Source organism: Sinohyriopsis cumingii, unplaced genomic scaffold, assembly GCF_028554795.1.
Source record: "Sinohyriopsis cumingii isolate HCF-2022 unplaced genomic scaffold, ASM2855479v2 utg002588l, whole genome shotgun sequence".
NCBI lineage: Eukaryota > Metazoa > Mollusca > Bivalvia > Unionida > Unionidae > Sinohyriopsis > Sinohyriopsis cumingii.
Window position 1 is genome coordinate 63,834 of NW_028316249.1, and position 115,321 is coordinate 179,154.

The 115,321-nt window shown below is 38.2% G+C and overlaps 1 protein-coding gene across 4 annotated transcripts; it reads right to left on the bottom strand.

The window, feature by feature from the left end:
- Positions 1-9,719: 9,719 nt before the first annotated feature.
- Positions 9,720-91,186, bottom strand: LOC149770160 (uncharacterized). 4 transcript variants are annotated; one of them, XM_089949301.1, is made up of 12 exons: positions 90,185-91,186; positions 30,234-30,311; positions 23,565-23,888; positions 22,155-22,285; positions 21,443-21,620; positions 19,885-20,013; positions 18,577-18,639; positions 17,146-17,280; positions 14,906-15,028; positions 13,091-13,141; positions 11,647-11,747; positions 9,720-10,528 (listed from the first exon to the last, which is right to left on the bottom strand). In XM_089949301.1, exons 2-11 carry the CDS (start codon positions 30,292-30,294, stop codon positions 11,704-11,706), a joined length of 1,239 nt encoding a protein of 412 aa, XP_089805427.1. In that variant the 5' UTR covers positions 30,295-30,311; positions 90,185-91,186; the 3' UTR covers positions 9,720-10,528; positions 11,647-11,703. The 4 variants fall into 4 exon arrangements, with proteins under 4 accessions (XP_089805427.1, XP_089805429.1, XP_089805425.1 ...); XM_089949303.1 differs by lacking the exon at positions 90,185-91,186 and adding an exon at positions 89,707-89,952 and having other exon boundaries at positions 22,155-22,219; XM_089949299.1 differs by lacking the exon at positions 90,185-91,186 and adding an exon at positions 89,707-89,952.
- Positions 91,187-115,321: the final 24,135 nt, after the last annotated feature.

Here is a 115,321-nt window from a genome sequence, read left to right on the forward strand (position 1 = left end):
CCGCTATCTTTTCAAGCGCACCAAGAACGGGTACAGTTACCGCCGTAACATCCTTAGTCGCTTTAGTTACCGGGGCAAATAACTGTTCACTTCCAACAGCAAAATCAGTTTGCATTTGTTGTCGCGTTTGAAGTTTCTCTCTCACTCTGTCTCGTAACGGTATAAACTTTATAAGCGCTGCTAGCCGCTCTCTGGCTAGCCGAGTAGTAAGTGATTCACCTACCATTATTGTAAATTGATCTGCAATTTCAAATAAAATTTTCCGCCGGGTCTTTCCATGGTGGCAGAAATATATCGTGTCATTGTGTACATCACATATATATAATGTTACATTTGTATGCCGACTTCGTCACGCGACGTGGGCACAGGTAACTTCAAGCTGAGGCTCCCCACAGGGGTTTCGTCTATGATCCTCCTAATGTTTTTAATCTTACTAGAGATCTCGCGGCGTTTTTCATAAAGCTGCCCGAGTTTTTTTCGTATTGTTTCAACGGCAGTGAATAACCCAATGAATACGCTTACGTCATTGCCATACAGGTTCTCATTAATTGTATGTTGTAATCGTTTTATAAAAGAATACTCGCGGGCTAGCGTAAAACGCCCTCGCTTCGATTGTTCGTTTATAGCCTCATAATCGGATAATATTTCCTCGCTGTTGAGCCTATCAGATAATACAATTCCTTGATTTTTTAATTTTGAAATCTCAGTTAATATATTATTGATGTCTTGGAAATCCATATTCTTATAAACATCTTATTTCTAATATCAAAAATTTTATTAAAATCTAGGTTTAAAGTTTAATAAAATTATTGGGGGTCATTTTTGACCCCGTTTTTTGTATGGACAGTACAATGCCGTAAATCTCCACTCGAGTGTTGTGGCAGATTGCAGGCATACATGGACAGTACAATGCCGTAAATCTCCACTCGAGTGTTGTGGCAGATTGCAGGCATATACATATACTTAATTATGGACAGTACAATGCCGTAAATCTCCACTCGAGTGTTGTGGCAGATTGCAGGCATATACATATACTTAATTATGGACAGTACAAACAATGACGGGGGCGTGGTTTGCACTCAACCGAACCAAAACGCAACCCATGAAAATCAATCATGGTTGCGTAGTTGGAAAAAACCAACCGCGCACACTATGAATGATAGTGTGGGCTGCGTTTTGGTTCGTTTTGAACTTCAACGAAGGGGGTTTTATCCCCTCCCCCCCCAATTATATAGAAAAAAAAAACATCTGACCGTTTCCCGCCAGGCAATTGCCCGCTGCGAGGCGCGAACCCGTAAATTGTTGACTCGAGTTTCATAGTCAAACATGTTTGCATTGGACTACGGACCGCACCTAACAAATAACGAGTTTTTAAAAAATATAAGCACGTAATGCGTTCCAGGTGAACGCGCATAGGTAACTTATTTACATTGAAACAGACGACTATTTGCAAATCACGTGACAGCATAACTCTATCATGGTGACTTCGTCATACCCTCACGAGTTATCCCCCTTCAAATATGAAAATTGAATTCTATGTCCGTTTTTACTTGAGAAAGCTGTTTGATATACTCGTTCTGCAACAAATCGTACTGAGGCGCTACAAATGTCAAAATATTTTCCTGCCTCATTCATTGACTGAAATATTTTTTCCTCGTGCGTTGACGTATCAAATGATTTGACGCCCCTTGCTGCTTTTGAGTACTTACCAGTCTGGCCTTTTTTAATATTTTCACTCTGAGAGATAGCTTGCAGATTACACAGTCTGTTATTTTGATAATTAGAATCAATGTGATCAATAACGAGACTATCTTTGATCAATCCGTGGAAACATTCATAGATGATTCTGTGACAGAGATATTTTTTCCCTCCAGCAGTAAACATTAAATACCCGTGATTGTTTTTCCATCCAACCGGCTTCTTCAGTCTGCGGTTTCTAACAATACCGTCGCGAGATGCCTCGTAATTGACGAGCAGGGGATGCGGCTGAAATTCTTGGTCCATTTATATAATAATACTACTTGTCTAATTTATTATTTGGTTTAATTATAAACCTTTCAATGTAGTCTTGGGGGGTTTTGATGACGAAGTCGGCGGTGGGGTCAATGACGGCGTTTTTTATTCGTTTATCGTAATAGCGTTTTAGTTCCCTGTATCGCTTTCCGCCACAATTAATACACAACTGCGATTTTCCTCTTACACCAACGTGACAAACCAAGCACGGGAGGGGGCCAAGAGAACCATTACGAACGCTTTGTAAATGATACCCGCAGAATTCACCTCTACATGATTTATTGCACGGGGTTATCGACCCAATCATCAACCATTTGCATTTATTCATTATACTATATTCTTTTATTTAAATACTTGTTTTAATTATATGGATGAGTTTGAGAGATTAGCAGTAATTAAGCCCTGGAAAAATATTAGGTTTAATCTCGATAGAGTCCTCAAGGACACACCAAAAGCGTTAATAAACGATAAAACCCTGTTGAGTAAAATACGCGATTGTATCGGTGAATTCAAGCGTGATGGTGCATCTCATAGTTGGTCAACATTTCGAATTGATGGCGTTGTTGATGCTACCATGAACGACAACCGCGCAGCAATGATAATATCACAACTTGACGGTAAAAAGTATTTCTTCAGAGTAAAATTCATTGTCCGGGTGGAATCAGGTGATTGGATCATACGTGATAAATTTGAACCAGTTCTCAGCGACAAGAAAACAGTCACTGTTAGCCGCGACTCCAAGCCGGGGTTGTTAACCGGAATTGACAAACCATACTATGAACGAGCGTATCCTGAAACAGCAGTTGTTTATGGAATATACCCGTTAAATAAGAAACCTGATATCGGAAAACTGAAACCAATGAAACAGTCAACTGGGATAAATTGTGTAGCAGAACGAATAATAGAGCATTTTACAAATGCATGTCGAGGAAACAAATTGACTGATTTACGACGTAGCAAAATCAACCAGTGGGAACTAACCGTAAAAGAGCGTGGAGCAACCATCAGCGACATAGCGAGATTAGAAACGTCGTTGAGATTTCCAATAACCGTTACAACGATAACCGGTGAAGTATTATACGAATCGAAGTATAAATCGAAGGGAGCCCCAATCAAAATTATTGATCATAACGAACACGCATGGACGCCCGCGATCACAATATTTCCACGGGATAGAACAGTAAAGTATATACCCGAAGAATTCCTGGGAGAACAATTCTCCAGGGATGGTTTTCTCGCGGAGAGGAAACTATTTGATGCTATTGCCTACTTGTGTAAAAACGACCCTGTATCAGTGTGGTTACTTCGCAGCGCTGAAAACGATGCGGATACCTTTGATCAGTTTGTAAGACCAAACGGCGAATTATATCGCACTGAAGCATTTCACAACAGGATGAAAAAAACCGCCATAGAATTTGAGGAGCATGATGAACAACTGCTAACAAATTGTTTTACGATTCCATCGGTTGTAGCTCATGTTGCAGCAAGGAAAAATGCGTGGAGACCAACGCGCAAGGAATTTCTGCCGGATGTACAATCCAGTTGTTTGGAGTATTATCACGGTGGATTATGGAACACTGAATACAACCGCGACGCTATGATCTCGGTTGATATGGTTGCCTGTTATCCAGCGAGTTTTCTCGGGTATGGATCCGCCGCTGAGTATTTCAAACGATTTGGACACCCCAGACATGAAATGACTCGTGTTGCTATTAATGGACCACTGCCTGATTTTGATTTAACCGGATTCGCTCGCATAGTATCATTTGAATTCGCGGCAGGACTCCATCGCTGTTGCTATATTTGGATCGGTAGACACATGGCTGAAAAGAAGTGGCTGCCAATAGCGCTGCTACGGTATATGATTGATTGTAGCATGCTAGTTTCGTTGATTGTCAGTGACGCGATTATATCATACCGGGCACAGACTGAAGTCTGGTTACCAGAACCGGAGCGTCTAGATAGCATAATTGACGAGTCCAGAAAAAACATTGATGCCGACGAGGAATATATCATCGAATGGTCCAGGAGGATATTTAACCAACGAAACCGCGAGGCAAAAGATCTCGGTAGAAGAATAATCGGTAAGTTCACACAAGGTGGAAAAAACCACGACTACAAACGATATTGCTCACGGCTGATTATAGATGACGCAGAATATGATTTCGTAATCAAGGACGCAGTGGCAAAAAATAGATACGTGAACTGCAAAACAGCTTTCTTGTCCAATGGAACGAGGTTGGGTACAGTTGTTACCTACAGCGATGGAGACAGCCCGGCGTATCCACATTTGAGGGCGTCTATGCTGGGTTATGCCGCTATCAATTTATTCTCGATGATAAATAGATTCCCCGATACCGCGGTTAGAGTAGCCGTTGATTCGTTTTATGTTGACGTAGCGTATAAGGGAAACGTAGCCGAGTTTACTAGTCCGGACGAGAGTTGGGGTACATGGAGAATTAAAAATGAAATACGACGCGATTATTCCCCGTCAGCAGATGTCACCGTTGAAAACAACTACTTACGCGGTGATAAATTGTCAGAATGGTCTAATGCACCATCGTGTTCTGATCCAATTTGTAGACACAAGACGGTTTATTTAAGCGGCTGTGGCGGGTCAGGAAAGACGACTCGGGCAATTGAATTATTTCGAACGCGGGCAAGTATAATCGTGCTTACACCGACCCATAGACTAGCGCGAGAGATAAAACAACGAAATGTTGACGCCGTTACTTATCACAGCTTTTTTCGATACAGCGGCGGTGAGTGGACTCCTGATCGAATGGGTGAAAAATTTATTCCCGACATTATCATCTGGGATGAGATATGTACTGTTTCGTTAGATACTTTACAAATGTTTCTTGAGTGGTTGTTGCGCGCGAATACAGCGGTAATCATGTGTGGGGACCAAGGCCAACCACCACCATTTGTCGGCGAGGGTCCACATGATTGGTTGAGCGGGTTCGTGGACTATTATGAAGAAACCGATACTGATTACCGAGCACTTGATGAACAACTGCGCGAGGTTAAAAAATTAATCAGATTACAGCCGGATAGAATTCAATGTGAAATAATCCGCGAGGTGATTCCGGAAACGCCGTTAAATGAATTCTGGGAAACATGGAGACCAAACGATTTGATTGTAGCGAGTAGAAAGATAGTCAGAGACACACTTCAGCGGAAGTTGTTTACGTTGCATAAGGAAAAGTTTCCAACGCGTCCAGTGCCGTTATGTTATAGACCCGCGGACACACGGCGGCAGAACATTGAAGTTGAAATTCCAGGCCGGACAGAAAAACAAATTCTCGTGCTGAATGATATCGTGCTCGTTGATATCGGTGTCGTCGAGGACGCGCTACGTGCTGATAAATCCCCGTGGACGCTAGGATACGCAACAACAATACATTCCTCGCAGGGACTAACCATCACGGACACAATTGTTTGGATAGTTGATAATCGCATCGAATGGTCGAATCTAGTCTATCTTGCAGTGTCCAGAGTACGAAGGATAAATCAGCTTCGAAGAATTGTTATTGACGGAGCCACCGACGAAGCCGGCGACAAAGTCACCATCGATGCAAGCGTCATTGATAGAAAACTCTCGGGTTACCGCCAACAGGATAAAAAAAAACAGCGGCGTTTTGATATTGATGCCGAATTAATAATCTCGCTACGACAACAACAGAATAATCACTGCGCGAGTTGCAATTGTATAATGAGTTGGCGTTATTCGGATAAAGACACTCGCCAATTTACCGTGGATAGGATCGATAACAGTCTCGGTCATGTCAAAAACAATGTGAGGTTGACCTGTCTTGAGTGCAATAGACGCAACGGCGCTAGTTAAGACCACGTGGGGGCAATTGAGTATCGTTAGGTATCACTTGTAGTTGCTCGCGTGTAAATCCGCGCTGAGGAGCAGTTGAATCCAGTCTATAGATCGGTAGTCTACCAGCTGATCGTGTTATCGTTGATATGTTATGTGTGGTAACACTCCAAATAGGATCAGTAGCTCTTTTTTTACCGCCTTCAAGCTCTCCTGGTTCATACAGATATCTGACAGTGACATCGCCGAGAATCGGCTTGGAAACGCTATTTATTTTTGATCTTCCGGGTATATACTCGTATTTAATCGCGTCGCTGGGCTTCATGTTGATTGCTCGGGTAATCTCGTTATTTAACGCTGCAATTACGCCTGGCAACCTTTTAACCCATTCACGAGATCGTTTTTCTTGGATGAATTCCTTCGCGTATTGATATCCAAATAACCGTTCAGCGAGAGTCCGATTGAATCGTTCAACAATTGCCTGATCACGATGTAGCGCAGTATGACCTCGTCGTATCGCGACGCTATGATGTTTCAGCGTTGATAAAACAGCGCCGCGAAATTCACTACCGGGATCAACTTGTAATAGATTTGGCCAGCGCAGAGGGCCTCTTCGATAAATTCTTTCAAACGCAGCGGCTACTTCAGTTGCCGACTTTGTTTTTAACGGCTCCGCTTGTTTGTATCGACTCGCAACATCAACTACGGTTAGCGCGTATTTGTAACCGTTGTCATGCGGCAAAAATAGTATATCAGCCTGATGAACTTCATTAGGTACGCTGACATCAAAGCGCGAGAAGTTGATTTGTTTAGGCGGTGGTAGATAGATTTGCCATATAGCCTGTTTGGATAACCAATTAGCCGCAGTGGTCTTTGTTACCTTTGCAGCGCTTGCAAGCTTACCAATTGCGGCCTTCCCCTTCCAGTATCCTCTCGGAGAATAATAGATGGATTCCATGTTGTTATTATAAACGCTATCGTTTTCAATTACCAGCGCCAGAAGCTCCGCTTCCAATCATTAATTTACCTTTCATAGCCGATTTTACCAACCATGAGGCCAATTTTTCTTTGACGGATTTATCAGGAATAGCATTTAATGCGTGAATTAATTTTACATCCGCGATATGACGCTGTTGCAGATCGCTACTTTTGTAAGCAACATCATGAGCATGACACGCCTTATCGATAGCGTTTATTGGATACTCACCGGGTTTGGGCTGATTTTGATCATCGAGTCTAATATCTAATCGTGTTCCGGGGCCACAGTAGTTATATCCTGGGAGGTGTTTTTCTCCTGGATACTTTGCCCACGGTGTTCCGGGGAGTTTTGCCAATTTGGCTGCGATGTCACCTCCTCGCTTTTTTTTAAAACATCTCCGGGTCTAATAGAAATAAATCTAAATTTCTTTGTACCGCATTGTACACACTTGCCAGTAAGGGCCGATCTGTTATTTCTTGTTGTAGCGGTTGTCATATCATTTGTGCCAGTACGTACTCTACACTTCACACAATATAGATCCATAATTTATGTATAGAGATATGAATATAATTGATTTTTCGGCGACTAAAACAAGAGAACCAGTTAAGCATGTTGCAGCGTTACCAAACTCGATCCGGATGATTATCATCGGACCATCTGGATCCGGCAAGACGCAATTGTTACTCAATTTAATAATGAGATGGATGAAGTGGGATAAGTTGTATTTGGTTGCTCCTAGCGTAGATGATCAACGATGCTACGAGGTGTTGAAAGATTTCAACGAGAATGCATCAGCGATCGCTAAAAAAAATGTTATTGAGTTTATTACGGATATCAATGATGCACCGGGTATTGATGATATTGATGGCGACGTTAACAATCTAGTCGTGTACGATGATGTTATGTTAGACAATCAAAAAAACCCAGCTAGGATATTTTCCAGAGGCAGGCATAAAAACACTGACGTGATATATGTCACTCAACGATACACTCAGATTCCAAAAGTAATTAGAGACAACTGTAATATTCTTGCTGTGTTCAACGGTGTTGATACACACACGCTACGAAATATTTGGCAGACATGGTGCGGCGGTGACATGGACTTTAATGTTTTTCGAAACTTTTTTAGTCATGCTCAGTCGACCCCACATGGATTTGTAACGATAAATTTACATGATCCTCGGACACGATATCGTATCGGACTTGACCAAATATTCGGTTAGTTGTAAATAATTTTCATTGTAAATAACCACTTAGCAGCAGAGGGGGCAATGACATCGACGCGGTCGTCGACGTGCTTACCGGACGCTGACGACGCTGGGGATCGACGCGCAGAAGGTGTTAATTAAACCAAATGACGTTTGGACGATCCCCCAACGACGTCGTCGTTTTTTTTTTACCAGGCGCTGACGACACTAGATCGTTGAGTGCAGAAAGTAATAATTAAGCAAAATAACGATTGGACAAAATGTCCGATTCGCCCCCTCTGCTGCTCAATGGGATATTGGTAAAAGAGCCTCTAAAAGTTTGCAAACATTGGTGTCATGCTATGAGAGATCTGTAATCAATCACGTTTCTTCGTTGTGCAGGAGTTACAAAACAAATTATTACAGACTTCACAATCACGGTTTGAAGTCGGACATATATCAGAATGATACTATTTAAATATTGAGATATGTTCTGAATAATCGTACAAATATGATGAATTGAACTTGTTATTAGAAGATAATATTTCATCTTAGTGCTTCTGAATTTTCACAGGAATCTAAGATACATTATCAGAAGAGAATGTTGGAAATTAATACAATGTCAGTCTAGATGGATTACAATTAGCAGGTCAGTCATTTGCCCATGAATTATTTATTTTGATATCATTGTTTATAAAACGTTGTACTTGGAAAGGATCGGGCAAGAGTTTGTACAGGAAGTGTCATCAGCAATAACATTGCAGGCACGTTTAAAGTCAAGTTTATAGTTGATATAACAAAGACATAGTTAAAGCTCTAACACAGACACCTGGATAACCCTAGCAGTTAGATGACATTGCGTTCGTAATCATTTTCTATAGAATATATTCCTAACGATCTTCTGCGTAACATTCGATCACAGATAGAAGTTAACCAGTAATATAAATTTATAAGCTAACTTCTTTACCCGTCCTGTCTAACTCTTTACTGGCATCAAAGAAAGTTAACTGAATCATTCAAATCTACATATTAGTAATTTGTGTGTAAAACATATATAGATATATACTTAAATATGATTCTTTTAAAGACCTTAAACACAATTCAATCAAGATCGTTTGCTCTATACTTAAATTGTATTGCATTTTCAACTTCCCTTTCATTGCTTAAGCCAAGAATAGGTATTCCATCATCAGTTCCATGTTTATGTTTACTGATAGATGGAGTATCCATTGCATTTATAATATCCAAATGCAATAAATATTCATCTAAATGTATAACAAAGCATAATTAGGAGTTCGGTAGCTCATACCTGTGTGGATTACTCGTTGTAAAGTTACAGAATGGTCCGTAAGTCTAACCAGGTCCTTGAATTATGTTTTAACATTACTTAAGTTTTAGATGTTATTCTATGGTTCTTATCATGCCAAACGAGATTTGCAACTAACCCTAGTTAAAATCATAGCAATATGGATTCCCGTGTTAAACATAGCAACAGTAACAATATAGGGTAATCTAAATGGGTGTCAAATTAGATAGAAATATATGTAAAAAGTGTAAGCATTGCAAAATATTACTTAATGCTGATTGTGCATTATCAACGAGTTATGATGACATAATAATAATAATAATAACAATAATAATAATAATAATAATAATAACCATCATAGCTATGCCATGATAAATTTGCAATAAATAAAAAATTCCACAATGTATATATCGATACTTCAATTATGTACATAAAAGATTCAGAACTTTTTATTCATTCAAATAAAATTCAGTGGTTAAGATCAAAAAGACAAAATGAAGAACAGGATAAATAATTACAAACAATAAACACGGGTTCGTTACAGACATCGACAAAACAAAGAGTTCATAAGGTCTTAAGCAGGCCATTATTGAACAAAGTTCAACGGTCAGTGCACATTACAATTGAATTTGCTGAACCAATAGGTACAAGAATCGTAGTTGGAATGCTGAATTCCTTACCAGTTTTTGATGTCTAGTTCGTATTGATTTCACTTTGTGTCCCAGTATCATCGTCACATTCCGTGTAATAGATTTTGCTATATGTTGCGACGGCACAGATGTTGCAGTCTTATTTAACTATGTGCGTTTCCTTTGTGAAATATGTTCAGAATTATCAACCTCAGATTACAAATTGTATTCTTTACCTCTGATACTCTAATTAGTACCACATGTTTCTACTTTAACGGTTGCAGCAACTTTCAGAAGAGGTTCCCCGTGATTCCTGGATATGCGGGTTATTATATTGCAACGAAAATCGTGTCAAGGTAGACTTCTATGAAGTCTAAATTCATTTCGCAAAATCAAAACTGTCAAACATAATACATTATATCTGACCAGCGGATAAAAATAATCCCTAAATTGTTATATTCCTCTCCACTCCAAATGTACTTTGCCTGTTTTCTACAGAACATTCGGAATGTAGTGATGTGGCTCATTGTTGGACAGTGTTAATCACGCTGGCACGGAAATAATTGGAGATATCCAACCAGATCGATTCTGTAAACATTTAAAGAAACAATTAAAATAAAAAGTGCATGATACCAGAGTGAATTGCAAATATTTCGCAATGTTAATCTCTCTGACATTATTCTCTCTCTCTCTCTCTCTCTCTCTCTCTCTCTATCTCTCGATTGATCGATCGATTGATCGATTGATCGAGCGCCCCGGTCGCCAAGTGACTAGAGCGTCCGCCTCGATTGTGGGAGGTCGCTTTTTGAATCCAACCCGAGTAATACCAAAGACTTATACAAAAGTGGTACTAGCAGCTGCATCTCTAGGCGCTCAGGATGAAGAGGTCAGTGCTAGGACTGGTCGGCCTGATGTCAGGATAGTGTGACTGAGTGAGACACCACACTTAATCTCTGCGGAATGATGCCACAATGCTAGACACCAATATAAACTGGCACATGCAGACATAGTAGCGATATGATTGATAAATTGTTAAACCTACGTTAAAAATCCAAATTACACACACACACAATCACACACTCTCACTAACTCACTATATCGCTCTCTCACGCACACACTCATACAGACATGCAGATAGATAGATAGATAGATCGATAGATAGATACATAGATAGATACTAATCTCTGAATAACATACCCATGGTTTACTGTGGAAATTACTGATGTTGATGAAGTTTGAACTTCTTTTTTATTGTATCAAGGCACAAGCCGTTTATCCCTCTTTCTCTCGCAATACGTCGAATATATGAATCAAATGTAATTATGATAACATTAATTTTGTACAATTTTGACTGCTATACTGATTTCTTCAGATATTTATATTACATTTTAAATCAGTAACTATATGACCAAGGATCATAATTCCCACCCTCGGCCCCATAATGAGTCTTGGGAAAATATTATGCTAAATAAAGCTCTTTTTGAAGACCCCCCCCACCACCAAATGAATTTGATTAGTTATGATATTTTACATTGATATTTTGCACATTTTTGAAGCACTACTGCCAATATCATCTATAAAAGTTATCGACTTTACACATTTTCAAGTCAGCTAAACCCATATATATCGGCATACAGACATAATATAAGGCATGCCAACTAAATTCAAAAGTAAGCTGATATTTATCATGTTGTCATATCACTTACCTTCATTGGTTTCAATCTTTAAACACAGCTTCAGTCCACAAAAGGTGAAGGTTTTCTTCATGTTACAAAACCCATACCGTTATACGTGTATGTCTCGGCATCTACAGGCAGAATAATTTTACAAACAGAATAATGAATAAATAATACCGAATTTGTTATCAATACAAAAGGTCCTGTCGGATGACATTGTTTCTTAAAAAGCCAGCCCAATTCGATTTGAAGGATTATTTTGGAACACAATAACTCTGTTCTGACATAAATTAAAATCCTCAGTAAATGCTCTGTTCGAGATTAAAAACACAACTCGAATAATTTCATATCAATACCTTTGTAACAAGCAAAACTGTATACATCACATGAAATATTCTGATTTTATTTTATTTAAGCTGCGATTTGTACTGCCACACCTCAAAGATGCCTTCGTCCTCACTTGTTCGTATTTTATTATTTTACGGCGTCATTAGTCATGTAATTATTTAAATATTACAAAATAGCAAATTATGATATGGGTATTTGACATACAATAACACAATATGCATGTAAAATATATGTTATAAATAGGACCATCCGTAGTGTATACGTGCAATATTTAGCATGATGCATAGTTTTTTATTTCTTATTTCGCATGAACGTCAAATAATATGTCAAATACTTATTTTGTGCTCTGTTCGCTAGAAAGTGTTTGATTTATATCTTAGTTTTGTCGTCTCTGACTGAGACACATTCTAAATGATCTTTCCACATGAGATGGTAGTGCAATAACGGTATAATGCACTATTGCGTTTGCAATATTTATTAAATTATATTTTATTTTTGTGTTGTATACTTCACATTAATGCCCTAAAATAATACGCAAAGTGCTTCATGTATATATCACAATAAATGTATGTCCATGAAGATAATTTAAATTCGATGTTTGAGTTTGGTATAGGACACTCACTTACATTAATACGAATAAAAAATTATAAAGCCATTATAGAATGAGGTCATGCTAAGAAGTCAAATGCAGGAGATATATCTGCTAATTTTAAACTAATTGCTATTCCTCTGTTTGGAATGATTTCATATAATTAAATGAATATCAAATTTGTATGGTAAGTACTAACTTTCTATGTTGTATGTTATCTTATTTCATTTGTTCCCTTGGCTAGACACAAATACACATACTTTTAATTGGTGATCGTCCAAGACTGATATCAAGTTGTTTAACAAATGCACACAATACTGTTAAGAACTAGGTCGGATAATTTTTAATTCGTTAGACTTTGGAAAGTAACTTGTTTTCAGTTTAATTTTTAACCGAAAACCTTTTTGACCTCTTAAGGTTAATCGTATAATATGCATAATTCACTATTCCAAATTTAAAAGAAATAAACAGTGATAAATACCAATACTAGAGGTAGACACCAAAACCAATAAGCAAAACAAGATTATAAATGCAAACCTGAAATAGCGTCTTCATTATCAGTCATCCCAGCTGACGTGTCTGTATCATCTGTACGATATCAATATACACTAACTATAAAATTGGTTTGGTGTTTATCTTTTTCAAACAAATGAATTACTAAATCATAAAAAGGCAAAATGATGAAATAGGTTGTACTTCACAACAGTAAGCAAATTTGGAAAATAAATTAGTGATCATTTTTTGCACGGTTCTTATATAAATATGTGATGTGATTTTTATTTTTAACGTAGCTTTAACAATTTTTCAGTCATATCGCTATGATGTCCGCAATGTGGCAGTTTATAGTGATGTCTAGCACTGGGGCATCAGGCCGCAGACATGTAGCATGATGTCCCACCCAGTCACATTATCCTGACACCATGCCGACCAGTCCTAACCCTAACCTCTTAATGCTGAACGCCAAGCGAGGCAGCTGTTAGTACCATTTTTTAAGTCTCTTGTATGACTCGGCCGGGGATCGAACCCACGACCTCCCGCATCCGAGGCGGACGCTCTAACCACTAGGCCACCGGAGCGGTTTCTTATATAAATATAAGTATCATCTAAGTATCGTCTTCTTTAGCCGACCAGAAACTTTTACTTCAAATCTCATCTATCAGAATAGTCCAAAATACCAATTATAAATATGTTGGAACAATATTAGTCTGCTGAACCATCTTTGCTGTGACAAAATCAACACCTGCTATGCACTATTCGATTAATTAGATTTGAACGTATATGTACCAGACTAAATTCAATATCTTTCAAATCGAACATGGACAGTATTGTTGTACATTATCAGTCTCATTTATACTCATTTATATATATATATATATATATATATATATATATATATATATATATATATATATATATATATATATATATATATATATATATATATATATATATATATATGAATAAATCTATGTGCCTGATGTTACATGGAAAAATTAATTAATGTAACAGAAGATCATAAAAATATCCATGCCTAATTACGTCAAGTGCTTTCTCAGCATCTTTATGGATTCTCTTCAAGTGCATACATCATTCGAGAAATTAAAGGAATGACGTTATTACCTGAAGAGCATCCATGCATCCATAAAGATGATGCGAAAGCGATTGAAGGAAGAAAGCATGGATATTTGTTATTTTGTTTTATTAAGTAATATATATATATATATATATATATATATATATATATATATATATATATATATATATATATATATATATATATATAGATAGATAGATAGATAGATAGATAGATAGATAGATAATTTCACCTCTAACATGATTTTAAAAAATATATCTGTCCCTGTAATGTAAGAATTAAGTTGTATCGAAATAATGTTATTTTGCCGTTATTTATTATTGGTGACGATGTGCACTTTGTTCTCTCGGCATCAAATTTAGCAGAGAATCATACATCTTTACTACGTTTCCAACGGTGTTAATGACGTTCTAGAAACAGTAATATTACGTACAAATTAATTGAGATATTCATTGAATACCGATGAAACACATGAATACAAATAAGCCTGAATTGAAACTTTGATTCAAATACAAGAGCAAATGTATGTAATAGATAAGTAAATAAAAATATATTCAATCTGTGTAGTATATGTAGAACATGAGAAATATTTTGAATATCAAATCGCATTCAGAGCCTGGCATTTATCTGTATACAAACATAAGTACATATTCTGTCAAATTCTAAGTTTGATAGGAGTGTTTCTGAATAAAGTTAGTAATCCACACGTGTATACACGTGTATTGATGTGAGCGTGACTAGACAGATTTTTTACTTACCATCATTGTTATCTCTGTGTACCATAACTGTCATCTCCTTCCATGCATCATTGACAATCTGTCTGTCTCGAAACTGCAATGAGTGCTCTAGACGGTACAACTGGCTTTGGAGTTTTGTATTTTCTATATGAATGAATCAAAGTACTGTATCATGACAAAGGAGAATATAAATTTTTCATTAAATGAATGTTTAAAAATAAATAAGGTAACGTGGATATGGTTTTGATAATCTTCTGAACTATTCATATCCTTCTTAATATTTGTGTAACCTCACAAATATATTGCTATTTAATTTATAATTAGCGACGTTTCTACTAGCCTAAAGTAAAAACTAGAGATCCATGATAGATCGATTTTGTTGCATTCGTTATAAAATACAATATATACAGTTGTACTGTTATACCACTTAAAGATGAACATTTCATTCCTCTATAAATAGCTAAAGAGACAGACATACCGTTAGAGAGAGGAAATATACTTGGTTTTAAGAGAGATCTATCCTTCAATCTGTAGAGCGATAGGCAGATGTAGGAAAATCCAATTAAATTGTATTGTCTGCTTTAATGATAAGTGCTATCGATCTTTTTATATATTATTTATAGATAAATCGAGAGAGACAGACAGACAGTAAGACAGAAAGTGACAGAGACCTTCTCTATCGACTGACGAAAACCATTTAATTTTCTCTAGTAATGGTTGGTAGAAGGCTGTGAGGGTTTTTGATAACAAGATTGACAATACAACTGTCATGGGGATCATATTGGTCATTAGATGACTTACATGTGCATTGAATAGACACCGCTAGGAGACTTTTTGAGACAACTCCTGTTAACAGTACCTTGTGTTCTTTAGGAGATTTAGAAAATGATTGCCATGGTGGACATATTGTTTTTCAAAGCAGCAATTATTTTCCTTGTTACTTGTTTATATTAGGACCAACTAGACACAATAAAAGTTCTATTAGTGAAACAAGATGGCAACTGTGGCGGCGGTCTTAGCTATCTGAGAGGCACAACGTTCATTTACAAAAACTAAACATAATTAGATGCCTTGCAGTGAAAATCTCTTGTCAATGTCTTTCCATTCAGCATGACTAGCGATAACAAACTTACTTTGATGAATGGTGTGGTAGTTACACTCATTGTCTGAGCTGCACCATTTTCATTTAGAACCAGGTAGGCCATGCTATGTAAAGTTTCACCGCAGTCCCCGAATTAATTTTACGAAGAGTATTATCAACAAACATGTGCTAACGGATGGACGAACGGACCAGAGTCAATATGCCACGCCATGTTCTCTGTTTGTCTATTAACATCAGAGCTAAATATCGATGAATTAATGAATTAGGAATCAAAATAATAAACTACTGCCGTGTTTTAAGGCATAAAAGGTAATCACACATAGATCATCTATTTAATAACTATAGCTTGAGCTATCAGGATGAAATTCATGGGAACTATGACTCTGAAACGGCAGCGGCACTTGCGCATTTGTGGAAAGATACTTAGTATTTACATCCTGACTATTAAAACATTCATTCAATGATAATGTAGATGTATGCACACTTCATTACATAACTTGTTTGTATCGTACCAAAATAAACAAGTTGTTATAGATTTTAAATTTTCGAGCACATAATCTAATTAACATATGATGTTCAACAACGTAACCCTTGATATATCGTGTTTGTAATCATAATTTTAGCTGATCTGTAAGATACATGTTTGAGATTTAAATCTCAAAGACAGAAATTTAGTTGTTTTAGTATGTTCACTGCGATTCAAACAGGCTATACGCAACAAACATTAGAAATACCTGAGGCATGTTTTTTCTAACGTTGTAATAAACAACATGCATCACCGGTAACTTATGTTACTATTCATTACTTTTCTTGATCAAAGAAATGGCACTCTTTTGCCCACCAAATCATTTAGGTGATGCAGTCATACTAGCCTTTCAGTTTCCTAATGTATTTCTTTACTTCGTTTCTTGAGTATCACGCGCATATATATATATATATATATATATATATATATATATATATATATATATATATATATATATATACATATAATAGTTGTTTGAAAGTGGTATTTGTAAATATTAAAATGTTTTATCTGATAGGTTTCCCATTACATTACAAACACGTTCAAGAAATTGAATGATTCCTCCAAAGCATTTTCAGTAATCAGAATTACAGATTTAGAACTTTCACAACAACGTAACAACAAAGTAAATACCTTTTCTTAAAGCGTGTAAGTCTGTTGATAACCGGTTATGAGAATCGAACATGCTCTTGAAAAAATCTGAATCCAAATTGATGTTGTTCACTATTTGAAGCTTCTGGTTCAGATTTCTCTCACGCAATTCACGATCTGAAAGTAAACACTGCTTGATACAAACTAACCATACATCAATGCAAAGTGTGGCTGTTCGGGAAAACTAAAACTGCCTTATCACAACCATAACTAAACCACAAACTGTAGTTCTGGAAAAAGTCACTTGCGTGTGAATTATGCTTTTATATGTCTAACTGTAGTATATTTCCTTGTTGAGACAAGTTAACCCTTTAGCACTAAATTTTCTTCTGGATGAAAGACATATCGAGAAGACTAGCGATTGTCAGTGATATTAAAACTTGTCGAGAAAATAAACTTTATTAGAAATTGTATAATTTTCTTCTAAATTGCATCACTTACAAATAAAGAGTTTGGAACATATTGTCTAGTGATTGATTATTTCCTTCATACACCAAACTCATTCAAGGCCTTGAAATGAGCATGATATACTCAAAGTAGTCATAGCCTCATTTAAACTGACACAGGCAACAATAAAACAAAGTATAATACAAAATGCATGAGAGTAAATTACAAACATTTTGAAACCATTTTAATAATCACTGTTTTGCAAAAAAAATATGTTTAAAACTATAGATTTTATTTAGGGGTATTGCAGATAGTCATAAATAATCTGATCGCGATGTAAAATTGCCCAGCTTTTTATGCTTCAATATGAGCATTTCTAATGTGACGACATATTTTTTCTATCGACAATAATTTCAAATCTAAACCTAATAATATAGTAATGTGTTTTATATGTATGACTGCATACAACTCTTTGAAGAGAAGGTACGTTAACAAATGTTTACATCGTCATCAAAGATGCATGATTTCCGTATAAAACTGGACCATATAAATAAGTTCTGTTTAAAAAGAAACTTTGTCATTGTAAAAGAACGAGATTACAATTTATCACCTTCAATGAAAATTATATTTAGTTGATGTTTATAACTTTATTTCTCACTTCAGCTATTGTATATATAAACCAAACGTGTCTGTGTGCCTGTATGTGTACATAACAAAGCCAGAAGACACTTTTACCATTTCAAACAGTTACTTCCCAGTTTGTAAGTACTTATGAAAAGACAGGAGTATCAGTTAGAGGCACAGTAAAGGACAAGGCTCATACCACATTTAATATGCCTACTATATTTTATGAAAGCTCACTGCTGTCTTTTGGAGGTACAACAGTGTTAATCAGAATTTAGAATATTTCTTTATACACTACGAATATTTTAAAAATTCATATCTACTTTCTCCAGAGTTATTAGGTTAAAAATATGGTTTTCTAGTCAGAATAGTTATATGAAAGAGTTCAGTTTAGAAGCAAACCTGTTGACTCAGTTACACTTTGAAGAGTCTGCATTTCCATGGGGTGTTCCACCACTTTTGCAACTATGGAAAAAATGTTTACTACAATTAGAATGACCTATGATAATTATATTTCAGCATAATTATACTTGATTCAGTCAGGAATAATTTAGGACCTGTTTGAGTTTACATTAATAAAAATATATGTTTTTATATAATTTAAGTAACATATTTATCTGATATGTATTTTAAGAACTGTTTAAATAAAAAAATATTAGCATATTAATATCGTTCTATTTCTAGATTTCTTTCAGCAAATATCTTGTCATGTGATGCGATATCTGCCTTGCAAGGCGCGTTCAAGTAAAATAATATGAAGTAATGTACTTGATGTTTAATTAAAGTGTACAATTGTATTGTAAACACGTGTTGAAATTTTGAATATTATTACCTGCCAATTTCTAAAATATTTATTATACTTAATACATGTGTATTTATGACATGGTATTTGCTACTAATTCGGTACTACATTTCTCAGATAGGCACGAGATGTTCTTACCTACCTCATAAGTGCAATCTTGTCAAATCATAATAAGGTAATGACTTTCAGTATTAAATTTTTGTAATTAAACTATAATAAGTGAATACAAAACTTAATTTCTGTGAATCCGATAGATTCAATTCAATATAAGGAAAACACACACACACACACACACACACACACACACACACACATATATATTAGTTGCTTCCCCTGAATCTATGAACGTGGACTCAGGAAATGTTTGAAGATATACTGACAATTTAATAAGAGTGTGTGTGATTTGGATTTGAAACGTACTTTTATAAATTTTTAGTCGTTTCCCAGTGATGTATGTGTGGCAATTTATAGTGATGTTTAACACTGGGGCATCATGCCACAAACATGTAGCATGTTATCCCACCCAGTCACATTATCCTTTCACCAGACCGACTAGTTATAATACTAACCTCTTAATTATGGACGCCTAGCGATGAAACTGCGTCCTCCATCATCATAGGGTGACGCTCAAGCTATTCGGAGCGGTCCATTTTAATAAGAATGAGTGATACTATATAAAGCATTGTGTTTTGTGCAGCGTGACTTTGCTTCAATAATAAAATGCATTTATCAGACTCTACCATTACCTATGTTACACCAATGTGCGTTCTTCATCAAAATACTTGAAAAGCAACCGAAATCAGTAAAATGATTGAAATCCTAAAATGCACGCTAGAGTTTTGTGAACATTTAAAATAAAGCACGAATTAACCAATAAGTTTAAAAACCAATCATAATAAAGAAATTACCTAACTTTTTTTTTCTCCGCATGTACCATATAAAGGCGATGACAAGAACAATACTCAGCACAAACAAAACTGAAATGATCGCTACAAACATCGCATGGTCCTTGTTTTCTGTATCCGACTGTGGTGGAGCTAAATAAACAAAATATTTCTCATAAATTACAAGAACTAAAATATAACTTGGAAATAAAAAGGGAATTTGCTTATATTTTGATCTTTTAAATTATTAACTTGGCATATATACGAAAAACGTAATAATGTGAGCATCATTATTTAAACTGAAATGTAGTGAGAAACCATATTTAAATATTATGTAAGATAGGTTTTCCTACGGATTTACTGCTTTCCGTCAGCATTTTCCTAAGGCTGTTGCTTCGGCATCTATACAGATATACAGTTTGCTTCTTAACAAAAGCTACTGTTGCAGTAATAACTGGTGATCTTACATTTCGTATTAAAGAACCGTGAGATCGAACAGATCGTGGAATATGGTTTCTTAGACTGTGTGGTGATCTAATATCATAGGTCAATATGATGTGTACTTTTCATACCTGTCGAAGTAGACAAGCCCAGCCCTCAAATGAATTTTACTCTAGCAATTGAAAGGTCTACATTAATGTTTGAAATGATAATAAAACGATTTCTAACTCAATTCTGACATCGTTCCCTTTTGAGATCTTGCTTGTTGCTTGTTTTCTCGATCATCAGGTTCGTTACGTTTTGGTCTTTTTTCCATGACCGAATAAACTTTGTCAAAATTATATTTTGTGTCAGGTTTTTTTCGGCGATAATGGTTGATGAGCAATGGGACATTAACACATGTTAATGCCAACATTTATTTACATCCAAAGTCGAAACATCTAGCCATAAAGCAGAATAGAAAATTCATAAACGACGCTCGATATTTATGGAGTGTAGTTTCAAATAAAGTAACGCAAAGTTCCCATGCCGTACCCTTAAGCATCTTTGCTTGTCTAAATTATGGAGAAAAAATTAATTTGTTTGGGCTATCGTGAGATATCATTTATAGTGACCTGCTGTTTTCAGCACAATACTTAGTTATTATTTTTGACATAGCACAGTATTTTGTTTCGTTTCAGTTTGGGATTTTAAGAAAGTGCCTGTGCCTCATTTTATTTATTTAATAAATGTGTATTCGAACGAAATTTACCACTTTAGCATTCATAATTAAGTACAGAAAATATGTGATGTTATTACCATACAAGCAGTTGAAACTGCCACTATCAGTTCCTTTATTAATATAATGTTTCCAAGTTCAATCGAATCACAAGTTTCATAAGTGAATGTAAACTTATACCGTATAATTACTAATTACATTAGGTACGGAAGTTTGGCAAGGTATGCAGACATTGTTTCATAATTGTCAAATTGTGTGAATCTGGCATTTGAAGGGCAATATTTTGCTATAGTCGTTTAACATGAGATCGGTCTGAGAAGATGATGGTGATCGTCCTCGTCACACTGTATCACCTACACACTTCCGTTTGGTTGTAAATAAATATGCAAAACCGGTTAAAATAAATACGTCAATTCAAAAAACCCTTTAAGTCAGGAAGATCTTCATTCAACAACATGTTTCTGTCTGAGGAGAAAATGGAAACTGCTGTGCAAAGGTCAGTCTGATTCCCAATATGACAGTGCGTAATTGGTCCTTGTGGGCAGCAGAACACGTGTTCAGCATTCCATGAAGAATTGACTTTCAAGTAACTTTCATTGCTCTGCAAAGACATATAAACATTGACACACAAAAGCTGTATAGCTATAACGACTATAGAATTATGGTACCAAGAAAGACGCTATATAGATAGAATAGCGCTTAGGAAATAACATTGCAAGTGTTTGCTTCAATAATACAATGTAAACAAATTATCATCAGTGATGGAGTTATATACACTGGAATTCGTAATTCACGCATCATTAGTTTCATTCTTGAAAGTTGAAAGGAAAAGCGTGGGTAAAATCGTGAAAGATCTAATTACTATAGTACAGCCGATTCAAGCAAGATAAATGTGTAATACCTCTTTTATTTACGAAGACTTCTAAGATAAAAATATATGCGTAATGTAAATGTTGAAACTGCATAAAGTCATGATATCTCACAGATTAGAGCTAGGCGTCTTTATTGCTTATCGATTCTTATTTTCTCAAAATGTTTCCTTTTTATTATTTAAAACCGCAATGTTTTCGAATGGTTTACTTATTACATATGATATTATTGGTGGTATTCTGGTACAAAATTTTGAAAGCTATACCACAGGTTCTCGTATTCCTAAAATTCTCCATTCTGTCAAAAACGGTGGTCTTCCACAAGGATTTGCTGAACAAGACAAGATACTTCTAGAATGATTTTTAATAGCTGGTTTACATTCGCGTTTTGGTGTGTCTGTGAAAAAAAGACAAAGCGTAGTTAAACTATTTAAATTGAAAAAGAACTTAAAAATAGAAAGTCAGTTGAAGTATTCTAAGAAAATTAACAGCAATCGTCCACTGCTAAAGTGCTTTAAATACATATTTAGTTCAATATTTATCTTACAAATACAACTCTAATAATTGCTGACATATACAGAGTGATGTTACTACTGCTTTTATACTAGTTAGGCTTTTATTATCATACATTCTGTTACATCTTTTACACTAAATAAATTCATACAAATGAGAATACAAATTCATTTGAGCAAAATGGGGATTTTGGCCCAAGTAAGTAAGTTTGACACGAAGATTAATGCTTCAGATTTATACCCTTTTACAGAGAAAAGTTTTGAATTTTTATTAATATATTATTTTTAACTCACTAAGATATATTAGGAATTATGTAATATACTGAAAACAATCCATACCAAATCATACCATAGCTGGCTTTATACGGGAACTTTAACAGCTCCATCTACTTCCTTTGAATGAAACAAATTCCTTTCCCCACCAGCAAAAATTTGACCAATTTGTTCATTTTCTTAATACTATCGTGTGAACACATTATACCCCTAATATAATTTAATATTTAAGTTGAATAATGACTTTACCCCCTTCCAAAATACTACAATCACAACACTACCCTCTCACCTTTCACTAACTGGTAGGTATTACAAAACTTCAAAAGTTTTAAGTGGTCAGTGATACACAATCATATAGGTAATTGATAAAAACACATAAACATTTAAGCTCAAATACGATCTAAAACAGATTACGTATTATAGTGTAATTAAAAATATGAAAAGCAGTTGACACATTTTTATGTTTCAACCCACTTGCATCATGCCCCTTCTTTCATTACCACTTGATGCCAGAAGTTAAGAAATGTAATGTAATGCAATTATGCAAAAAAGACCGAATATAATAATACATTTATAGAAAGAAGGGTTTCCTTTCAAATTCCCATTTTCAGTCTTTATAAAACTATTACAAAGCAAAAGTCTCTTCAATTAAAACAATTTTATAAGATGTATGGTCTCATTTCAGATACATGTGCAAATAATACCGATACTGAAACGAATTCATGATTTTGTCAGAATAGATTTTCTGCAAGAAGATGAGCTTGGGACATATTGAGGTGTGTATTTTTATAAGCACCTATGTCTTCGTTTCAATATAAGTGAATGAAGGGATTCGTATCTGTTTTTGGAAATTATATTATGACAAATTTAAAGTATTACAATAATACACACCATAAACAGTTACAAAAATTGTCTGCACATTTTCCGTTTCTTCTTCGGCTAATTTTGGGTATAAAGTATAATCCCCTGTATCGAGGGAGGACAAGTTTTTCAAAAGGATATTCGTTATTCCTTTCCGCTCAACTCTTCCCTCGTACAAATGTGCTACGTGAAATCCCGTGGACTCTGAATGATAACAAATCAGTGTTGTTTTATTGTAGTACCAATGGAGTTGCCTTATTATTTCGTTTTCTCCTTTGGAAAAACTCCATATCAGAAGTTTGTCTTGACCTTCACAGCACGAAATGGACAATGATTCTGTAGTCCACATGAGGCCTAAATTGGACAAAGAGAATACGTATGTGAAAATATTAAATGTTCCATAATGAGATTATATTCTAATGTAGTCTGATGTAGATATAGATTTCCTATACAATTAAAAAAAATTGTCTATAAGCTCCAAGTATAATTAATACATGCGGCGAAATCATTCTAATGTATAAAGGGCAATTCATTTCGTACATAAAGGACATGCTGGTTCTCTTATGTTTCTGGTGCAAAGTAGATAATAACACTAATAAACATCAATCACAACTCGGTCACTTTATTCGAAAGGACATTCACTCTTTTATCTTCGTAAATTATACTTAACTATGGGATACAAAAATGTATTATGCAATGCAAATTATCAAATGAGTGCGTAAATGGAATTCACTTTTCAAGTCTACATTGATTCCAGTGAAAATATGTACTTTTTCCATGGAGTGATACAGGTACATAAGTATTCTGTGATCTACACTACACGTCTGCATCTGACACTACTGGGGTTCCATCAGTAACTTAACAGTATCAGCGAAGTCGCAAAAATTTCCAACACGGTAAGCTCACCTTTATAAATTAATAACGGTACTTAACAGCATGAAATCTGTTCCTTGAGTTCATTACGGGAAAAAAAGATTTCTCCGAGAACGATATTATACCAAATTTGTTTATACTTTTGATGTCACTGAGTTATATTTGCGTATTATTAAGAGGAAAAATAATATGTATAATATAGATATTGCGCGCTTTAAAACGAGACATTGCAATGGTAAGTGTGCGCTATACATGCACTATAGGTGATTCATAACAGCGCGCCCTCTACTTGAATAAAGTTTTGAAAGAGGTTACTTCCTCAATACTATATTGTATACAGGAATAACGCAATTATTAAATACTTAAACACAGATATGGAACTTTGTGTAATTGCACATTATTGCATGATTGAAAGCAGGAATGGTGCATAATGCGGTTAAAACTAACATGGCATTTAAAGTGTTGGCATAAATATATAGCAAATTGATATATCAATAATATTGGTTGATCAAATTGTGATCCGCCCGTGGCGCAGTAATACGAATATATAAACATTCTTTCAACTGCAGGCCTATAGATCAATGATGGATTTCTACACATTTGTTAATCAAAAATGACATATGAAAATAACGATAAAAAGGATTAATAGTCCCTGTTTTCTAAATGAAATAAAAATGGTACACAATTTCATTGGAATCCTTTCATGTTTCGATTTCCCTCTCCCCTCTCGTGCGTAAGGGATAAAATAAGCAAAAAATCTGGAGCGAGAGGGAAAAACATATTGTGCTGGACGAAAACATTAAAACTGAAGTTGTACCAAGTAATCTACTGTAATCTGGTTCGTCATAACGGAACGCTTACGCTTTCCTTGGGATCTATCTACAGTGTTCATAATATCAATGATACATAGCTGCAATAGCCAGTCGATGCTAGGCCTATATGTTAAATTTGTCGGTTACGAGGAACATATACTGTGGCGTATTGAATGCTTTGTTGTTGTTCCTTAAACCTATTAGAATGTTCTAAAAATCGATTATTAATTATTAAATATAAAAATGTCAAAATGGTCGCCACGCCCCGCCCATTCAACACCGTCTGTTTGTCTCTCTCTCTCTCTCTCTCTGTTAATTATAGCAGCCAGATACGTGCGAAAATCCATGAAAATACAAAGGATAGGGATTTTCGCTTGTGTCATACGATTATGCTTTTGGACCTATGAATGATGGCAAAGTTTAGTCAAACCGTAAAAAGTGGAGAGAGAGAGAGAATGTTATTGTCTTTGAAAAGGTTAATTAAAGAGAAATAATGACTTAGATGAAAAGTCAATATATTAAAATAGTTTAATTACCTGTCGTTGACTTGTTGATTTGTCATTTCGCTTAGTTTCTATTCCATGCTAATTTCCATACGCAAATAGGTGAATTCCTGAGAGATGTTCAGTGTACAAGAAGCTAACCTTATGTTTAGTGCACTACTTTCTTCATAAAAATCATATTTCATGTTTAAATCATGAGTGTGTCTTATATTGATTTAATAAATGTGAATAAAAAAGAAAATCCAAACGAAAACAATGAATTTGCATAATTATGTGATTGTGAATACCAAGAAAAATCGTAGAATTACAGTTTGTAGCGGACACACTCGCAGGGACGTGAGGAGTTCATTCACTCGGTCAACTCACAGTTGTCCGGAGCATATCTCCTTTAAAAGTGCAAATATGTGTATTTGTATGTGATATAAATAAACAATATATATATAGTATGTACGCTGCATTAATCTTATACCACTCGTTGTATCAATTTTTCATTGAAAGGAAACTCGGCAAGCCTCGTTTTCTTTTAATGAACGATTTATACATCCTGTGGTGTATCATTGATAGACCTTACATAATACACATATTATATATGTATATTTCAAGAGAAGATATGTTAACAAAATACACCAGTACAAACAATATTCTTTCATTTCAATTGTTTTAGATTCAAACTTTTTATATAAAAGAATAAAAGTAAGGAAGACAATGAGAGTTAACATATCTTGCATTTCGCTGGAGAAAAATAACGTATGGTCAACTAAAGATTATTGATGCAAAAGATAGACATTCAAAAGTGAAAACAATCACAAAGAAATTAATTAAAGAAGGACATACTGTTATTATATATGGTAAAGTTTTGTATAAATTGAAAACTGCTACGCAAAGACAATAATAATCTGTTGATATAGTGCATATTAATACCTATCAATCAAGAAACATTCTTGGATTTCATTGAGGTGAATCTTAAGAAAGCAGTGTAGTTTTTCTGTTCATCAGTGCCAGCAAACGACATTGGATTAAAACCAAGTTGATCCAGTTATGCTATTCCATTTAACTCTTTTAATACCAAAGGCTTAATTTCATAAAAACCAACTAACAGCTATTCGTCTCTTTGGAGAACATACACGTGAGAGCCTAGAAAAGCTAAATCTGGAGATTTGTAGTATGTCGAAATGACACAAAGAGCAATAATGAAATGAATTTCGTTACATGTATATTTAAATATGAGAAGGTGGCATGTAAACAACCGAGTATATCATACCAAAGCATAATTAAATCGACACAATAGTTTTGCACAGAAAATAATGTAATGTTATTTCTTTCAATATTGATTATGAAAATGAAGTGTTTTTTTTTCCTTACTCCCGATAATATACAGGCTTCGAACGGAATATTTGTAATAAAACAAAATGTGATTTAGTATTTTACAATAAGCACCTACGTCTATTTAAATAACATTGACATTTCTGAGAAAATGGTGATCTATTTTTATCCTGCGTTGCCAGGTAATGGAATAACTTAAAGGTATAACCCGATTGAAAGAAGAATATTCACAGTTGCATCCAACAAAAGAGTCTGATAAAAACAATTAAAATTACCATTTCGTGTTCAAATGAACAAAATCCGCAATATGTTGCAAATATTCCAACAAACGTCACAGTCTCGATACATATATTTCGGAAACCACTGAAATACCTGCATCTTAATGTATATGCAGTTTCTCGCCGCTCAAGGTATAATGCATCTGTCTATTAAGTTTTATAAGTTTAGAAGTATTCCGTGAAAAATCTTATCGACCAAATGTCGCGTGGTCCCCATTTTCCGGGAATGGCAGATTAGAAAAGCGCTTTGAAAGTATTTATTCCATACATAATATAGGTAAAACAGCACCATGTGTGTTTCAATAGAACTCAATGCAAATGTTTTATGATTATTTCAAAAGTATATTGATTATATACTTTCTATCAGCATGCGAGTCACACTCTGATTGAGAACCATGTTAGGTCGTTAATTTTGATATGGACATAACCAGGTACTCAATTGCATTTAAGAGAGATAACTCTGCTGGAACTATACATGGGTAAGGGTTATCTAGTCACAACATTCATGTTTTCAGTCATGTGTACCACATTTTAAAAGAATCATAAAAGTACAAAATGTGATCTAGATATGAATTAACGTAATCTCACATGTTGCCAAGAGGCTCAACATTTGTATGTCTGACAGAAAGTAGATAATCACAGCTAGTTTTTGTTTATTTCTGAATACAGTGTTTCCTACACCGTAAGCTGTCGCCACCTGGGATTGTGCACCTGGTATATATATATATATATATATATATATATATATATATATATATATATATGCAAAATGCAAGCAGGCTAATGAGGCTGTACTAATGACAAAACATGACTACCGCTGCCGATATGGTGAACGTTTCGGATACATCCAATAAACGGCGTATCGTAATTGTATTGTTCGTAAATGTTATACTAGAGATTTCAAACTTAAAGGGAAATGAAGTATTGTTGATTCAGGTAGAATAGGTGTCCTACTCTGGAGGTTCACATGTGTGAAAGCAGAGGTAGGCAAAATGGGGTCCATGGAATGTCAACAAAGCACTCTCTAATTATGGATAATTACTACTCACCATGATCAATAAACAAACAAACGCGTGTTCTTGTTCTAGTCCATACTGGATACTAATCTCAAATAAACAACATTGAGCTATGTTACTGCTTGCGATAGTGTCACAGTTACCAAGTTGTGGACTGATGGTGTCATAATACTGATAATTAACCACAAAACGATATGTGGGCTTACCATTAAATGGCTTTAAAAACTAACCTAAAACCAGCTCGAAATCGTGGCCTTCTTTTAACTGATGAACCAATACTCAGTATAATGAAACTAAAAGCAAAGTCACATGAATATGCACAAAAGGTGATAGGAACGATGACAGCATGCACAAAATTAAAGTCGTTGAAGTGATAATTGTAGATCATGATGCCCTACTTTTAGAATGATAGTTTAGTACTCTCCAGTTGGAACCATAAAACACAAGACACTAAAAGTCTGGGTACCTGAATATTCACTTAAAGCAACGCATAACCTAATAAATATATGATAGAGAAATAGACATATATATGAATAGAGAGATGAGTAAGCTAATGAAGTTAATACTAAGTGCACGCTCGCATCTGGTGTGGATCGTAAAAAATGGCTTGTATCCACTGAATAAATCACAAAGTTGGCTAACAAGAAAGACGAGTTTCAATCTTTGACATGATAACTAATTTAAAACAGAAACTTATTCTTACGCTTTTCACTATAAATTGTAATAAAGGTAAGTACAATAATTGTGTTCGAAGATATCAGGAAAAGATAGGAAAATGTTCATAACGAAATACGTGCGAAACTGAAATGCTCAGTTCCTGCACTGGTATATAACCAAAACTGAAACATTACGTTTTAATCTACCGTTTACGTGTAACCAGCCTGATACGCATTCCTAACCAATAAAGGTCTTCCTATAAGTGTTCGTACAAACAAACCGGATCAACTGCCTAATAAGGTATTGAATAAAGTCAATCACATGTCATTTAACAGGCAGAATTGAAACTGAAATGAATAGTTCCTTCCTGAAAGCAATAAACAAAAACGTCAAAAACAAACTTTGACTTAAATTATTTCCGTGTAAATTGCAAAACTAAATCCATACTATAAAAAGTGGAATACGGTCGAGCAAATAACATTTAGGATGCGGAAGAGAAATCAATTCCACATCTTTTATCTAAACCATACGCATACCTTACTCTTAAACGTTAGGTTGCTGTCTACATAGAACAAACCTTATATTCAGTCTCAAGCTTCATAAATTTCCCTATAAATTTGCAATAATAAATACAAATTATGTCATGAGTTATACATTTGGTCAGACATGTGCTGCTAAACACATATTTGTAAAGTTTAACAGCATAGTTCATTCGTAAAAGCCATGATCCATCCATTAAGCACAAATTTAAACCTGATATATGCACCCGCTTAAACCGATGACACCGATGTCATAGTACACTCTGTCCGGATCTCTCACTGGTAAGATAACAATGCATTGACTAGTCTGTCAGGTTACTGCAATGCAACTTGTAATTAAACCACTAATTGCACAGGCATATGTTCATAGGCATGTAATTTACTTACTTGCTATTGAGTTGAAATTGATCTACATGATGTTCTGCAGATCAACATTGGTGCCTCAGAGACAAATCAATACAATACAAAATAAAATATATACCATGAACATTTGCATATATATTTAATTGATTTACACGTGTATAACAAGGTAGAAATAATTACCTTCACGAATGTCCTATATACAGTCAACAATTAGATAAGCGGCTATTATACGCTTTATCTTAAATCTTAAGCGCATCCTAAATAATAATTATTTAATATATTAATATCATCAAATAAACATGATTTATAAGCACACAGCGATATTTTCTGCTTACCGGCTGCTGATCTCGCCATGACGCAGAGGGTAATCGCTGCAAACATTGCTTGTGCGTCCATTCATTTGCATAAATATTCTGGAATTGCAAAAGTTAATATGATTAAACTGGTATGTTATACTAGTAAATGTATAAATTTATTATGTTATACTAGTAAGCATCTTCGCGCTAGCCAAGATTCCGAAAACCCTGTCTACACCTTGGCGAATCGAACAGCTATATCAATGCTTTCCCTAGCAACATCTATTGGACTTCATGTGTTGCTTCCCTTAGTATGTCATATTGTATGTCCAAGCGGAATCATTTTTATTTCGGACCAACTAGACATAATGTGGAGTCTTCTAGTGAAATCTCATGATTTTTTTTTCAGGTTCACAATTTAGAACATTTTCAAGATGGCTCCTTTGGGTGCCATGTTGGAATCAGAGGAGCCCTCTTTGCATTTCTGACCAACTAGATCTTTCGATGAATGTGTTTGCAAAGTTTCATGCGAATTCTACAAGTATCTTAGGAGTAATAGTTATAATAAACATATGCTAATAAACAGATGAAAAGAAAACACACCATCCCCTAATTTCCATCGATCTATGACCAGTAATGCTAAATTGCATGTATTAACCGATGATGACGATAGGGTTTGAGCAACTGCTGCCTGCACCACCCCTCACCCCAAAATATACTTTGTTTGCCCTAAGTGAAATGTGCCCAAAATGAGTCCAGTTCAACCCATCAGCAAAGTAGAAGATACGATAGCCGTTTTATTAGAGTTTAGCTATTGTTTACGAAAACATGACGAACGCAGGACCGTACCATCAATTTATATTGCGAACTTACAGAACATATTAAAACGTCTGTTTGCATAGAAACCTTGCAAGAACTATTAAAAATACAAACAAAACGATAGGTTCATCAGCCAAATATGCTCGATAAAACGACTTGATAACAAGAATTGTTTTCGTAATTCACAAGTACTTTTATACTAAACCCGAAAGCACAGACACAGCTAAATTGATCAAGCTTAGATGTTTATATATAATAGATAAATTATCCTATGATGGCAGACTGAAAGATGAGTTTTCTTTCTTATACTTTAACGAAGTATTGGTAGTAATAGTAGTACAGGAAGTTGTATATGTTGTACTTGTAGTGTTGGTGATGGTGGTGGTAGTGGTGGCAGCGGTAGTAGTTTGCGTGTTGTTGTTGATGATGGATTAATGAACCATGTCGTTATCATATATTTATCTTACAACCATACATAAAGTTTACAGTCAATTAGAATGTGACATTAATCTTAAATGCACGACAAGCTGGTATTATTTTTATCATATTTGCACAGATGTTCATGGTATATACCAAAATTAGTCCTTATATTAACCATACAAGTGTAAACCTTAATTGGTAAATTCTCTTAAAACTTGTGCAAATGAGGCAATCTGCATATTGTTGTTTCCATTGCAGTGAGGGGAAGACGAGTATTAACTACTCTGAACACCTGAATTAGTTGAAATGGTGACTCATGTCCAACGAAAACGGAATTTGACTCTCCAATTACCGAGGCAGTAAATAAACTACTTGTGTTATTATTCCGTAAATCATCCAACAAAACGTAATTGACCTTTCCACTCATAATGTAAACTACAGGTACAAGAACATTGATAGATTTAACTGTGATGTTTTGTTAATAGTTAGTTCTGCGCTACAAGTTTATAACATTAAGAAGACTATCAAGTTGTCAACGTGTATAATGTGAGTAGTTAAGTGGGGCGATATAGCGTCAATGGGACTTAGCATTAAAAAACACCCTGGGGGGATATAGCGTCAATGGGAAATTTAACATTACGGAAACCCCTGGGGTGATATAGCGTCAATGGGAAATTAACATGGCAAAAAAAATAATCTTGGGCCTGTTGAGCGTCAACGGGAAATGGAACAGGGTTGGGACCCTATTTTAATAAGGTCCCGACCTGATGGGTCTATGGAAAGGGAACAGGCGAAAATTGAAACAGGGAGGGGTCTCTATTTTTTATTTTTTTAAAAATAAAAAAAAATAAAAAATAAAAAATACAAAAAGGGGTAGGCAATGAAAGTCAATCTCTTTCGGAGACCTATGAACGGGCCCTGAAAAGGGCCTTTGGTTTTCTTCTTCTTCTTCTAACTCCTTAACTTCTTTATCCATCCCCTTATTTTTGCCAAAATTCCCTTCTTCTTTCTCTTTTCATTTTCCGACCCATGGCTCGAAACTTGTTCTGGATTTTCATCCAGTTAACGTTCAGTTTCTCTAGTTCTTCCTTTTTCTTTCTATTTTCGTCTTCTTTCCTCTCTTTTCTCCACCTCTCCTTTATTTTCTTCACTTCATCTATCACCTTTCTCATCTCTTCTTCCCCTTTTTTCAATTGTTCAACACCCCTTTTGACAAAGGGCCACTCTGACCGTTGTTCTATCTCTTCCAAAAACCTTCTTACTTATTTTACCTTCTCCATGGCCTCTTTTATTTTCCACACTCTGACATAGGGGGGATTTATCAGCCCTCTCAATCTCTTCACTTCTTCTTCAATTAATCCCTCTATTATCTCCCTGGCTAATTTTAGTTCGTTCACGTAGTGCAGACTTGTTCTTAACCTCCAATCTCTTTCAATCCTTTCGACTCCATATTCCCCATCCACCATCCAAAAGTAAATATTCCTTAAATTGTTAAACAATTTGGATACTTCCATCTTAGTTTTGGTTATTCCGTGGAATGGCGCGAATAATTGTGTTGTTGTTGAGTTGAATTTTAGTGGCGTGCGCTACGTAATGAGCATGTACCACTGGTTTATGATGCCACAGGCACCTAATTGATTACTCCTGGAGGGAAGGAAAGGAGCCACTTCCTTCCAGGCATTTATGTGTTAACAGAACACTAATTGATTGGGCCCTCAGGTCGAGGTACTTTTGTGTACACATCGATCTGATTGTAAGGCCTATGTTTTTGGTTGAGTGGGATTGGACCCAGCACACATTCTGTCATTCATTTGCATTGATTAGCGGCTAGTGGGATATGGTGCGAATAACGAACACTGAGGGATTTTATAGTTAAAGTGCGGACGTGAAGGAAAACATCCCCTAAAACCCAAAATTACCTAGATCATCACTTAAAATGCGCGGATGTGAAGGAAAACATCCCCTACTTTTCTCATTTCATATTATCTACAATCCACATACGTGAAGCAGCAATAAACAAACCCAAAATCTACTATCCACACAAACCAACTTAAGCACTTACAAAACCCAATAATCTACTATCCACACAAACGTACCTGAGCGCGTACAAACACAAACACATACACTCAGTAGGACAAAAAGAGTCAGTGTTTATATTCACACTACTCTACATACACACATTGGCAAATGGATTACTATATATTTTCTAGAGTATTGGGTAGCCCTGAAAAGGGCTGCTTGTTTTGAATCCAGGGCACCTGGTTAATGTTGGCACCTTCCAGGCCTGGCACCACACACACATCTTCTACTCCAATCTTTCCAGTTGACTCTTTTGACTGGGAGCGCAGAGGGAGGATGACTGGCTTCAGCACCCCAATCCTCTGTCTCTGGTATATTGTAAGTCATCCTCTCTCCTATTTTCTTTTCCTCCTCTTCCCTCTGTCTTCTCTCCTCCTCTTCTTTCTTTATTCTTCCGTCTTCTACTATGGCCTCTGCAGCCATCTCATTCACTATGCGCCTGGCATACTCCAGGTGCATCTGGAGTTCTAGAAGTTTCACAATCCTTGTATTCATTGTCTTGCCGTTAACAGGTCGACGATGAGTAGCCCCACTGACGATTAGTTTTTCAATTTATAGTTAAGGCGCGGACGTGAAGGAAAACATCCCCTAAGACAAAATTTATATTACCTACATCATAACCAAACAACGCGCGGACCTAAAAGAAACACTCACTCACTTTTTTTATACTACCTATCTCTATTCTAAAAAAATTTCATTAAACAAATAATATACTATCCACATACGCAAAGCAGTCAAATCAAATCCAAAATCTACTATTCCCACACGTCAAACAGCAAAAAAACATGATCATAATCTACTATCCACACAAACGTACTTACAATCACCCACACACACATTTTTTAGCTAAGAAAAAAACAATTCATGTGCTTATACACACACTTCCATGTTTTAACTTATTATAGGCAATCGATTGTTATTTCTTTTCTAAAGATTGCGGGTAGCCCTGAAAAGGGCTGTTTTTTTTTTTTGCTTGCGTGAAGTTGAAGCTAGGGCGATCTTTTAGTTTCTAAGAACGCGACGTCCTCTGACGATAGACTTTCTGACGATAGGTCTGCTTCTTCGGAAAGAGAAGAAGAACTCTTTGGTGTCGATACGACAATCGACAAAGCCTCTGTCAGGTTCAGGTTGCTGCTGCTGTTGTTGTTGCTGTTGCTGCTCTCTCTGCTGTTTCTGAAGTCTGTACTTCTCTGTCCATTCTTCTTTCTCCCTGTTCATTTATTCTCTGAAGAGCTCTTCTATCAGGTCTTCAGTGACTTTTAACATTCTCACATTCTCTATCTCTTCCGGCTTCGGTATCAGACTGTGTCTGGCCCTATGCAAATTCACGTAGGCTTCGTTTAGCTTAGCTAGTCTGAAGCACATCTTCGTAGGAGGATGAGTCGACAATGGATGGTTAGACTGGAAACTACCCCGATTTTAATAGTCAAAGCGCGGACGTGAAGGAAAACATCCCAACATGGTTTTCCAGTCGGAACGTTTAATGAGTGTCTTGGGAGGGATAGTAAGAAGTCAAAGAGCATGAATCAAAATTCTTATGGTCAAACAAACCACAAAGGCATTTTTCTTCAAAACACAACATTTGTATTCAAAATTACTTAACACTAACAAACAACTCTAACATTTTTAACAATAATCCAAGAATATAACATCAAACATTTTTTTTAAATCACAAACATTTTTTCAACTAACACATTATTTTGGACAGGGTTGACAACGTTGTGAATGAAATTGTGATTTCCACTGTTGGAAGTCATTAGGCCATTGATGGACACTACGTTTCCTAGCTAGAGACAAAAGATAAGCATACTGGTCACAAAACTATCGATCTACTTTCACATCGTTTCTAGAAGAAGAACGAGGATCAAAATGAGTTACTAAATGTTCTAAGGAATATCCCAAGCTGCGATGATGCAGAAAATACACACAATATTGTCCACACACCAAGGAATCTGTGCCTTGTAATTTCACATTATTGAAATGGGTGGTCTGAGCATTTCTTCTCATGAAGTCAATGATATCATCTTCCAAAGGGGGCAATCCATACGAATCGAAATATTCCACACATCAATCTTGAGGAAAGTAGACGGCTACCCAGTGGCTTCCTGGGAGATGACTATCGTCCGTGTTGATCACATAAGCTTGATGGTCTTGAGGTTTGCGATGAGGGAGTTCATCTTTAGCACAGACGACAGGATTCCAAGAAGCAGTGTACGAACTGTGGTTCAAAAGGTAATAAAGTTCCCAGGTATCCATGTTTTGTGTTTTTTTTTCTTCACAGGTAATGATAAGTGATCAATTCGATCCTGACTTTTTGCTTGAAAATGTCTGACAAGTAAAAGGCGTTTTGCTCCGACTTCTTACTTTGGTCAAAGAGAGGTTCGATGCGACGCATCTCCAGAGGTGTTAATGGAGGACAAGAATGTTTATCCATGCCTTTATACCACTCATTCAATGCGAATTCTATCTCGATGTGACCCCAAGCTTTGTCCAGATATTCATCATTGATTTCTATGGTATTGTCAAATTATGCATACAGGAGGACGTTCACTGTGTCAGGTAGAGGATTAGTAAACTGAAGTTCCACACGAATCTGGCCAGATTTTATAGGATGGAAATGTCCCTCGTCGCTGCCTTGGTCTGGAGTGATATCAAACGCCCACAAACCGTAGCCTCCTGTATAATCCTCGTACGATATGCCGTGACTGGTGTTGGTTCCTAACTGTCCGGTGGCTTCGTACCGGGACAACTACGACCTCAAGTAATTCCTGTCACCAAACTTAGGCTAAAAGGGTCGGGTACACAGTGTCTTGCCATCGCGACTGACTTCGATCTTGGCTACGTTGTAATGATGAAACAGGAAAGGATTTTCGTTGTGGACTCCGTTGAAGGCTGAATTCTTGACGATACCAATGATCAAACGCTTGGGTAACTGACCTTGGAACAGATGATCTTCGATCATGGATCGCTGTCCAGCAGGAATGGTGAACGTTATTACTTCCACGCGTCGTATCAGATACTTGGCGGTCGTTCTGCTCAACGTTTGACTGATGTCGTTTCCCACTTTGGGTAACACTTCCACGCGTCGCAAGTAGAGCCTGGCTTCTTGGATGATGGTTTTGTACTCGTTAGTATGGGTCATCAAATGGAAAGCGGTACTACTACGATTCAGTCTCAGGCTAATATCCACTCCATTTAGTAAATACTTTTCTTGTAACCACATGTCCAAATGCAAACGATCCATCAGTTCTAAACTACGTCCTTGCAGAATTTTATTAAACCCCACATTGTGAGGATAGTCATCTGCTGTGAGGGCTGTATCGTTAAACGTGTTATCACCCGTAGGTTCAGGTTTCCATACCACGCAAGCATCCAGATGAGTATTCTTGGCTTCTTTTCCGTACGTCAAGAGATTTTCCAGGTAGGCACGATAAGGGTAAGTATCCATGCTGCTGCTGACCAGTTTATTATTCAAGTACAAGTCCACTTCGCTGAACAAGGATTGCATGAAATTGTTGACAGGAGCTACTCCATCATTGGCTCCAGGATTGGTGTTGTCCGTTTTGATCACTTTGACTTTCAAATACAGGTAACTGCTATTCAGATCGATGTAATCTTCGGGCTGACCTTTGATATCAAACTCGATGGGAGCAGAATCCGTCAAAGAGGAGACGGGATGAAATTCCACCCACTGGGATTGTTGCATCGTCATCATAGCGGGTGGCATCGCAAACAGATCCAGTTAAGGCTTGGAACAAGCGCAAGACTCTCCGTGCATAATTTTTCTCTGTGTCTCAATAATCGAAAACGTCTAAGTCTCGGACGGTTCCTCTTTTCTTTGTCTTTCTAGCTTTAGAAGTGTGAAGTCTGGTGAAAGGGTGTTTTCTTCGTCGTCTTTTTCTGCCTTGTCCTTGCTCTGGCGTCAGGGAAGTAGGAATGCCTGACTCGGTAGCGTGAAGGGCATTTATAGGTGTTTCTCGTCGGCCCAAAAGGTCTTTACCCGTTTGTAGCAAGACAATTTTGCCTGCCCTCAATAAAGCTTCTTTGGGGTTTTGTTTGTCAATGATGATATTTTGGAGAAATTCTTTGCCTTGCGTCAGCGCCGCATCTTTCAAGGCGTGCAATCCGCGTGTCACCATCGGTTTCAACACCGGAGCCACCGAACGAAAAGCCGATTTTAACATATCTCCTAAACTGTGTCCTCGCTGTCGAGCAACCCCTCGGTACACTGGATACATGATTTACAACTCGTGAGAGAACCGTTTTCGAAAATGGAGTTTCACCGTGACTTTCCCTTTGGTGAATGGAATATTTTGTCCCAGATCTCCTTCTATAGCAATGTTGACCGTGTCCAAATACGACTTACTGACAGGCAAATAGTTAGGATGTACAAATTCGCGGTGAACGTGATAAGTGTTTCCACCTTCCTCATCAGCGGCCGTGGCAGAATCCACTTTGAAAGGAATGACACGCAGTAACGGTACGGAGGTGTGTCCCACCACGTTATACCGCACCACATCGGAGTACACAAAAATCAAATTCAGTCCTTGGTTCAGTTCTACCGGGGAACGAAATAACTTGGTAAAAAAATCGTTGTCGGAAATGACTGGTAATTCGTTTTTCTTGATCATGGCCATTCTCATGTCCATGTCTCCGCCCAACATGGCAAACAATTCAGGACAAAATAAAAAAGACATGATTTTACCACCGTCAAATTTCATCAGGAAGCGACGAGCTGCTTTGTGGTACTCCATGGTGACACATTTTTTGACACGTTCCAAAGCTTTCAGAAACACGACATTAAATCTGTAGGTAATGGTGCTGACCAAATGTTGACCACTAAAATAATAGCCTGAGGGAATGAACAAGTGGTAGGACCACTTTTGAGTTTTGTCATCATAGGTTTCGTGATCATATTTGACATGGGTATTCAAGTACTTTTGCATTTGCTCGTCATGAACTTCCACAGTAAAAAAATTTTGATTAGGAAGGACATTGAGGACTTGGGTCTGGTGAATGATTTCCACTAAAGCCACTTCCCAATGGGCTTAGTGATCTAATTGGATGGCCTGAGGTAATTTGGCCGTGTAACAGCACAACGTGTTCTTGGGAAACACTTCCATGGAACTGTCACTGGGTAAGGTTAAGTAAAATTGGTTGTTATTGCTCATAATTCCAGAGTTCTGTTGCTGTCCGAGGGGTTACTGGACGTCAGAGGCGTGTCTCCGCCCAAAATAGGGTTGTTGTTGTTGTTGTTGTTGTTGGAGTGGTGACTGGCACTGACACTGGACACGAGGTTCCCGTTGTTCCCGTTCGAGGTGAATTTCAGGGAGGGATTGAGAAGCAGGTAACCGATGCAACTGCTCAATAAAATGGTCCACAATTGTTTGTCTCCTTGTTGCAAACTCAAATTGGCAATGGCTGCCCCGATGACACAATACACCACGAAGATTTGGCAGAAAAAGACGATTTGCGTTTTAGGTACACGTTCTCCATACCACACCCACAAGGGTTGCTTCTGTAAATCTTGCAGAGAAGAACTGGATGAAGGAGTGGTCGCCGTAGCTGAGTCTGTGTGAAAGGCCTGAGGAAGAAGAGATACGAGAAGTGTTTCAAACACCGTCAGCTGCTCCCATTTCTAGTAAGATTGCAACATCCTTGTTGACCCCGTCCCTCACACCCCAACGAGAAGAAATGAAAGCTTGGGTTAAAAATATGATGTCCACTCCTCCTTCAACAGAAGTGAAAAATAAAGAAGAGAAACCAGAAGTGAAAAAAGAAAAGAAGACCAAAGCCATTCCATTGCCACCTCCACCACCACTACCTTTGACTTCTACTCCAGTGGCCCATCAAAACTGGGTGAATATCCTTTCCAACGTACTTTGATTTCTTTCACACGTCGTTTGCCCACTTTACGGGTTCTGTATTCGAGAATGCTTTCGATGTCGTACACGTCGTCTTCGTTTTTGATGACACGTTGTAACTCGGGCAAATAAAACGTTCCTTTAGTACTTCTCCGTTCATGTCTTCCAATTTATAGACGGCAGGATGACGGCCATGCACTCGTCCAGTGACACGAAACAATTCGTTGGTCCAGTTAGGTAAGTATCCTTTGTCGAAAGTGCGTTTGGTTTTGCCAATGCGCACCCAATCTCCAACGGCCAACACTCCACTTTTCTTGGGGACAGCCCTCGTCGGGGACGTACCAAACAGGCGCTCAAACACCAGCACTTCGTTGTCGGGAGTCACCTCTTGCGGGGCACGTCCAATGCTTCGATGGTAAGATTGGTTGTACGCTTGCACCAGGTGCGGTAAGATGTCGATGTACTTCAGAGTGTGGTGATGCGTAAAATATTTCCACATGCGTTCTTTCAAAGTTGTTTTGAAAACGTTCCACGATGCTGGCTTTGGTTTCAGGATTATCGGTGGTAAAAAAATGAATGTCACGTTTCTTTAATTCTGTTTGGAAAGCTTGGTTCAGAAATTCGGTACCTTTGTCCGTTTGCCATCGAAGAGGGTGACGACCGCTTTGTTTCAACACTCGTTGCAGGGCTAGCACTAACTCGCTGCTCGGTTTGGAAGTCAAGGGTACGACCCAAGCAAATTTGGAAAAGACGTCGATGACACAAAACAAATATTTGTGGCCGCGATTGTAGCTGGCCAAATGAGAGACATCGGCTAAATCGGCTTGAAATTGATGATCGATGCCTTCCACTCGGGTGCGACTTCTGGAAAACTTGCGTCGAATGGGTTTGTGTAAAGTGTAAGTAGCTTGTTCTTGTAACCATCGTTGCATTTGTCGTAAACGGAGACTTTTCAGTCTCGTTTTGGCAGCACGATACAATTTTTGAACTCCTGCGTAACCTGCAGGATGGGAGGGATCGTAGTAAATGCTGGCTAACACCTTCTCCATTTTTTTGTTTGTTAATAAGGCACCCACTCTTCAAGGATGCTACTTTGGGTGGGACGAAAGGGTGGTTTGGAAACGGATTTACGTGCCCGATGGGCCACGGGAGTAGAAGTCAAAGGTAGTGGTGGTGGAGGTGGCAATGAAATGGCTTTGGTCTTCTTTTCTTTTTTCACTTCTGGTTTCTCTTCTTTATTTTTCACTTCTGTCGAAGGAGGAGTGGACATCATCTTTTTAACCCAAGCTTTCATTTCTTCTCGTTGGGGTATGGGGGACGGGGTCAACAAGGATGTTGCAATCTTACTAGAAATGGGAGCTGCTGACGGTGTTTGAAACACTTCTCGTATCTCTTCTTCCTCAGGCCTTCGTGGGGTAGCGTCTCTGGTAAACCCTGGGGATGGTATTAGTGGTGGTGGTGATGGTGTGGGGGATGGCTTTTCATCAAGGTCTTAAAATCTTTCAGAGTGCATAGAGCTGTTTCGTCTAAAGCTTTTTGGTGAAAGAGTTGCAGTCGTTGCAAGAGTTGACCGTACTTTTGCGATTTTTCTGTTTCGGACAAATCTTGGCGATCCATCAAGGTTTGCAATTCATGTTGTAACTGGGACATCTCGCTCAAATTGGGATTGGGAGGCAAATGCGGGGTGTGTTGTTCTTGCCAACGATGGTATTCCATCCATCGTTTGTAAGGCACTAAAGCTAGTTTTCGTCCTTCCATGGGATGCCAGGGGTCGATTCTGAGATCTTGGGACTCCAGAGGGCCTTTTTATCTTGCTCCCACCAGTCCTTCCAACACGGTTCCCAAGACTCCTTTCAGCAACGGACCACACAAGAGGGGTAAAATTCCTCCACGTTGAACCGACATCTTCTTCTTTTGACGAAGGGGGATTTTCTTTTGAAACATTTAGCGAAGAACGTAACGATGTTTACCTAAACATTGTTTATGGTGTTCGGACAAAGGGATCGTGCCTTTCAAGACGTTCAAGCAACATTCGCACACGGTATCGATGGCAACTTTGGAGGCCGATTGAATGAGTTTGTTTCGCAGGGGTGGAGAAGCTTTGGACAGGACAGATAACATGTCCCCATGTTTGACTAAACGTAGAGGCAGTCCTTTCCTTTTCTTTCCTTGGGGTTTAGAACAGGAATGTTTTCTGGAGGGTGACATCTTTGCTTGTGGGTTCCGGGACATTCACCAAACAGACACTAACGTCGATGACTTAACACACGCCCTTTTATCTTTTTTATTATTTTTTTTGGAGGGGGCGGGCTATCGCTTTGTCATAAAGGTGACAATGCTTTTTCCAAAATCGCCAAGGAATCCTCCCCTTTGTTGACGCCTCTTTTTCTTGGAACGACTGTGTATTTTCTTAAGGTAACGTCGATGCTTGGCTAAGCGCTTTGTCGGATGACGAGTCTGCCTTTGTCTCTTTCTATTTTGATTTCTTGGAGGTGACATTTTTTGCAAGTTCACTGATACCCCTACTTGGTCGCAGGCCTTTTTTATACTGGAACGCGTCGCCACTGATTGTCTTTAAGGCGTATCAACTCGAGGACAGGCACGACACGTTGTGTAGGGGTACTCAACGGACTAAATCGAGCCAGTTTTTGCTTGGACAAATCCAGTAAACTTTGTAACATGCCCGATCTCTCTTGGACTTTGATTTTGGGAGAAGGTACTTTGTGAACCGCGACCACTGCCGCTAAATGGGAGGGTCCTGCCACTGGGTAAGTTCTTGGGGTCATCAACGGAGAAGTTCTTGGTGTGATCAATGTCTCCAAGTACTTTTCATTTCTTTGTGTCATCAACGGAGAAGTGACTGAACCTGAGGCTACCGGAGACGCGGTCACTGCCGTGGCAGGTCGTGGTTTGCGAGTGCAAGGTTGCGTCCTGGCCGAAGTGCCTCTCTTGTGACTAGTTTTCTGTGGGCTTTTCTTTTTCTGGGGACTTTTTCTCTGTTTCATTTTCTGGGGGCTTTCCTTTTTCCGGGGTGGTGACTGGTAAGAGGAGGGTCCAGCCACTGGAGAAGTTCTCCTTGGGGACCTGGTCTTTTTCTTCTTCTTGGAGCTTCGTTTGACTTTTTTCTTGGGGAGAACTTTGGGGGCATTAGGATCCCATCTTAAGAGAGAGCGAATGATGACCCCTCCTAGATTACCGCTTCCTCCAGGATTCAAAATGATTTGTTTTCTGGTCTGAGTGTCGATGCGGGGATCGGCCAGCTGTTTCGATCGAAAAAGCGTTTGGTTTGATGAGAAATCTGAATGATCCCTTGTTGTAATTGACGTGCTGTCACTGTGAACCATCTTAAGACTTCTTTGAGACTAGCTTCTAAGACATGAGCCCGTATTTGTGGATTCTCGACTAATGCCATACAAGGCACGAATCAATTTGACCTAAAGATGTGATTGAAGGGACGTCATGTTGACACTGTGTGAGACAGACGAAAAGTGTCTGAGGTTTTTATAGATTTTTTGGAAGTTAAGTCGAAGACGGAGACGTGCCCTCCGTCTTAGCACCAGTGGTGAAACAATTGGGTACGAAATCGCAAATCTTCGGGGGTCGTAGGTTTCAAATCGACGAGTAAATAGGCGTGTGGAGTTTGAGTGGCATCGTCGTACGCCTGAGTCAGCCAAGGCGTTCCTAATTGTTTGGCTAAGACTTGCACTTGCGATTTATCTCGAGGGCTTTTAAACAAGACCAGGTAATGCGCATTGAGACTGATGGTGAGATGGGCTTTACTTTTTTGAAACAAATTTTACGGTGATGCCCTGTGAGGGTAAACCAAAGTTTAATTTCTTCTTCGTCTTCTCCTAACATGTCGTCGAAAATGACCAAATGGGTTTGACGGGAGTCAGAGACGATGCCATCGTCTTCTTTAGGATTGCCTTCCACAAACACGATGGAATCGCCTTGACTTTCTCGCAAGAGGTTGTACGCCGATTGCCACTCTTTGTAACACCACACGATGCGTTGCGGAGGACGATCGATCAAATGATGTTTATGTTCTTTTGACGAATTCGGTTTTGCCTGAACCGCTAGGTCCAGCAATGAGCATGTTAAAAGGATGGCGAAGATACAAAACCTCCCAACTGGCACGATCTAAGTGTTCGTCGATGACTTTGACAGTGGAGGAAGAGGGAGCTGAGACAGCAGAAGTAGCCATAGTGTTAGGAATATCACTTGTGACACGAAAAACAAACAAGCCAAGAGTTTATATACTTTTTTCAGGACATGTTTATTGAATGTTTTAAACATGAATACGAAAGACAAAAATACATAAAAGCCAAATACTTAAGTACAACGATAAAAGGCACACGAAAACGATCAACGTGGAATAGAAACAAGTGTCTGTACAACACGTTTTGGGTAATGTTCTGACCAGTTCTATAGGGGGTAAGGTCACACAAGTGTCCTCCTTAAATGGTCTTTCAGGCATGTCCACGACAGTCCTGTCCTCCTGGGTGACGGGTTCTTCTGGCACTGTCACTAACACAGATTGAAAAGTAACTTGTTTTTATGAACAACTCTCGTGCATACTGGTTCACTTCTTGGGTCCAAGCCTCAAAATCCCATTCTTTCCAGGCACGGACATCTGTCCAATTGGGGTGTAAGTCACAAGCTACACACACATCGTCATGCACGTCTTGGGTAGCTAAAAGTTGACGAATCTTTTTTTCCCGTAGAGGTCGAGAACTATCCAGATGAAAACGCAAGGCTTTGAGCAAAAGGATTCTTTCGTGACCATTTAAGTCCATTGGGGTGGTAAGTACTTATCGTAGAGTCCACAAGGAATCGGCTGGTAAACGAAATCCCAAAAAACAAGTCATTAAGACACACAACACTTGTCGACCCAAATTCAATGGATACAGTTCTTGTAATAATTGATTGTAATGATCCACGGTTTGAATATGGTCACTGAGTTCCTTCCACGGAATCTGTTCAATTACATGTGATAAAAGTCGTGGCATGGCAGCCTGTTTTTATACTCTCTTTGTTTCGGAAACAATCCACGTACTTTCTACCCAGACATCTTCGTTCTCCAGTTGGAAATTTAAATGTTGCATACTGTAACCTACACTTCAGAGTTTGTTTAGAAGTTTCCTCTTCCTCTAAGTAGATTCCACGTAAAATATGTTGGTAATCCTTTAACTTGTCTTCCTCAATGCGTTGCACTAGGTGAATCTCGAAGTAACCAAAATGACGAACACATGGATCATCGGGGGCTTGGAAGTATTGAACAAGGTCTGACCACTGAAACAATTTCTGACGAATCAGTTCTCTTTGTTTCACTTTCCTCTTGTGAATTTCTCGGCACAAAAGTTCTACAGTTACCCATTAAGATTTCACTCTGGCAAGTCCCTGCCAATCTTCCTTGTAAATCTTCTCTTGCAGTTCTTTAGGTAATGATTCAATATCGTTTTTGAAATGAAGTTTAAATACTGGTCTCGGTGATGTCCAACATTTGACTCCTAGCCAATCTGGTTTCTTCAACGACATGGTAAGTACCTTCAACGCCTCGGTCCCACTAAGGGTAAGTAATGACAATTCGGTGACCAACAAGCATGTTCTAGGTAGGCCGAATCTTGTGGTTCCCAGTGTGTGAAGTGACACACCGCAACTGAAGCACTTGACTTTATCCCCTTCGCCCAAGTAGAAAAATCCGGCTCTGGCTAATTCTTCAGGGATCGGTCCTCCCAGATACTTAGGCCATTTTCCTTTGAACGATTGAAGACGATTTTCAAAGTCGCAGTATTCCGACAAACGCACAGGAAATTAATATTCGTCTTTCACAGGTTCGTTTCGATGAGGGTCGGGTGACATGGACAGAAGTTTGCTCAGGGCTGGATGACATCCGTAGGGAGGTAGACGTGAAGGTGGACATCCACATTTAAAACGAAACCCAGTAAAGTGTCCAAGAGGACGAACGGCATCGCTTTCGCATCCCTCAGGTTTGACACGCACAGCATCACTTTCCATGATAGGGGCAGCGATAACAAAGTTCCCATGATGCTTTACGGTATCGCTAAGGTCACAGAGTACAGCATCGTTCCCATCGCATTGTGCCTGTCTAAACTTGTTGTGTGTTTCTCTGAAAGTATTCATCTTGTTCGCTTGGTCTTGGTAGTCACAATGAACTATCGATCTTGCCTAGGGTTCTTTTTATATACAGACCAATACCAACATGTCCATATGGTAAGGTGAAATGATTGGGAAGTCGCACTCGCTTCTGATACACGATTTGATAGACTTTTTCCAAGGGTCGACTGACTATGTGGTGGGTGGGTAAATGTACAATCTTGTTGGGTTGATAGGTGGTCGCTTTAAAGTTTCCATCCTCTCCAGATTGCAAGGCTTCTTTCAATACCCCAAAGTTCACCTCTCGACTGGTGCGATAATTCAGAGTCAGTCCTTTCACTTTACAATTCGTGTGCAATTCTCCTTGTTTGTCCCGGTATTCGTAGCCTTAATTTTTTGGACCGCCAATGACGAAGCTTTGAATCTTGTCGTCGGGGTGCTCGTCTGTCCAGGCTCCTAAACGGTCTCCTTCGATGTCAGGGTGCTGTTGACCCGGGTGATCGATGTAAATGCAACTGTCCGTGTCAAAGTACAGGACGCGTTCCCCTAACAGTTCTAAAGCTTCGTACAATTTTAAGCGAGCATGAGCTGTCACGTAAGCCGCAATGATGACATTTCCAAAAGGGTCGTCTTGTACAAAGTCCAGATCTTCTTCGTAATTGACTAAGATCAAATCCTCTCGAACGACGTCCACGTGTTTCATAAATTTGGTTTTGTCGTGAATCATCTGAAAGTAGCGGGAAGGTTCGGTCAAATACTCCGTCTTGGGTAAACACGGTCGTTGTGCCATTTTACCGCACAAGCAATTTAACATCACTTTAGCAAACGATCGCCTGCCTTCGTTGTTCTCGATGTGATCTAAAGTGATGCCTTCTTGTGCCCAGTATTTCTCTTTGAATTTTATTTGGTCTTCGGGAGTGTGACACCACTGGCTTCTTGCTTCAGTTTCAAAAAGGCATCCACTTAGTCTGCGAAAATACCTTTCTGCGTGGGGTCACCCTTGTGGTATTGTTGTGTCTTGGGAAAGTGGCAAATTTCGTGCACTTCTAACAGTTGGTATCCCATGTCCAGAGCTTTGAACAATTCTACGCTGACCCACGTCCCCGTCAAGGCCAGTTCTTCCTGGGTGTGCTGACAATGTTGATCTTGGTTGCACGTTTCGGCACAAGTACGGCACAAAGGAAACATCAGTTTGCCTTGGCAATGGTGAGGTAACACGGGATGGTATAGGTTCACGGGAGGCAAAACTTTGCACTTGATCATGCCTTCGTATTGTCGAATGTTTTTCTGGTCGATGTGTTCGGTGAACAATTGTGGGTGCCCTGCAGGAAAGCGACAATATTTGCACACGTAGGGATAGAGCGAACACACGTCCAAGTATTTATTTCTTCTCCTTTCTCTTCGTCGGCTTGGTACAGCAAACAGGTGGCATTGGTCCTTCCTCCGTTCAAACTATCCCTCGGGTTCAGGGGGGCCATGAACTGGTAACTTTCCACGAGGCGTTTAAACTCGGGATCGGCTTTCAAGCGGTGATCGTACTCGTGTTCCCACATTTCCACCACTTGGCATCCTTCCTGTTCTATCTTTAGGCGTCGCTGACAAGTGGCCTGGTACAAGTCTTCCATGGTTCGTTGTAAAAACTGATTTTTAGTGCCGCGGTCAGGGTAGCAGACGGGGCATCCGTGAAATAAGCAACCGTTAAACTCGTACACGATCTTGGGGTTTTCTAAGTCCCAGCCATCGACCGAGTGCGTTCCGATGGTCTTTTCGCCCCATCCGTTGCGGGCATGCTGAATCCATTTGTCTTCCTTGTCGCACAAGTAACGTAATCAGCGTAAGGCTTTGACCGATTATTGACGTTTGACATAGTTGGTCGTTTGAGGACTGATGACAGCCACGGTGTTTTCAGGCATGAATCGTTGCCTGTACACTAAGGAACACGCTTTGGCAATGGTGCAAGCTTCTTTCAAAGGATCGACCCCTCCGTGTCCCATGAACAGTTCTCGAAATTTTCCACAGCATCGCCGTAAAATGTCCACGTCGGAACGACAATACTTTAGCATTTCTTCCTGAAAGTCGAAAGGGTCGGAGGCATGAGGCTCTTACCAAGCGTAGAAAGTGTCTCGTTGTTCGGTACGCATATTGTCTGGGTCGTAATAGTGAGCCTCAAGTAGAACTTCGTGTTGATTGGCTTCAGTATTGAAAAAGTGTTGAAAGTACCCTTTAGCCATTTATGTCATTCCAAACGTTTTAGGCATTCGACTCAAAGGCATGGCGAAGTAACTCATCGAATCTTTAAACTGCACTTGTCCCACTTGCATGAAAATGATTTTGGCTCCGTTCAAAGTGACTTTAGGACGCTCGGTACCATGTTCCGTATAGTATCTGAGAAGAAACTGTCCATCGTATCCGGAGAAATTGTGAACCATCACCGTGGCATGGCGATGACAATCTCCGTAACGTTCGATGTCCTCTTGGCTCCACGTCTTGTCGATGGGGTCTAAGACCCATCGGGCGAAATCGGCTAGCGTGTTCGGTCCCCGAAAGATTTTTTCACGCCCTCCAGGAATCTTGCTGCAGTGAAGGCAATGACTGAAGATAGGTTCTTGAATGCACTTCTCGAACGCTCGATGAGCCACGCAGAAATTAGGAATGTGAATGCCGGTTTCTTGCATGCATTCGAAATCGAAAAAAATGAAATTGCCTTTCTTCTTGTGTCCATCCTCTTTCTCTGGTTGGGGTTGGTATTTTTGCACGTAGCATTGGTGTTCCAAGTCCACGATGCGGTGACAAATGTGACATTTTTTCTTTCCTGAACATACGTGTGCCTTGGTATTATTGGTACGTATGCCTTGTCCACACGCGGGGCACAATCTCAGCAGTTGACAAGCGCATTTCTGCTGTGAACCTTGCGTCTTCAGATGTTGTTGGTAACAGGCAGGGCTGACAAACGTGCGCAGACAAGCTGGACAATGCACACGTTCTTGTCCTTCGCTCAGACAGGGTGGAGAGGCCAAACATGCTGAGCATTTTGATCCACAATGTTTGTGTTGCTCTCGATTATTATAACCATAGTCACATTTCTCACAGTAATAACTGTATCCCAGGAATCCAATGATAGTGATAATGGTATCGAAATGTTCATCGTGATGATAGAGGTGAATGTATTTTCCATCCTTAAAGTCTGTCCCTTGAAACAACAGAGGCCCACGCACTTCTTGAGGGTGCACTTTCAAGGTGTATCGTGGAGCTAGGACATCTTGCAATTTTTGGATCTCAGGAATGCCACAGGGTGTGTCTTTGGACAGGCCGGCTTGTTGTAACAGGAGTTCTGCTTCATTTCGTTGTTTGGCTCGGTCCGATTGTTGAATAGTTTTCCAGGTTCTTTTCTATTCTACCGTGTCGTTCTTGTTAGCATAGGTTCGTTCCACCACGATGGCACGGGCTAAGCACATCTGGTCTTGAGAATTGTGAATTTGGACGAGGCTACGCTTAATGCTGCGAAGACCGTTCACCAATAACGCCTTTTTGCGTTGCCCGGTCCCTTGAGGAGGAGAGACGTGGGTCATGTCCAGTGTGGCTTTTCCATCGGTGATGTCAAACTGGTCATTAGATTGTTGTACGTGTTGAATCTTGTCCATGACTTTGGAAGTGGTCAATTCTGCAGGGCTGCTAAACTCGATCCAAACAGGAGATTTCAAACCGTCGTGTTGTATGGAAAGTGTCAAGCGATCGTCTTCTTTGGGTTGACATTGTCGCTTGAGTGTGGTGAGCAAAGAATCCCACATTTCGGTGATGAACCCTTCTGCTTTCTCCAACGGTACTTCGGACTTGAAATCTTTAAACTTCACGGTGTATTTGTAAGCCGTAGTTCTAAATTTTCTCGAGGGACGCTTTTCCGTCTCTTGAATGGAATTGTACTTTTCAGGGTTGACTAAGGGTGGTGAACTTTGTTTAGAGGGTTTGGATTCTGGTATTTCTGCCCTTTATGTTAATATACCCTTAATATTAACATATTCACTCATGTCCTCTTTAAAATCACTGGCATGAATTTGTGCCAAGACTTCAGCCTTGGTACGAGGCGATTCATCACGTTTCTGCCTCTTACTTTCTTCTTCTTTCTTGTCAAATGAATTGGATCGTTTCATCTTGATAGCAAAAAGTCAAATGACTAAAATTTAAACACCATGGACGAATTTATAGTCATAGCAGACCAGCGTATATACAGGGTATGTGCCTTGTCCTTTCACTATTCATTTCACTCTCAAACCGAGAACAACGATGGAAGAGACTACACAAATCGAACGTTTCATCAGAGCGTTGCGAGGGGTTATTAGAAAATTTTCTTCAGACCAGTCGTCCGACTACTCACCTTCCTTTCGAGATAAAAGCCAAGATACTTGCTATATCTGTCAGAAGAAAGGGCATTGGTCTTCAGAGTGTCTAGACCGTCAAAAAAGTAAAAAAAGGGGTTAGAAGAGACAAAAGTCAAGATACCTGTTATCATTGTCAAGAAAAAAGATATTGTTCTCCAGATTGCCCAAAAAAGAAACAAGAGGAGTCAGAAGAAGAGAGGGATTCTTCAGAGGAAGAAGAAGAGGAAGAAGAAGAAGAGGAAGAAAGCAGAGAGGTAAAGAAAAAGAAACAGGAGAAGAAAAGAAGAAGGGAAGAAAGTGAGGAGGAAGAGGAGGAAAAGACTGTGGCTGTGAAGAAATTTAAAAAACAGAGAGAGTAAACAATGAGACAGAAGAAGTGTATGAACTTTTTAAAGTGCTCTGTTGTGAATTGTGAATTGAATTGTAAATATTTATAAAAGAATAAATTAATTATAAAAGGTAAGTGTCTTTGGGTTTTGATTTTAAAATAAGAACCTACACTCACGCACACTCACACACAGACACGTACTATTCGGTAAAATGGTTTTTTTTTAGTTACTGACAGTTGAAAGTCTATCTCTTTTCGAGAGACGTGGGTGGCCCTGAAAAGGACCTTTTTTGGTGTAGGGGTGAGTTTAAACAATCAATCTTAACTGTCTTAAGCCTTTGCCACGGCCAAGGCCTACTTCTGGACTGCGTACTGTTGATGATGATGATGATGATGATTTGGTTGAAATCACTAAGGGTGGTACGGTAGGCTTAGTCACAGGGCTGGAGTGTTTAGCTCGGGAAGGTCTTATTCTCTTCGGTCGTAATAAAGAAGTCTGATACATTTGTTTCAGACTTCTTAACTCCGCTAAAATGTCTAACAGTACCGTGACCGTTTGATTTTGACACCCTTGTTTCTTTGCTGCTGCTTCTTCTTCTTGTTTTTTTTTTGTTACCTCTTCTTCTTGCTGCTGTTGCTGTAGAAGGAAAGTTTGTTCCGCTTCCTTTTGCTGTTGTATAAATTTCTCCAATTCTTCTTTCTGTCTCTGTCTAAACTTTTCCACGTGCGGTAATGAAGGAGAATGTGACGAAGGTTCAGAAACAAATTCTTGCGAGGTAAGAAAATCCACAAAATCCCAGTTCACCTCTTCTGAAAGTAAGTCCGGGTTCCCTTGGGTAGTCTCCACCGTCGGTGCACCCCAATTGATCGTTTTCTGAGTTTCCTTCATGTTGAAAAACTGTCGCATAGATTGACTGCGCACAGGCGCTAGCGAATCTATATAGACTACGTGACGTCACAGACTGCTCTCTTCGGATTGGACGTGGGCTGACTGAATTTTGTAACGCGTGTTTGGATTGGTCAACGAACTCAATCTGTTTCAATCCTTCCTCCCCCTATAAATAAGTGCAGTTCACTTCATTCCTTCACCTGTTACTTGGCACCCCAAGATGTGGACCGACGTACAATCTTCAACGCTTGTGTCTTCGATGATGTTCCGGACGGACATACCAATGTATGTCCGATCCAACTGGACAGTTATCCACAGGACAGACACCAGCCTGTGGATGCGAAGAATCTATGTCGAGCGTCAAGGATGCCTCAAAAGAGTCTTAATCTATGGCCCTGCAGTCAGGCGCAGCCTAAGGACAAGAAGAAGACCAATGCGGTGCCCTTTATGTTAATATACCCTTAATATTAACATAAACCCAAAGGCCCTTTTCAGGGCCTCTTCATAGGTCTCGAAAAGAGATTGACTTTCAATTGCCTACCCCTTTTTTATTTTTTAATTTTTTTATTTTAAAAAATTTAAAAAATAGAGACCCCTCCCTGTTTCCATAGACCCATCAGGTCGGGACATTATTAAAATAGGGTCCCGACCCTGTTCCATTTCCCCTTGACGCTCAACAGGCCCAAGATTGTTCTTTTTTTTTTGCCTATGTTAAATTCCCTTGAGGCTCAACAGGCCCACGATTTTTTCCCATGTTAATTTTCCATTGACGCTATATCCCCCCAGGGGTTTCCGTACTGTTAAATTTCCCATTGACGCTATATTCCCCCAGGGGTTTCCGTAATGTTAAATTTCCCATTGACGCTATATCCCCCCAGGGTGTTTTTTAATGCTAAGTCCCACTGACGCTATATCGCCCCACTTAACTACTAATGTGTTAATCAGTCAACAGTAAAATTGTACGTGTCAGCCTTCCTCAATGAAACAGGTATCTAAACTAACAACTCGTTTATAAGCACTGACAAAGCCTAATATTTGTCCAATTCCACAGCAGGCATGCAATGCTAAACTAAAGGCAAAAGGAAATAATTAGTAATGATTTATTAATAGGTTTTCGGGTATGCATTTTCTAAACAAAATCCATTTTTGACAATATTGAATAATAGGCTATTTAAAACGATACAAAACTGATATTCAAATCAAAGTGTCAGTTGCCAAATGCTGTATATGTCTTCACTAAAAATTCAATACAAAATATTGATGGCAACAACAGCTTGATGCATACAATTTCTTAACTCAATATCACTGAGGTTTCAGGAAGGGCTAGGTTAAGGTTTGTTTTCTGTGAACCAAAGGAGAAATTGTGTATGCGCATTCTTGTGGTTGTTGTTGTTCTTGCTGTTGTTTTTCGATTACTTCGTCAAAATTGTCTTTTTTATAATATTTTATTTGTGATAAGATTGTTTTAAATATACATTATGTTGCTCACCGTGATAACGTATGCTCAATTTAACGTTTACAACTCAATTTGTTGGTTGCATGTCGATATGTGAATGTATGCAACTTTAACTGAAATGGAGCTATTTGTTGTCATTAATAGAACAAATGCCATTACTCAATTCAATTTGTGTTCATTTTATAAATCATTTATATTTTACATAAACCTTGCGCAATTTTAATAAAATCATTTTTGACGCTTATATTTTGTGGTAAATTTTGGTTTTTTATTGCAGTAACATTCCTTCATGTATAACATAACTGTAAATAATTTTTGTGAATATACATGTGGTGGCTTGTTCACTTTTAATTTTAATCACATCTGAAGACTGGATTATAATAAATATGCAAGTTTTAAAAGTAACGTTATTCTTTGATAAATTGTATTATTATTATTATTAGTGATGCTGTTGTTAGGTGCTTTATTCGATGATATTTTTTTAACATCTTGCTGAGAATAGATCAGTAAATAATATGGAACGAATTATAACTGATCCCACAATAGTAACGTTTGATACAGCGACTCCTTTGATCCTATAGCCGTTACAAATAGTCTAGACATTTTTTAGGTTGATATCATCCATGTCATTGCACTATTAAGTGGCCAGTTTTAGAAAGTGTTATCCAATGCCCAACCACAATTACCTCTTTAATATACGCAATAACATATCTTGAACTTCTTGTGTACATGAGTCCCTGTTTCTCTGTTATACTGGTTTATTTCCACTTCCCTTTGATATCTCTACATGTTACTTCAACGCACAGAGTACAGATTAGATGTATGCGTCTGTTTCGCAATGTTTACAAATGATCTCAATGATGCCCGACATTTCACTTCTACTCTTTATTGCAAACACGTGACAATATCAAGTAACTCTTTCAACGTACTTACACGAACAATTGCTAATGTGCAGGTGGGATACATAACGCAGTATTTGCATGGCGTTCTCGAAAAACAAGATGGAAGAATAAGTATCATGTTGAAAATAATACTATCACGACCAAAAATATGTTACTTCCAAAGTTATTTGGGCGCAGTCCATAAATAATGCATGCATTCACTTTGTTGTAAATATTGCAGACTGCCTTCCACATTAAGACCTGTGTGTAATGTAGGTCATACAGCTAAATGATCGTATTGCAAAACAAGAATATAACCGGGGGGTGGGGGTGTTTTATTGCACGGGTGCATAACCTTTTTCGGCCAAGGGCCAGAATGCACTTTCTAAGACCACTCCAAGGCTGCAAACACGACGCTACATGTTCTATACAATAGAGACTCGGTAAACGAAATCAACATTAATAAATGTTGTAATGCTCGACATGAGTGTTTTATATAATTTTATTTTTAGTAGCCATGTGGATTTCTAATCTCGTTAATATAATTATTGTTCACTGGCCAGATTTCTGTGCTGTTGTAATATGTCCTGAGGGCCGGACAGAACACGTTCGCATGCTGGATCCGGCCCGCGGGCCAGGGGTTGTGCACCCCTGCTTATTGTGATGTTTTGCACCATAGTCTATAGTCTATATATGGCGACCGGATTAGTGTGTGTGTGTGTGTGTGTGTGTGTGTGTGTGATTTTTAACGTAGCTTTAACAATTTTTCAGCCATATCGCTACGATGTCTGTAGTGTGGCAGTTTCTAGTGATGTCTAGCCCTGGGGTATCATACGGCAGACACGTAGCATGATGCCCCACGCATTCACATTATCCTGACACCAGACCGACCAGTCCTAACACTGACGTCTTAATGCTGAGCACCTAACGAGGCAGCTGCTAATACCATTTTTGTAAGTCTTTGAACCCACGACCTCCCGCTTCCAAGGCGGACACTCTAACCACTAGGCCACCGGGGCGGTCTGATAGCGATAGAATAAAAAAAGAACAACCGATATACGGGGAGCTACTGGCGAGCTTTCTCATATAACTATATTGAACGAATCTAGCCCCGAAACCACACGGACAGATGTGAGATGAATGAGGGATCCTAAAAGGTGAGCCCCTAAGACCACTCGTCCCACTTTCCCCGGACCTTTGCTCTCATATGTTTTAGATGTTAGCACTGTTGGGAATTGGTTTGTGTAAATTTTTATTTAAACAGAAGTGCTCATTCGTGATGGTAGAAACAGAAAGTTGAATTAAATGGTACCCCAGAAAATAAATAAATTCTTCTGATCACATTGTTGATCTCATTTGATCCATCTTTCGGCATGTTTGTCATCAAGGTTTTATCCATCATAAATTATTCAACCCCCTACAATTTCAATTTGAACTGAGAGACGTCAACTTCAGTTTTGTTTCGTGACGTTAAAACAATTAATAGGCGCTGAACACTGATGAAAATATGCGCAGTTTTATAAATGCAAAACGACTTCGACACTCTACTTTTTATTCGCTGGCAAATAATATTCCCCCCTAGCGGGTCCTGAGGAACACAAGTATATATATATATATATATATATATATATATATATATATATATATATATATATATATATATATATATATATATATATATATATATATATATATATATTCACAGAGAGAGAGATAAATATATAGATAGGTAGTTAGATAGATAACTAGATAGATAGATACGGACAGACATATAGACAAAACAGTCGGTGCGGATAAGTACTTTATCACATCTTATTATTGGGTGAGTAGTCTGGGATTTTCTTAACGACCCGGATATCTTTTTAAAGCATTATAATGTTGTTGGGTTTTTTCAGCTAATATGATGGATATATTTAGTTACTATATTCTATAAATTGGAGCAGCATTATTTATTTCAAGCAATTTGTTTGCAAGAGTTTTGTTTCTCTTCATAAAAAATATAATACACATGTATCTACGCTGGTGCAACGCGTACTTAAGCTCCTTAGGAACAAATATACTTTCTGAGGGCAATACAACTTAAATTACTTCAATCTCATGCATTTAATTGGTTCTTGTACTTTCTGTCATCTGACTCTTTTAAAGTTCAGCGCCCATGAATAATATTAGAGTCGAGCGATATTCACGTCGGGAATTCTATCATTTCTGAAATCAATAAATGTTTGTTTCAATGTCTATATATTCATCAAAGATTGACATTAACAGAATCAGAGGAATTAATTTAACTGGACTGGAAAGAGAGCGTCTAACTGAGTAAAATTTCTTGTCCTGTCCTTTTTATAAAGATTTCACCATTAACACGATGGTTGAAACTGGATCTCGTTCACGACAGTGGCAAAGCCAGTCAAATACATAGGGATTAATATGGCGGACTGACGCGTCTACCAGAACCAACATATGAGTACCTGTGTGGGTTTATATGTTCATGCTATATGACGTATGATATTTTCCTTAACAATGATTGAAACTGTTGTTGTTTCTTGCAATCGGTTATCTGTATTAATTGCCCTATCAAAAGTACATAAACATGGTAAAGTCCGTTATTTCATTCGCGTGCAACGTATACAATTAAGCTAAGCTAATTCTGTCATGTTGGACCCTGTAGGCTTATAACGGTATGCCAAACTGCATAAAAAACATTAATGACTCAAGACAACTTTAAGTTTGATATTTCCTTAGATAAGTAATAAATGACAATGTTTCGGCTGGTATGAAGACACAAATAGAAATGACTTACCTCTCATATATTTAGAAAATTACGTACGCATACGTGTATATTTGAAAAAGTATGACTCTTGTGCAAATTATGGGGAGGCGGAGCTACAAGAGTAATATAACGACCCATTGGAGTGTCAAGGTTATTATCGATATTAAATTACAGGTACTTGACTCGAGCAGACTTTAAAAAAAAAAATTCCTGATTGGAAACAAACACAGATCGAGTGACAAAATTTCGTCAGATTACCCCCATTACCCATTTTGACATAGGACCATGTCTATCATACAAGTATGATGGACAGAGTCCTTTGTCAGAACCGGTTACCTGGTTAATCTGAGGAATGTTTTCATTGGGTATGGTTTTCTCCCTTCAGGTGATTTCTTTTTTCTTTGAATATTGGAGCAACTGTGTATTATATAGGGTAAAAACATCAAGGGTACAAGGGGAGTTAACATCAAAATGTATAGAGTCAACATGTAATGTGTTGTAGAAATATAGGTTTCACATGCCGAGTCTGTCAGGTAGAAAGGTAAAAGTGTAAAAGGTTAGGTCGGTAGCGGGTATAGGTGGACTCGCACAGAAATGAACGATTCTCACTAAACTTTGCTACGTACGTGACAGGCAGTAAGTTTTATTTTCAGACAGTTTTAAGTCGGTCAGTGTGGCAATGTTAAGTAGGGCACCTACTTCATTCGTCTGATTTCTGAAGACCAGTGTTATTTTGCTACATTGTTGAATAGATCTTACAGACAGTAAGTTAACAAAAAACATATTAATCTTTTTTTATCTCAGTCTTTTGTGATTTTCCATGAGACTGGCAACAATTTGCATTTATCATCGTTGAAGTAAGTAAAGCCATCATAGATTGGTAAACACTATGGATAATGTAGGTGAATTCACTTTCGACTATTTATATTGTATACCCCAGGCGCAGAATGTTTAATTTAAAGTCCCAACTTTAAGGTGTGTGTGTGTGGGGGGGGGTGTGATCCATAAAACCGTCAGAACAAAGGTCATCCCAAACAAAAATCGAACTCTAACTCTTGGAGAATATTTTCACATTCAAACCACTGTCAAAAGGTGATTTTTTTTAAAAATCTCGCGTATCAACTCAAACCAACACTGAGATCAGGTTTAACTAAAAGACTCTATTATGTCCGTAATAAATTTAACATTGTTATCCTCTGCAGCGATTTCAAACTTGAACTGTTTAAATTTCACCATGTAAGTGTAAGCGGGCCTTCTAAATTGTTTGGAAGTCGTTTTGTGAGTTGTTTGAATACGCAGTTATTTCTCAAAGCTTAATAAATATTTTAATTGTTTGGGACGAACAATGCTCCCACAGTCTTACGGAGAACACTCTCTCTCTCTCTCTCTCTCTCTCTCACACACACACACACACACACACACATTTACCCTCACATAGTTGTTTTCCTTTATTTCAAACCAGTTTTCCTTTATATCAGACGAGTCCTCCCTTCCTTTATATAGAGAATAGCTGACAAGCTATCTGAACCACCAACATTCTCTTTGAATAAAATGTAACATCATAATCAGAAATCTTAATTTTAGTTACCTAAATTTTGTCAAAACACTCCGCGCCTAGGGCGCAATTATTTATTCATCGGAGGATACATTGTAACTAATGAACTGACCGACCTTTACCAAAGCTCATCGTGTTTATCAAACTGCGATGGCTTTTCTTAACTTTGCAATAAAAAACTGATAAATGACAACATTTGCCAATCCTAGAAAAAAATGGCGGACTGAAAAGGTTGCAAAATGTTACTGTATATATACTGTCTGTAATATATATATATATATATATATATATATATATATATATATATATATATATATATATATATATATATATATATATATATATATAATTTTGTAGTGGGTACATTCAATACAGTCAATGTTGTATAAGCATACGTCACATCGTAAGCCGAAGTCATATCATTCATTCGACAACGTAGCAAAATAATTTGGGTCTTCAGAAATCTGACGTGTGAAATATGTGCCAACATGTTACGCTGTACATTTTTCTAACCACACATAATCTGCATGTAGCTCAAGCAACCTTGGCTTAAGTTACAAAGCAAACGGAATAGCAGCCTGGAACCCCCTCCTGGACTGTGTTTTCGTCCATGGCAATGTGTAGCTAGTAAAAGGACAGACAACTCAATGTTGGAGTATGTAGAACGGAAAACTATTGCATAAAACTGAACACTGCAACGAAATCTATCAAGTTCAACTTAGCAAGTGAAGCACCATAAAAAATGGCAGCATCGAGGAAAGAACTGAAGAACCCAGCAAAATGTTTCCAAATACGGAGAATTGAAACTAGCGAGGGAAACTTCACTGAATGTGCTTGCAAAGATGGAACACAAGAGCTAGACATGTCGGATATACCAAGAGATAGAATACCTGGAACAGCAGAGGAGTAGTGAATGGGGATGGTATAGGGTCTATGGGACTTATCATTAAAAATACCCTTGGGAACATATAGGGTCTATGTAAATTTAACATGGAGAAAAATCGTGGGAACATATAGGGTCTATGGGAATTAACATGGCCAAAAACCCTGGGACAATATAGGGTCTATGGGAATTAACATGGCCAAAAACCCTGGGACAATATAGGGTCTATGTAAATTTAACATGGCCAAAAAACTCCTGGGACTGTATAGGGTCTATGTAAAATTGAAATAGGGAGGGTCTCTATTTTTTTAAAAAAAAAAAAAAAAATAAAATAAAATAAAAAATGGGGTAGGCAATGGAAAGGCTATCTCTTTTCGAGAAATATGGGGGCCCTGAAAAGGGCCTTTGGGTTTTCTTCTTCTGCTTCTAATTTCTTCTTTTCCTCCACCAACTTCTTATTTTATCTCCAACACTCTTTCTCTTCTTTTCTTTCTTTTTTTTCTCCTCCTCTTCTTCTTTCTTCTCTTCCTCCTCTTCTTCTTTCTTCCTCTTCTCATTTTCTTCTTCTTTTTCAATTTTTTCGTTCCATTTGCGTATTCTTATTCTTTCCTCTTCATCCTCCTTCTCCTCCTTTATCTCTTTCATGACACCACTAATCTTGTCCTTTGCTTTTCTTAAGTTATTAATTTCCATCTTTACACGATGGGGACTATAGGAATAATGGTCTTCAACGAGTCTTATTAGCATCTGTTCCATTATTCCTAAGTTGTCTAAAACGTCTTGCAAGGTTTGTATTTTGTCCATTTGGTTTGACGCCATCTTCTTTTTATTCTTTGCAGAATGGTTTGAACGACGAATACTGTGGGTTCTTATACTTAAAGCGCGTACGTGAAGGAAAACATTCCCCCTAAAAACATAAAATGGATCTTACCTAGATCATGACCAAACAACGCGCGGACGTGAAGGAAAACATCCCCCCTACTTTTTCATTTCATATAATATAACCCAAACTATACTCTCCACAATTGCTAAGAAACAATAAAGAAACCCATAATCTACTATTCGCACAAACATACCTTTACTCTTACAAACACAAACACACAAACACATACCCTCACATTTTTTTAAAAAAGAGGTAGTGTTTATATACACACTACTCTACCTACACACATTGGCAAATTAATAGTTATTTCTTTTCTAGAGTATTGGGTAGCCCTGAAAAGGGCTGTTGGTTTTTTTGAACTCCTGATGCACCTATCTAATGGTTGCACCTTCCTGGCCTGGCGCCACGCACGCATCTTCTTCCCCAGTCTTCTTTCACCTTTCTTCTGGGGAGCGCAGAGGGAGGATGATTCGCTTCAACACCCCAATCCTCTGTCTCGGGAATATTGAACGACATCCTCTCTTCTCTTTTCTTTTCCTCTTCTTCCCTCTCTCTTCTCTCCTCCTCTTCTTTCTTCATTCTTGCTTCTTCTACGATAGCCTCCGCTGATAGTTCGTTTACTATGCGCCTGGCATATTCCAGGTGCATCTGGAGTTCTAGCAGCTTCACAATCCTTGTATTCATTGTCTTGCTGTTAACAGGTCGACGATGGGCCCAACTGACGATTAGTTTTTAATTTATACTGAAAGCGCGGACGTGAAGGAAAACATCCCCCTAAAAACATAAAATTCGTCTTACCTAGATCATGACCAAAAACAACAACAACGCGCGGACCTAAAAGAAACACTCACTCACATTTTATGCTACCCATCACTATTTTAAAATTTTTTCATAAATCACTTCAATAGACTATCCACATACGCAAAGCAATCCAATCTAACCCCAAATATACACCTCAAACACCAAAAAAGACATCATTTTAATCTACTATCCACACCAACTTACGTGAGCTCTTACAAACACAAACACACAAACACATACCCTCACATTTTTTATAAAAGAGTTAGTGTTTATTTTCACACTACTCTACCTACTCACATTGGCAAATTAATAGTTATTTCTTTTCTAGAGTATTGGGTAGCCCTGAAAAGGGCTGGGTTTTTTTTGTTTGCTATGGCATTCTTTTTTAGTTTCTAAGAATGCGATGTCCTCTGAGGATAGACTTTCTGGCGATAGGTCTGCTTCTTCGGAAAGAGAAGAAGAACTCTTTGGTGTCGATACGGCAATCGACAAAGCCTCTGTCAGCTTCAGGTTGCTGCTGTTGTTCTTGTTGTTGCTGCTGTTGCTGCTGTCTCTGAAGTCTGTACTTCTCTGTCCATTCTTCTTTTTCCCTGTTCATTTCTTCTCTGAAGAGCTCTTCTATCAGGTCTTCAGTGATTTTTAACATTCTCACATTCTCTATTTCTTCTGGCTTCGGTATCAGACTGTGTCTGACCATATGCAAATTCACGTAGGCTTCGTTGAGCTTAGCTAGTTTGGAACACATCTTCTTAGGAGGATGAGACGACAATGGATGGTTAGACTGGGAACAAACCGGTTCTTAAAGTCAAAGCGCGGACGTGAAGGAAAACATCCCCCACACGGTTTTCGAGTCGCAACGTTTAGTGAGTGTCATGAGAGGGATAGTAAGAAATGAAAGAGCATCAATCCAACAGTCTTATAGCTAAACAAACCACAAAGGCATTTTTTCAAAACACAACATTTTTTATTCAAAAATCACTTAACACTAAACAACAACTCTAACATTTTTAACAATAATCCAACACTATAACATCAAACAATTTTTTTTCAAATCACAAACATTTTTTCTCAATGGACAATCTACTTTAAACAGGGCTGACAACGTTGTGAATGAAATTGTGATTTCCACTGTTGGAAATCATTAGGCCATTGATGGACACTACGTTTCCTAGCTTGAGACAAAAGATAAGCATAATGGTCACAAAACCATCGATCTACTTTCACATCATTTCTAGCAGAAGAACGAGGATCGAAATGAGTCACTAAATGTTCTAAGGAATAGCCCAGGCTGCGATGATGCAGAAAATACACACAGTACTGTCCACACACCAAAGAATCTGTGCCTTGTAATTTCACGTTATTGAATCGGGTGGTTTGAGCATTTCTTCTCATAAAGTCAATGATATCGTCTTCCAAAGGGGGCAATCCGTACGAATCGAAATATTCCACACATCCTTCTTGAGGAAAGTAGACGGCTACCCAGTGGGTTCCTGGGAGATGACTGTCGTCCGTGTTGATCACGTAAGCTTGATGGTCTTTAGGTTTGCGATGAGGGAGTTCATCTTTAGCACAGACAACAGGATTCCATGAAGCCGTATACGAACTGTGGTTCAAAAGGTAATACAGTTCCCAGGTATCCATTTGTTTTGTTTTCTTCTTCACAGGTAATAATAAGTCGTCAATTCGATCCTGACTTTTTGCTTGAAAATGTCTGACGAATAAACGGTTATTCGTTCTGTTTCCTCACTCTGATTCAGGAGAGCTTCGATACGATGGATCTCTTGAGTGGTTAATGGTGGACAAGAATGTTCACGCAAGTCTTTATACCACTGGTGCAACACGTCTTTGTTCGAGATGAGACTCCAAGCTTCGTCCAGATACTCGTCCAATTTTTCTTCTTGACTTAACATTAGGCATTTATCGTGTTGAATTTGACTGGGATGATCGTTTTGACATCCATAGCAATTTTTCTTGATCAATTCCGTCATTTTATCGACCAAGTGTTTGGCAAAACAGGAGACTAAATGGGCTTCTTGTTCTGGCCATCTCGACTTCATTATGATCACTTCTTCTTCTTCCACAGTCTCCTCACATTTCATGTCCAAAGTTTCTCCACTAGGTAAAGAGGGATAACAGTCTTCCATGACTTCTAGTAATCTAGAATGACTTCTCTCAAACTGTTGATTTCTATGGTATTGTCAAATTCTGCATACAGGATGACGTTCACTGTGTGATCTGGAGGTGGATTTGCAAACTGAAGTTCCACACGAATCTGGCCTGATTTTATAGGGTGGAAATGTCCCTCGTCGCTGCCTTGGTCTGGAGTGAAATCAAAACCCCACAAAGCATAGCCTCCTGCATAATCGTCGTACGAAATACCGTGACTGGTGTTGGTTCCTAACTGTCCCGTGGCTTCGTACAGGGACAAGTACGATCTCAAATAATTCTTTGCGACACCAAAGTTGGGCTCAAAGGGTCGGGTACACAAGGTCTTGCCGTCGCGACTGACTTCGATCTTGGACACATTGTAATGTTGAAACTCAAAAGGATTTTGATCGTGGGTTCCGTTGAAGGCTGAATTCCTCACGATACCAACAATCAAACGTTTGGGTAACTGTCCTTGGAACAGATGATCTTCGATCATAGATCGCTGTCCAGCAGGAATGGTGAACGTTTTCACTTCTACGCGTCGTATCGGATACTTGGCAGTCGTTCTGCTCAACGTCTGACTGACGTCGTTTCCCACTTTAGGTAACACTTCCACACGACGCACGTAAAGTCGGGCTTCTTGAATGATAGTTTTGTATTCGTTGGCATGGGCCATCAAATGGAAAGTGGCACTGCTACGATTCAGTCTCAGACGGATATCCACCCCGTTGAGCAAATACTTTTCTTGTAACCACATGTCCAAATGCAAACGATCCATCAGTTCTAAACTTCGCCCTTGCAGAATTTTCTTACGACGGTCGTTAAACCCCACATTGTGAGGATTGTCATCTTCTGTCAGGACTGTGTCGCTAAACGTGCCTACACCTGCTGTGTCAGGTTTCCATACCACGCAAGCATCCAGATGAGTATTCTTGGCTTCTTTTCCGTACGTCAAGAGATTTTCCAAGTAGGCACGATATGGGTAAGTATCCATGCTGCTGCTGACCAGTTTGTTATTCAAGTACAAGTCCACTTCGCTAAATAAGGAATGCATGAAATTGTTGACAGGAGCTACTCTAGCATCGTCTCCTGGATTGGTGTTGTCCGTTTTGATCACTTTCACTTTCAAATACAGGTAACTGCTATTCAGATCGATGTAATCTTCGGGTTGTCCTTTGATTTCAAACTCGATGGGAGCTGATTCCGTCAAAGAGGAGACGGGATGAAATTCCACCCACTGGGATTCTTGCATGGTCATCATGGTGGGGGGCATGGCAAACAGGTCCAGTTCCGTCTTGGAACAAGCGCAAGACTCTCGGTGCATCATTTTTTTTCTCTTTCTCAATAATCGAAAACGTCTAAGTCTCGAACGGTTCTTCTTTTCTTGGCCTTTCTCGCTTGAAGTCTGGTGAAAGGGTGTTTTCTTCTTCGTCTCTTTCTGCCTTGTCCTTGCTGAATGCCTGATTCGGTAGCGTGCAGGGCATTTATAGGTGTGTCTCGTCGGCCCAAAATGTCTTTGCCCGTTTGCAGCAAGACATTTTTGCCTGCCCTCATGAAGGCTTCTTTAGGGTTTTGTTTGTCGATGATGACATTTTGGAGAAATTCTTTGCCTTGCGTCAGTGCCGCATCTTTCAAGGCGTGCAATCCGTGTGTCACCATCGGTTTCAACACCGGGGCCACCGAACGAAAGGCCGATTTTAACATGTCTCCTAAACCGTGTCCTCGCTGTCGTGCAACCCCTCGGTACACTGGATACATGACTTACTTACGAGTCGTGAGAGAACCGTTTTCGAAAATGGAGTTTCACCGTGACTTTTCCTTTGGTGAATGGAATATTTTGTCCCAGATCTCCTTTTATAGTAATGTTGACCGTGTCCAAATACGACTTGCTGACCGGCAAATAGTGAGGATGGACAAATTCGCGGTGGACGTGGTAAGTGTTTCCACCTTCCTCGTCAGCGCCCGTGGCAGAATCTACTTTGAAAGGAATGACACGCAGTAACGGTACGGAGGTGTGTCCCACCACGTTATACTCCACCACATCGGAGTACACAAACATCAAATTCAGTCCTTGGTTCAGTTCTACCGGGGCACGAAATAACTTGCTAAAAGACTCGTTATCGTAAACGATGGGTAATTCGTTTTTCTTCATAATGGCCATTCTCATGTCCATGTCTCCGCCCAACATGTCAAACAATTCAGGACAAAATAAAATGGACAGGATTTTACTCCCGTCAAATTTCATCAAGAAGCGACGAGCTGCTTTGTGGTATTCCATGGTGACACTTTTTTTGACACTTTCCAAAGCTTTCAGAAACACGACATTAAACCTGGAGGTAATGGTGCTCACCAAATGTTGACCACTAAAATAATACCCTGGGGGAATGAACAAGTGATAGGTGGTGTACTTTTGATTTTTTGTGCCAGGGGTTTTCTTGTCATATTTGCCATAGGTATCCAAGTACTGTTGCAATTGTTCGACATGAACTTCCACATCAAAAACATTTTGATTGGGAAGGACATTGAGGACTTGGGTCGGGTGAATCATTTCTACTAAAGCCACTTCCCAATGGGCTTCGTGATCTAAGGGGATGGTCTGAGGTAATTTGGCCGTGTAACAGCACAACGTGTTGTGGGGAAACACCTCCATGGAACTGTCACTGGGTAAGGTTAAGTAAAATTGGTTTTCGTGACTCATAATTCCACAGTTCTGTGGCTGTCCGAGGGGTTATTAATGAACGTCAGAGGCGTGTCTCGGCCCAAAATGGGGTTGGAGTGGTGACTGGCACTGGCACTTGACACAACGTTCCCGTTCGAGGAGAATTTCAGGGAGGGATTGGGAAGCAGGTAACCGATGCAACTGCTCAATAAAATGGTCCACAATTGTTTGTCTCCTTGTTGCAAACTCAAATTGGCGATGGCTGCCCCGATGACACAATACACCACGAAGATTTGGCAGAAAAAGACGATTTGCGTTTTAGGCACACGTTCTCCACACCACACCCATAAGGGTTGTTTTTGTAAATCTTGCACAGAAGAACTGGGTGAAGAAGGAGTGGTCGACGTAGCTGCGTCTGCTGTGTGAAAGGGCATGATGGTCACTTCTTTTTATAGTCGATGACTTGCGAAGCGTCGATCCAAGAATCGAAACTGGGTGGATATCCTTTCCAACGTACTTTGACTTCTTTGACACGTCGTTTGCCCACTTTACGGGTTCTGCGTTCGAGAATGCTTTCGATGTCGTACACGTCGTCTTCTTTTTTGGTGACACGTTGTAACTCGGGCAAATAAAACGTTCCTTTGAGCACTTCTCCGTTCATGTCTTCCAATTTATAGACGGCAGGATGACGGCCATGCACTCGTCCAGTGACGCGAAACAATTCGGTCGTCCAGTTAGGTAAGTAACCTTTGTCGAAAGTGCGTTTGGTTTTGCCAATGCGCACCCAATCTCCTACGGCCAACACTCCACTTTTCTTGGGGACAGCCCTCGTCGGGGACGTACCGAACAGGCGCTCAAACACCAGCACTTCGTTGTCTGGAGTCACGTCTTGCGGGGCACGTCCGATGCTTCGATGGTAAGATTGGTTGTACGCTTGCACCAGGTGCGGTAAGATGTCGATGTACTTCAGAGTGTGGTGATGCGTAAAATATTTCCACATGCGTTCTTTCAAAGTGCGTTGAAAACGTTCCACGATGCTGGCTTTGGTTTCGGGATTCTCGGTGGTAAAAAAATGAATGTCACGTTTCTTTAATTCTTTTTGGAAAGCTTGGTTCAGAAATTCGGTGCCTTTGTCCGTTTGCCATCGAAGAGGGTGACGACCGCTTTGTTTCAACACCCGTTGCAGGGCTCGCACTAACTCGCTGCTCGATTTGGAAGTCAAGGGCACGACCCAGGCAAATTTGGAAAAGACGTCGATGACACAAAACAAATATTTGTAGCCACGATTGTAGCTGGCCAAATGAGAGACATCGGCTAAATCGGCTTGCCATTGATGATCGATGCCTTCCACTCGGGTGCGACTTCTGGCAAACTTGCGTCGAATGGGTTTGTGTAAAGTGTAGGTAGCTTGTTCTTGTAACCATCGTTGCACTTGAGGTAAACGGAGACTTTTCAGTCGAGTTTTGGCAGCACGATACAATTTTTGAACTCCTGCGGAACCTGCAGGATGCGAGGGATCGTAGTAAATGCTGGCTAAGACTTTTTCCATTTTTTATTTTTTTGTGTTGGTTGATGTGTTAATAAGGCACCCACTCTTGGAAGAGGCTACTCTTTTTCTCTTGGGGTATTTTCCTGGATTGCAAGGCTTTGCGTGTGCGGCCAGCAATAGGTGTCGAAGAGGAGAAGGATGCCTGAGCGGGGGATATCGGTTCTTGTTTCACTTCTGTCTTCACTTCTGTCTTCACTTTCTTTTTCTCTTGTGAGGAAGAAGGGGTGGCCATCATCTTTTTAATCCATCCAATTCTGGAGGTAGGTGGTGTTGTTAACTTGCGTACTTTTTCTGGTGGAGTTTGAAACCCTTCCTCTTCTTCTGCTTTTTCTGTCTTGGTCACGGGTACTGGTGGTACTGGTACTGGTACTGGTACTGGTGATGGTGCTGGACTTTTCATCAAGGTCTTAAAATCTTTCAGAGTGGGTAGAGCTGTTTCGTCTAAAGCTTTCTGGTGAAAGAGTTGCAGTCGTTGCAAGAGTTGACCGTACTTTTGCGATTTTTCTGTTTCGGACAAATCTTGGCGATCCATCAAGGACTGCAATTCGTGTTGTAACTGGGACATCTCGCTCAAATGGGGATTGGGAGGTAAATGCGGGGTGCGTTGTTCTTGCCACCGATGGTATTCCATCCATCGTTTGTAAGGCACTAAAGCTAGTTTTCGTCCTTCCATGGGGTTGTCAGGGGTCGATTCTGAGATCTTGGGACTTTCGAAGGCCTTTTTATCTTGCTCCCACCAGTCCTCCCAACATGGTTCCCAAGACTCCTTTCAGTATGGGGCCTAGCAAGAGAGGCAAAATGCCTCCACGTTGCACTAACATCTTCTTTTTTTGACGAATGGGAATTTTCTTTCGAACCATTTGGCGAAGAACGTGACGATGTTTGCTTAAGCATTGTTTCTGGCGTTTGGACAAAGGGATCGTGCCTTTCAAAACGTTCAAACAACATTCGCACACGGTATCGATGACCTCTTTGGAGGCCGTTTGAATGAGTTTTTTTCGTAGGGGTGGAGAAGCTTTGGACAGGACAGATAACAGGTCCCCGTGTCTGGCTAAACGTGGTGGCAGTCCTTTCCTTTTCTTTTCCTTGGGGTTTTCTGGAGGGTGACATCTTTGAGTCTTTAGGAGCACCTAAAAAACACTGATACCCTACTCGGTCACAGGCCTTTTTTATACTGGAACGCGTCGCCACTGATTGTCTTTACGGCGTATCAGTTTGAGGACAGGCATGACACGTCGTGCAGGGGTACGTAACGGACTAAATCGAGCCAGTTCCTGCTTGGACAAATCCACTAAACTTTGTAACATGCCCGATCTTTCATGGACTTTGATTTTGGGAGAAGGTACTTTGTGAGCAGCAGCCACTGCCACTAAATTGGAGGGTCCTGCCACTGGGGAAGTTCTTTTGGGGGTCATCAACGGAGAAGTTCTTGGTGTGATCAACGTCTCCAAGTACTCTTCAGTTCCTGGTGACATCAACGGAGAAGTGGATAAACGTGAGGCTGCCGGAGACGCAGTCACCGCTGTGGCAGGTCGTGGTTTGCGAGTGTAAGGTTGCGTCCTGGCCGAAGTGCCTCTCTTGCGACTAGTTTTCTTCTGTGGACTTTTCTTTTTCTGAGGACTTTTCCTCTGTTTCTTTTTCTGGGTGCTTCTTTTCTTTTTCCGGGGTGGTGGTGTCTGGTAAGAGGAGGGTCCTGCCACTGGAGAAGTTATTCTTCTTGGGGACCTGGTCTTTTTCTTTTTCTTCTTGGGGCTTCGTTGGACTTTTGTCTTGGGGATAACTTTGGGGGCATTAGGATCCCATCTTAAGAGTGAGCGAATGATGACCCCTCCTAAAGTACCGCTCCCTCCAGGTTTCAAAATGATTTGTTTTTTGGTTTGAGTGTCGATGCGGGGATCGGCCAGTTGGACCAAAGCGACTTTGTTTCGATCGAAAAAGCGTTTGGTTTGATGAGGAATCTGAATGAATCCTTGGAGTAATTGACGTGCCGTCACCGTGAACCATCGTAAGACTTCTTTGAGACTAGCTTCTAAGACACGAGCTCGTGTTTGTGGATCTTTTTCTCGACTGATGCCATACAAGGCACGAATCAATTTGACGGGAAGATGCGACTGAAGGGACGTCATGTTCACACTGTGTGAGACAGACGAAAAAGGGTCTGAGGTTTTTATAGATTTTTTCATGGGGAGTGAAATGAAGTCGAGGACGGAGACGTGTACAGGACAGGCCCTCCGTCTTGGCACCAGTGGTGAAACAAGTGGGTACGAAATCGCAAATCCTCGGGGGTCGTAGGTTTCAAATCGACGAGTAAATTGGCGTGTGGTGTTTGAGTGGCATCGTCGTACGCCTGAGTCAGCCAAGGCGTTCCTAACTGTTTGGCTAAGACTTGCACTTGCGATTTATCTCGAGGGCTTTTAAACAAGACCACGTAATGCGCATTGAGACTGATGGTGCGATGGGCTTTACTTTGTTGAAACAAATTTTGGGTGATGTAAACGACACTGGCATTACGGTGATGCCCTTTGCGCGTAAACCACAATTTAATTTCTTCTTCGTCTTCTCCTAACATGTCGTCGAAAATGACCAAATGGGTTTGACGGGAGTCAGAGACGATGCCGTCATCTTCTTTAGGAATGCCTTCCACAAACACGATGGAATCGCCTTGACTTTCTCGCAAGAGGTTGTACGCCGATTGCCACTCTTTGTAACACCACACGATCCGTTGAGGGGGCCGATCGATCAAATGATGTTTATGTTCGATCAAACGTTTGACGAATTCGGTTTTGCCAGAACCGCTAGGTCCAGCAATGAGCATGTTAAAGGGATGGCGAAGATACAAAGCCTCCCAACTGGCACGATCTAAGTGTTCGTCGATGACTTTGACAGTAGAGGAAGAGGGAGCAGAGACAGCAGAGGTAGCCATGGTGTGAGAAATGTCACTTGTGACACGAAAACAAACAAGACAAGAGTTTATATACTTTTTCAGAACACGTTTATTGAATGTTTTTTTCAAACATGAATACGAAAGACAAAAATACATAAAAGCAAAAGGCTTAAGTACAAGGATAAAAGGCACATGATAACGATGAACGTGGAATAAACACAAGTGTCTGTACAACATGTTTTGGGTAATGTTCTAACCAGTTCTATAGTAGGGGGTAAGGTCACACAAGTGTCCTCCCGAAAGGGTCTTTCAGGCCTGTCCACGACAGTCCTGTCCTGGGTGAAGGGTTCTTCTGACACCGTCACTAACACGGGTTGAAAAGTAACTTTTTTCCTTGAACAACTCTCGTGCATACTGGGCCACTTCTTGGGTCCAAGCCTCAAAACCCCATTCTTTCCAGGCACGGACATCTGTCCAATGGGGATGTAAGTCACAAGCTACACACACATCGTCATACACGTCTTGGGTAGCTAAAAGTTGACGAATCTTTTTTTCCTGTTGAGGTCGAGAAGTATCCAGATGAAACCGCAAGGCTTTGAGCAAAAGGAGTTTTTCGTGACCATTTAAGGCCATGAAGGTGGTAAGTACTGATCGTAAAGAGTCCACAAAGAATCGGCTGGTAAACGAAATCCCAGAAAACAAGTCACTAAGACACACACCACTTGTCGTCCCAAATTGAATGGATACAGTTCTTGTAATAATTGATGGTAATGATCCACGGTTTGAATATGGTCATTGAGTTCCTTCCACGGAACATGTGACATAAACCGTGGCATGGCAGCCTGTTTTTATATTCTCTTTTTTTCGGATGCAATACACGTACTTTCTAGCCAGAGATCTTCGTTCTCCAGTAGGGAATCTAAATCTTGCATACTGTAACCGAAACGTCAGAGTTCGTTTGGAAGTTTCCTCTTCCGCTAAGTAGATTCCACGTAACAAATGTTGGTAATCCTTTAACTTGTCTTCCTCAATGCGTTGCACTAGGTGAATCTCGAAGTAACCATAATCATGAACATGTCGATCATTAGCGACCTCAAAGTTTTGAACAATGTCTGACCATTGAAAGAATTTCTGACGAATCAGTTCTCTTATACCATTCAGGTACCAGTGGTTAAAGATCTGGTGACGTATCGGATGCAATTGTTCTTTACGTTTCACTTGTATTTTGACCAGCTCCCGGTAAATCCTTTCTCTCAACTCCACAGGCAAAGCACGAATGTTCTCTTGTAAAGTATTCATGAATAGGTCAGTCCGTACAATTCACAAAAGTAATCCACATAGTGAGTAATTTCTGACCACTGCCATTCAGGGTAACGTCCAAGAATGTCACTGAACTTTTTTGATGTAAACGGTCTAAAGCGATACAATAGGAGGAATGCACCCTTGACCCAAAGAAATCTAACACACTGGTTGACTTTTTTCACTTTCCTCTTATGAATTTCTCGACACAAAAGTTCTACAGTGACCCATTGAGATTTCACTCTGGCAAACCCCTGCCAAACTTCCTTGTAAATCTTCTCTTGTAGTTCTTTAGGTAATGATTCAATATCGTTTTTGAAATGAAGTTTAAATACTGGTCTCGGGGATGTCCAACATTTGACTCCTAGCCAATCTGGTTTCTTCTTCGTCAACGACATGGTAAGTTACTTCAATGTCTCGGTCCCACTAAGGGTAAGTAATGACAATTCGGTGACCATCGAGCATGTTCTACGTAGGCCGAATCTTGCGGTTCCCAGTGGTGAAGTGACACACCGCAACTGAAGCACTTGACTTTATCTCCTTCGCCCAAGTAGAAAAATCCGGCTCTGGCTAATTCTTCGGGGATCGGTCCTCCCAGATACTTAGGCCATTTTCCTTTGAACGATTGAAGACGATTTTCAAAGTCGCAGTATTCCGACAAACGCACAGGAAACGAATATTCGTCTTTCACAGGTTCGTTTCGATGAGGGTTGAGTGACATGGGTAGGAGTTTGCTTAGGGTTGGATGACATCCGTAGGGGGGTAGACGTGAAGGTGAACATTCCCCTTTAAAACGAAACCCAGTAAAATGTCCAAGAGGACGAGCGGCATCGCTTTCGCATCCCTCAGGTTTGACCGGCACAGCATCCCTTTCCATGATAGGGGCAGTGAGAACAAAGTTCCCATGATGCTTTACGGCATCGCTCAGGTCACAAGGTACAGCATCGTATCCATCGCAAGGCTCACAATCGCACTCGTCTGCAAACTCCGTTACGCAATTACAATGGTAACCACATGGACAATCGCAGTTTCCTTCCGGACATTTTCCGTCGCAATGCATGGGTCTTATCCATCCAATATTAGTCACACTAGAGGAAGATACAACTTTTTTACAATCCCCAAACTGGAACGATGCCTCTTTCAAAGTATTCATCTTGTTCGCTCGGTCTTGGTAGTCACAATGAACTATCGATCTTGCCTAGGGTTCCTTTTTTATATACAGACCAATACCGACGTGATCCTACGGTAAGGTGAAATGATTGGGAAGTCGCACTCGCTTCTGGTATACAATTTGATAGACTTTTTCCAAGGGTCGACTGACGATGTGGTGAGTGGGTAAACGTACAATCTTGTTCGGTTGATAGGTGGTCACTTTAAAGTTTCCATCCTCTCCCGATTGCAAGGCTTCTTTCAATACCCCAAAGTTGACCACACGACTGGTACGATAATTCAGAGTCAGTCCTTTCACTTTGCACGTCATGTGCACTTCTCCTTGTTTGTCACGGTATTCGTAGCCGTAATTTTTGGGACCGCCACTGACGAAACTTAGAATCTTGTCGTCGGGATGCTCGTCTGTCCAGGCTCCTAAACGGTCTCCTTCGATGTTAGGGTGATGTTGAATCGGGTGATGGATGTAAATGCAACTGTCCGTGTCAAAGTACAGGACGCGTTCCCCTAACAGTTCTAAAGCTTCGTACAATTTTAAGCGAGCATGGGCTGTCACGTAAGCCGCAATGATGACATTTCCAAAAGGGTCGTCTTGTACAAAGTCCAGATCTTCTTCGTAATTGACCAAGATCAAATTCTCTCGAACGACGTCCACGTGTTTCATGTATTTGGTTTTGTCGTGAATCATCTGGAAGTAGCGGGAAGGTTCTGTCAAATATTCCGTCTTGGGTAAACACGGTCGTTGTGCCATTTTACCCCACAAGCAATTTAACATCACTTTGGCAAACGATCGCCTGCCTTCGTTTTTCTCGATATGGTCTAAAGTGATGCCTTCTTGTTCGTAGTATTTCTCTTTGAATTTTATTTGGTCTTCGGGAGTGTGACACCAGGAAGGATAGCCGCTGGCTTCTTGCTTCAGTTTCAAAAAGGCATCCACGTAGTCGGCGAAAATGCCTTTCTGCGTGTGGTCACCCTTGTGGTATTGTTGTGTCTTGGGAAAGTAGCAAATTTCGTACACTTCTAACAGTTGGTATCCCATGTCCAGAGCTTTGAACAATTCTACGCTGACCCAGGTTCCCGTCAAGGCCCGTTCTTCCTGGCTGTGATGGCAAGGTTGGTCTTGGTTGCACGTTTTGGCACAAGTACGGCACAAGGGAAACATCAGTGTGCCTTGACAATGGTGAGGTAAGACGGGATGGTATAGGTTCGTGGGAGGCAAAACTTTACACTTGATCAAGCCTTCGTATTGTCGAATGTTTTTCAGGTCGATGTGTTCCGTCAGCAATTGCGGGTGCCCTACGGGAAAGCGACAATATTTGCACACGTAGGGATACAGCGAACACACGTCCAAGTATTTGATTTCTTCTCCTTTCTCTTCGTCGGCTTGGTACAGCAAACAGGTGGCATTGGTCCTTCCTCCGTACAAACTATCCCTCGGGTTCAGCGGGTCCATGAACTGGTAACTTTCCACGAGGCGTTTAAACTCGGGATCGGTTTTCATACGGTGATCGTACTCGTGTTCCCACATTTCCACCACTTGGTATCCTTGCTGTTCTAACTTTAGGCGCCGCTGACAAGTGTCCTGGTACAAGTCTTCCATGGTTCGTTGCAAAAACTGATTTTTAGTGCCACGGTCAGGGTAACAGACGGGACATCCGTGAAATAAGCAACCGTTAAACTCGTACACGATCTTGGGGTTTTCTAAGTCCCAGCCATCGACCGAATACGTTCCGATGGTCTTTTCGCCCCCTCCGTTGCGGGCATGCTGAATCCACTTGTCTTCCTTGTCGCACAAGTAATGTAACCAACGTAGGGCTTTGACCGAGTATTGACGTTCGACAAAGTGGGTCGTTTGAGGACTGATGACAGCCACGGTGTTTTCAGGCATGAATCGTTGTCGATACACTAAGGAACACGCTTTGGCAATGGTGCAAGCTTCTTTCAAAGGATCGACCCCTCCGTGTTCCATGAACAGTTCTCGAAATTTTCCACAGCAACGTCGTAAAATGTCCACGTCGGAACGACAATACTTTAACATTTCTTCCTGAAAGTCGAAAGGGTCCGAGGCGTGAGCCTGGTACCAAGCGTAGAAAGCTTCTCGTTGTTCGGTACGCATGTTGTCGGGGTCGTAATAGTGAGCCTCGGGTAAATGGGGTAGAACGGCGTGTTGATTGGCTTCCGTATTGAAAAAGTGTGGAAAGTACCCTTTAGCCATTTCTGTCATTCCAAACGTTTTAGGCATTCGACTCAAAGGCATGGCCAAATAGCTCATCGAATCTTTAAACTGTACTTGTCCCACTTGCATGAAAATGATTTTGGCTCCGTTCAAAGTCACTTTAGGACGTTAGGTGCCTTGTTCCGTATAGTACCTCAAAAGAAACTGTCCATCGTAACCGGAGAAATTGTGAGCCATCACTGTGGCATGACGATGACAATCTCCGTAACGTTCGATGTCCTCTTGGCTCCACGTCTTGTCGACGGGGTCTAAGACCCATTGGGCAAAATCGGCTAACGTGTTCGGTCCCCGAAAGATTTTTTCACGCCCTCCAGGAATCTTGCTGCAGTGAAGGCAATGACTGAAGATAGGTTCTTGAATGCACTTCTCGCACGCTCGATGAGCCACGCAGAAATTAGGAATGTGAATTCTGGTCTCTTGCATGCATTCGAAATCGAAAAAGATGAAATTGCCTTTCTTCTTGTGACCGTCCTCTTTCTCTGGTGGGGGTTGGTATTTTTGCACGTAACATTGGTGTTCCAAGTCCACGATGTGGTGACATTTTTTCTTTCCTCGACATACGTGTGCCTTGGTACTATTGGTACGTATGCCTTGTCCACACGTAGGGCACAATCTCAGGAGTTGACAAGCACATTTCTTCTGTGAACCTTGCGTTTTCAGATGTTGTTGGTAACAGGTAGGGCTGACAAACGTGCGCAGACAAGTTGAACAAGGCACTGGTTCTTCGCTCAGACAGGGTGAAGAGGCCAAACATCCTGAGCATTTCGATCCACAATGCTTGTGTTGCTCTCGATTATTATAACCATGGTCACATTTCTCACAGTAATAACCGTATCCCAGGAATCCAGTGATATTGGTAATGGTATCGAAATGTTCATCGTGATGATAAACATGAATGTATTTTCCGTCCTTAAAGTCTTGCCCTCGAAACAACAAAGACCCGCGCACTTCTTGAGGGTGCACTTTCAAGGTGTAGCGTGGAGCTAGGGCATCTTGCAATTTTTGCATCTCAGGAATGCCACAGGGTGTGTCTTTGGACAGTCCAGCTTGTCGTAACAGGAGTTCTGCTTCACTTCGTTGTTTGGCTCGGTCCGATTGTCGAATGTTCTCCCAGTCTCTTTTCCATTCTACCGTGTCGTTCTTGTTGGCATAGGTTCGTCCCACCACGATGGCACGGGCTAAGCACATCTGGTCATGAGGATTGTGAATTCGGACAAGGCTACGCTTAATGCTGCGAAGGTCGTTCACCAATAACATCTTTTTGCGTCCGGTCCCTTGAGGAGGAGAGACGTGGGTCATGTCCAATGTGGCTTTTCCATCGGTGATGTCAAACTGGTCATTAGATTGATGCACGTGTTGAATCTTGTCCATGACTTTGGAAGCGGTCAATTCTGCAGGGGTGCTAAACTCGATCCAAACAGGGAATTTCAAACCGTCGTGTTGTATGGAAAGTCTCAAGCGATCGTCTTCTTTGGGTTGACATTGTCGCTTGAGTGCAGTGAGCAGAGAATCCCACACTCCGGTGATGAACCCTTCTGCTTTCTCTAACGGTACTTCGGACTTGAAATCTTTAAACTTCACCGTGTATTTGTAAGCCGTGGTTCTAAATTTTCTAGAGGAGCGCTTTTCCGTCTCTCGAATGGAATAGTATTTTTCAGGGTTGACTAAGGGTGGTGAACTTGGTTTAGAGGTTTCAAATTCTGGTTCACTCATGTCCTCTTCAAAATCACTGGCATGAATTTGTGCCAAGATTTCAGCCCTGGTTCGAGGCGATAGATCACGTTTCTGCCTCTTACTTTCTTCTTCTTTCTTCTCGAATGAATGGGATCGTTTCATCTTGAAAGCAAAAAGTCAAATGACTCAAGTTCAAACACCATGAGCTACTTTATAGTCATAGCAGACCAGCGTATATAAAAGGGTGTGTGTCTTATCCTTTCACTATTCATTTCACTCTCAAGCCGAGTACAACGATGGAAGAGACTAACCAGATGGAACGTTTCGTCAGAGCTTTGCGAGGGGTCATTAGAAAATTCTCTTCAGACCAGCCTACGGACTACTCTCCTTCCTTTCGAGATAAAAGTCAAGATACTTGCTATATCTGTCAGAAGAAAGGGCATTGGTCTTCAGAGTGTCCAGACCGTCAAAAAAGAACAAAAACAGGGACTAAAAAAGACAAAAGTCAAGATACCTGTTATTATTGTAAAGAAAAAGGACATTGGTCTCCAGATTGCCCAAAAAAGAAACAAGAGGAGTCAGAAGAAAAGAAGGATTTTTCAGAAGAAGAGAGGGATTCTTCGGAAGAAGAGAGGGATTCTTCAGAGGAAGAAGAGGAAGAAAAAAGACAATTCTATTTACAAGAGGCAAAGAAACAGGAGAAGAAGAAGAAAAGAAGAAGGGAAGAAAATGAGGAAAAGACGGTGAAGAAATTCAAAAAACAGAGAGACTAAACAAGGAGAAAGAAGAAGTCAATGAACTTTTTATTAAAGTGTTGTGTTGTGAATTGTGAATTGGATTGTAAAAAAATGGATAAAAGAATAAATGAATGATATAAGGTAAGTGTCTTTGAGTTTTGATTTTAAAATAAGAACGTACACTCACGCACTCATATACAGACACGTACTATAAGGGTAAAATGGGTGGGGTTTATTTTTGAGTTATTGGCAAATTGAAATTGTATTTCTTTTCGAGAAATGTGGGTGGCCCTGAAAAGGGCCTTTTTCTCTTTATGATGTAGGGGTGAGTTTAAGCAATCAACTTTAACTGCCTTATGCCTTTGCCACGGCCAAGGCCTACTTCTGGACTGCGTAATGTTGATGATGATTGGGTTGAAATCACTAAGGGTGGTACGGTAGGCTTAGTCACAGGGTTGACGTGTTTAGCTCGGGAAGGTCGTATTCTCTTCGGTCGTGATAAAGAAGTCTGATACATTTGTTTCAGACTTCTTAACTCCGCTAAAATGTCCAACAGTACCGTGACCGTTTGATTTTCACCCTCTTGTTTCTTTGCTGCTACTTCTTCTTGCTGTTGTTGCTGTTGTTTTTTTCTTACCTCTTCTTCTTGTTGCTGTTGCTGTAGGAGAAAAGCCTGTTCCGCTTCCTTTTGTCGTTGTATAAATTTCTCCAATTCTTCTTTCTGTCTCTGTCTAAAATTCTCCACTTGCGGTAATGAAGAAGGTAACGAAGGTTCCGGAACAAATTCTTGCGAGGAGAGAAAATCCACAAAATCCCAGTTCACCTCTTCTGAAAGTAAGTCCGAGTTCCCTTGGGCAGTCTCCCCTGCTGGTGCACCCCAATGGATCGTTTTCTGAGTTTCCGTCATGTTGAATCACTGTCGCATAGATTGACTGCACACAAGCGCTAGCGAATCTATATAGACTACGTGACGTCACAGACTGCTATCTTCGGATTGGATGCGAGCTGACTGAATTCTGTAACGCGTGTTCGGATTGGTAAATGAACTCAATCCGTTTCAATCCTTCCTGTACCTATAAATAAGCGCCGTTCAATGCATTGATTCACCTATTCTCGGAGCCTCAACATGTGGACCGACGTTGAATCTTCAACCCTTGTGTCAACAATGATGTTCAGGACGGACATGCTCATGTATGTCCGATCCAAGTGGACCGTTGTCCACAGGACCAGCAGCAGCCTGTGGATAAGAAGAGTCTATATAGAGAGACAAGGTTGCCTCAAGAGGACTCTGATGTATGGCCCTGCTGTAAGACGAAGTTTGAGGACAAGAAGATGTCGCAAATGCCCTTTATGTTAAGGGCATATTAACATAAACCAAAGGCCCTTTTCAGGGCCCCCATATTTCTCGAAAAGAGATAGCCTTTGAATTGCCTACCCCTTTTTTTATTTTATTTTTTATTTTATTTTTTATTTTTTTTTTAAAAAAAAATAGAGACCCTCTCTATTTCAATTTTACATAGACCCTATACAGTCCCAGGGGTTTTTTGGCCATGTTAAATTTACATAGACCCTATATTGTCCCAGGGTTTTTGGCCATGTTAATTCCCATAGACCCTATATGTTCCCACGATTTTTCTCCATGTTAAATTTACATAGACCCTATATGTTCCCAAGGGTATTTTTAATGATAAGTCCCATAGACCCTATACCATCCCCATTCACTACTCAGAGGTGATGTTGCATTGAAAGTACAAAACTCAGATTATACTAAAAACATGCATTGAGTTAACCCTAATGGATATAAAGGACATATAATCAGACCTAGAGGGAACAAACCAATTCTACCTTATGGAGAGATAGAAATAGGGAAAGAGTAAGCTACAGTAAGGAAACCAACACACATATTAAGGAAAGTAAAGAAACGAACTGGAGAATTATGCCTGTCAGACATTCCTCTAGAAATCCCACTGGAAGCTATAGTAGAACTGTTTGAGAAAACAATCATCATAAAAGTGATTTCTTCCAGATTGATGAATATCCACCAAACAACAATATACAATGGGATACAAATACTTGAAATTGAGAAAAACAAATTGAAAGACATAAAGAGAGCATTCTGCATAATGAGCTTTTTAGCCAGATCTTGGTATAAAGGGTGTATCTACGACAGAGAATGCAATAGATGTGGAAATACAGGGCATACACCCTTCAAATGTCCAACAAACCAGACAACAGAACCCCAGGTCATGCAACAACAACAACACCAACAACAACAAAGTCAGGAAAACCGGAAACAGGGAAAGAAACAGACACACAACATGCAGGAATCTAAACCAAAAACAACACGAAGTGAGACGACAGCAACAACAAATAAGACAAAATCAACCATAACAACGGCAAAACAAAACCTTTACCAACAACAAAAGATGAGAGGCATCAACAACAACCACAGGGGAAGCAGCAGGAAATACAGAAACAGGGAGATAAAAGCCTAAAATTACCCCCAATAACTCAGAATCAACAAGAAAAAACGAGGCTAGAGTCTAAAAACCCGGAACAACAACAAGAGAAAACTTCCATAACAGTACAATCACAAATGACAGGAAACCAAAGTATAGAAACAAAACTAGCAAGAGACAGAGATATAGAGAGAAGGAAGATAAAAAGAAGGAAACAAAGAGAACTGATGATGGAAAGCTATTATATGCAAGATGACGAATGTCTAGGAGACCAAAATGATGAATGGAAACTTGACTATATATATATATATATATATATATATATATATATATATATATATATATATATATATATATATATAACAAAACTAAAAAAAAATAATTTATATATAAAACATGCTAAAAGAAGTACAAAATGAACCAAAAACACACATAAAAATAAAAATAAATAAAACTTATATAAAAAATAAAATAAAATGCTATTAATAAAAAAATATTATATGGCAACACCATAGCAGACACACACTATAACAGTAAGGCAGGAGGGTCTCTCCAAATGGTCTGGAAAAATCAAAGGAGAGCTCCCCTTAAAAAATAAAATAAAATAAAACAAACATCATATATGATGTATATCCTGCAACACATAACACCATGTCCATATACAGTTAAACATGATTGCATACTATTAGATTACATTAGTCTATATAATCTATTCACAATATTTAACACAGGAAGGCATCCTTTGATGCTCAAAAGACCAACTTTATTACTAAAAGTGTGTAGGGATAGCAATATGTTTAGAAAGTATCAACAAAGACTTAGTTGTGATTGTTGCATTATATAATAGTTGTCGATTCTATCAAGCTTAAAATAATCAGGTCACTTGTCTACTTGTGAGGTGAAGTCAATATATCTTTATAACATGCTTTGTATTTTAATGACTTTACAAAAATGTTATATACATAATTCAACATGTATCATTTATGATACGGTAACTCTTACCTGTCTATCTCAAACAGTGATATCTCTCTTAAGAGCGGTGGACTTTCTAGTTCTGTTCTCATCAAATTGTCAATCTAAGCTTTCTCTCTATGACAGATTGTGACAGAAGTGTTGAATTAATGCAGAAGGTCCATTTAATTCACGAAACGTCAACATTGTTAAGTGTGGTTCAGTGATACTGGGTACTAGATCCCAGTCATTCATCTATTTTATAGTGAGTAGCATATATGATGCAAAGCTGGGTTGAGAAGCTGGGATATGATTTAGGATAGCATCTAGGAAAATTATTCGAATAAATTCATCACTATACAATATCACAATATATTTCAGATTCATCAATTAATGTAATCTAAACTGTTGATGGTGTTAATATATTATTTTCATCTGAAATGATTTCGAAAACTAGTAGCATTGATGGGGGCCAAACCAAATTGAAAACTTCAATCAAGAGCATTATTCTGGATTAAATACTGCCGTTAAGTGCAAATGTGGTAAACACAGAATTCCAATAACTCTTAAACATTATGAGAGAGAGAGAGACAGAGACAGACAGACAGACAACGTAATATAACCAATGACTTTGCTAATTTTACCTCGAACGTTTCACGTGAGTGTATGCGCTATGGGACAATAAACAATAAGAAAGCAAACAATCACACAAAAACAACAGCACAAAAACAAACAAAGCCAGTCATATCAACACGCTTATGTAGCAGCAAATTCCGGATAGTTGGGGTGGTTGATGTTGGTTTGATAAGGTTGAACTGCAATCGTTTACTTTAATCATTCATGGCTTACTAGTGTGCTAACATATGTGTTAACTTATTGATTTGCATAAAGTAACAATTCATAACTTACTAGCGTAGTTAAGTGTTTACTTTAATAAATTTACCCGTGATCTTTGGCATCAAAATGATTTTATAAAGCAAAATCTGTTGACAAACATGCATATTATGTACTGGATTTTCACTGCCTGTAAATTAGAGTTGTTAAAGCCCCGATTGATTTCAGTTCAGAACACAGTCCTGCTTATCGTTTTATCAAGGAAACTCAAAAGCTGCAATATGCGTTTCCAGGTACATGTCAGCATGCAGTGAAAACATACCATAAAGATATCCGTGAGAAATTAATTATGAAGACAATTACAAATCCAGAAATGTGGATTGTCCAATTGAATAAACTTTCACACACACATTCACACACAAACATACACACACACACACATAAATAAATACAAATATAAATATAAATATTAATTGACAGGTATTACGTACTCGACCCGATGCTCGATCATGTATTAAATGCGGCATCGTAGTCAAATCATTTAATCAGCTTTGTCTGCAATAAGGATTTGTTCGTAAATATTGTCACGCGACTAAAATCAGATTTGACACATGCACCCGTGATTGAACAAGCACTTGTCGCCGCACAAAAAACTGAGTCGGATAGAGAAAAAAATGAAATAGATATGGAAATAAAGGACACAAAAATAAAGAAGCTAATAATTAGGCTTGAAGTGATTCAAGTTTCTGATCATGATAGAATATTAAAAAAAAACACAATTTATTGACGGCCTTCTTAATTAAGGGTTTGCCCCTTATATTAATCTGCCTACCATGATTCAGCTAGAACAAATCTCAAAACAGCGTGCAATTACCAAGCCGTATGAGGAAAGCTGAAACAATTGAATTACTGAGACCTATAGCTGCATTCAAGCAACATTCTCCACAAAAGACTGCTAATCCATGGAATGCTAATCCACCACCGATTGCTAACAAAACAACGGTACGACAACTAAAACAATTTCCACCTGAGGTTAATATGGGAATACCAAGAAGTGCAAGAAAAGTTGACATACTTGCTATATTAAATATGTTTGAAGAAGAACACAAACGTCATCGGGATGAACAAGAAGCTACTGAGAATGCTGAGTATGTTATGGTTAATGCCCCCTGATAAGGATGCATATAAACTATTACACCACGGCTTCACAGCGGTGCCTGCACAATCCTAAACCGTACCGACACAAAACCCATCCATGAGGAAATTGATAAAGGCATTGAAAAGATTCTTCACACGTTGGTGAAATACACTAATGCAGGGTAGAGGTGGACTCTTAACCGATGTGCCCGAGTGGAGCCACATATCTCTCCATGTCACCCATTTCGTGGATCCAGTTACAAATCAACACCAAAGTAGGCTCCATCACTATAAGTGATAAATGTAAAGAGTTTTGACAAGCATGTTTTGAATGGGTGATTTTATCACCATTATAATGATAATAACGACCATATTCAAAAATATCGGCTCACTTGTGTGAACATATATTTTGCATTATCGAATTTCCCGAGCAGCTTATTAAGCCACACTGAAATAATTTGAGACACTTAGCCAAGGAATCACTGTTCGAGTCTTTACTTGGGATAAAGTTTTTTTTTTCGCTTGCAGTACCCCCTATGGACAGATTTGTTGCTGCTGTGTGATATGTCATAATCAGAACCTGTATCGATTTTGGTATGGATACACACTCTTATCCGGTTGTTTAAGAAACACAACAAGTACGAGGGTAATAAGTATCCATGCAAACGCTGCATGCATGTATTTAACATACAACAATCTCTCATTGACCATAACTTTTGCTGTGGTGAAATCAGTGAAAAACCGCAGAGGTCCAATAATGTCAGAACCTGTTAAAACATTCTCAGATTTACTGCTGTGCAACGAAAGGTGAAAGTTCAGTGGAAAGACCTTTCAAAGCCAAATCCAGCAATGACGATACAAGACAAGTTTCTGAACAAGTCCCATGCGGATTCTGTTACACTAGCAGGTGTGACGAACGATATAAGCCACTAATGCTGTATTGTAGCCAGTATTAAATTGAGGTGTTTCTTAATTCGTTGAAACATCGATTCGACAACAGCTCTATTCACCAGCAGACATGATTATTACTAGTGATACCATTATCTGGATCTGTGAAGAAACTTTTACCTCCTGCGATGGAAGTGAAAATTCCGGTTCCAAAGTCCGCGACCATTAACACCTCACTGGTGCGTACAGAGGATCTTCACACGACGCATGTCATCCATAGATTAGAATTTATCCAAACAATACAAAAATCGCTGTAGTTTTTCATAACCTGCGTGGGTATGATGCCCACATAATAATACAAGCAGTAACAACGGGGTCGATATCACCAATAAGTGTTATTCCAAACAAAATGGAAAAAATGCACAACGTTTCGGTTGGGTCAACTGCAGTTTATGATTCTGAATTCGTCCTTGGGCAAGAGTTCTCTAATTTGGAAAACTTAACAATTACCTGTAGGTATTATTCAACCAATAAGGACTTGTTAGCCAGCAAATGTGTCTCCATACGAGTGCATGAGTAACTGAGAAAAATTTGCCGAAAATTAGTTGCCACTGTTTGGAGAGTTTCATTCGTCGTTGTCACGTTTGGGTATTTCAGAAAAACATCACGCGCACGCGTCCGCATTCGAATGCAACAGCGAAATGATGTATTGTTGCTCGTTAATGTATCTGAAAAATTTCCTTACACTGCAATGCACGTGCATAAACTCGATTTTGTGCATTACTTCTCATCACCATGGATGGCTTGGGATTTAATGTAGTCCATTACCAAAATTAAGTTGGAATTCCTCATCGGTATTGAGCAGCAATTGTTTATTGAGTGGTCTCTTTGTGGAATTTCCATGGCAAGTCACATATAAACATAAACTTATATGCCCCGCTGCCCAAATAAATTTGTCATGTAGCACAATTCCAATGATCGATATGATTGGTCAATGATACAGCTGTTACCTCTTGGTGGGTTTTGGTGGAATAATCCTAGATATATTGATATGCATACTCATGTTTACGATTACATCATCAACAGTTACCGCGGATATTTTTCTGAAGTTGAGCTAGAATATCCAAAACAGTTACGTGATGTACACAACGATTATATGGCGCCAGAAGCTTTGTCACTACCGGTAGTATGGCTGTCTCCGTACAAGTGCATGATCGTTTATAAATCTGGAGGCAAATTTACTGAATGCAACAAACCAGTACCCAGTCTTAGGACGAAACAAAATCATGTATTACACGTGCGAAATCACTAGCTGTATTTTCGATTGGGTATACGTTTAACCATTGTCCACTGATTGTTTGAATTTTGTCAGAATGCTTGGATGGCACGGTATATAACAAATTAATGCGGATCTGCACACAGCGACCACGAATGAGCTTGGAAAAGAGATTGTAAAGCTACGAACAATGCTATGCTTGCAAAATAACTCATGGAGAACCTACGCAAATGGATTCGAGGCGATCTTGTCCGTGATAGTGAACAACACAAACTTCGAAGGCTCATCGCTGATCCGCCAATTGAATCCAGAATAATCTTTGATCTTGGACTTGTTGCTGCTCACAGATCAAAATCAAACAACAATCTGGAAAAGCCTATCATTGTTGGTTCATCCGTGTTGGACTTGTTGAAGCTGTTGATGTAGGAGTTTTGTTATGGCAAGAACACACCATTTTACCAGCAGTGACGCGTACGCGGCATGGCTGGATCATGTTTGGTCAATGAATTTGATATCATCTATCATCACAAAGAACATATGTTATTTAGTAACACCAATACAAAGTTTGTATATTCAAGGGTGAGTGTGGACCATGGGTTATGGTGCACAAACATCTCAAACACGTCATGTACGTAGAACGTCTTCGGATCAGTTCGTTCCAAAACGTTAAGACATCGACCGATCATACTGGGTCAGAAGCACGATGCTGTCTACCTCACCAGATGCTTACAGATACAGAACAAATTTATTTCCTGGTGGGTGCAACTTTATCTGCTATAAAATCAATTCTTGAGCAAGTATCCAATTGCATTAGCTTGTTGTAATTCAATTGTGTGTTTGTGAGATCGCTTTACGGGGGTAATACCCCCGAGTGCTACACTATGGGTCAGAGATATAACTGCACTAAGAGATCTCATTAATAATTATTGTTCGTACTGATTTCCAAAGAACCGTTTCTCGAGAGTGTCATTGAATCATTCCAGAATAACTTCGATTACATCTGCAACACTCCCATAATCATTTGATGAACCTGATTAGGTATTTGGACATTAAACGAACAACATGAATTTGTATTGGTAATGGTAAGTCAATTTGCGACATTGATTGTTTATCTAACCATTCTCCAACAACACCATGGGTAACCTTTGCCGCACTTACTGACGTTTTCGCGACTTTTTCACCTCGTCAGTGCCCACGTGGACTGTATAATATATTTGATAAAATTGGGCTTTCTTTTTCCATGTCTACATATATTAATATAATTTACTTTTAATGAGTATACTTTTTCCACGGGCGATAGGACCGCCTAATGCAATCTACACTTTCATGTCGGTAATACATTGCATCAATATGAATTACCAATGCTTCATCAGGCTTTGGCTTGGTGTTAGAATCAAGTCGTACATCAAGCCGTATACCTGGCCAACAGTTATTGTATCCAAGTGTGCTTTTTACAAGATTATGTACTCTATGATGAAACCATTAACTGTATTAATGCAGCAGTGATATCACTACTGAAATTTAAAAACAGAAGTCGTGAATTTCTTTCATCAACATGGAACACAAGTTCCAGTAATCGATGGTTGTCCATTACGTGCTTGAACTCAAATTAGATTTATGTTACGTGTTTTCTTGTGAAATCGAAATCAGTATGAAGATATGATTAGATTATATTCTGTATAATTCAATAGCATCACAATTCACAGATGCATTCGGAAGAAAAAAATAACCTTTCCGTTATTGGCTTTTCTGCGCAGGCAACGCCTAAACTATCTAAGCATTATAATATATTGCCAAGCACATTAATTGGCCCTGCTAGATGAGGAGAGACGTATTCGTTGTTGAATATGATTCACAATGGACCCCAATAGTTTACTCATTATTGATGCCGGCCCTGGTGAGAACATCGGCATCAGGAATTGTATCTCTCCACCTTATCCGCTTATCGGAAACAATTCATGTAGTATTGATTGAGTGGTCGGGAATGTCTGCAAAAGACATTCCATGTCTTGTTGACATACAGGATTTTACAGGGAACTTACTTGGTCTGAACAATCCTCCTGTGCTATGTTTAATTCTTTCGTTCAAATACATCATATGGCTAGAGATAAATAAACACGTGCCCAAACGTATGAAGCCATGGTAAGGCTTATGGAACAAGTACACTCGACAAAACGAAATCCTAGGTCGCGAATACGTCAACCAAACACTGAAACACAGACAGACAGATGCACCTTAATATACACATGAATAGTTGGATCAAACATATGCAGAAGAACTAACTCACATAAAAAAATCTAAAATATGCAGCATGTGTACCCAAAAGCGAAACGTTAGCTGTTCTTCCATCAGCAAGACTCGAAATTCTGAAAACAGCCAAATCAAGGAAAGGAGTCTAACGAAACCGTCAAAATGGAAACTACCAGCTCAAACGAAAGTTTCTTTTTGACTATTATCTATCATATCAGAAGCAGATCGAGAACGACAAATGTGTATACGAGAAGCTATGACCACCACCAATATATGTACCGACTCTATTTGAACGATATCCTATACCACTGGCTGAAGAAATGCCCTTTGCACCCTTACCGGATGAAGACCAAAAACGGTGGCTGGAATAAAATAAGAAGGCTACAAAAATATGAAGCACCTGCACCAGCACCACACCTGCATCCAATTCCGAACTATCATACGGATTTCGATTTTCACAGAGGAAGACAAAAAGTATGGCAATGTACCATCTAAGGCATGAAGAAGCCGTTATGGACTGTGTGACATTAAGGACCTTACGGATCGATTGGAAACACTTATTGGATCCATTCGTGGAGGTAACAATGCATCAAAAGTTATTAGTGAGGCCATATCGATTTGTTAGTGGTTGCTCACCAGTGATATTCACAAAGCTAATGCCTTTCTGGAACCAGATATTGTAGTACACACTTTCCCATTCTATTATAATACAGTGATTAAACTATACATATGCCATTAGAAAAGATAAAGCTGCGACCATTTTGAATGCTCTAGTTAGTTATGAAAATGTTTCAGAAACCTCTATCCAAAACAGATTGAGATTCCTTTTTTTTCCTCTTAAACTATTGCAAGTACAAAGACATTATCAAAATCAAAATTCCATTCAGACAAATGAGGCAGCATTATGCTAAATCATCTAACTTTGAAAACATTCACATAATTAAATATATTTATTGTATGTAAGCTCCACTAATCATAATCCTTCACAGCAATAATTCTTGTGAGTTGCTCCTTTTCACCCATCCTATAAAATCGCGTAAAAGAGTGCATTTATTACCCTACGAACTCATGGAGATGGATCGGGTAATGACAATACAAGATGATTACTTTTAGAGACAGTTTAACCTTTTATCAGTCTGGTTCGTTTTTGCAACTTAAATTTGAAATATGTTTTGGAATTTTTTCTTTAAAAAACCTTTCACATCTTTGAAATAATAGATCGTCAATTTCTTGAATTTTATATGGGTAATTATGAGATGTAGGTTATATTACCGATGTAATATCCTCAGATGTCTTTATGGTTTATCATGTGAGATATGGTATGAGTGGATAACTTTACATGCACTTTATTTTGATACCAAGCCAAATATAGACTTGACCATTAATGATTATATGCTGATTTGAATCTCCGATAAAACATAATTTTTTTATTGGTTCTTCAGAATTAAAAAAAAAACCGCATCTATGAATGACCATATAACTAAATGAAATGTTATTTCAAAGTCAATTAAAGAACTAGTCAACGAATAGTATGCGTTTTCAAGTGAAACGTTAAGTCTTATACGATTTAATGTTTCCCTCCAGTGTCTCGTCCTTGTAGAACTCATAACTGCAATACACACAGAAGCGTTTCTGTATGACAAATATGGACGTGAAATTGGTCTACAATTTGTTTCAAATATATTGCTTATTATGATCATCTCGATTACTTCAGCTTCGAATGTACATTACTTCAGCTTCTAATGTACATTTAAAAAAATACAAGTTAGAGTAATGTTTTGTTTTTTGACTGAACGAGGAATATGCATAAAATCTTTGATTTTACAAGTCCACAAGTTATTTCCGACTCCGTAAATCTTTAGATAATCCCAAAAACAACAGAATACTAATAAGTTAAAGTTGTAATTGTGTATATACATTGTGTATTTATTGGCTGGGGTCATTATAGCCTCTGAAGTGTATTTACAACATTCTACATTAATAATTTCTACTGGTTGTTTGGCAATATGTCTTCTTTAACTTTATTACGTACATGTCAAGGTAAAAAAGACAACAAAAATTAAATCTGCATTTATTTCCTTTCCTCGTTGATGTGATCGAATATGTTGTTCCTCAGTTGTATGGGAAATATCGTGATTACCAACAACACAATATATTATCTCTACAAGATTTACTATTGAAAGTTTAGCACATGGCTATCCACCAAGGTCTGTATTTGGAGGGTCTTTTATAAACGGGGGTAATTTTATAATCAATATTAAGAACAAGACAAGTATGTCACAAACAGTTTTCATCTCCTCCAAAGAAAAAGAGCTATGTAAGATAGTGACACAGATCACTAATTACCCTTGGATAACTGAACCCCAGACACTCATGCTAAATGTAAATTTTCGTCATTATAATATCCTATACACTACAACATAGGTGTGGACCCAGTATCGTTTCATTATTTACTATATATGTTTTTAAATTGGAACTGATGAAAATGAAAAAAAAATCTAATAAATATTAACTATTTATTGTTAATTTAGTATAACATCCATATATTCAATGTTATTATACCTCAATAATGTGCAACGTTTTATCTTGTTACTTTGTTTGGCTCACGCATAAATACTGTGTACTGCGGATGACACGGTCAAGGCCACAGTCTTTATTAACTGATTTGTATTAATGCACCGTATGTAAAATTGACGCGCGAACTATATTGCAGAAGTGAGATCTTATTTACTTTACAGAAAAGTCTTGGTTCAGAAAAAGAATCAACGTTTAGGTTTGGACCAAGACAAGAAAATCCCAGTCGCGGGGTACCTTACATGTCCCCCCTCGGCAAGCCTCGTGGGAAGACAAATAATGTAACCCTTTGACTGGGATTTTCTTATCTCGTTCCAAACCGCAACATACATTATATATGTTCGTTCCCTAGAGAATCTAACTGATCTTGTATGGAGCATTTCTGTAGACGAATTGTGATAGAGATTTAAAATGTTAAAACATAATTTTATCTCAATACATGATCATGTCGTTTTCATATTAAAAAAGTGGTACAAGGTATATGTGATTTATGCACCAAGTGTCGTATTCTCCTATTTCTGCTTAACAGCGTGATAAGCATATTGATGATATCTCAATCACTTTCCTAGTTCTGATTTGGTAGGATTTGTCAGTAGTTTGCAGGAACCAAAACGAACAAAGCACAAAAAGCATTGGAAGGTAGATAAAAATGACAGAAGGATAGATAAATACCTTGTCAAATTTGTAACTGTTTCTTCTTGATGATTATATTCGTATGCTTTCCACTGGAATGTATGTTGTATAGATGCAAACGTATGTATATTTTACTGTCTTGAATGCTGCTAGTCTTGAATGGATTAAACACGTTCCTCAAACCATGTATCCACAATTCTTTGTTACGCTATGAATTATACATTAAACTTTCAAGTGGATTTCATGCATAAGTATATAATTACTATGAGATGTTATTGTTTAGCACGAGTGACAAACCTTCATGTGAGCTTCCTGTAAACATTGACTAGTGAGTGTAATAAGGATATTTAAACAAGTTATGAATATGAGCGCGCTGTATAACAAAGTTATTTATTAGTGAGTACAATCCCCTATGCACCATTACATACTTTATCAATATGATTATCCTGTTATTAATTCGATTTTATGTTCCGTTACTGAAAAAAAAAAAAAAAACAAATATAATTTTGTCACTCACCAAATCTTTCACGACACAATTCAGTCCAAATCTAGTTAAGGCTGTGTGGAGGATGTAACAAAGTTTGGATGCTGTGCTACTTCATGACGAATGATTTATGAGCCTGTTTGTTTCATGGTTACCTCGAGTAAAAGTTCGCGAATGGTAGTTCGGCATTTTTGCGCAACAAAACTGTCCAGTGTCACTAGTATATAGGCATCGGTTAACTGCCTTATTTTTCTTTCCAAAAATAATGTGTACCAACACCCACTTAACAGTCCGCCTATTTCGAGCGGTTATGGATTATTGATGTTTTCCCTGGTCCAAGCTTTATTATTTACTTTTGAGTCAGTTACAAAAAAGTGATTCATATTTTCATCACACGTGACATCTCTTAATATATGGGCGAGTAGCTGCCTGGTGATTAAATCCGTCTTTGTTTTTGATCAACCGTGAACATCCTGGACTCATATTGCACAGACCTTTCTGACATTCTAATTATTCTTCATAATATTCACAACGGATGACTAATTAACACTCATGATAATAGAAATATCATCAACTGTTTATCAAACATGTTCTTAAACGCAATGCAATTGAATAGAACGGTCTTCTAGAACGCAAGTCCTCTTCCATGGTTGATTCTAGATCGGATTTGATATCAATCAAAGTGTACCATACTCGCAGATTTACAGCATTTTCATTTCCCATAACCAAAAATAGTTCCTTTTCTCCAAACGTTTAGATCACTGCCCTACTCTGTTGCATTCAGACTCAGATGTAGTATTCAAGGAGTAATACGTCAGCATATATGAGATCAAGAACAGTTCATTTAATCTGATTTCCCCCCGTATTATCCTTGATTGAAGACCTTGTAACATGTCATTTTCATGATGTGATGCTTGTGCAATATCCATATAATGCATCTGACAGCATGGCAGCGAACATCATATCGAAGTGGAATGGAACCGATTCGCACCCTTCCTTAACTCAATAGGAGACTAGAAATTGTTCTGATGATTCGCCGTTGCCCACATAGTGTCAGGTCAGGTGGACGAAAAGTATATACAGGTTTGAGATCTGTTTCTGGCATTTGTTCTGGAGTTACCGATATACCAACACCATGACAGTGGTCCCTCGTCCTTTCCAGAAGCCACACTGAACCTCAGGCAGGAGTCCCTGATCATTTACTTCTTTGTGCACATGTCGGTTCAGTTGAACTTTGCCGATATTTCTCTCGGTTTTTCTAAACTAAGATAATGGGATAGAGATGGGGTAATTGGAAAGCAGAACAAATTGCAATGACATTGTGTAGCACATTAAATTCATTGAAAAATCGAGGATAATTAATGTTACTTATCGTTATTTTTATGTGCCGTTAAAGAATAATGAGTGGAAATTAATTACTGATCTAGAATAAGCAGCACACAGTTTTAAGACTATTTATATATGCGTATTATTGCTCCATGGGCGGATCACAATTTGATATACCAGCAGCATTGGCATAACAAACTGCTTTTCACCAATTTGAAAGATTATTGTAAACTCTTTTGTACATATGAAGTAAATGGCAGTTAGAATATTGCTACTTTTTCCTGTCGGATGAGCTTTGAAAAATATGTACATTAGGTTTGCAAAATAATATGTCCTTGTCCGGACGAAAGTGTAAGTTTTGTTTATTTATTTGACTGAACACCGAAGTATTTGAGAATAAACGGTGATTATGTTATTCATAGTAATACAGGATTATAGAAGAGTCTGCAGTATTTTCTGTTTATTCAATAACTCTCACATATAAAAAAGTACCTTAATGACGAACGCTTGTAGTGGCACGTATCGGTCAGGGGTAGATAATTTCTTAAGAACTTTTCTTTAGATAAGTCTACATAAACCATAATAAGTTCATAGTCCTTACATTTGTTTCCATGGCTATTTCAGCATGCCATATCACCACAACAGGCATTTCTACAAGACTTCATATGCTTTCAATCTGATTATACAGCTAGAGTGTAAATGATGATGCATTAAAAAAGATTAACGTTTGTATAACATGGTCTTTGCGGTGGGAGTTGTCGTCAGCACGTCCTCTAAAGTAGGCTTATAACAGTGATATACTTTAGTGATGTGCATCCTTGTCATGCATTTGAAATGGGGGAATACGACCGACACTCCATGAGAGCAGGCTTCCTATTGTTTCATAACGATAAGTACGGTGACATGACTCATGTCCGATCGTGTTAAGTGGCATTTAACATGGCTCGTATATAACGCATGTATGAAGCTGACAGACTGAAATAAATCTGAGACGCTTTATTACACAGAACGAGAGACAAAGGTTATGATGTTTCAATAAAGTTTACTTCCTTATTATATCAACAACATGTATCAGATCTATGAAGACATTTGACCAAAAATGGTAATGTGAATGTATATATATATATATATATATATATATATATATATGTATATGTATGTATGTATGTATGTATATATATCTCACTCAGTTATAATAAGTAGGTCCACTCAAAGTTGGAAAACAAGGTCATCGACACAACCCTGCCAGATTAAAAATACACGCATTCCGCACGTATACGCAAGTGTATTTATTTATATAATTTAGGTATATTCGATTTTGTTACCACCTTGAGTATAGGTTTCGGACTTACAGCTCGGACACTAAAGGTGCATACAACCTCATCCCGTGACTTTCACGCCAAGGAAAGGAACGCAAGTCACTCTCTAGTGAAAATGTATAAAGTATCGTCCAGCCCATGAGATGTTTTCAGGAGACATTGCATGCAGGCATATTTTATAAGTCTTGTAATAAAAAATACGTGTACTAATTGCGGTGGGCATCTCAGCAGATTACTAATTATGACTCCAGTCGACTGGCCCAGGGGCATAACACAAGGTCTATATCGGATATATGTCGTTTAAAGAAATTAAAAAATAATCTATTTCTCCTAACTATAAAATGAAAATTTAAGAGGAAATTTCTGAATTATTAATTACACCCCAAATAATCCGAAATGTTTTATCACAGGTCCAAAAGTGTAGAATGTTCAGAATGAACTCCAATATTGGATGTGCTGATCAACCAGTAGATTCAGCACCAGTACATTTATTTATTTATCGTGTGCAGTGCATGCTCAGCCATTTAACAGCGTCATCGTCTGCAATGTGCAGTGCCTGTAGTCCACCGGGGAACTTTGTCAGTATACAGTTGTTCACAATGTGTGACATGGTCTGTAGAGCACTACAGCTATAGGAAGGGTCAGTGGTCTGACCTCATCGGAATAGGATGACTGCATAAGGACGCTGTCCTGTCCGGAAACGGTTCACAGTGGTTCACACATATCGTGGAAGGTTGAACCATTAGGGCAGACCGATGGCGTAGCTACAAGGAAGTGGTTCAAATCTGTTGAAGACGACTCATCACTCCATGCCGATACAGCTGTCATATCCTCCGGCAACGGACCTAAGCAGATTGGATGTCTCGAAGCCAAGCCGACTGCTTAATATGATGTGATGTCCATGTACGGTAGAAATATTTGACTAGCGCAAATCTTAGCCAGTTTTGTGGTTGTTTCCTGGTGACGAAGATGTGGAGGAGGAATTTTGCTGAGTAACGGCAGCATGGCAAAGGAGTAGAACATAGAGTTCGAGAGATTATGCGCTTTGATGTGTTTAGCTGGACGTCAATTATATTGGTATGGGTTGATCGAGCCCAGACAGGAGCGCAATGCTCGGCTGTCGAATATCAGTGTCTGAGCACTTGCACCCTCATGTTGAGCCAGTTTGTGGAGTAGGTTGCTTCGAGTGCTCAATTTTACTCCTGTTTTCATCAGGTGGTTTTAGAATGTCAGTGATATATCCAGAGCCAAACCAAATTAGTTGGTGTCGAGTCGCGTTTTATGTGCTGCCCATTGAGGAAGATGTGGAGCTCACGATTCGCGTTTGCAGTGTTAAGTTGGAAGACGCAGAAGACTGTATTTTTTGTTGTGCTTGGCCGAAGAAGTCCGTCATTTCCTACTGATTCTTGTTCATTATCTCATCAAGCTCATTATATGAGCAATTTTGGGTCCCGATAGCAATCTCGGCTGCATACAATAACTTACGCGACGATGTTTTCAGCAAGTCATTGATATAAACATTGAACAGACTTGACGAAAGGACATACCCCTGTCGGAGTCCATTAGTCTGACTTATCCACGAGGTGCAGCTCTCTCGGATGTGCATTTTGAAGCCTGTCGCGAATTAACAGTTCGATGGACTCAGTTATCTAGCACGGAAATACTCTGAAAATTTTCAACAACAGCCGTGCATGCCAGAGCGTGTCATATGCCGCTGTTCGATTCAATAATACAAGTCCAGTTTTAAGGTTCTTCTGAAACCCGTTATTAACAAAAGTAGTCAAGGCATGGACTTAATCGCAAGTGCTGGAGAATCAGGTGCTCCTTTACCTGGAAAAAGACTGAAAGCAATAAGATTGTCCGATAGCTTGCCGCATTATGGGGATCTTTGTCAGGGTTTTGGATCTCAATAATCTTTGGCTGGTGCACTTTTCCGTAACAATCCGGGTGTATAAAGCGGCCTGCCGTACCATTTCCTTTTGGCGCCAAGATGCTTCAGTACGTTAGGCAGGATATTGTCATATCCAGCTGCTTTGTCTGATTTGAGGAAGCGCAAAAACGTTTAATGCTTTTTTGTTGTAAGTGGCTCTGGAGTATTGTGATCTAGTTCATTTGACTTCCGACATGCAGTATTATCGGAACTCATCTCGTACTTGACGTCGGTGCTGTTTCACCAGAGGTGCTTTTGACACTTGTAGCAAGTGGCTAGCAACAGCATTTGGTGTGACAACAGGGTGTACTTTAACCGGTGGTTGCTGAGCGGTGCCAAATCGGTGAATCAAGCTGGAGTGCGTGATGTTGAGTGACCCTGTGGTTTCCTCCCAGCGAGTGCGATTAGCACTGTCCATGGATTCATTCAGGTGATCTGTTATGTCTCCAGATACTTCATACTCCTTGGGAAAGGCATGTTACTCCTCATCCAAACAGGGTGTATATAATGGACGACGGCCACGAGGGACAGACTGAGTGGCTGCTTTGATTATGACTCTTTTTTAAGCTTCCGTGAATGGAATGCATCGAGATAGTATAGGTACTATGCTACGCTCCAATATATCACTGTACATCGTCCAATCTGCTGAAGATCCAGCGCCGCTGTGGAGAACTACGTATAACGGGTAGTTGAAGTCCGATATTGATAAGTATTGATCTGTGCTAACCGTGTGGGAAGTCGTATGGAACTGTTTGGCTTACTGGCTGATGATGGTCACCAATGGAGCTGGCACAACAGAGGTCCGATGAGTAGTCCTGTTCCAATCTTGCAAAATTAAAAGTTATACGTTACGTAGAGTAGTGGATCAGAAGGAGATCATTGTTCATTGCAAAACCTACCAAATGTTCCCCGTCCTCATCGGGGTTTCGAGTAGCTCCAGTAAGGATGATGACTGATGAAGCCGCTAATAGAGACGACTGTGTGTTAAAGAGTTGGAAGCATATTGTTGTTCAATGTGCACTAGGCATGGAATATGGTGGAGGCAACGGAGGAGTGATCAGTAATGTCACAGAGTTCATATGTTGCACGGCTAAATTTGGAGTCTAGCGTTGATGAGATATGGTCAAAGACTCTAGCGGTGTATCCTTCTGCTACCTGGTCTGCTACGTGAGTCACTGCATGTTGATTGTATCAAATGTATGCCGGTGGGCTACAGTGCCCATGATAGTTCGATTGGTTGCTGAGAGACCCGCAACGTTAAGGGACGATCCAATGGCTTGAACATTTGAAGACATTGGTACGTTAGAGGATGCTCTTGGTAGTGGCACGTACTCGGGATTCGATGATGTGATCGCACAAACAGTCTTGATGTAATACAATAATATAATCATGAATATCTTAGAATTAAATCATAATAATCCCAACGTGTTTTTAGTCCACAAATTCAATGAGTACTTTGTAATTCCTGTGGATAATTTTAAAATACGATTCCAATGAAAAGTATATATGAACATAACAGTAAATGCTGAATTTCAAGGCGTAAATAAATATTTGTTTACCTCATCCTATGTATATTAATTTCACATGACCTAAATCACCATAACTTGCCTATGATGTTGGTCAGTTTAAATTAAAGATTCCATAAGGCTGTAAACAAGGTCGCATCTAGAACGTGAAAGGTTGGATCTCGAACTCTAAACGAAGGAAAACATCTTCAAAGGATAAGCTTGGAGGTCAGATCTCTGCCCCCACTAATGTACACAGCTCAAGCATCAGTATAAGTTAAATATACTTCAGATTAGCTTACAATGTATATCAGCACCACCGTTACCTTATCTTCAGCTCTGGTAACTTTACATATCAACTACATGAAAAAGACTCGTATTTTATGTTCAGTACTAATCATTTCTACCGGAACACCGCATGTTATAAATAAACTCTGGATAAAACGTTATATTTCATCTATCCCTTTAAAGTAGTATTCCAAATGAAAATTTTAACATTCCAGTTACAACAGAAGTGCAATAATAATAATAATGATAATAATAATAATAATGATGATGATGATGATGATGATGATGATGATGGACTTCTACTGCTGCTGTTGAGTCAATTAAGACTGAGTCTTATCTATAGGTACAGAAAAAATAAATGAAAATATACTGTACGTCCTAATCTTTCAATTTTCTCGCTTATATTTAACTCTTTCATTTTTTTAAAGCAAAATACCTTTTTCAATGTCATTGTGCAGTAACTAGTTTCTCACGAATAAGTTTGTGTCATATAGCAATACTGCAATATCTAATGAATTGACAAACATAAGAATGATATGTATTCGGATTTAAATAGTGCCACCGAGAGCACATGGTTATATTGGTAGCATGCACAAACTTAAATATCATACTTATCACTTTCGGAAACATATAAATGCAAAGCAAAATTTACTTTCATCAATCGTCCTTCATTCCAGGAATAAAATCAACAGAAATGATTATAACATTCCTTTATATAATACATGTAAAATATTTATGCCGACCAGAGTAGAAACAATTCGAAAACAAGAATTTTTAAACTAAAATGTAGATAGTGTTAGTCGTTATCAGCAAATCCAGATATCATTGAAGAAACACAGTATCAATTATCAAATCCTTTGTTTCATAGTTCCTCTCTACATGGCATGATCATGAACTTACAAACTACTAATGCGTTTCGTTACAAAGCATGAAGCATTGTAGAGACACTTATTTATGCTATGTCTGCAAACTTCCATTCTGAAAGAGTAACATCCACCACATGTATTTTAGACCTGATTAATACAGAATGTTTACCATTCGAATGGTCAAATAACTATTATATGTGTCACACTTTAAACCCTTGCTCGGGTTATGAAAGGCTTTCGTATGCCATTTGAAACTAAAACGGTCGAGTAGTTTGTACTATCGAGAATTTAAATGGCTATAGTTGTTGTGAATGCTTATAAGATCTCATAACAATATTCGTTGTATAAAAAGCACATATGAATATGAACCAAACATATGTAATATTGTTTCTGTTGTAAAATCATATTGCTACGTAGAATTTTGTACATGTGATTGTGTAAAGAATGCTCACACACTTTCTGTTATTGCATCATGCTTTGAGGCATCAGCAGTGTTGTTTTACAAATCAAATAGTAAAATTGCGTGCACTGTATTTGCACTTTGATAGACAACGAATGGTATAAATGTTCCTATTTAAGCTCTTTGAACTTGGAAATGAACCAATATTATTTGCACTTGAATGTACCATTTTGTCTTTGTCTTTGCATTATTTAATTTCTTCGAAATATAAAATATAATAACAAAACATCAGTTTATTGCTTTTGAACATTTATATAGAGCGCAACCAAAACGTAACCTTAAACCGGACTGACCCCATATAGAATCTTTAAACTTTGAATATGTCCTGATCTCCATTTTTAAAACCACAGAACAAAATGTATATGAGTAATTAAGAAAAATTAAATTGTGTAAATTGGAATATTTACTATATATGACAGTCAGAATAGTGTACATTTACGATTGGGTTTCAGATTACTCCAAAAAAAAATTTCTAACTATCTTCATTTTATCTCAGCATTATAATTTGGTATTTTGTAGTAGTATCAACTGCTTATTGCTAACATTATACATATAAGATACAGTTGTCCATACCAGCACAATCCGAGACTTATACAGAAGGAACATCTTAATTAGTAGTAGAAACCGTATCGAGCTGAAGTTAATTGATTAACTCTTGTCCAGTTTACAAGGAATAAAACCCCTAGAATGTTTCTTTTGCTATGCAGTTTACAGTTTATGCATAAAATATACGACAATACAATTACAATAAAAACGACTTATCACTAGTATTGTCCTAATGCATACATGTTGTTGGGTTTATTCTAACACCTCAAATAATTTCCAAAATGCTTAATCAATAACTCTGTTGTAAAATACTGCAATAATATCATGTTCTGATCTTGATACTTTTTACACTTATAATAAATCAAAGTATCGTTTCACTGTATGTGTAACGTATGTCTCGTTTGTTGTTTATGTATTGTACTCAAGACTAACGGTACGCTTCATAGTCTTGTACGAGTTATCTGCTGATGTTTAATAATGTTTATTTAGTATATCATGCAGTGAGGACTGCTTGCATAATGTAGATACAATAAAGCGATCTTAAAACCCTGCTTCATATACGGAAACGTTATGATAATGAGGATTGTATCTCTTTAAAGCTAAAGGAAAGCTTATTCAATAACCGTGGAAGAAAATGGATAAATATATCTACTAAGATGAGGCATTCTGTAAAAATCATTTCCAAAGGGTATGCGTTGCTTTCGAAAACGTCTTACGGATACTACAAAAAATTGTAAACCCTCTCTGACGAACAGACAATCAGTATATTCTCTATTCACACCAAGCTGCGGACCATTACACGTATGATCAAAGTCATCGCCGAAGACTCTGCGGCACACTCTGAGCGCCCGATCCACCCCTGTTCATCAACAGGTAACGGCTCGATATGCATCTCGATCAGATAAATGAGAATATTCTTCAAGGTAAAACGTTTCCTGCTACAAGTTATTTATGTGGATCATGTATTCTACAGCGATAACCTTTTGGCGCAGATTACGCGATGTCAGCATCAATGAGTTCTCAGTTCGTATTTTCAATGAAAACGTACATCAACTAATATAATGTCTTGCACTTACACCCTTGCAATTAAGCACTAGTGGTCTTAAACTATCAGTTTATATGTTCCTAGTTTCTTCGGCGTCAACGCGACGGACATTTATGTAGCTATAATCTCATTCTGTGAGGTTTTCCATCGTTAGCATGACGAGGGGATCTTTTTCAGTCCGTGTAAACGCAACCCTTATATCACATACTATATATATACTTTCGTTTCAACGCTCTAACTCACTATTGCGAATGGTTCTCAAATACTTTACTGGCTTTACATATACAACGATATCAGTACGAGAGATTCGTGAAACAGTTTACTATATGTGTCATGAAATTCGTAGGATGAAAATTGCGGAATGTTTCAAGAAAAATTGCATGAATGATCTGACGGAACATTCTGTAAAATTGAATAAAGACTCAAATGTTGAAATATGACAAAGAAATATATATTTGAGTCTGATAATAATAAACATTAGTTCATTGAAACTACTTCATAGGCCACAAAGAATACAATAAGAATTAACTTAAACAATCACAAACATACAAAGACGCATTCATACATAGATCCATGCATGTTATAAAAGAGAATTAAATGCTGAAGAATAAATATACAGAAATATAATACGTTACCTTTCTACATGCATACAGATTGTAAATATACTATAAAAAGGAATTTGAAATGACTATGAAAAGGTACAGAATCCAGGCATATACGATGAGTGTTCATGCGTTGTCTGTCTTTCTTTCTCTGTCTGTCTGTCCGTCTCTCTCTCTCTCTCTCTCTCTCTCTCTCTCTATATATATATATATATATATATATATTTAGTTGCTCTCAACTTCTCTATGGGGTTATATATATATATATATATATATATATATATATATATATATATATATATATATATATATATATAACCCCATAGAGAAGTTGAGAGCAACTAATAGGACGTGAAGGGAAACAAACATGAAAACAGAGAGCATATATACAAAGTAACCAAACACTGCCAGCAAACATGAAACTAAATCGATTAAAAGCTACATGCAAGAGAAAAGTCAACAAAACTAAAACATTACACATGCGGCAGTGCTATGAAAATAATCATATAATAAATGTAGCAGTAAAATGGAAGAAAATGTATCTAAGACTAAGAGTTCGAGAAAGAAAAAGCCACCATTAACTAAAGCTATAAGATAAGATACGAGGTTAGAAACTGGAACTGTAAAGTTCTTTTCTTGCTACAAATGCACGATTTACACAATATGCGCTGAGACCAGTTCATTATAAAAGATTTTAAATTGTAACGATCTTAGATTATTCGAATATTATGAACGAGATGATTCCAGACTTGTTATGCTACATGCCTTAGAGATTGAAGTTCTTGCTTTAGAAAACTGCAGCGGGTATGCACAAGGGACATGAAACTCGGACCGTACATATATTTGTCTGTTCATTTGGCATTCATACAAACTATTCAGCGAAATACGATGGACAGAAATTATTTGCTAATGTACAGTTGCATGTATACTTTGAATAACTTTGCAATCAATTATAGCACAAAATACATTTAATTCCATGTTATATAAGTTGCAAGAGCTACACTGGTCATACTGAATTACAAAGTACGAGGCTCAAATATGAAATTATGATTAATTAAAGACTGTATGTAAAACGATGTTTTAAAGAAAATTAAGAACTAATTAAGAAAAACACACAGGTACATCTATCGCAAAGATTGGGGATACCCGAGTGATATTCCTCTCTCACGAGGGAGTCTTTTGATTTTCAAATAAGAGTTTTCAGAAGGTCAGTGTGCAGCAAAGTGTATCTTCATGCGGTGGCTTACAAGTCCAAGATTTTCATATCAATAGTAAACTAGTGTTGCTCTTCAGACGATTGCTGTAATGACGGTATTATTAACAGTCACGAGTTTTATTAAATCAAAAATGAATGACAATGGCATTTCGACAGTAATGTAAAGTCAGTTCACTAATGTTTGTCTGATGCATTGAAGAAATATTGAACTCATATGCATCACAGGTTCCATTACATAAAAAAGAAGTGCCTCAGACTTGGATTAGGAAATTCTAGCTACCGAGATTTGTAGCTTACCAAATCGTGAAAACCATTAAGCAAAATCATTTGAACAAATAAGATACATTTGGAAATATTGTTGTTAAAAAGCGGTATCATTTCCATAATAATCAAATTTGTGTCTCGGGCCTTGATTTATAACTTGTCCGATAATTTTTATGTCCTTAACACTTTATCGAATGACACAAACAAGTTAATTTTAGATGAGCTAGATGCTGGCAAAGACTACTTAAAAAAGAACCTGAAAACGAATAACAGCTAAACCGTATTGCCTAAGAGATACAGGGGTGGGCTGGTGTTCTGACGAGGTGTTGTTCTGCTCATGGCTTTATTGGTGCTGGTCTACCCAACATATCACGACAGCAAGACATAATTTTGTCTAAATGTAATGTAACCAATGATTTAATAAAATCGATGAACACTCGGAAATCACATATCTCCGAAACAGCACCAATCCAGATACGATGAAATAATGCAGATATGCCCAAAGTAGCATAATTGAACTACTGCAGTGTGTCACTAATATAGTAATTTCAAAAATAGCTTTTTAAAGTTGCGTTTTACCATGGATTCTGACATTAAATTAGAAATAAATTTCATTAATATTATGCAGTCTACATACATGGCTGAAGTTACCATACGAATATGATGTAACGCTCATGTATAGATTCTCGATACTGCTCTTAACTCTGGCTAGACTTTCATAAGTGTTGGACAGTCTACACAAAATGTGTCTACGTTTTAAATGATACCCAATATGATATGATTTCGTTGAGATGAAGACAAGCACACAGAGAACAATCGGTAGCATCGGTAGTTACAACGGAAATGCCTTTTAGTCATTTCTATGACCGAATTTTTTTGCTGATGTTTAGATCCCTGATACAACCCTCGCATCTACAATCAAAGATTTTAAATACTGAACTGTCGACAGATAATGTTTTCAACATTTCAGTGAGAAAACCTATATTTTGTTTTAATAGAACGTGACGAAATTAACCAGACAGATAAATTTATACGCATTTTGACAGTCCCTTTGGAAAAGTGGTTCCAGTTAGTTCAAGATTAAAATGATATGCTCCTGTTTAGACTCATTATACTGGACTAAAATAGCATTTAGCTTTTAAAAAGCCGACTTAAAAGTTAAGAACTCTTAAAAGGATATAACCTTACTTTATTAAGGGAATGTCAAACAAATGTAATAAAGTATTGTAACGGGGATATTACGCCACCACCAGTTTGCCTGTCGATGTAACAACCGCTCCTCCAGAACTCGTAAAGTGCATAGTGAAAAACTTTCCTACAAACTTTCAAAGACACCAAACTGATCATAACGTGTTAATATCCCCATTAACTATCGCTGATATCGCTGATATATGTTACAAATTTCACATAATCGAAAATTATTTTTTTTTTTAAAAACAATATGAAGACTCGTGTTCCTGAGACAGATTAGCAATATGGCTGTTCCTCTTGTAATCTCTCTAAATCACGCACCGTCAAAAAGACTCTTTATTCTGTCGACCAGTTGCCAGTCTCTGATATAAATGTCTATGTCATGTGTCATAGTTTCAACCATATGTCCATCGTTGCTCGGTTTATAATTTATTGTTATTTACTTTTTTAGATAGCATACAAAATACAGCATATATCCTAAACATTTAAACGCATATGTCAAGGTCAAATAGTCTTTAGGAACTTGTATCATGGAATCCTTTCTTTGCAGGACACACGGTACTAATTATACGGAAGAACTATGAACCAGTCTAGAAATGGGTGACCAAAAAATAGAGTATTTGTGGTCCATAATTGGTTAATAATAATACAATTTTAGTAAAAATATCTTTTGAGAGCTTATCCGATATGTAATTAAAACAAATATAGACAAATTTCTACTGATGCAATTTTAGTATGTTTACAGGCTTGACTCAGGAGTACTCAGTAATGAAAGTAGCAACTGATTCATTTGGTGCAGAATCAATAACATGTGTTTCATGCACATGTAGATAAGCAAAATGCCGTGGTTCATATGGTGTTCTCCACACATAAGCTAGCAACAGGGTTAGATGTGCATGGAGAATTATAGGTCCCATCATCAGCAGCATCTAGAAATTTTAAGTTATTGAATTTTGAATATGATAGTGTTTCCATGTGTTTACCATTGGATTTGAATTAGTACCATGAGTCCTGCAGGCGTTCCACCTTATTGAAAATCACCATATATAGGATGGATCTGTTTCATTTATGGCAATTCGTGTACACTGACACTTCAAAAGGTGTTGCAAAGTAATTGATTGGGCTTATATATTTGTTATCTGTTACAAGCTCTCCATCTTCTTCATCCTGAAGCATTCAAATGGGCAAGTAATGTCACTGATTGGGGTCATATAAGATACGTATGTTTCATGGACGTCTACTTTCACGGCATGTCATATATATATAGAACGTGCATCATCGTAGAATACAAGTTCAGTACTCCCTCCGGTTTCATGTGAAATTCTCCTAGTTTCTTCGTCTGTCGCAAGGGTGTAGACTGATATGGCATCCCAAAAAATAAAACACGTTTAGGACATATCTCTGCTTACATGCTATTGATTGGAAAAACGTTTTCTTCCTTTCTCTACCACATTTATTAAGAACCTGTTTGTGAAATCGTACAGCAAAATCATATGAGACACTTTGGAGTCACACCTTGTGACAGAGTAACAGCCGGGCAAATATCTTTGTCTAGCGTTAGCGACTACATGAGGCCGAAGAAATAAAAACAATTCGAGATAACAGATGCGTAAATGAGGGGAATATAAAATAGTTACGATAACAATGACCACATTAGTGAATTACAACTGAGATAACTGGTCCGATATCCTTGCGCATGACACCATGTTGTCCAGATATTTCAGTAAAACATGGACACCACCATGATGCTTGCAATTCCATGCACCAATGCGTTTACGTGTTTTTGAAAGGAAACAGTGTTGTTGCGTGCAATGGATGCTTACCTGTTTTCAAAGATATTTCACTTTACTCTACAATAATTACGATCGTACAACACAAGAAAGCATTTGAACACAGTAATTAGCAAACATTGCATTTCATCCGGAGTTGAAGTAACACGCATACAGCTTTAAACGGGATGATACTTTCATTAGCATGCAGTCAAATGGGACAGTTAATGGAGCCACTGCTCCACCAAATCATGGATTTATTGATAAGAACATCAGATGTGTATTCACTATCATAATTACAGTGTGGCAGTGTATCTATTGCCTAATTAGTGTCAGAGATATTAATGGTTTAGTATATTTAATGACAATTTGCAGCACATTAGAGGCTATGCATATATATTTGGTGGAGGAAACATCCCACCGACCCAAGGGAGCTAATGGCAAGTTTCATCCCATACCCATGTTGGTCAAACCCGCGACTCGAACCACCGCGGACAATGAAGAGAGAGAGAGAGAGAGAGAGAGAGAGAGAGGCGGTAATATCCTCAAATGTTAATTCATCAATAGTACAGTACAGGTTTCTTGGAGCTTTAGTCCAGAATGTTCTTTCAGTTAATTATTTGCATCCATAGAGTCTGCGTCATGAGAGCCTGCGTAAATAGTATGATCATGTTCTGCATAATTTGCGTCTATCGTTATTCTTGTAAACATTTGTACCAGTCTGATGTCATCGGCAGATCCTCCCGTTCTGCAAGACCATCGGCCTTGTTCAAAAGCTGCAATCGTTTATTTCTGAGTCATCACAGTTTCTACTTTTCCTCGTTCTTATGGTATTTTATGCCTGAGACAAAGTTAGTAAATGCTCCTTTTCTCTCACTTGCTTCCTAAAGCTTAGTGTTTATTCAGAAAAGGCATTGGTTTCTCTATACCTTTGGATACTTAGATATGTTTGTCTGCCTACATACATGTTTTTGCAATGCCAGAATGGATAAGGGTTTGCTATCTGTCTGTCTTACACATGGCTGCCTCAAATCATTAGAATCAAGAACAATTACAGCATCAAAACAATATAAAGCCAATTTGTATGTTATGGATATAAAAGAAACTGGTATTGCTTTCGCTAACCTGTTATTCATCTCTTCCTTGTCTAGTTAATGAAAACGTTATTAAACAAATCTAAGCTTATACATTCAAGATGTACACTATCCGAAGAAATTGTATTTACAAGGTATCAGACCACATGAAACTAATACGTTTATGGGAGGGGGAAGTTGGTGGGTTGTTATGTTGTCCGTTGATTGAAACATTGAACAGTTTACAGCAAAGGGATAGTCGAAGAACGTTGACTAGAGTATGGTTGATACAAACAAGTACAGCTAATGTACAAAACATTTTTCAAAGTTATTGGGTTCACTAACTCAGTATGCTAATATGCTGGGCCATTTCGCCTATGGTTATGATAGAGTCTCAAACATTTAAAGAAATGCAAATTTAGAACAATGATGGAATCAATATTCCCCCACCATCCCCATGCGAACTTTACCATAGTTACCAAATGCGAAGACGGGAACCTTCCAACAAGTTGGTTACCTTATGTGTTTAAGTTGTATTTCGCTTATACCCTCCATCTCCGTGTCTTGTACGTAGGATACATGACATATGCTCCATATCGGTCCTCACCGTGTAACTTCGTTTAGTTATGATAACGCCAAGTGATTTATTTAGCTGGCAAAACCCCTATATGTCTTTAACAACATTAGGTTATACAAAGAAACTGTACAAAGCCCCTCCTTAGATGTAAATGCATACACTCTCATTGTAGGTAATTCATTTATAGAAAACAACATAACAGCGCTAGGCGGACGCCGATAAGGTGAGACATAGCCTTGCACTGAATCAAGGACCTCTTAAAGGAGTCGCCAAATGTTTGTTATTGGATATATCATGCGCATAGAATATAAGTGTAGCCATGAACATTTAGCAATTCGTGCAAAAGAAACACACTGAGATCTATTAAAATTGTATTAAGTGTGTGAATAGAGTTATACACAAAACGAAAATTTCATTCCAGTGATGCTAAATAAAGCCATATGGAGCTAAATTTGAATTATATGCAGTGTTTTACTTAAATCCAAGTTGTTATTTGTATATGTCAGACACATTTTTAGAGGAAGTAACTTTGGTTAGCTTGTTCGACCTATACGTTTAAATCATAAAACGAAGAGAAAACACAGAAAAACAATTTCAAAAAGAAACATACAGAGGACCGCTTATTGTTTGATAAACATCTGCATGTAAGAAAATTACTTAAAAGTAAGAATCTGAAATGAAACATTGATCTCAGTTGAAAATGAATATAATCGTAAACGAAAACCTCTCTTGCAGGCATCAACACCTATATCCCCATCGACTAAGTACATATCTCCAAGAAAATAATGATGTAAACATTCGTGTGCAGCATAAACCCCAGCATGACGACCTAGCATCCTCATGTAGGAACACGGAATAGTACTCTATTGCGCATAATTGTACCTATCTATATTAATCTTTTTACGCCTAGATATTTTTCATTCGAAGACATAGTGACTACATTAGATGTTACGTTCAAGATCTGTTGAACTGATGGAGGAGGGACGAGAGAAAACCCTTGAAAGATCCAGTGACTAAAGGAAAGCTACTGGCAAGTTTCCACACATTCACATTGACTGAGCCTCAAACGCGAACCCACCCAAAGAAGAGATGGCATAATCGAGAAAGGCGTGTTCTTTCGATCACTCGTCCACGCAAGGTACCCGTATACTCAGTGAGTGATAATTGATGGGTCGTCATGAAGGTGTCTATTACCTGTGGATGCTTATATAAGCGAATATGATGTGTTCGATACTCGTTTGGTGATATGTGCGTTGTGGTTGGGCTACAAGGATTGATGCATGCAGCAAGGCGATTGGTGAGGACCTGAGTATAGAGGCACAGGGAACGAATTCAGATTATGATAAATCTTGTTATGTATATTTGATTTAATTGTTTGTAAATTTTAAAATCTTTTTATTATTTTTTTATGTCAAGATACCGTTTGCTAGAAACTCATACTTTTCCAGAAAAAAGTTTGACCTTGACTGTTGGTTTTAGAAAACACCAGATGTTGACTTGAATCCTGACATGATTTGAAGTTAGTCGTAGCCACGTAAATCAGTTATATTTTTACTTTACAATAATCGGTTGTTGTCGAGGTCATGATGGGAATGCGTGGTTTAAGATGTAAATGATTCTTAATTTTATTCCTTAGAATAAAATGATCGGTTTATTCAGGGTCATGTTAGGCGTAGGTGATATAAACACGATCACGCTTAGGGATTTTCGAAATTGCGTTTTAGAATATGGTATAAGCTTTGTTTTGGGCTTTTACTTTACACTGGAAAGCGTATGTGACCAGGTTTCGAATTTTCGTGTAATATGTTAATATTTCTCGGGATTATTAGGATTGAAAAGGATTAATTCTTTTTTCCTGGAAACATACGAGTGCTAATAAATAATTTTTCAATAAAGACAGCTCTTATACAAATTTATTTGGATTTCCAAAACCAGAGGATTATTTATATTGTTTTATAAGGAACTGTAGACAACTACATTATACAGGACACAGCATACGTCATCTTCTTCTATCTTGGATTCTTCTTCGGATTCATTTGAACATTTTATTATTAGGACTTCGAAAATTTTATTCGTGGATTATTATTGGATTATTTCTTGATTTAATTCTTAAAACCGTAAGTTCATATTTTTTACATTTTTACAGAATGTTTCCAGGGAAATAAATTATTATATTTTTCAAAGCATGTTGTTTTCACTCTTTCTTGTGTTACAAGTAACAATATGTACTCTTCAAATGAGTAACATAATTGACAGAAAAGCAACAAGCTTTGCAAAAGTCAAAAATAATTTATATACATAGAATACAAAGTGAAAATGAAGAAGAACTTACGATATTGCGAATAAAGTTCCCAAAACATTCATAGGATTACCTCCTCACGTCCTAATACTGTAATGTCCCGAATAAAATTAAGCAGGAATCCAAATTAAATCAAAACGCGAAGGTGATGATGATGTGTCTGTGGTAGCTGGTATATTGTTGATATGCCATAGTCGTTTGTTGAATTACATTAATATACTTCAAGGTTTGAATTCACTATAACTTTCAGTGAATGGCTCTAGCCAAGATATTTATCAGAGCACTTTTGTATTTCTAGACGAATTAAATTCCAAACTGAAATGAAATACTGGACATAACATATAATAAGTGAAATAACTTAAAGCACAAATCATTGTCCCTTTCAGTGACAAGAGTATTTTGCCTTCTACTTTACATCGTGTCATAATTATCATTCTTCTGACGGAAAATTACCCTCTTGATTGATTCTGATGTTTACTAAATTTAAATGTTTGTTATGAATAGAAACCTATTACTAAAATTACACCAGGTAATTTCCAATAATACTGACATCGAACCAACCAAATATATTTACTTCAATCAACAATGATGCTGATATTAAGTCCATACACTTAGAGAATGTTTTAATTATGTATTATTTGTTTAAAGAATAAAATAAAACTCTCAGTTCAGGTCAAATAGGTAATAAACTATATGTTGGACAAGGTCAAATAAAACAATGTTACATAACAAATAAGCAATGCAAATTACATATACAGATAAATATATTAGCAGAGGTATGTTAATGGAAGCTATGGATCCCTAATACACTTCTAAAATAACAACTATGTCTATTTAGTGAATATTATACTACTAAGAGTGCAAATAGTTCTACAAGGCAACCAGAAATATGTAGAGATATATTGTGTCATCTTGGAATTCTTTAAAAGTGTAGACTTACACTTTCCCACCATTAGTTAATAAGTATATTCCTCTTGATATTTCTGTTCTATAACCGATGTAGATACTTCTTTTAACCGAAGTTACAGTGTAGACTTCTTTTTTCAGTCTTAATCGGATTCATTAAAGTTTTTCATCGGAATTTGCTACATAGTGCGCAAAAATGCAATAAGACAGCTACTGTTTGCTTGCAAATTTGTTTCTGTGTTTGTTTGTTTCTACACATGCCTGATTTTTTAAATTTGATAAGATATATGGCATTTTACTTCAAAAGTATAATCATTATTGACCGTAATTATTCTGGGAATTAAAACAGTTTATTCACCGAGAGCTAAAACTTCAAAATACTATATTTCTTGTAATATCATTCCTGTTAGAATTATTCTACCAAAATTTGTCCTCCATTAAATGTTTCATTGGTATTTAGTTTTGAATAATTTAGCCAGTGTCGGCTTTGGATTTGGTGACCTAAACTAAATTTTGTGTCGGCAAATAGTCATGGACCTAGTTGAGTTGGCTTGATTCGGAAGTATGCTTAAGTCATACATATTAATCTGTATGTTTCTCTTTGATTTTGAGCATAATGATATTGTTTATTGTGTCCAAAGGTACGTCTACTTGTTGGCATAGCAGGTATAATTGAAATGTTTCTGCAATGTTTTATTTATGGTCAGAACAGAATTCTATAATAAAAAACGTGATGTAGTCAATGGACACAATTACTGCTACTATTACTACTACTACTACTGATGATGATGATAATGATATGATGATGATGATGGTAGCATTAATAATAATAATAATAATACTAATAATAATAAGAAGAAGAAGAAGAAGACGAAACAGAATGATAACAATAACAATTTTTACGCTCGGTGTATTGTTGCGTCAAAGTCTCATCTCACAGAAGGATGAGATCATTAAAACCTACAGTTGTATAATTATGCAGAACGAAACACATGAACTACGTAATATATGTATTATCACGGATTGAAGATAATAAAACATAGCAGGTTATTAGGGTAACTATATAAATTATACTTTGGGTTAGAAGAAAAACACATTTTTACATTTATATTTAAAAACTGAAGGACAGCACGTGATTTCATATCATATTTAAACACTGTTGTTTGTAAAACTCATTTTAAGACATTCCAGTCTTGTGTTTTGAGATGTTGGGCTAGTTTAGGAAAAGAGAGCGAGATTATATAATGAACTTAGAGAATCGCATAAAAGCATTCCGACTATTTGGTGCCGGGGGGATCTAAAGATTATACATGAGGATTGATTGAGCATAATTTTCTTTATTTTTCAATCCCAAACATGTTAGTTTTTCAACAAAGTTTCAAAGAGTGCTGAATATATTCGACTAAACTAATTACAGAAACATTTATTTGCACCCAACCAATACATTTTAAAAGATGAGACGCAATATATCTGCAATTAGTGGAACATTACTCTAAATGAGGTAACGTGAAACAATGTTTGAAATACTATTTCTTATTTTCCTCATCAAAAACGCTTTATTGTTTTTCAAATCCAATAACTTGTAGGAAAATTCACTACATGCATAACAATTGTTTTTATTCCATGATAGATTGGCGTCAACTAAGATCTCACACATGTTTTTAATAGTAACACATTCAAGCTTGTCCTGTCCGCGGCATAAAGAGATAACATTTCGCTCTGCTTTTGATAAACCGTGTTCTTTTTATTTTAATATAGCTTGTCGTCAATTTCATCAATATTTGCACCTACATCTTGAGCAGGTGTCCATAGGCATACATAAACATTTGAATATTGATATATACCAAAGGAAGACCATTGATACCCGTTCAAAAGAAACGTGATCCTAAACATTACCCTTAAGGAACCCTTGTAGTAACAGTGACACTCACAATAAACGCCATCAAAGCAATTAGTTTATACCTGCTGTTTTAAATATGTGACACAGAATAGGTATTATGTCACATCCATAAATTTATAATTTCTGATGTAGAATATTATGATTGACTTGGTCGATTACATTTCTTATACCTAACAGAAAGACATCAAACATATCACTTTTATTTTTTCTTCTAAACAAATAATTAGTAATATTAGTTAAAGCCACTTTACAGAGGTGATATGATTTAAAAGCCTTACTGATTTTCGATAAAATATTATGTGTTGGTAGAAAGGAATAATAGCAACTGATTTGCGTAATGTTCCTATTATAAAAGGCCATAAAGGGGCCACTAATGCAATTTATGTACTCTTGCCCAATATTTTGCAAAGAGAAGTTAAATCCGCAGATTTCGTTTTGTTTGAATAAGAACCGTGTTTTATAGCTTAGTTCATAATGGAATCGATGCCTTAACGGATATGGCCAGCAAAAAACGTTTTAAAGCTTGTGCGCTGATTCCATCTAAGCTAACATGAGTGTTATGACTATCCATTTCAAAACTTTTAGAACCTATTAATTTGTAATAGGTGGAATTTCAAACTTCGAACCTTCTGGCATTTTCACAGGTACGTAATTTCTAAGTTTCTTTGTTACATTATCAATGGTCTTGTTTAATATGTTCTTGTATTATGTAGCAAGATTTTTTTATTAATAAAAAAGTTGTCCCATATTTCTCGGCAAATTCTTTGCAGTGGCAAGGGTAGGAATTTGCCCTTCAAATTAAGTTCAAAATGTTGGAAAGAATTTCAGAATGCATCCAAATATTGGTCTAGAATAATGCTGCGGAGATCATTTTTGTTTATTTTTTTTATTTTCGAATAAGACTTATCACAAAATTCCGCTACTTGTTGTGGGGAGTTGATCTTAACATATCTCTTATATTTATCTGTAAAGTATTTATTATCTTTGTTGTCATGTCAATAGGCAGGTGGTATATGGGATTTAATACTTCACTTACTAACATCAACTTTGCATTACGCTTAAATTGGAATGAGCTTGTATCGTGCTTCAAAAACCTGGGTTACGATGATCTAATATTCTGGCTACTTGAGACCAAAATGTGGCAAAAAGTGTATGTTTGGATTCTCATTTCAATACATTATTACTTATTACCTCCAAAATAGTACGAAATGTATATCTGTACATCTGTGTTGTTTACCATACCTAGATTACTCTGATCTACTTTTCATGATATATTACAACTGATTTAAGCTGTATTTCATCCTTCTAGTCTTGTCAGCGATGCGTAGATATTGAAACATACGTGCATTGTTTACATATTGCAATTAGCATATGTTACACAAGAACTATTGGTGATTACAACATACTTTCCAGAAATTGCTAACAGTTATTTAAGGTTATCTGTTTGTGAATCTTGTGATGGAATGAGTATGTGGTGCACACATACACCTTGTCTTCATGACCTAGTATTTGGTATAATGAAAGTCCTTACAGTTATTTCTGGACTCATATTTCAAGACCTCTTCTCTTATTTCTATTACAGCAACACCATGAATGAATTTTTTAATAGAAACATTTCAAACTCTTGTAGAATATTAAATACTGCTTTACGAAGGTATATGTGACCAATTATAGCATCTTTTGGTTTCAGAATTAAAATAAGAATGCATCTGAGAATGTAAACATTTGGTCACTATGACTTCTTATTAAACGATAAATAATATTACTTTGATATTTTGCAATCAAAATAATGTGTTCAAACTAGAATAAATGTGTACCTATTTCCACAAAGATGCATGTCAAGTGAATATTAGAAAACCTTGATGTAACAAACAAAAACTAGATTGTTGGTACCTACAATATATGGTTAGTGGAACGCTGTCGAGAATACACAGAATGGTGTCACATAAACGGAGCTTCTCTTGTCAGCACCAGCTCATTAGCAACTCTAGTTAACACAAATCTCTAGGTTTTACAATTATGACATCAGTATAGCCAATGGAGTTGTGGCAATTACATACATTAGTTGTAAGAGGTAGAAAACAGTCTGAGCAGAACAATTACCATCACATTACACAACAAATTGCTTGACTGTATTGACTGTTCTATTTACTAGTAATATGTACATTACTATATTAACACTTATTCGTTCCTTTACCTACAGGAGAGAATAGTCATTTATGATCGTAAAAGTTAACGTGAAAGCATCAACATACACTCTTGCGAGGTGTACCTGAGACTGCGCCATCTATTACCTTCTTATTCGTCACTTGATGATATTACGAGATATCTAGCTTTTGTTTTATAGAACGAAATCCCTATGTACCTTACAGCTTGACAGTTTTAGATACTAATCTCGACCCTATTACATTGATTACAAGCTTAGTTTAAAATTTGCTGACATTTTTAATCAAACCAAAAAATGGAAACATGTATGATACATTATAGAGTAATTCCCTTTGAAATAATATGATAAAGTCCGCCTATATACACATCAACACATTAATACGATAAATAAATATATAAAGGACACTTATTAATCCTAAATGAAACTGTCCATGTACTCGTCCTTGTCATAAAATGGCACAAACTTATAATATACAATGGCTTAAAATTATGTATTCCAAAAGATGTATGTCCATTCAAGTTTATGCATGATACCTGTCTTTAAAGATCAGTTTACTGTGTTAATCATAGGTGACAAATAGCAAAACTATTGTCAAAATGATATATGATATGATGAACAATCGAGTGCTTATTTTATTTTTCTGCAAGCATTAAAATTTTGATGTATATTTTAAATTCTCGAGATAAAATACACTTAGCTAGAAAATATAAATTTATGATCCTTTAACTGTCCCTTAGAGAGATATGTCACATTTTTTATCACAAACTATTTGCACCAACATTTAATTTCATTTGTCACTCGAATCCCTTTCTCTTTAGACTTTCGATTCAAACTGTACAGCAAAAAGAAAGTAACATATGTTCGTGCTTCTAATGGAAATAAATCCAAATAAATACTTAAAACATTACAAGATTAGGAAAATTCCCCACTCACATAATGTAATCATCCCTTCAATCAAAACACCTTTTTATTCTTGATTGATAAAAACACCTAGTTATTTTAATAACTATTGTTGCTGAAGTCGTGTCATATTTCCAAGGAAATTAAAACAGATTCATGCATATTTTATGATTGCCCAATTTATTTTCTTCAAATATACTATAAGTATATTAGAATCATTTAAAAAAGATTTAACCATACGATACATGGAAATGGGAGACCAAGGTGATTCTGATTCAGGAGAGAAATTAGTAGCGACCAAAGTGATTTTATGTTAATTGTATCATCTGCACAGTGGTCTGATCTCGTTTAGCCAGACTCATGCGTGACTCATTCAAATCTTGTCTATACGAGTGTCCGATAAAATGTTTAACTGAACTGTCCTACCGATATAAGACGCTTAGCTTACACTTTGTATAGAACAACAAACTTTTCTGGACATCATATCTGAAATCACCCAGATCAAAGTAATATTACAGTATATGAGCTAACGATGCAAACGTTGTATCATAAGAGGCTAATGTAAAAATCCATCAATCAATATTTCATCACAGGTATGTAAGGCAACAACAGGAATTGTGTGTGGATATCGGTGGTCATACATAATTAACATTAGTCTATATGATAGCATGCAGAACACGTTATGGGGTCATACCGAAAATCTTTAGTTCAGTTGGTCCATAGGTTTAACATGGGGATGTTATAATAACGTCAGAGGTTGTCATTATGTTCATAGTTTGGTTCATGTCGTGTCCCAGTTTATACAAGACATATACAAGGTGCGCGAAACGTTTCTCTTCTGCCATGATGCTTCTGTACTCGTTAGCATTGGCCCAAACATCTAACACGGTATTAATTCAATCCAACCTCAGGCATATAAGCATTCCGTTTAACATATACTTATCTTGCAACCACACGTTCAATGCAAACGATCTGTCAGTCCTAAACTGTGTCTATGTTATATTTCGTTTCTTCGGTTATT

What these genes read in the sequence shown, in the direction of transcription:
- LOC149770160 (XM_089949301.1), bottom strand. Translation starts at nt 30,294, where the DNA reads ATGGACGCACAAGCAATGTTTGCAGCGATTACCCTCTGCGTCATGGCG. An exon ending in AATTTTTGTAACTGTTTATG is followed by an intron (nt 22,286 to 23,564) that starts GTGTGTATTATT and finishes TTTTTTTCACAG; the next exon opens with ACACACCAAAACGCGAATGT. An exon ending in TAGGAATACGAGAACCTGTG is followed by an intron (nt 21,621 to 22,154) that starts GTATAGCTTTCA and finishes ATGTCTTTGCAG; the next exon opens with AGCAATGAAAGTTACTTGAA.